The 108,448-nt window shown below is 50.2% G+C and overlaps 2 protein-coding genes and 1 long non-coding RNA gene across 6 annotated transcripts; 1 reads left to right on the top strand and 2 right to left on the bottom strand.

Moving 5' to 3' along the window:
• The first annotated feature begins 3,608 nt into the window (after positions 1-3,608).
• LOC119976550 lies at positions 3,609-6,995 on the top strand. The gene is made up of 2 exons (XR_005462938.1): positions 3,609-3,783; positions 6,538-6,995. It is a non-coding gene; the product is annotated as an uncharacterized LOC119976550 (long non-coding RNA).
• Positions 6,996-14,366: 7,371 nt separating this feature from the next.
• Positions 14,367-81,007, bottom strand: mgat1b (alpha-1,3-mannosyl-glycoprotein 2-beta-N-acetylglucosaminyltransferase b). Of its 4 annotated transcripts, XM_038815622.1 has the most exons (3): positions 80,873-81,007; positions 76,003-76,952; positions 14,367-16,464 (listed from the first exon to the last, which is right to left on the bottom strand). In XM_038815622.1, exon 3 carries the CDS (start codon positions 16,403-16,405, stop codon positions 15,086-15,088), a length of 1,320 nt encoding a protein of 439 aa, XP_038671550.1. In that variant the 5' UTR covers positions 16,406-16,464; positions 76,003-76,952; positions 80,873-81,007; the 3' UTR covers positions 14,367-15,085. The 4 variants fall into 4 exon arrangements, with proteins under 4 accessions (XP_038671550.1, XP_038671551.1, XP_038671553.1 ...); XM_038815623.1 differs by lacking the exon at positions 76,003-76,952 and having other exon boundaries at positions 80,873-80,988; XM_038815625.1 differs by lacking the exons at positions 76,003-76,952; positions 80,873-81,007 and adding an exon at positions 63,428-63,637.
• An 8,958-nt stretch (positions 81,008-89,965) lies between these two features.
• Positions 89,966-98,623, bottom strand: polr1h (RNA polymerase I subunit H). Its single transcript, XM_038817134.1, has 5 exons — positions 98,559-98,623; positions 97,471-97,601; positions 92,832-92,938; positions 90,805-90,914; positions 89,966-90,190 (listed from the first exon to the last, which is right to left on the bottom strand). Exons 1-5 carry the CDS (start codon positions 98,606-98,608, stop codon positions 90,166-90,168), a joined length of 423 nt encoding a protein of 140 aa, XP_038673062.1. The 5' UTR covers positions 98,609-98,623; the 3' UTR covers positions 89,966-90,165.
• Positions 98,624-108,448: the final 9,825 nt, after the last annotated feature.

Below are 108,448 nucleotides of genomic sequence, written 5' to 3'. Positions count from 1 at the left end.
TCTGCCCGCTTTCCCTCTCTCTCTCTCTTCCTCCTTTTCCTTTCTCTGCCCGCTTTCCCCCTCTCTCTCTCTTCCCACTTTCCCCCTCTTCCCGCTTTCCCTCTCTCTCTGCCCCCTTTCCCTCTCTCTCTGCCCGCTTTCCCTCTCTCTCTGCCAGCTTTCCCTCCCTCTCTCTCTGCCAGCTTTCTTTCTCTGCCCGCTTTCTCTCTCTCTGCCCGCTTTCCCTCTCTCTGCTTCCCGCTTTCCCTCTCTCTCTTCCCGCTTTCCCTCTCTCTCTTCCCGCTTTCTCTCTCTCTCTGCCCGCTTTCCCTCTCTCTCTGCCCGCTTTCCCCCTCTCTCTGCCCGCTTTCCCTCTCTCTCTGCCCGCTTTCCCCCTCTCTCTGCCCGCTTTCCCTCTCTCTCTGCCCGCTTTCCCCCTCTCTCTGCCCGCTTTCCCCCTCTCTCTGCCCGCTTTCCCCCTCTCTCTGCCCGCTTTCCCTCTCTCTGCCCGCTTTCCCTCTCTCTCTGCCCGCTTTCCCTCTCTCTTCCCGCTTTCCCTCTCTCTTCCCGCTTTCCCTCTCTCTGCCCGCTTTCCCTCTCTCTGCCCGCTTTCACTCTCTCTCTGACCGCTTTCCCTCTCTCTCCCTCTCTTCCCGCTTTCACACTCTCTCTGCCAGCTTTCCCCCTCTCTCTTCCCGCTTTCCCTCTCTCTCGTCCCGCTTTCCCTGTCTCTCTCTGCCCGCTTTCCCCCTCTCTCTCTTCCCGCTTTCCCCCTCTCTCTCTTCCCGCTTTCCCTCTCTCTCTTCCCGCTTTCCCTGTCTCTCTCTCTGCCCGCTTACCCCCTCTCTCTCTGCCCACTTTCCCTCTCTCTCTGCCCGCTTTCTCTCTCTCTGCCCGCTTTCCCTCTCTGCCCGCTTTCCCTCTCTCTCTTCCCGCTTTCTCTCTCTCTCTGCCCGCTTTCCCTCTCTCTCTGCCCGCTTTCCCCCTCTCTCTGCCCGCTTTCCCTCTCTCTCTGCCCGCTTTCCCCCTCTCTCTGCCCGCTTTCCCCCTCTCTCTGCCCGCTTTCCCTCTCTCTGCCCGCTTTCCCCCTCTCTTCCCGCTTTCCCTCTCTCTTCCCGCTTTCCCTCTCTCTTCCCGCATTCCCTCTCTCTTCCCGCTTTCCCTCTCTCTTCCCGCTTTCCCTCTCTCTGCCCGCTTTCCCTCTCTCTCTGCCCCGCTTTCCCTCTCTCTCTCTCTGCCCGCTTTCCCTCTCTCTCTGCTGGCTTTCCCTCTCTCTCTCTCTTCCCGCTTTCCCCCCTCTCTGCCCGCTTTCCCTTTCTCTCTGCCAGCTTTCCCTCTCTCTCTGCCCGCTTTCCCTCTCTGCCCGCTTTCCCTCTCTCTCTGCCCGCTTTCCCTCTCTCTCTGCCCGCTTTCCCTCTCTCTCTGCCCGCTTTCCCTTTCTCTCTGCCAGCTTTCCCTCTCTCTCTGCCCGCTTTCCCTCTCTGCCCGCTTTCCCTCTCTCTCTGCCCGCTTTCCCTCTCTCTCTGCCCGCTTTCCCCCTCTCTCTGCCCGCTTTCACCCTCTCTCTGCCCGCTTTCCCTCTCTCTCTGCCCGCTTTCCCTCTCTGCCCGCTTTCCCTCTCTCTTCCCGCTTTCCCTCTCTCTCTCTCTCTCTGCCCGCTTTCCCTCTCTCTCTGCTGGCTTTCCCTCTCTCTCTCTCTTCCCGCTTTCCCCCTCTCTGCCCGCTTTCCCTCTCTCTCTCTCTTCCCCCTTTCCCTCTCTCTGCCCGCTTTCCCCCTCTCTCTCTCTTCCCACTTTCCCCCTCTTCCCGCTTTCCCTCTCTCTCTGCCCACTTTCCCTCTCTCTCTGCCCGCTTTCCCTCTCTCTCTGCCAGCTTTCCCTCCCTCTCTCTCTGCCAGCTTTCTTTCTCTGCCCGCTTTCTCTCTCTCTGCCCGCTTTCCCTCTCTCTCTTCCCGCTTTCCCTCTCTCTCTTCCCGCTTTCCCTCTCTCTCTTCCCGCTTTCTCTCTCTCTCTGCCCGCTTTCCCTCTCTCTCTGCCCGCTTTCCCCCTCTCTCTGCCCGCTTTCCCCCTCTCTCTGCCCGCTTTCCCTCTCTCTCTGCCCGCTTTCCCCCTCTCTCTGCCCGCTTTCCCCCTCTCTCTGCCCGCTTTCCCTCTCTCTCTTTCCGCTTTCCCTCTCTCTTCCCGCTTTCCCTCTCTCTTCCCGCTTTCCCTCTCTCTGCCCGCTTTCCCTCTCTCTGCCCGCTTTCCCTCTCTCTCTGCCCGCTTTCCCTCTCTCTCCCTCTCTCTTCCCGCTTTCACACTCTCTCTGCCAGCTTTCCCCCTCTCTCTTCCCGCTTTCCCTGTCTCTCGTCCCGCTTTCCCTGTCTCTCTCTGCCCGCTTTCCCCCTCTCTCTCTTCCCGCTTTCCCCTCTCTCTCTTCCCGCTTTCCCTCTCTCTCTTCCCGCTTTCCCTGTCTCTCTCTCTGCCCGCTTTCCCCCTCTCTCTCTGCCCACTTTCCCTCTCTCTCTGCCCGCTTTCCCTCTCTCTCTGCCCGCTTTCCCTCTCTCTCTGCCCGCTTTCCCTCTCTCTCTGCCCGCTTTCCCTCTCTCTCTGCCCGCTTTCTCTCTCTCTCTGCCCGCTTTCCCTCTCTCTCTGCCCGCTTTCCCCCTCTCTCTGCCCGCTTTCCCTCTCTCTCTGCCCGCTTTCCCTCTCTCTCTGCCCGCTTTCCCCCTCTCTCTGCCCGCTTTCCCTCTCTCTCTGCCCGCTTTCCCTAATTACTGCACTGTCCTCCCTTCTGGTCCCGATTCTGTGGGGTTATTGGTACCATTTTTTGAACCTCTCTCCGTGTGTGATTAGAGGGGTGAGCCAGGAAGTTGGGTGGACGGAAAGGTAAGCGAGGGGGGGGGGGGGGGGGGAAGAGGGAGGAGGGAGGAGGAGGGGGGGGGGGCAGAGCTGGGGATGGAAGCGAGCGAGTGGTGGGTGAACCAATGTATCATAGAATCTACAGTAACGAGGAGGCCATTCGGCCCATCGAGTCTGCACCGGCCCCTGGAAAGAGCACCCTAACTAAGCCCACCTCTTCCCCCATCATCCCCGTAACCCAGTCACCGCACCTAACCTTTTTTTGGTCACTAAGGGCAATTTATCATGGCCAATCCACCTAACCTGCACGTCTTTGGACTGTGGGAGGAAACCGAAGCACTCATGGGGAGGATGTGCAGACTCCGCACAGACAGTGACCCAGACGGGAATCGGACCTGGGACCCTGGAGCTGAGAAGCAACAGTGCCAGCTACTGTGCCCCCTTAGGTAGGGTTAAACCTTGGAGGCTGTGTGAACCAGTGGAAAGGGCAAACCTGGGTTGGGGGTAAACCTGGAAGGGGGGGGGGGGCGGTGAGTTGTGGGGAAGGGAGGGTGAGTTGTGGGGAAGGGGTGAGGAGGAGGGATTGGGTGAGGTGGGGTAAGGGGGTGAGTTGAGTTGGGATATGGGGGTGGAATGAGATGGGGAGAGGTAATTTGGGGTAGGGGCTGGGTCGATCTGTGGTTCAGGTGGTGGGTCAGTTGGGGGAGGGGTTGGTGGGCGAGGGGTGGTTAAGGATGATGGCGGGGAAGAGGCCGACCCTGCACACACACTGAAACCTGAGTGAGCTGGGTAACCTTGCTCCCCTCCCCGGCAGGGCCTCATCGATCCGCAGAAGGAGTTGGAGAAACTATCAGTGAGGCAGCAACGGATTGGGACACAGCTCTCCACAGCCATCAGCCGGACCCAGATACCTGGCTATGAAGAGAAGGTTCCGGAAAGGATCCGAGAGGAGGACGCCCAGAAGGTGAGACCTGGATCGGACCCGGGTAGGGGAGATGGTGATTGGGATGGGTGGATGTTCCTGAACAGCTTACCCTTAACCACCCACTCCCTCTCCCCATGTGTGACTTGTTCTGCGTGAGCTGCTTCTCCCATAGGCCCTGGCTCAACCTGAAGCCTGTTGGAATACCTCACTTCTGGCTTCAGGAGAAACCTGTTTTCAGTTGGGGTGATGGTGGTGGTGGTGGTTAGCGATGGGCAGAGCTGAGGATAATGTGCCACCCGATTTCAATGTCAGTCATGTGACCTCGCCTGAGTAAGTGAGGGCCCTCGGTTGTGTCCATCGCTGCCACACAGCACAGCATGGTTGACACTCTGATTATTTCCGTTCAGCCCTTTAAAAAAAAATTTAGAGTACCCAGTTATTTTTTTTCCAATTAAGGGGCAATTTGGCGTGGCCAATCCACCTACCCTGCACATCGTTGGGTTTGGGGGGTTGAAACCCACACAGATACAGGGAGAATGTGCAAACTCCACACGGACAGTGACCCGGGGCCAGGATAGAACCCGGGTCCTCGGTGCCGTGAGGCGGCAGTGCTAACCACTGTGCCGCCACTTTCCCCATTCAGTCCTTTACCAGACCATGCCACCTCTCCAAACCTCATCCCCACACTGGCACCCACTCTCCCAATCCACCTTCCCGATGACTGGGTGGACAGGACCTCGGACCAAATGGCTTCTTTCCTGGGCCTTTGGCGCACGGGGTGTTGTACAGTGGGTGGGGCATCGGGGGTGCTTGCTGTGAGCAGAACCTGGAGTTGGGGACCAAGGGCAATGTGTCCAAGTTTGCAGATGACACTAAGATGAGTGGTAAAGCGAAAAGTGCAGAGGATACTGGATGTCTGCAGAGGGATTTGGATAGATTAAGTGAATGGGCTAGGGTCTGGCAGATGGAATACAATGTTGACAAATGTGAGGTTATCCATTTTGGTAGGAATAACAGCAAACGGGATTATTATTTAAACGATAAAATATTAAAGTATGCCGCTGTTCAGAGAGACCTGGGTGTGCTAGTGCATGAGTCACAGAAGGTTGGTTTACAGGTGCAACAGGTGACTAAGAAGGCAAATGGAATTTTGTCCTTTATTGCTAGAGGGATGGAGTTTAAGACTAGGGAGGTTACGCTGCAATTGTATAAGGTGTTAGTGAGGCCACACCTGGAGTATTGTGTTCAGTTTTGGTCTCCTTACTTGAGAAAGGACGTACTGGCACTGGAGGGTGTGCAGAGGAGATTCACTAGGTTAACCCCAGAGCTGAAGGGGTTGGATTATGAGGAGGAATGTACTCGTTGGAATTTAGAAGGATGAGGGGGGATCTTATAGAAACATTAAAAATTATAAAGGTAATAGATAGGATAGATGCGGGCAGGTTATTTCCACTGGCGGGTGAAAGCAGAACTAGGGGACATAGCCTCAAAATAAGGGGAAGTAGATTTAGGACTGAGTTTAGGAGGAACTTCTTCACCCAAAGGGTTGTGAATCTACAGAATTCCTTGCCCAGTGAAGCAGTTGAGGCTCCTTCATTAAATGTTTTTAAGGTAAAGATAGATAGTTTTTTGAAGAATAAAGGGATTAAGGGCTATGGTGTTTGGGCCGGAAAGTGGATCTGAGTCCACAAAAGATCAGCCATGATCTCATTGAATGGCGGAGCAGGCTCGAGGGGCCAGATGGCCTACTCCTGCTCCTAGTTCTTATGTTCTTATGACCAGTATGGTAGGGCGCCCAGTGTTTCTAATGTGGGTGGATTTGATGGGCAGACGCACTTGTAGTTTATTCATTAGAAGATAATGGTGGTTTGACAGCCAATGTTATCCAATCAAATCACACAGAGGCTATCTGCTCTCCAATTGGCTCGGATCAGCGATAGTGGACGTGTCAGGTGACCAATGGCAGGAGTGCTGGGGTGGGGGGTGGTGAGTGAGTGGTGGGAGAGGCATAGGACATACAGTGCAGGAGGAGGCCATTCAGCCCATCGAGTCTGCACCGACCCACTTAAGCCCTCACTTCCACCCTATCCCCGTAACACAATAACCCCTCTTAACCTTTTTGGGCACTAAGGGCAATTTATCATGGCCAATCCACCTAACCTGCACGTCTTTGGACTGTGGGAGGAAACCGGAGCACCCGGAGGAAACCCACGCAGACACGGGGAGAACATGCAGACGACAGTGATCCAGCAGGGAATCGAACCTGGGACTCTGGCGCTGTGAAGCCACTGTGCTATCCACTTGTGCTACCGTGCTGCCCCAGTGGCCGTCTGATGGCATCTCCAGGATGTGCGCAACTAGAGTTGGGAACTTGACGCAGGGAGAGGAGCCGTGTACTGATCTATGTATTTTGAGGAGGCGTGTACTGACCTGTGTATTTTGAGGAGGCGTGTACTGACCTGTGTATTTTGAGGAGGAATGTACTGACCTGTGTATTCTGAGGAGGTATGTACTGACCTGTGTATTTTGAGGAGGCTGACCTGTGTATTTTGAGGAGGAATGTACTGACCTGTGTATTCTGAGGAGGCGTGTACTGACCTGTGTATTTTGAGGAGGAGTGTACTGACCTGTGTATTTTGAGGAGGCTGACCTGTGTATTCTGAGGAGGCATGTACTGAACTCTGTATTTTGAGGAGGCTGACCTGTGTATTCTGAGGAGGCATGTACTGACCTGTGTATTTTGAGGTGTGTATTGACCTGTGTATTTTTGTTCTATCTCACTCCCGAATGCAGGTCTGTGCTCTGCAGGCAGAGCTGGAGCGAGTGACGCAGGCCATACGCAGCTTGGAGCAGCTCCCAGGCAAGCCGCGGTGACATTACCCGAGGGGGAGCCAGGCCGGTGCGAGGCAGAGGACCGGGGTCTCGAACTCCAGAGGTGCAAGCAAATCGTCCTCGTCTGCTGGAGGGCCCAGTCGTTGAGGACCGTTGCTTTGGCGGGAACCCCCACCCCCGGCAATTACACTGCAGGCCGAAGGATTGAGCAGCTCCAAAGCCAGGCTACTGCCTACATCTCTGGTCCCGGCTGTTACGTTAAAGACTGGGGCTGCAATACTTATGATGCAGGATTTGGTGTCAGCCCTCTGAGAGGGGAGATACTCCACAGTCCCAGGACTAGATTGAGCAATGATCGTCTTCCAGGAGCAATTAGGAGAAGTGGCCTGACTGCAAATAAAGCACCTCTGTGTACAGAGCCTGGAGTGACGTCTGATTCTGCTCCTAAACAGGTTATTCAGATTGGGAGTGATGTTGTCATTCCTGCGGGGGGTGGGGAGCCAATTTACATAGCTTCACTCTAGATACACCAAGGGACAGTGTCTGACCCACCCAGTCCCAGAGGGGGAAAGGACAGTGTCTGACCCACTGTCCCACCCAGTCCCAGAGGGGGAAAGGACAGTGTCTGACCCACTGTCCCACCCAGTTCCAGAGGGGGGAAAGGACAGTATCTGACCCACTGTCCCACCCAGTCCCAGAGGGGGAAAGGACAGTGTCTGACCCACTGTCCCACCCTGTTCCAGAGGGGGAAAGGACAGTGTCTGACCCACTGTCCCACCCAGTCCTGGAAGGACTCTGCCTTATCAAAACAATTTTTGTTGGCTGTCCGTGTAGGATTTAGATCCAGGGTGAAAAGTCAGTATTATCTTCCCTCCTTCTGTCTTTCATGTGATCGGTATGATGAAGGTAGTGAAACTGCTGCCCAGAATTCCTGGTCGGCTCGGGCCTTGATGCAGTTTATTTAGTGTAAGGCTGACCCTGTGTGATTTACACGGCTGAGATTAATGTGTCAGTCCCACTTCCTTTCCGGACTCTGCATGGCTCCTCCGAGTCTGAAACTTTATCTCTCTAATGCCTCGGGCTGTCAACAATGTAATGCTGACTAACTCGAGTATTTCCTTCAGTTCTGGTCACTGCACAATGGGAAAGTTGTGATTGCGTTTTGTGTAGGTGGAGCTTGTGCAGTCTGGAGAATTTATGTTTTCAGGAGAGATTGGATGGGCTTGGGAGTGATTTCTGCAAAACGGGAGATCAGGGAGATCCTGATTGTAAAACTGTCAGAGCTCCAGAGTGGATAAGAAGACCCTTTTAATCCTTGGTTGAGGGGTGGGGGAGATGTAACATACGAGTTAGCAGCAGGAGTAGGCCACTCGGCCCCTCACACCAGCCCTGCCGTTCAGTAAGATCATGACCGATCTATGTCCTCTTCGTCTTAAATGGGAGACCCCTTACTTTTAGACCGTGAGTGTCTCCCTACGTGGGGAAACATCTTTTCAGCATTTACCCTGTTAAACCCCCTCCTCAGGATCCTGTTTCAATTAAGATCACCTCTCGACCTTCTGTCTCACTTTTCCTCATACGATAACCCCACCCTGCTATTATTCCAGGTATCAGTCGAGTGAAGATTTCCTGAACTAATGCATTTGTATCCTTTCTTGAGTAAGGAGACCAAACCGTACACAGTACCCTGGATTTGGTCTCACCAACAACCCTGTAGCAAAGCATCCATTCCCTTGGAAATACATTCCACTGCTTGGCTATTGGTCTGCAGCCTTGTATGTTCAGATTTGGATTCACCAGACATGGTATCAAGAAACGGGCTGAAGGCACTGGATACTGCAGAGGCCGGTAATGCAGAACAAGGCAGCAACACTGGTTCAATTCCAGTACCGGCCTCCCCGAACAGGTGCCGGAACTTGGCGACTAGGGGCTTTTCACAGGAACTTCATTGAAGCCTACTCGTGACAATAAGCGATTATTATTTATTACTGCGAAGGCTAAGGGGCCCTGACGACATCCCGGCAATAGTACTGAAGAGAAAGAGAAAGTGCTGGAAAATCTCAGCAGGTCTGGCAACATCTGTCGGGAGAGAAAAGAGCTAACGTGTCGAGTCCAATGACTGAGAGCTTTGACAAAGGGTCACCTGGACTCGAAACGTGAGCTCTTTTCTCTCCCTACAGATGCTGCCAGACCTGCTGAGATTTTCCAGCATTTTCTCTTTCGCTTCAGATTCCAGCATCTGCGGTAATTTGCTTTTATTTTAATAGTACTGAAGACTTGTGTTGCAGAACTTGCTGCGCCTTTAGCCAAGCTGTTCCAGTAGAGCTTCAACACTGGCATCCACCCGGCAATGTGGAAAGTCACCTAGGTGTGTCCTGTCCACAAAAGGCAGGAGAAATCCAACCCAGCTAATTGCCAGTCTTGTTACCAGCGAAGTGATGAAAGGTATCACCAAGAATGGCTCGCAAGGAGCAGTCGCACGCCATTAAGCTGTACACTGACGTTCAGGTTCGATTCTGTCGGGGCCACCTGGCTCCTGACCTCATTATAGCCTTGGTCCAAATGTTGACAAAGGAGCTGAAGTACAGGGACTGAGATGAGAGTGACTGCCCATGACATCAAGGCAGCATTTCACTGAGTGCTGCATCAAAGGGGTCCAAGAAAAACAAGTCATTGGGGAAACTTTCCACTCGGTGTCATACCTGGCACAATGGAAGATGGTTGTTGGAGGTAAATCGTGTCAGTTTTGTTTCATTTAGGGGGTGGCTCGTGGCACAGTGGTTAGCACTGGGCCTGCGGCGCTGAGGACCCGGGTTTGAATCCTGGCCCTGGTTCACTGCCCGTGTGGAGTTTGCCCATTCTCCCCGTGTCTGCATGGGTTTCACAACCCAAAGATATGCAGGTTAGGTGGATTGGCCATGCTAAATTGCCCCTTAATTGGGGGGAAACAATTTTTTTTTTTTTAAATGTTTAATTTGTTCATGCGATGTGGGCGTCGCTGGCCGTGCCAGCATTTGTTGTCCATCCCTGAGGGCATGTAAGAGTCGACCACGTTGCTGTGGCTTTGGAGTCACATGTAGGCCAGACCAGGTAAGGACGGCAGATTTCCTTCCACTAAAGGACAATAGTGAACGAGATGAGTTGTTACATCAGTTGACAATGGTCATTATTAGACTTTTTTTAATTCCAGATTTTTATTAATTTTAATTAAAAATTTCCCCATCTGCCGTGGTAGAATCGAACCCATGTCGCCAGAGCATCACCCTGGGTCTCTGGATTACTGGTCCAGTGACAATACCACTACGCTACTGCCTCCCCGGGACATTACTGCAGGAGTTCCTCAGGGTTGTGTCCTCGGCCCAACCATCTTCAGCTGTTTCATCGATGGCTTTCTCTCCATCATGAGATCAGAAGTGGGATGCTCACTAATGACTGCACAATGTTCAATACCACTCACAACTCCTCAGATACAGTCCATGTTCAGAAACAGCATTACTAGGACAGCAATCATTTTTGAGCCAATAGTGACAAGGGAAGGGCAAACATTGGGCTGTGAAAGTGCCTGGGAAGGGCAATTTCCATCAAGAGAGAATCTAACCATCGCCCCCTGACGTTCAATGGCATTACCATTGCTGAATCCCCCACTATAAACATCCTGGGGCTTACCATTGATCAGAATCTGAACTAACCACATAAATACCCTGGCTGCAACAGCAGGTCAGAGGCTGGGAACTCTGCGGTGAGTAACTCACCTACTGACTCCCCAAAGCCTGTCCACCATCTGCAAGGCACAAGTCAGCAGTGTGACAGAATATGTGCCTGGATGAGTACAACTCCCAACAACACGTGAGAAACCTGACACCCTCCAGGACTAAGCAGCCCACTTGTTCAGGACCCCACATAGCCATTCCGAGCACCACTGACAGAGACGGCAGCATTTACAAGATGAACTGCAACTTGCCAACAACTTGAACAGCACCTTCCAAACCCACAACCTCTACCACTGAGAAGGACAAGGGAAGCAGATGCATAGAAGCATCACCATCTGCACGTTCACCTCCGAGGGGCAGGCCATTTCTTCACTGTTGCTGGAGCACAATCCCGGAACTTCCTTCCTGATAGCTCTGTGGATGTACCTCCACCAGCAGTGATTCATGAAGGTGTTCAGCACCACCTTCTCGGGGGGAATCTGGGATGGGTAATAAATTCTGGCAGTGATGACAACACCCCATGAAAGAACATTGAAAAAAACCGAAGAGCTGAATACACAGAACCAGCATCCCTGGGGAATAAGTACCTGGAGGAGGAGGTGGGTGAATCAGAGGTCAAATGTTGCAGTATCCTTAGCTGCTGCTTTCAATCTCCCTGTCGGGCCACTTCACCCGCGGATGAGAATGCACTGCTGGCCACTGTGTTTGGTTAAATACTTGCACACACCAGAGTGGGATTCACAGCCCCCTCCACTAGCTAAAGTTCTGTCCCCTCACCCTTGACATTTGCATCCCTGATTTCCTGCGCATTCCTGATCTCCTGCGCCACACCGTTCTTAGTTGTGGCTCCAGAGAAGTGGGGTTAGGGTTATCAAATCCCATACCATCTCAATGGATCTGAATGGTGGAATAGATGTACGATGGGCTGAACGGCCTACTTCTGCTCCTAGGTCTTGGTTAGTTCTTGGCGGAGATGGCTCAGTGCCAAGTGTTGATCAATAAAAGGCAAGCTTGAATTATTGGCTGTACGTGTCTGTTCCTATGGTGTTTATGTGTGTATGCACAGGCTGCACAGTGATTGCTTACGACTTGTTCCAAAAACTGCAAGCAGAACAAAGCAAAGAACATTTTTTTTATTTCATTTTCAAAAAAAATCACACAGGTAATAAAATAGAGGGAGAGAGAAAAAAAAAATCAACAGCCAACCAGCCTCTGCTGCAGAATTAACTCCTCATATAAAGATTTGGGACAGTGTCAGGGACACGTACAGTTTCTGTCTCCCCAAGACCGGAGACCTCGCTTCAAGTCATTTTCCTTTTCACAGATTTGAAGGAACGAGAAAGGGCTACAACCTGATTCTCCGAGCGAAGATGTGTTGACCATCAGCCCAGCAACTCCCCCTCCCCAACCCAAGAGAAAGTGTGATACTGCATCCCCCCACCCAGACCAGACATCATTCACAACAGGCCTGTATCCTGCCTGACCTCCTTCCACCCTTTTAAGGATCTTGTCTTGAAAGAAAATTCTCCTGCAAAGGCAGTGTGTTTTTTAAAATAAATTTAAAGTACCCAATTCATTTTTTCCAATTAAGGGGCAATTGAGCGTGGACAATCCACCTACCCTGCACATCTTTTGAGTTGTGGGGGAGCGACCCACGCAAACACGGGGAGAATGTGCAAACTCCACACAGACAGTGACGCAGAGCCGGGATCGAACCTGGGACCTCGGCGCCGTGAGGCAGCAGTGCTAACCACTGCACCATCGTGCTGCCCGGCAGCGTGTTATTTTAATCGTGAAATAAAAAAATCCATGAGGGAACTTTGGAAGCAGGCAGCAACAGTGATGAGGAAGATCGAGGCAGCCTTGGCAAGTTGGTCTCCCACCCTCGCCACTAGAACTGGCAGACTTTCCGACGGAAGAATCATCAAGGTCACTTCATTCCCCCTCCCCACCGTGGATCTGCTGCAGCAGTGACCTCCACCCGTGCTCACTCCCACCTCCCCCCTGGCACCATCAAACCTAGATGGCACCGGGCCACAGGCCATTCAAACTTGGGGTGGCCTGCACCGATGCACATCTTCCAGCAGTCAACAGCACTGCAGACGTGCTGGAGGATTGGGGAGTAGGGTGGGTGGTGATGTTGACGCTGACTTTTTTAAAACCCCCCTCCCCCACACAAACATTGAACCAGCTCCACTTGGGGCTTACCAACACTGGAGTCCCCATGAATTAAAGGTTAATCTCTGGAGCCAGTTTGATTTTCCAGAGAATGCTGCGAGTGCTCAAGGATGCAAATTATCTCCAGTGGCCCTCAACGTCCACTCGCTTTGCACTGCTGCTGCTGCTGGACCTGATGGCAGAAGTGGACATTGGAGGGAAGAATCTTTAATTCCTGGAGACAGGCCAAGGGAAATCTTGGAGGATGTCTGGCAACCCTCCACTTTGGTCGGGGGGGTAAACTGTTGCCAGTGTATAAAAAAATAAGTTAGCTCAATACCTGCTATCTGCAAATTCCTGCAAGAATTTTCTTACCACTGGTTAACCCCATCCCTACCCAGGCACCCCCCCCCCCCCCCCGCCCCCGCCAACACACACACAAAGCCCCTCTCTTCACCTGAGCTCAATCGCCTGATGGTATGTTCTCAGGAATACCTCATGGGAAAATATATATTGTGATTCTCCCCACCCCTTCCCTTATCTGTTGCATGCTGTCTCTCAGCAGAACCGTCAGAAAAAATAGTTCTATTTCAATCCAGAGGGATGGATGTAAAATCTACAAACGTGTGTGTGAAATGAGATCAGAACAAGTCATAATCACAGCTTCGTCCAGAGAGAGAGACAGACAACATAAAAACAGAGTCACATGTTACAAACACCCCCGCTTTAGAAATAGATGCTGTATAAGATATAGATGTATATTTAAATTTATTTACAGCCTGTTGGCATTCCCCTCTTTCCCCCTCCCCTCTACCCCCACCCTCCAAACCCACACTCTCTCGGGTGGACTAAAGGAAAGTCCTTTATTTTAAAAAAGTTATAGAAATCGCTTGGAATACGCACAGAAGGTGGAGATGCTCTGCTCATTTACAAAGTTAAAAAAAGTAGCAAGCAGTTAATCGTTGATCCCCCCCCTCCCCCTGTCAGCCAGAGGTGGGGAGGGGGTGTAATTGGGGTCCCACTGGTGGTGGGGTGAATTCCTCCTGGGACCCTGTTGATCCTTCACACATTGGGGGGGGGGGGGGGGGGGGGGGGTTGGCTGAAGTCACGGTGGGGGAAAAACCCATCCTGAATTCTGCCTTTCATTCACATTTTAACGGGTGTCACATTATGTGCAGGTGTCCCCCCCCTACCCCCACGGTTTTCCAGTCACCTGCCCACCCATCTGAGGCATCTCGATGGGGCAGACATTGCCTCTTGCAATTTCCAGCGTGTGCTTCTTTCATTGCACCTTGCTGGAAGACCATTGCACATTTGGAGGGGGGGGGGGGGGGGGTGAAGTGTAACATGATAGATACTTCCCAAATTCATGGCCACTGGGGGTGAGGTTACTGCTGTCAGTCACAAGGACAATCGTGCTATGATTGAACTGGGATTTGGGGGTTAAATTAGATAACATCTGATATTGCCTGCCTCAGCCTAAAGAGTAGGAAGACGTTTGCATTTAATAATAATAATTTTTATTATTCTCACAAGTACACTTACATTAACAGGGCAATTAAAAGCCCCGAGTCGCCACATTCCGGCGCCTGGTCTGGTACACAGAGGGAGAATTCAGAATGTCCAATTCACCTAACAACACGTCTTTCGGGACTTGTGGGAGGAAACCGGAGCCCCCGGAGGAAACCCACGCAGACATGGGGAGAACGTGCAGACTCTGCACAGGCAGTGACCCAAGCCGGGAATTGAACCTGGGACCCTGGTGCTGTGAAGCAACAGTGCTAACCACTGTGCTGTCATGTCTCTGGGCGTTAAATATTATCCCAGTTAAGTGTCAGAGGTGAAAGCGCAGAACGGGAAACAAACCAAAGAAAGATTGGGTGGGAGACCCCCCCCGGGTGGGAGACCCCCCCCCCCCCCCCCCCCCCCCCCCCCGTGGGCCGCCCCAAGGCCTGGCTGTAGTCAAACAGTCGGTCTGATTGTGGGCTTGCCGGTATAGAGGAATTCTGGCTCCCTCCAGTCCAGGGCTCTCGTGGTTGTTGAGGAATGTCACAGTCAAGGTGGTCAGTGACTGCACTATCATCCCCCTCCCCACCCCACCCCAAACCCACCACTGTCCTCTGCCATGTTCAATCACACTTAGATACGGTTCTGCCCACCCCCCCTCTTCCGGCTAACAGAGGGTGGGGAGGGGGCCATGAGGAGTCAGTCAATCAGAATAAGGCTGATCCTCACCACCCCAACCCATCACCATCCCGCACCCACCCCTCCCATCCAAAAACCATCAGGTCAACACTGGACCTGCAAACCCCCCCCCCCCCCCCATTTTGGACAAATAAGGCTCTCGCTTTCAGTTATTGGTCACTGGGACACCCTGCCCTCTCCCTCCTCTGCCAGCTTGGTCAGTCCCAAATCGACTTAAGTCAGATTCCTTTTCCTGGGGAGCAAGCCTCTGAAGTCAAAAGTGGCGTGGTGGGGGCAGAGCACACTGGTTCGAACTGCCAGCCAGCAATCTCTCTGCCAAGGATTCCCCCTTCTGTGCCAGCTCGCTGGTTTAGAGAGATGGAGGGCTTGGGGGAGGGGTCTTATTGAAAAAATATGTCTTAAAGGGCACGAAAGGCAGAAGGGAGGTTGGCGCGGGGCTAACTCCAGGAGGGGTCGTAGCCAGTCCAGTCTTTGGGGGGTGCCAAGTAGACCCTGCGGCCACGGTACATGAAGGTGACGATGCCACGGTAGCCAGCACGGGGCACACCGGACTTGAGGTCGTCCATGACGCCCAGGGATTTGGAGAAGGCTTTGAAAGTGTCCCGGGTGGAGTATTGGACCCGTACCTGGCGCAGCCCGGCCTGCTCGTTGCGCTGCAGCTCCTCCACTCGCACAGCCGGCACGCTGTACACCTGCTGGGGGAAGGCCAGGTCGTAGCGCTCCTTTTTGAGGTAGGACAGGTCCAGTTGGGTGAAAGGCACAAAGCGGTCATTCAGCTTGATGAACTTGAGGTGCTGGTCGAAGAACTGCCCGTTGCTGACTCCCTTGCGGCCGAAGGTCATGGTGCGCGAGACCTCGGGCCGGATGCAGGAGCGGTCACGGCGTTGGGCCGGGTTGCGCATCCAGTCGTCCCAAAAGGCGCCGGGCCACTTGGGCTCCAGCTCCTCCCAGGTGGCTTTCAGCAGCATCCAGCCCAGGCCAGGGAAGAAGTCGGTGCGGTACAGGGCCTCGGGCTGCTGGGTGTCTACCATCTGCTCCTTGCCGTTGTCATTCCAGGCCGAGGCGCACCAGAGGCTGGGGTCCTCCAGCAGCAGGGGGAAAAGAGCCCGGAAGTACTCAAAGAAGTCGGGCGCCACCTCCAGGTCGTCCTCCACGATGACGGCCGCCTGGTACTTGAAGGTGTGGAAGACCTGGTTGAGCGCCCAGCGGTAGTGCCGGGCGATCTTGTAGTAGCCCTGGAACTTGCGGTGCTCAGGCGGCACCCGCAGGTCAGACAGGTCCGGCTGCCGGATGTGCATCACCTGGTCGCCGTACGAGGCAATCACCCTGGCCGTCTCCTCGTGGCCGCAGTCCTGGCTCACTAGGATGGGGAAGTGTTCCTTGGAGGGCCGGTAGTGGAGCAACTTGTCCAGGCACCGCCGGATGGTGGGACGGTCACAGCCGATCACCAGCACCGGTAGCACCACGTCGCTGGCTTGGAGGTCGCCGGCTGGGGCTCTGCTCCCCCCAGCCACAGCCGCAGGCGTCTTTCCCCGCCGCCATAGGCCCCGGTGTTGCTGGATTTGCTGGAGCAGCTTCTTCTGGTTCTCCAGCTCCGACTCCACCTCCTCGGCCACCTTGACCACGTCGCGGGTCAGCTGCTCGTGGTCGGGATTACCACCGGCTGGTGGGCGGCCCAGCAGGAAGAAGAGCAGGAGCAGGTTCCAGCCGATGAAGAGCAGCACCCCCCAAACTATCACATTGATCCGCCGCAGCATTCTCTCTCCACGTCCACGTGCTGCTCACCTCCCCCCACCGTTACTCCAACTCCATCAACCTGCAGGAAGGGAAAGGGGGGGAAACAAGGGGAATACAAAAGAATGGGATCAGTCAAGGATACACCAATTGAAGCAGGCTTCAAGCACACTAGGGATTGAGTGAGGGAATGCAAATTAGAGAGAGAGAGATAGTCAGATACCAACAGACTGGAGCTCGAGAGACACACTGACAGACTGGAGCTCGAGAGAGACACTGACAGACTGGAGATCGAGAGAGAGACACCAACAGATCTGAAGATAAGAGAGAGACACCGACAGACTGGAGACCGAGAGAGAGACACCGACAGACTGGAGATCGAGAGAGAGACACAGACAGACTGGCGATCGAGAGAGAGACACTGACAGACTGGAGATCGAGAGAGAGACACCGACAGACTGGAGATCGAGAGAGAGACACCGACAGACTGGAGATCGAGAGAGAGACACGACAGACTGGAGATCGAGAGAGAGGACACCGACAGACTGGAGATCGAGAGAGAGACACCGACAGACTGGAGATCGAGAGAGAGACACCTGACGAGCTGGAGATCGAGAGAGAGACACCGACAGACTGGAGATCGAGAGAGAGACACGACAGACTGGAGATCGAGGAGAGAGACACCGACAGACTGGAGATCGAGAGAGAGAGACACCGACAGACTGGAGATCGAGAGAGAGAGACAGCCGACAGACTGGAGATCGAGGAGAGACACCGACAGCTGGATCATCGAGAGAGAGACACCGACAGACTGGAGATCGCAGAGACACCGACAGACTGGAGATCGAGAGAGAGACACCGACAGACTGGAGATCGAAGAGAGACACCGACAGACTGGAGATCGAGAGAGAGACAACCGCAGACTGGAGATCGAGAGAGAGAGACAACCGACAGGACTGGAGATCGAGAGAGACACCGACAGGCTGGAGATCGAGCGAGACACCGACAGACTGGAGATCGAGAGAGAGACACTGACAGACTGGAGATCGAGAGAGAGACACCGACAGGCTGGAGATCGAGAGAGAGAGACACCGACAGGCTGGAGATCGAGAGAGAGAGACACTGACAGATTGGAGATCGAGAGAGAGACACCGACAGACTGGAGATCGAGAGAGAGACACTGACAGACTGGAGATCGAGAGGGAGACACCGACAGACTGGAGATCGACGGAGAGACACCGACAGACTGGTCGAGAGAGAGACACCGACAGACTGGAGATCGAGAGAGAGAGACACCGACAGGCTGGAGATCGACAGAGAGACACCGACAGACTGGAGATTGACAGAGAGACACCGACAGACAGGAGATCGAGAGAGAGACACCGACAGACTGGAGATCGAGAGAGAGAGACACCGACAGACTGGAGATCGAGAGAGAGGCACTGACAGGCTGGGGATCGAGAGAGTGAGAGACACCGACAGACTGGAGATAGAGAGAGACACCGACAGACTGGAGATCGAGAGAGAGACACCGACAGACTGGAGATCGAGAGAGACACCGACAGACTGGAGATCGAGAGAGAGAGACACCGACAGACTGGAGATCGAGAGAGAGACACCGACAGACTGGAGATCGAGAGAGAGACACCGACAGACTGGAGATCGAGAGAGAGACACCGACAGACTGGAGATCGAGAGAGAGACACCGACAGACTGGAGATCGAGAGAGAGAGAGACACCGACAGATTGGAGATCGAGAGAGAGACACCGACAGACTGGAGATCGAGAGAGAGAGACACCGACAGACTGGAGATCGACGAGAGAAACACCGACAGACTGGAGATCGAGAGAGAGACACCGACAGACTGGAGATCGACAGAGAGAGACACCGACAGACTGGAGATCGAGAGAGAGACACCGACAGACTGGAGATCGAGAGAGAGACACCGACAGACTGGAGATCGAGAGAGAGACACCGACAGACTGGAGATCGAGAGAGAGACACTGACAGACTGGAGATCAAGAGAGAGACACTGACAGACTGGAGATCGAGAGAGAGACACCGACAGACTGGAGATCGACGGAGAGACACCGACAGACTGGAGATCGAGAGAGAGAGACACCGACAGACTGGAGATCGACAGAGAGAGACACTGACAGATTGGAGATCGAGAGAGAGACACCGACAGACTGGAGATCGAGAGGGAGACACAGACAGACTGGAGATCGACGGAGAGACACCGACAGACTGGTCGAGAGAGAGACACCGACAGGCTGGAGATCGAGAGAGAGACACCGACAGACTGGAGATCGAGAGAGAGACACCGACATACTGGTCATCGAGAGAGAGACACGGACAGACTGGTCATCGAGAGAGAGACACTGACAGGCTGGAGATCGACAGAGAGACACCGACAGACTGGAGATCGAGAGAGAGACACCGACAGACTGGAGATCGAGAGAGAGAGACACCGACAGACTGGAGATCGACAGAGAGACACCGACAGACTGGAGATCGAGAGAGAGACACCGACAGACTGGAGATCGAGAGAGAGAGACACCGACAGACTGGAGATCGAGAGAGAGGCACTGACAGACTGGGGATCGAGAGAGTGAGAGACACCGACAGACTGGGGATCGAGAGAGTGAGAGACACCGACAGACTGGAGATCGAGAGAGACACCGACAGGCTGGAGATCGAGCGAGACACCGACAGACTGGAGATCGAGAGAGAGACACCGACAGACTGGAGATCGAGAGAGAGAGACACCGACAGACTGGAGATCGACAGAGAGACACCGACAGACTGGAGATCGAGAGAGAGACACCGACAGACTGCAAATCGAGAGAGAGACACTGACAGACTGGAGATCGAAAGAGAGAGACACCGACAGACTGGAGATCGAGAGAGAGACACCGACAGACTGGAGATCGAGAGAGAGACACCGACAGACTGGAGATCGAGAGAGAGACACCGACAGACTGGAGATCGAGAGAGAGACACCGACAGACTGGAGATCGAGAGAGAGACACCGACAGACTGGAGATCGAGAGAGAGACACTGACAGACTGGAGATCGAGAGAGAGACACTGACAGACTGGAGATCGAGAGAGTGACACCGACAGACTGGAGATCGAGAGAGAGACACCGACAGACTGGAGATCGACGGAGAGACGCCGACAGACTGGAGATCGCGAGAGAGAGACACCGACAGACTGGAGATCGACAGAGAGAGACACTGACAGATTGGAGATCGAGAGAGAGAGACACTGACAGATTGGAGATCGAGAGGGAGACACCGACAGACTGGAGATCGAGAGAGAGAGACACCGACAGACTGGAGATCGAGAGAGAGGCACTGACAGACTGGGGATCGAGAGAGTGAGAGACACCGACAGACTGGGGATCGAGAGAGTGAGAGACACCGACAGACTGGAGATCGAGAGAGACACCGACAGGCTGGAGATCGAGCGAGACACCGACAGACTGGAGATCGAGAGAGAGACACCGACAGACTGGAGATCGAGAGAGAGAGACACCGACAGACTGGAGATCGACAGAGAGACACCGACAGACTGGAGATCGAGAGAGAGACACCGACAGACTGGAGATCGAGAGAGAGACACTGACAGACTGGAGATCGAAAGAGAGAGACACCGACAGACTGGAGATCGAGAGACACCGACAGACTGGAGATCGAGAGAGAGAGAGACACCGACAGACTGGAGATCGAGAGAGAGAGAGACACCGACAGACTGGTGATCGAGCGAGACACCGACAGATTGGAGATCGAGAGAGAGACACAGACAGACTGGAGATCGAGAGAGAGAGACACCGACAGACTGGAGATCGACGGAGAGACACCGACAGACTGGAGATCGACGGAGAGACACCGACAGACTGGAGATCGAGAGAGAGACACCGACAGACTGGAGATCGAAAGAGAGAGACACTGACAGACTGGAGATCGAGAGAGTGCGACACCGACAGACTGGAGATCGAGAGAGTGCGACACCGACAGACTGGAGATCGAGAGAGAGACACCAACAGACTGGAGATCGAGAGAGAGACACCAACAGACTGGAGATCGAGAGAGACACTGACAGACTGGAGACCGAGAGAGAGAGACACCGACAGACTGGAGATCGAGAGAGAGAGACACCGACAGACTGGAGATCGAGAGAGAGACACCGACAGGCTGGAGATCGAGAGAGAGAGACACCGACAGACTGGAAGTCGGGAGAGACACTGACAGACTGGAGATCGAGAGAGAGACACCGACAGACTGGAGATCGAGAGAGAGACACCGACAGACTGGAGATCGAGAGAGAGACACCGACAGACTGGAGATCGAGAGAGAGACACTGACAGACTGGAGATCGAGAGAGACACCGACAGACTGGAGATCGAGAGAGTGCGACACCGACAGATTGGAGATCGAGAGAGAGACACAGACAGACTGGAGATCGAGAGAGAGAGACACCGGACCGAGCTGGAAGATCGAGAGAGAGAGACACCGACCGCATGGAGATTCGAGGAGAGAGAGACACCGACAGAGCTGGAGGATCGAGAGAGAGACCACCGACACAGACTGAGGACATCGATGAGAGATTCACGACAGACTGGAGATCGAGTGAGAAACACCGACAGACTGGAGATCGAGAGAGACACTGACAGACCGGAGATCGAGAGAGAGAGACACCGACAGACTGGAGATCGAGAGAGAGACACCGACAGACTGGAGATCGAGAGAGAGACCACCGACAGACCGGAGATCGAGATTAGAGAGGACACCGACAGACTGGAGATCGAGAGAGACACCGACAGACTGGAGATCGAGGAGAGAGACACCGACAGACTGGAGATCGAGGAGAGACACCGACAGACTGGAGATCGAGAGAGAGGACACTGACAGACTGGAGATCGAGGAGAGACACCGACAGACTGGCAGACGAGAGAGAGACACCGACAGACTGGAGATCGAGAGAGAGACACCGACAGACTGGAGATCGAGAGAGAGACACCGACAGACTGGAGATCGAGACAGACACCGACAGGCTGGAGATCGAGAGAGTGCGACACCGACAGACTGGAGATCGAGAGAGCGACACCGACAGACTGGAGATCGAGAGACACACTCACAGACCGGAGATCGAGAGAGAGACACCGACAGACTGGAGATCGAGAGAGCGACACCGACAGACTTGAGATCGAGTGAGAGACACCGACAGACTGGAGATCGAGAGAGAGAGGACACCGACAGACTGGAGATCGAGAGAGAGGACACCGACAGACTGGAGATCGAGAGAGAGACACCGACAGACTGTGAGATCGAGAGAGACACCGACAGGCTGGAGATCGAGAGAGAGAGACACCGACAGACTGGAGATCGAGAGAGAGACACCGACAGACTGGAGATCGAGAGAGACACTGACAGACCGGAGATCGAGAGAGAGAGACACCGACAGACTGGAGATCGAGAGAGACACTGACAGACTGGAGATCGAGAGAGAGAGACACCGACAGACTGGAGATCGAGAGAGACACCGACAGACTGGAGATCGAGAGAGACACCGACAGACTGGAGATCGAGAGAGACACCGACAGACTGGAGATCGAGAGCGAGACACCGACAGACTGGAGATCGAGAGAGAGATGAACAGACAGACTGGAGATCGAGAGAGACACCGACAGACTGGAGATCGAGGAGAGAGACACTGACAGGGACTGGAGATCGAGAGAGAGACACCGACAGACTGGAGATCGAGAGAGAGACACCGACAGACTGGAGATCGAGAGAGAGACACCGACAGACTGGACGATCGAGAGAGACACCGACAGACTGGAGATCGAGAGGAGAGAGACCACCGACAGACTGGAGATCGAGAGAGAGAGACACCGACAGACTGGAGATCGAGAGAGAGACACCGACAGGCTGGAGATCGAGAGAGAGAGAGACACCGACAGACTGGAGATCGAGAGAGAGACACCAGACAGACTGGAGATCGAGAGAGAGACACCGACAGACTGGAGATCGAGAGAGACACCGACAGACTGGAGATCGAGAGAGAGACACCGACAGACTGGAGATCGAGAGAGAGACACCGACAGACTGGAGATCGAGAGAGAGACACCGACAGACTGGAGATCGAGAGAGAGACACCGACAGACTGGAGATCGAGAGAGAGACACCGACAGACTGGAGATCGAGAGAGACACCGACAGACTGGAGATCGAGAGAGACACCGACAGACTAGTGATCGAGGGAGACACCGACAGACTGGAGATCGAGAGAGACACCGACAGACTGGAGATCGAGAGAGAGAGACACCGACAGACTGGAGATCGAGAGGCCGACAGACTGGAGATCGAGAGAGACACCGTCAGACTGGTGATCGAGAGCGAAACCGACAGACTGGAGATCGAGAGAGAGACACTGGCAGACTGGAGATCAAGAGAGAGACACCGACAGACTGGAGATCGAGAGAGACACCGACAGACTGGAGATCGAGAGAGAGACACCGACAGACTGGAGATCGAGAGAGAGACACCGACAGACTGGAGATCGAGAGAAAGACACTGACAGACTGGAAACCGAGAGAGAGAGACACCGACAGACTGGAGATCGAGAGAGACACCGACAGACTGGAGATCGAGAGAGAGACACCGACAGACTGGAGATCGAGAGACACCGACAGACTGGAGATCGAGAGACACCGACAGACTGGAGATCGAGAGACACCGACAGACTGGAGATCGAGAGAGAGAGAGACACCGACAGACTGTAGATCGAGAGAGACACCGACAGACTGGAGATCGAGCGAGACACCGACAGACTGGAGATCGAGAGAGAGACACCGACAGACTGGAGATCGAGAGAGAGACACCGACAGACTGGAGATCGAGAGAGAGAGACACCGACAGACTGGAGATCGAGAGAGAGACACCGACAGACTGGAGATCGAGAGAGAGAGAGAGACACCGACAGACTGGAGATCGAGAGAGAGAGAGAGACACCGACAGACTGGAGATCGAGTGAGAGACACCGACAGACTGGAGATCGAGAGAGAGACACCGACAGACTGGAGATCGAGAGAGAGACACCGACAGAGTGGAGATCGAGTGAGAGACACCGACAGACTAGAGATCGAGTGAGAGACACCGACAGACTGGACATCGAGAGAGAGACACCGACAGACTGGACATCGAGAGACACCGACAGACTGGAGATCGAGAGAGAGACACCGACAGACTGGAGATCGAGAGAGAGAGACACCGACAGACTGGAGATCGAGTGAGAGACACCGACAGAGTGGGGATCGAGTGAGAGACACTGATCGCCTAGTGTTCGAGAGAGAGACAGTCAGAGTTGAGTTCAAGAGGGAGAGACACCGACAGACTGGAGTTCGAGAGAGAATAGACACACCGATATTTCCTAATTCAAGGCACACTAACAGTTTTGAGTGTTGTGCGCAACGGGGCCACATTTCCTACATTACAACACTAAAAATCTACTTTACGGGTTGCAACATGATTAAGGAATTTCTGAAGTTGTGAAGGGCGCTATACCAACCCACGTTCTTTCTTTTGACAACGCAAGAAAATAAAATGTCATTAACTGTGCTACTTTTCTGTACAACAATCAGGGCAGAAGAATCTTGAGCACTGGACAAGACCATGGGTAACTGGCTATCCTTCAGCAGATCACATTGATGGGAGAATATGTCTTTGTTCATAGAAAAGACACTGGGCAGGAGGAGGTCATTCAGCCCATCATGCCTGCCTGTGATAGCTCTTGGAATGAGCTATCCAATGAGTTCCACTTCTCTGCTCTTTATCCTGCAATTTTTCTTCCCCTTCAAGTACTCATTTGATTCCAAAGGGCGGCACGGTGGCACAGTGGTAAGCACTGCTGCTTTACGGCACCAAGGACTCGGGTTCAATCCCAGCCCTGGGTCACTGTCCGTGTGGAGTTTCCACATTCTCCCTGAGTCTGCGTGGGTCTCACTCCCACAAACCCAAAGATGTGCAGGGTAGGTAGATTGGCCACGCTAAACTGCCCCTTAATTGGAAAAAAATAACTGGCTACTCTTAATTTAATTTAAAAAGTATTGATCTGATTGACAAAGTTAATTGATGAGGGAAGGGCTGTAGACGTCATATACATGGACTTCAGTAAGGCGTTTGATAATGTTTCCCATGGCAGGTTGATGGAAAAAGTGAAGTTGTATGGGGTTCAGGGTGTCCTAGCTAGATGGATAAAGAACAGGCTGGGCAACAGGAGACAGAGAGTAGTGGTGGAAGGGAGTGTCTCAAAATGGAGAAAGGTGACTAGTGGTGTTCCATAGGGATCCGTGCTCGGACCACTGTTGTTTGTGATATACATAAATGATCTGGACGAAGGTATAAGTGGTCTGATGAGCACGTTTGCAGATGATACTAAGATTGGTGGAGTTGCAGATAGCGAGGAGGACTGTCAGAGAATACAGCAAATATAGATAGATTGGAGAGTTGGGCAGAGAAATGGCAGATGGAGTTCAATCCAGGCAAATGCAAGGTGATGCATTTTGGAAGATCTAACTCAAGAGCAGACTATATGGTCAATGGAAGAGTCCTGGGGAAAATTGATGTACAGAGAGATCTGGGAGTTCAGGTCCATTGTACCCTGAAGGTGGCAATGCAGGTCAATAGAGTGGTCAAGAAGGCATACAGCATGCTTGCCTTCATTGGATGGGGTATTGAGTACAAGAGTCGGCAGGTCATGTTACAGTTGTATAGGACTTTGGTTCGGCCACATTTGGAATAATGCGTTCAGTTCTGGTCGCCACATTACCAGAAGGATGTGGATGCTTTAGAGAGGGTGCAGAGGAGGTTCACCAGGATGTTGCCTGGTATGGAGGGTGCGAGCTATGAAGAAAGGTTGAGTAGATTAGGATTGTTTTCGTTGGAAAGACGGAGGTTGAGGGGGGACCTGATTGAGGTCTACAAAATTATGAGAGGTATGGACAGGGTGGATAGCAACAAGCTTTTTCCAAGAGTGGGGGTGTCAATTACAAGGGGTCACGATTTCAAGGTGAGAGGGGGAAATTTTAAGGGAGATGTGCGTGGAAAGTTTTTTACGCAGAGGGTGGTGGGTGCCTGGAACGCTTTGCCAGTGGAGATGGTAGAGGCGGGCATGATAGCATCATTTAAGATGCATCTGGACAGATATATGAACGGGTGGGGAACAGAGGGAAGTAGATCTTGGAAAATAGGCGACAGGTTTAGATAAAGGATCTGGATCGGCGCAGGCTGGGAGGGCCGAAGGGCCTGTTCCTGTGCTGTAATTTTCTTTGTTCTTCTTTGATTCCATATCGCATGTTATCTATTAATCAATGAAGCTGCTTCATTTACCCTTTCATGCAGTGCATTCCGGATCAAAGGCCATTCAACCCTCCAGGCCTGTGCCTATCATGATGCCTGCCTAAACTAAAACCTTCTGCACTTCCGGGGTCCATATTCCTCCATTCCCACCTCCGTCATGTATTTGTCAAGATGCCTCTTAAACGTTGCTATCGTATCTGCTTCCACCAGCTCCCCCGGCAGTGATGTCCAGGCATTCACCACCCTTTGTGTAAAAAACGTGCCTCGCACATTTCCTCTAAACTTTCCCCCCCCGGACCATTAGAACCTATGTCCCCATGTAATTGACTTTTCCACCCCGGAAAAAAGTGTCTGACTATCCGTTCTGTCCATACCACTCTTAATTTTGTAAACCTCAGTCATTCCAGTGAAAACAATCCTAATTTAACCAACCTCTCCTCAAGTTCATACCCGACAGATCAGGCAACATCCTCGTAAATCGTAGGCGGTACGGTAGCACAGTGGTTAGACTGCTGTCATGGGGCAGCACAGTGGTGCAGTGGGTTAGCACTGCTGCTTCACGGCACCGAGGTCGCAGCTTCGATCCCGTCTCTGGGTCACTGTCTGCGTGGAGTTTGCACATTCTCCCCGTGTTTGCGTGGGTTTCACCCCCACAACACAAAGATGTGCAGGGTAGATGGATTGGCCACGCTAAATTGCCCCTTAATTGGAAAAAATGAATTGGGTTCTCTTAATTTATATTTTAAAAAAGCACTGCTGCCTCACAGCTCCAGGGACCCGGGTTCAATTCTGGCCTTTTAGTGACTGTGTGGAGTTTGTACTTTCTCCCCGTGTCCTCCAGGTGCTCCGGTTTTCTCCACCAATCCAAAGATTTGCAGGTTAGGTGGATTGGCCACGATAAATTGCCCCTTAGTGTCCAAAAGGTTAGGTAGGGTTACTGGGATAGGGTGGAAGTTGCTCTTTCCAAGGGCCAGTCATGCTCGATGGGCCATATGGCCTCCTTCTGCACTGTAGGGAATCTATGATAAACCCTTTCTGTATCCTCTCCTTCTGGTAGTGTGGCGACCAGAATTGTGCGCAATATTTCAAATGTGGCCTAACTAAGGCTCTGTGCAGCTGCAGCGTGACTTACCAATTTTTATCCTCAATGCTCCGACTGATGAAGGCAAGCATGCCGTGTGCCTCTTGACTACCTTATCCGCCTGCGTTGCCACTTTGTGATCTCTGGACCTGTACGCCCAGATCTCTCTGCCTGTCAACCTCAAAGGGTTCTCCATTTACTGTATATTTCCCAGTTGTATGAGATCTTCCAAAATGTATTACCTCACATTTGTCTGGATTAACCTCCATTTGCCATTTCTTTGCCCAAAACTCCAACTAATCTAAGTCCTGCTGTATTCTTTGACAATCCTCTTCACTATCTGCAACTCCACCAACCTTTGTGTCGTCTGCAAACTTACTAATCAGACCAGCTACATTTTCCTCCAAATCATTTATATAAACTACAAATAACAACAGTCCCAGCACTGATACCTGCGGAATACCACTAGTCACATCCCTCCAATCAGAAAAGCACCCTTCCACTACTACCCTCTGTCTTCTATGACCTAGCCAGTTCTGTATCCATCTTGCCAGAAGTGTGACTTTACCTTTTATACCAGTCTTCCATCTTACTGAAGTCCATGTAGACAACATCCACCGCCCTCCCCTCATCAAACATCTTCATCACTTCCTCAAAAAAACTCGATCACGTTAGTGAGACACGCCCGCCCCTTCACAAATCCATGCTACCTCTCGCTAATCCATTTGTTTCCAAATATGAGTAAATCCTGCCCTCAGAATATTCTCGTAACAAACCTGTGCAAAAAACTATTCCTCACCTCCTCACTCATACTTTAAAAAAATTTTTTTTAGAGTACCCAATTCATTTTTTTCCCAATTAAAGGGCAATTTAGCGTGGCCAATCTACCTATGCTGCACATCTTTGGGATGTGGGGGCTAAACCTACGCAAACACGGGGAGAATGTGCAAACTCCACACGGACAGTGACCCGGGCCCGGGACCGAACCTGGGACCTCGGCGCCGTGAGGCAGCAGGGCTAACCACTGCACCATCGTGCTGCCCCTTTACTCGTACTTTTTTTTTTTTTAATTTAGATTACCCAATTAGTTTTTCCAATTAAGGGGCAATTTAGCGTGGCCAATCCACCTACTCTGCACATTTTTGGGTTGTGGGGGTGAAACCCACGCAGACACGGGGAGAATGTGCAAACTCCACACAGACAGTGACCCAGAGCCGGGATCGAACCTGGGACCTCAGCGCCGTGAGGCGGTTGTGCTAACCACTAGGCCACCGTGCTGCCCTTACTCGTACTTTTGACAATTATCTTAACTCTATGTCCTCTGGTGATGTTCCTTTTGGTCACAATAACCCACTTGTAGTTCCACAAAGCCTTTAACATAATGAAAGGGCGGCACGTGGCGCAGTGGTTAGCACTTGGGACTGTGGCGCTGAGGACCCGGGTTCGAATCCTGGCCCTGGGTGACTGTGCATGTGGAGTTTGCACATTCTCCCCATGTCTGCGTGGGTTTCATCCCCACAACCCAAAGATGTGCGGGGTAGGTGGATTGGCCACGCTAAATTGCCCCTTAATTGGTAAAAATAATAATTGGGCACGCAAAAAAATGTTTTAAAGGAAAAAAAACCCAAAAAACATAATGACAGCGCCCCACAGGAGCGTGATAAAATGAAGTATGACGCTGAGATCAATAAGTTGATATCAGGCCAAAAGCTTGGTCGAAAAGGTAGCTTGTTAAGGGAGGAAAATGAGGCAGAGAGGTGCAGGACGGCTATTCCACTGCTAGAGACAGAGGCTTTCACCAGTGATTCAGCAATTCTAACTGGGTACTCAGTTAAGGGAGGGCAGGTACGTCAGAGATATGGATTTGAAACACCCCTTTCGGAACTCCTCTCTGAGCCTCTTTAAAAGAGAGCCCTACAAATCCCAAACCTGTGATTTGCTCTGTCTCAAACTCACGTGGCAGCTGACCTGGGACCACCCATGTCAGTTCAAAGTGGGAGGTGTGCGTGGCCACCCAGATTTTGGATTCGGAAGAATTCTTCCAACATCCGAGATGGTGTGGAGGAGCAAAAGGAATCTGGGCATCTACGCATAAAAGCGAGTACACGGGCAAAGCAGGTGGTCTGGCGCAGTTGGTAGTGCTCCAATCGCTGGACCGCAAGCTCCAGGTTCGGATCCTGCTTCAGGACCGAATGGCCATGAAAATTTATTGCTAAAGGGCAGCCAGTTAAGTTCCAAAACTCAAACCCAGGAGATTTTGCCTTCGCTGAAATGAAAGATGGCCAAGTAACCCGTGAGTGGTAATTGTCTGCTGGATTTAGCTTAGAGTTATACAATATTGGATGTTGTTTGGGAACAAAGGGGCATCTCAGAATTCAGGAAACATAGGTAGTTGGGAATCAAACGGGTAATTTCATGTAATACCGTGTGCACGTCGCCATCATTAACTCTTATAGTGTACTGTAGTCCTTCTTGTGTGTTTCTTTTAAGTTAATAAATATTCTTTATTAATTGATCACACAATGACTGGACTATCTTTTCTCACAGTGTACCAAGTTGACAATATACACCACTAAGAACCGTTCATAGGAATATAGGAATTAGGAGCAGAAGTAGGCAATTCAGCCCTTCGAGCCTGCTCCGTCATTCAATCACACCATGGCTGATCTCTTCCTGGTCTCAAATCCACCTCCCCACCTGTTTCACATTTGCCTTTAACCCGTTATTTAAATCAGAAATATATCTATCTCCCTCTTGAAACCATTTAATGATTCGGATTCCACCGCACTATGGGGCAGCGAGGTCCACAAATTCACCACCCTCTGCTAGAAGTAGTGCCTCATCGTCTCAGTTTTAAATCTACCACCTCTCAGCCTATATCTGTGACCCCTTATTCTAGATTCCCCACAAGGGGGTACATTTGGTCGACATTTACTTTTAGTATTTTATATACCTCGATTAGATCCCCCGTCATCCTTCTAAACTCCAGTGAGTATAAGCCCAAACTGTTTAATCTCTCTTCCTACGTCAACCCCTTCATCCCTGGAATCAATCCGGTGAACTTCCTCTGAACTGCCTCCAATGTCACCACATCCTTCCTCAAGTAAGGAGACCAAAACTGGACACAATACTCCAGATGTGGTCTCACCAACACCCTACACAATTGCAATAACACTTCTCTACTTTTATACTCCAGTCCTTTTGCACATTCCATTTGCCTTTCTTATTTCATTTTGTATCTGCATACAGACTTTCTGTGATTCATGAACAAAGACACCCAGAACCCTCTCCCCAGACACATTTTGAATCTGCTTTCCATTCAGATAATAATTTGCCTGACTTTGTTCGGCCAAAATGGGTAACCTCACACTAATCCACATTGAACTCCATCTGCCAAATTTTATCCCAATCTAGCCTTTCTATCCAAGTTACCCTTCTGGGATACCCTCACATTTAACATCAGTGGCATTCATAACACATGGTACCTGGGGGGGGAGGGGGGGAGAGAGATAAAGTAATACAAAAATGAGTCTCCCTTTCAAGAGGGACTGCAATACAAGGGAAGGAAGCTGTATACTTTGGTTGTATGCAGTCTTGGCCAGAGCCCATCTGGAGCACTGAGATGATTTTTGGGCACTGCAACTCCCAAAGAATGTGCTGGCCTTGAGGGAGGGACAGAATTTAAAAAAAAATTAGAACAGAGCTGTTTTGCAAGGAAATGAGGAAGATCTTTTTCCCGACATAGTCGTGCAAATCTGTAACACTCTCGACCCCGTAACACCCTCCCTCCACCGAACCCCCAAAAGCTGTGGATTCTGGTTCACTGAAACTTTCACGGCTGCGATTGTTTCCTAACCCCCGAGACCCTTCCCGAATAACAATCCATCAAAGGCGGGTAAACAGAGGTGGGGCACAGTCGAACTGTGACCTAACTGAAGGGCCGGACAGGCCAGAGGAGCTGAATGGCCTCCTCCTGTTCCCATGGCCCCACATGAATGCCTAGGAAGCTTTGCTCTGTGTTTAACCCCACGCTATGCCTAACCTGGGAGAGTTTGATGGGTCTGTTCAGAGGGAACTTTTACTCTGTATCTAACCTGGGGTGCCGACAGAGGAGGCATTAACATTAAGAAGGAACTTGCACACGCACATGCAAGTGACAGGAATTAATAGGTACAAGTATAGAGACAGGGGCAAGTGGGGGGGGGGGGGGGGGGGAAACACCAGACTCAGCATACATGTGGTGATGGGATTAACAGATCCGAGAGCAGAGGGCAATGCAGTATGCCAATATCCGACCCAGTCATTTCACAGCAATCCTTCTCCTACCCTTAATTCATACAACGAGTTCCTTTCTTGAACCACAATAATCAGTCCTCAACTGATGGTTCTCCTGATAACTGGTTTCACAAGGCAGGCAGATTTCAATCAACGACATTGCACAATCCAGGAACAGCTTGTACAGAAAGACTGGGGGAAGTACAGGAAGGAGGGGGAGAAAACTGTAGCCTTCAGAGCTAGCAAACTTACGGGAATGTCTTCAGCAAACCCCACTTCCTTAGCCTCACGTTTGGTGGTCACGCCTTTGGCCCGCGAGACCCTAAAGTCCATAATTGTTCCGCTAAGCTCCGCCCCTCACTTTCCCTCCCCTTACCTCTGGTAGCTCACAATAGACTGCCCATATATACGGGGAGATGGTTCGATCAGATACAGAAGCAGCTGCGGCAAGAAGAACGTGAGTCAGGAAGCTGGCGGAGGATGACCCCAGGATCTTGAGCAGCAGCAAACACCGGCCTTTACTACGCGCCTCCCTGTTCACCTAGACCCCTCCCTCCGGCATCTCTACCTGTTCATCCGCATCTCCCAAATGACAGCCCCAGGGCTTACCCATTAGGACTCACAAGCCCGTCTGACCCTCCCCAATAATACTCACATCAGCCTAATGTTTCCACCCATCTGGGATTGGCCCTGGAGTCGCCAGGAATTATAGATTGATCCTCCAAGCCACTCCTGGGAGTACAAATACCGGGAGAAAAATCAAAGGGCATTGAAGTAAAATAAATTTTTATTCTCCATTAACTTTGAACACTTTTGTTTATTGGTTGCTGGAAATAGCGGAAAATTGCGACCTAACTGAGCTGGGTCATGGAAGGTTAGATGATCAAACGCACACCAAATATGTCCAACTAGTTTTGGAACCCCCATGTCCATTCAATCTTGACTATCAATACTCATGTCCATCTGACCCTGCTCTTCAATATTCAAGCCTGTCTAACGTTGTTCACCATTACACACATCTGCCTGATCCTCCTCACCAATACTCACATCTGTCTGACCCTGCTCACCAATACTCACGTCTGTCTTATCCTGCTCACCATTACACATATCTGTCTGACCCTCCTCACCAATAGTCACTGGTCACAGCTGTCTGATCCTGCTCAATACTCATGTCTGTCTGACCATGCTCACCAATACTCACGTCTGTCTAACCCTGCTCACCATTAGGCACATCTGTCTAACCCTGCGCTACAATACTAATGTCTGTCTGACCCTGCCCACCCAGTCTCACATCTGTCTGACCCTGCCCCAATACTCATGGCTGTCAGGCTCAGTGTCGCAGCACTCACCTGCCCATCCAGAGCTGACCCAAACTTTACACAGACCGTAACTGCCCAAAACATCCCCTATTCAGCCGACAGGGCGTTGGCAATCACACATCCTCTGCTGGAAGTTGGGGGGGGGGGGGGACTGATCCGCTGAATCTTCTCATGGAAATGCAGTTGAAGAGCGAGTGCTGCCCTCGAATGGGGCCTCGAAGGGTGACTGGCCTCTCTGGCTGATCACAGCTGTTCTGCATCATTTCCCACTTCACCCAGGGACTAGCCAGCTGCTTCCCTTGCGTTCATTCCAAAAACTCTGACTCATACAACTCCCAGTGTGGGCTCAGTACACCTCCCGCAAGTCACTTGCAAATGTAGAGGTTCACAACGCATGGAAACGTCTTGCAGGATATGTCACATTCGCCTCTCTGACAGGTGATGCACCCTGCAACAACAACGCGTATTGACAGTCACTCCGAACACACCCACCTGTTTCCTGCTGCAGCTTTGCATGCAAGCGCAAATGATGCAACTCCCACCTTTTCAATTTGGTACTCGTTGCTCATGATGTGGTCTCCTCTACATTGGGGAGGCCAAACTGAAGACTGTGTGGCTGCTTTGCAGGACGTTCAGTCCACAAATGGGACCGCCGACATGCAGTCACCTGTGAGTTTAGTTCTCCACCTGGCTCCTAACTATGCCCGAGAGGCCGAGGTTCTGCTGCAGTGTTCCAATGAAGCTCGTTGCAAGCAGCATCTCATCTTTCAACAGGGCACTTTAAAAATAATTCATTCATTTTTACAGGATGTGAGGGCAGCATGGTGGCAGAGTGGTTAGCATTGCTGCCTACGGCGCTGAGGACCCAGGTTCGAATCCCGGCTCTGGGTCACTGTCCGTGAGGAGTTTGCACATTCTCCCCGTGTCTGCGTGGGTTTCGCCCCCACAACCCAAAAGATGTGCAGGATAGGTGGATTGGCCACGCTAAATTGCCCCTTAATTGGAAAAAATAATTGGGTACCCTAAATTTATAAAAAAAAAGAAAAACTTTTTTTTTACAGGATGTGGCCTTCACTGGTTAGGCCAGCATTTATTGCCCATCCCTAATTGCCCTTAAGAAGGTGGTGGTGAGTTGCCTTCTTGAGCCGCTGCAGTCCATGAGGTGTAGGTACGCCCACAGCGCTGTTAGGGAGGGAATTCCAGGATATTGACCCAGTGACAGTAAAGGAACGACGATATTTCCAAGTCAGGATGGTGAGTGACTTGGGGGGGGGGGGGGGGAGCTTCCTGGTGGTGGTGCCCCAGATAGCTGCCGCCCTCGTCGTTCCCGATGCTAGTGGGTTTGAAAGGTGCTGCCTAAGGAGCCTTCCTGCAGTCCATCTTGTAGGTGGTACACACTGTTGCCACTGCATGCCAGTAGTGAAGGGAGTGAATGTTTGTGGAAGGGATGCCAATCAAGCGGGCTGCTTTATCCTGGATGGTGTCGAGCTTCTTGAGTGTTGTTGGAGCTGCACTCATCCAGGCAATGGAGAGTATTCCATCACACTCCTGACTTGTGCCTTCTACATGGTGGACAGGCTTTAAGGGCCAGTAGGTTAGTTACTCACAACAGGATTTCTACCCTGACCTGTTCTTGCAGCCACAGTATTTTTATGGCTAGTCCAGTTCAGTTTCTGCTCAATGGTAAACCCAGGATGTTGATAGTGGAGTGTCTGGAACCAACACTGAATTCACCAATTTTAGATTGTAACCCATTGCCCCCATTTGTGTTTCTTCACTGGGTCATACTTTTTTTTTAATTCTCTAATTTCTCGCTTATTTCCCTGACTTTTGGATGCCAGCGGCTCAGGGTTCTGTTATTCACACCTCTTCCAGACACATCTTTTGTTTCTGTTGGCCTTGATTCCTACCCGCTCCGCTCCAACTTTTCACAGTTCGGGTGATGGAAGATCACAGAGCTGAAATGTTAATGCTTGTTCTCCCTCCATAGATATTGCCGGATCTGCTGAGCACTTCCAACACTTTCCTTTGTGATTTCAGCTTGCCAGCATCCACAATATACTGCTTCAGGATCTACTAAACACCTTAGACACAATAAGACATCCCAAGCTGCTTCAGAGACACGCTAATAACAAAATATCAGGGCAATCCCATAACATAGAAACACCCGAGAGCAAGAGTAGGCCATTCGACCCTGCTCCGCCATTCTATATGATCACGGCTGAGTCTCCATTTCAATGCCGTATCCCTGCTGTCTCCCCATACTCCTTGATGCCATTAAAATATAACAAAAAATCTATCTCTTTCCTGAACGCATTCAGTGACTTCTGTGGCAGGCAGAGAATTCTACAGGTTCACCACCCTCTGAGTGAAGACATTTTTCCTCATCTCAGCCCTGTAGGGAGAGTCCAGGACCAGGGGGGGTCACAGTCTAAGGATACTGGGTAAACCATTTAGGACTGAGATGAGGAGAAATTTCTTTACCCAGAGAATGGTGACTTTCAGGACTCAATCCTCGTTTAGCCTACAGCCATGTCTCCGCAATGGTGTCCGATCATATTTATTCAATGTGTGCTAACAATTAATTTACGTTGTTATGAATGCTACCTGCACTTACATACGGACCTTTTAGTTTGTCTTTGTAACACCTAGTCTTGCCTATTGGTGCACTCTCAGATTATCTCTGTCCCTCCCTGCTATTCTATGACCCTAATTTCCCATATTGTTATTATGGTCTCCTGCCATGAATCCTGCCCTTGCTACATTGGCCTAGGTTAGAATAACGCCCCCCCAAGGCTCTCCTCTTCCCTCGTTATGCAACTCACAAAGGCACTCGCCCCAGTATGGTTCAGGTGTAGGCCATCTCAACGGTATAGCCTCTGCTTTCTCCATTACGGGTGCCAGGGCCCCACAAACCAGAACTCCCTTTTCCCGCACCACTCTTTGAGCCATGCATTCATTTCTCTAATCTTATTTGCACTGTGAATCATTCAGCTCTTTTGACCACGCTTGGACCAAGGCTGTGATGAGGTCAGGAGTAGAGTGGGCCTGGCGGAACCCAAGCTGAGCACAGTGAGAAGGTTATTGTTGTGTCAGCGCTGCTTCACAGCACTGTCGATAACATCTTCCATCACCTTACTGGTGGGGATGTAATTGACTGGGTCATATTTGTCCTGCTTTTCAACCACAGGATATATCTAGGTACGTTTCCACACTGTTGGGTAAATGCAGTGTTGTAGCTCCACTGGAACAGTCTGGATAGGGGCACGGCTAGTTCGGGAAGTTTTCAGCATTATTGCCTGAATATTGTCAGGACTCAGCCTTTTCAGTATCCAGTGCCTTCAGCTGTTTCTTGATATCACGTGGAGTCAATCAAATTGCCCCAAGACTGGCATCTGTGATGTCGGTGACGTCAAGAGGAAGCTGAGATGGATTCTCCACTTGTCACACATGCCTGAAGATGGTTGCAAATACCTTATGTTTTGCACTGAAACACTGGCATCATTGAGGATGGAATATTGTTGGAGCTACCTCCAACTGTCACTTGCTTGACTGTTCACCACCTTTCACAGGAGGATATGGCAGGACTGTAGAACTTTAATGTGATATGTTGATTGTGGGGTCATTTAGCTCCATCTATTAGACATGCAAATGATCTTGTAGCTTCACCAGATTTTAAAAAATAGATTTAGAGTACCCAATTCATTTGTTCCAATTGAGGGGCAATTTCATGTTGCCAATCCACCTAGCTTGCACATCTTTGGGTTGTGAGGACGAAACCCATGCAGACACGGGGAGGGCTTAATTTCTTTTTGACCTTTTTGTAGCGATTCGGCTCAATTGCGTGGCTTGCCAGGCCACTTCAGCAGGCAGTTGCTAGTCAACCACATTGACGGAGATAGGGGGGGGGAAGAGGGGGGACAAGGCCATGGAAGGCTATGGAAATAGGATGGAAATTTTAAAAATGAGGCATTGCTGAACCGGGAGCCAGTGAATGTCAGCGAGCACAGGGTTGAAGGACTAACAGGATGTTGTGTGCATTAGAACATCTGCAGCGTGTGTCAATGGTGCGTAAATGGGTGATGGAGGGGGGAGGGGCGGCGTGGAAAAGAATGGAGATGGCGTCATGTAGAGGTATGAGCCTGGGTGCTATGGTAACGGCGCCGTTGCCGCTCTCCCTCAAGAGGTTTACCACGAGCCTGGTGGTGGCAGCGACTCTAAGAATCTGGGGACAGTGGAGACGGCATAGGGGGGAAACAGGGGGCTCGATGGAGGCTCCATTGGGTGGCAATCATCGGTTCATCCCAGGGAACAGGGATGGGGGATTTAGCGGGTGGCAAAGGGTGGGCATCAGTAAATTGAGGGACCTGTTTATTGGCGCGAGGTTTGCGGGCCTGGGGGAACTGGAAGATAAATTTGGCCTTCCCCAAGGGAACATGTTCAGATACTTGCAGGTAAAGGCGTTTGCTAGGCGACAGGTAGAGGGATTCCCTTGCTGCCCTCGCGGGGGACGATGGACAGAGTGCTTTCGGGGGTGTGGGTCGGAGAGGGGAAGGTGTCTGACATCTATAAGGTAATGCAGGAGGTGGAGGAGTCGTCAGTGGAGGAGCTGAAGGCTAAATGGGAGGAGGAACTCGGGGAGCAGATAGAGGACGGAACTTGGGCGGATGCCTTGGAGAGAGTCAACTCTTCCTCCTCATGTGCGAGGCTTAGTTTCATCCAATTTAAGGTGCTGCACCGGGCTCACATGTCCGGGACTCGGATGAGTAGGTTCTTTGGGGGTGAGGACAGGTGCACCAGATGTTCGGGGAGTCCAGCGAACCACGCCCATATGTTCTGGGCATGCCCGGCACTGGAAGAATTCTGGAAGGGGGTGGCGGGGACGGTGTCGAGGGTGGTTGGATCCAGGGTCAAACCAGGGTGGGGACTCGCGATTTTTGGAGTTGCGGTTGAGCCGGGAGTGCAGGAGGCGAAAGAGGACGGTGTCCTGGCCTTTGAGTCCCTAGTAGCCCGACGAAGGATCTTGCTGCAGTGGAAGGATGCGAGGCCCCCAAGTGTAGAGACCTGGATCAGTGACATGGCGGGATTTATAAAATTGGAAAGGGTCAAATTTGCCCTGAGAGGATCAATACAAGGGTTCTATAAACGATGGCAGCCTTTTCTGGACTTCCTGGCTCAAAGATAGGTATCTTGGTCATGGGTTCCTTATTGTAGTTTTCTATTATGTAACTTAATATTGTGTTAATTTGCGTTGTTGTTAAAATGCTGTGTTGTTCATGGAGGTGGGGCGAATGTTTACGATTGCTAATATCATTGTTATTTTTGGTATTTTATTATGGTTCGTTGTATAAATTCAAAATTTTTCAATAAAAATTATTTTTTAAAAAAAGAACATCTGCAGCGAGATTCAGCGAGGACTGAACTTCCCAATATCTCGTTGGAGGACATTTTTGCTCATCTAATACTGAATGTTGGATAAAGAAGTCTGATAATTGAGTGACATGAACTGAGCATTGAGTTTCACCATTAGCGCTCCATGTGTTCCGCGCCTAGTACGGGACTTGCATTTTGTTAGTGCCTTTCACAACTTCAGCACTTGCAATACAAGAAACGAGGCAACCCATTTGTGCACAGCAAGCTCCCACCAAAACAAAAACTGTGATAATGACCAGAGCGTTTTTTTTTTTTGGTGATCTCGACGGAGGGAAAATTATTTGCGGAGACACAAGTGATAGTTTCGCCGCTCTTCTTACAATAATGCTTTGGCGCAGTGGTATTGTGGACGAGTGATCCAGGGACCCAGGTTTGTATCCCACCTCGGCAGATCGTGAAATTTTAAAAACGTCTAACGACGACCCTGGAACCGCTGTCGATTGTCGAAAAATCACATCTGCTCCACTAATGCACTTTAGGGAAATCTGCCATCCTTAATTAGCTTGGCCTACATGTGACTACGGACTCACAGCAATGCGATTGACTCTTAAACGCCCTCTAAACAGGGGCAATTAGGGATGGGCAACAAATATTGTCGCAGCCAGCACCACCCACATCCCATCAATAATTTTTTTTAAAAAAATACACTCACCCACGAGGGTGGACTGGGCGTCGATATTAACGCCTCAGCTAAAAAAAGGCACCTTCAACAGTGCAGCACTTCCCTGGCAGGGTCCCTCTGACAGTGTAGCACCACATCGGTACTGCCGCTCGAATGTTAGTCTCGGTTTTGTGTTCGGGACCCTGGAGTAGGCTTTTCCCTTCACCCCCCCCCCCCCCCCCCCCCCCCCCCCTCGTCCCCACCTTCTGACTCGGAGGCAGGAGTGGCTACCCACCCACTGAGGCACAGCTGACACCGAGCACAAGCAGCGAGATGATGTCTCACGCTGCCTGGGGGTTACTCGTGCATTTGTCAGATTCAATCGGACCACACTCTCACACAATCTCAGCCTCAGTCGAGGAGGTAAAATCCTCCCGCAGCAATCCCTCTGCACGAATCCCGGTCCCAAGAGGGGGACTGCACAAGAGGAACGCTGACTTCTGGTCACAAACCCTCACCCGTGACAAAATTTGATCCTGAAATTGATTTATAGCTCAGTTTGATTACTGAAAGTTGCTTCCCACTGTCATCAATGGTGGGGCAAAGGAATTTGGGGAAGGGGGAGGGAGGGAGGTGTGCAGGAAATGGTTTGAATTGTTGGAGAATGGAGGAGCTCTCGAGGGTTGACTCATAGGATGTCGCCTGCACAGTGTTCAAAACAACCCCTGAATAATTGGATTCAATCCTGTTGTATCAAGGTACGTTTCACCAGTCAGCCCTTTTTGAGTGCAGAACTATTTTGAATTCTAGCGTGTCTGAGCTGATTGGACACAGCGCAGCAAAATCATGCGGTCACAAATAATTCAGGGTTTAAAAAAAAAATTTAGAGTACCCAATTCATTTTTCCAATTACGGGCAATTTAGCCTGACCAATCCACCTACCATGCACATCTTTGGATTGTGGGAGTGAAACCCACGCCGACACAGGGAGAATGTGCAAATTCATACAGACATTCAGGGTTTTTTTTGGGAACGCTCTATTTAATTGACATCCTGTGAATGAACCCTCCTTCATCCAGCAGCTGTGCCTTCACAGTCATCTAGGCCCTAAGCTCTGGAATTCCCTCCCTAAAGCACACCCCCTCCTCCACCTCTTCCTCCTCCATAACGTGGAGATGCCAGCGTTGAACTGGGGTGGGCACAGTAAGAAGTTTTATAACACCAGGTTAAAGTCGAACAAGTTTGTTTCAAATCACTAGCTTTCGGAGCACTGCTCCTTCCTCAGGTGAATGAAGAGGTAGGTTCCAGAAACATATATACGGACAAAGTCAAAGATGCAAGACAATGCTTGCATTCAAAGCATTGTCCTGCATCTTTGACTTTGTCTATGTATATGTTCCTGGAACCTACCTCTTCATTCACCTGAGGAAGGAGCAGTGCTCCGAAAGCTAGTGATCATAGATCATAGAATTTATAGTGCAGAAGGAGGCCATTCGGCCCATTGAGTCTGCACCGCCTCTTGGAAAGAGCACCCCACCCAAGGTCAACACCTCCACCCTATCCCCATAACTCAGTAACCCCACCCAACCCTAAGGGCAATTTTGGACACTAAGGGCAATTTAGCATGGCCAATCCACCTAACCTGCACATCTTTGGACTGTGGGAGGAAACCGGAGCACCCGGAGGAAACCCACGCACACACGGGGAGAATGTGCAGACTCTAAGCTAGTGTTTGAAACAAACCTGTTGGACTTTAACCTGGTGTTGTAAGACTTCTTACTGTGCTCCTCCATAATGACATTGCTTTACCTGCTCTACCATCTCCTCAAGTGTCCATACGATGCAGGTTGGGATGATTTACCATGACAACGGTGCTATATAAATGCAAGTTGTTGTTCTGAGTGATTTCAAAATCAGATCTGATTGACAGCTATGTCTTGTGCTTGAGAGGGAGGTGGGCAGCAGAATTGTATTCAACCACAATCTGCAATCTCATAGCCTGGCATATCCCCCACTCTACCATTACCCCCAAGTCAGGGGATCAATCCTGGTTGAATGAAGAGTGCAGGAGAGCATGCCAGGAGCAACACCAGACATACTGAAATAGAGGTGTCAACCTGGTGAAGCTAAAACACAGGACTACTTGTGTGATAAACAGCATAAACAGCAAGTAATAGACAGAGCTAAGCGATTCCACAATGAACGCTTCAGATCTAAGCTCTACAGTCATGCCACATCCAGCCGTGAATGGTGGTGGACAATTAAACAACTCACTGGAGAAGGCTCTGCCAATATCCCCAACCTCAATGATGGAGGAGCACAGCACATATATGCAAAAGACAAGGCTGAGGCATTCGCAACAATCTTCACCCTGAAGTGCTGAGTGGATGATCCTTCTCGGTCTCCTCCGGAGGTCCCCAGCATCACAGATGTCAGTCTTCAGCCAATACGATTTACTTCACGTGACATCAAGAATTGGCTGAAGGCGCCGAGGACCCAGGTTCGAATCCCGGCTTTGGGTCACTGTGTGGAGTTTGCACATTCTCCCCGTGTTTGCGTGGGTTTCGCCCCCACAACCCAAAGATTTGCAGAGTAGGTGGATTGGCCACGCTAAATTGCCCCTCAATTGGAAAAAAGGAATTGGGTACTCTAAATTTATTTTAAAAAGAATTGGCTGAAGGCACTGGCCACTGTAAAGGCTATGGGCCCTGACAATATTCTGGCAATATTACTGAAGACTTGTGCTCCATAACTTGCCGCACCCCTAGTCCCAGTACAGCTACAACATTGGCATCTACCCGGCAATGTGGAAAGTTGCCCAGGTGTGTCCTTGCCATGGGAGTGTATTTTTAAGAAATGGGTATTTATCAAATAGCTGCAGTGATGTAATTGTGTGGGTGGAGCTGTAATGTGATTCTGTATTTTACTATCGTTTTGAGCTGGGAGCTGCAGTGTGTCTTATTTTGGTTTCAGTTGAAAGCTGTATTCAGACTACAATTATGTTGGAGTCTCTCTCTCTGCAGGTTAAAAAAGGTGTCCAGATCACTTGATAATTTAAAAGTGATACCTGCCTTCTGGAGAGATTTTAAACCTGCTGTCTTTGTTAAAAAGGTGTTTTGACTTATGGATGTTGTTAGGAAAGTTATTAAGGGTTACCTATAGAGCATTGTATCTGTGGGAATTATCAGTGTTGGTAGTTGATAAACTGTTTACTGTGTGTTTATAAAGTGTGAACTGAATTCAAAGAATAAACATTGTTTTGTTTTTAAAATACTTTTAACTCTGTTGCATCACATCTGTAAAGTGGGCCCTTGTGCTTCTCATAACCAAAATCTATTAAAAATTGTGGGTCAGGTGAACTCCATGATATACTTTGGTGTTCTCTAAACCCTGGCCCATAATAGTCCTGTACACAAGAAAAAGGACAAATCCAGCTCAGCTAATTACCGCCCAATCAGTCTACTCTCCATCATCAGCAAAGTGATGGAAGGAGTTATTAACGGTGCTTATCAAGTGGCAATTACTCTGCAATAACCTGTTCATGGATGCTCAGTCTGGTTCCGCCAGGGTCACTCAGCTCCTGGCCTCATTACAGCCTTGGTTCAAACATGGACAAAAGATCTGAATGTCAGAGGTGACGTGAGAGTGACTGCCCTTGACATCAAGGCAGCATTTGACAGAGTACGGCTTCAAGGAGCCCTAACTAAACTGGACTCAATGGGAATCAGGGGGAAACTCTCTGCTGGCTGGAGTCACAACTCATAAAAAGGAAGATGATTGCGTGCTTGGAGGTCAATCATCTCAGCTCCAGGACATCACTGCAGGGCAGCACGGTAGCACCGTGGTTAGCACTATGGATTCAGAGGGCCAGCGTCCCAGGTTTGATTCCCGGCTTGGGTCACTGTCTGTACGGAGTCGGCACGTTATCCCCGTGACTGCGTGGGTTTCCTCCAGGTGTTCCGATTTCCTCTCAGAAGTCCTGAAAGACGTGCTGTTAGGTAATTTGGACATTCTGAATTCTCCCTCTGTGTACCTGAACACGAAATGTGGCGACTAGGGGCTTTTCACAGTAACTTCACTGCAGCGGTAATGTAAGCCTACTTGTGACAATAAAGATTATTATTATTATAGTGTCCTAGGCACAACCATCTTCAGCTGCTTCATAAATGACCTCCCTTCCATCATATGTTCAGAAGAGGGGATGTTAGGGGCAGCACGGTGATGGAATGGTTAGCACTGGGACTACAGCATTGAGGATCCGGGTTCAAAACCCGGCCCTGGGTCACTGTCCGTATGGTTTCACCCCCACAACCCAAAAAGATGTGCAGGTTAGGTGGATTGGCCATGCTAAATTGCCCTTTAATTGGAAAAAAAAATAATTGGGTACTCTAAATTTATTAAACAAAACAAAAAAATTGCACCATTCGCGACTCCTCAGATAATGAAGCAGTCCATGTCCAAATGCAGCAAGACCTGGACAATATCCAGGCTTGGGCTGACAAATGGCAAGTACCATTCATGCCGAACAGTGCCAGGCAATGACCATTGCCCACAAGAGTGGATCTAACCACAACCCCTTGACATTCAATGGCATTACCATTGCTGAATCCCCAACAATCAACATCCTGGTTGATCAGAAACTGAACTGGACCAGCCTTATTAATACTGCAGCTACCACAGCAGGTCAAAGGCTAGGAATTCTACAACAGGTCACCTCCTAGAGCAGTATGTGATGCAGTGGATAGCATTGCTGCCTCCCGGCGCCAAGGTCCCAGGTTTGATCCCGGGTCACTGTCCGTGTGGAGTTTGCATATTCTCCCCGGGTCACTGTCCGTGTGGAGTTTGCACATTCTCCCCATGTTTGCGTGGGTTTCGCCCCCACAACCCAAAGATATGCAGGGTAGGTAGATTGGCCACGCTAAATTGTCCCTTAATTGGAAAAAATGAATTGGGTACTCTAAATGTATTTTTAAAAGGTAACTCACCTCCTGACCTCTCCAAAGCCTGTCCACTATCGACGAACAGTGGCAGCCTTGTGTACCATCTACAAGATGCACTGCAGTAACTTGCCAGGTGTCGTTAGACAGCACCTTCCAAACCCATGACCATCTAGAAGGACAAGAGCAGCAGGTACCTGGGAACCCCACCACCTGGAGGTTCCCCTCCAAGACACTCACCAGCCTGACTTGGAAATATATCGCCCGCCATTCCTTCACTGTCGCTGGGACAAATCCTGGAACTCCCTCCCTAACAGCACAGTGGGTGTAGCCACATCACATGGACTGCAGTGGTGCAAGAAGACAGCTTCCACCGCCTTCTGAAGGGCATTTAGAATGGGCAATAAATGCTGGCCTAACCAGCGTTGCCAACATCTGTAAAACATTATTATTTTTTTAATTCATCAAATTTAACATGGTGAGTAGTTGCATATAACACAAGGGGTAGTTTCCTCAATGTGAAGACCGGAGTTTGTCTCCTCAAGGACTGTTCAGTGGTCACTCTTACAAATACACTCATGGATAAATGCAGTTGCAACATGTAGATTGGTAAGGACGAGTTAAAATAGGTGTTTCTCTCATGTTTCCTCACCACCTGCCAGTCTCTTTCATTTAAAAAAAATAAATTTAGAGTACCCAATTCTTTTTCTCCCAAGGGGCAATTTACAATGGCCAATCCACTTACCGTGCACATCTTTGGGTTGTGGGGGTGAGACCCACGCAGGCACAGGGATCAAACCCGGGTCCTCAGCGGCGTGAGGCAGCAGTGCTAACCACTGAGCCAGCATGCCGTCCAGCCAGTCTCTTTCCATACTGTTTGTTTGCTTCTCTTAGCTGCTTTCTCACCCCTCCCTCTGAACCTGGTTCTGAAATGTATTCTCTGCCTGACCATCGGTCACTGGCACACTTTTTCTTCTTTATCTTAATTTCTGTTTAGTCACCCAGGAATCACAAAACAGTGCAGAAGAGGCCCTTCGGCCCATCGAGTCTACACCGAGCTCTGGCTTGGTTTGTCTTACCTTTCCCTGTCCAGAGAATTTACCTCGACTGTCCCCGAACTTCTTTCAAAGCAGCCCATTGTTCAGCTCGCATTTGGGCTGCCAGCCATTAACACCACTCTATTTGGCCCAGATCTGTTCTTACCCTTACGGGAGTTGGCCTTTCCCCCAGTTAACTATTCTTGCTCATGATTGCTCTTTGTCCTTTTTCATATCCAGCCTAACCATTACGGTATCATTATCATTGTCCCCAAAAATGTTCTCCTACTGACACTGATCCCACACAGCACTATTTTGAAGAGCGCTCCCCAGTTGCGTGCCCGATAGCTATCCCATAACCAACATCAGTGAAAGAGATTAAAGTCCGTTACTGCTGTCCGAGATAGTGATCTTCTTCCTCACACATTTCCCACATCGCAAGACTGACTATGGATAAAAAGATCATTGGCCATAAAAGGCTTTGGTTGATCAGGAGGTCGAACAATGTGATATGAAATGTGAATTTCCAGTTTATTCATCACGTTCAACAATGCAAAACCTAAGGCATATACCCGACACAAGAGCCTAAAACTTAATCAAAGCTCTGAGCAGAGTGTTTCACTGCAGAGAAACACTGGTTCCATCAGCCATATTCCCAAGTTACAGTGTCCATGACAGTCTATGCCAAACAGTGGAAGGACACAAGAGGTTTTGAAACAAGTGTGCAGACACAGGGTCAATACCATACCTAGTCACACACACTAGCACAGAACAAATACATAGCCAGTGTCATACACACCAACACAGGACCAAAAACAAACTTGTGCCACACACACCAACACAGAACCAAAAACACACACAGTGTCACACACACCAACACAGAACCAAAAACACACCCAGTGTGTATTAATGTTTAATGTGTGTTTAATATGCACGGTAGCATGGTGGTTAGCATAAATGCTTCACAGCTCCAGGGTCCCAGGTTCAATTCCCGGCTGGGTCACTGTCTGTGCGGAGTCTGCACGTCCTCCCCGTGTGTGCGTGGGTTTCCTCCGGGTGCTCCGGTTTCCTCCCACAGTCCAAAGATGTGCGGGTTAGGTGGATTGGCCATGCTAAATTGCCCGTAGGGTCCTAAAAAAAAGTAAGGTTAAGGCGGGGGGGGGGGTTTATTGGGTTACGGGTATAGGGTGGATACGTGGGTTTGAGTAGGGTGATCATGGCTCGGCACAACATCGAGGGCCGAAGGGCCTGTTCTGTGCTGTACTGTTCTATGTCACACACACCAACACAGGACCAAAAACATACCCAGTGTCACATACACCAACACAGAACCAAAAACATACCCAGTGTCAGAAACACCAACACAGAACCAAAATCATACCCAGTGTCAGAAACACCAACACAGGACCAAAAACATACCCAGTGCCACATACACCAACACAGGACCAAAAACATACCCAGTGTCACAAACACCAACACAGGACCAAAAACATACCCAGTGCCACATACACCAACACAGGACCAAAAACATACCCAGTGTCACATACACCAACACAGGACCAAAAACATACCCAGTGCCACATACACCAACACAGAACCAAAAACATACCCAGTGTAACATACACCAACACAGGACCAAAAACATACCCAGTGTCACACAGACCAACACAGAACCAAAAATACACCCAGTGTCACAAACACCAACACAGAACCAAAAACACACCCAGTGTCAGAAACACCAACACAGAACCAAAAACATACCCAGTGTCACAAACATCAACACAGAACCAAAAACACACAACCAACACAGAACCAAAAACATACCCAGTGTCATACACCAACACAGGACCAAAAACATACCCAGTGTCACACACACCAACACAGAACCAAAAACACACCCAGTGTCATACACACCAACACAGAACCAAAAACACACCCAGTGTCACACACACCAACACAGAACCAAAAACATACCCAGTGTCACACACACCAACACAGAACCAAAAACATACTCTGTGTGGAGCCTGCACGTCCTCCCTGTGTGTGTGTGGGTTTCCTCCGGGTGCTCCGGTTTCCTCCCACAGTCCAAAGATGTGCGGGTTAGGTGGATTGGCCATTCTAAATTGCCCGTAGGGTCCTAAAAAGTAAGGTTAATGGGGTGGGGTTGTTGGGTTACGGGTATAGGGTGGATACGTGGGTTTGAGTAGGGTGATTATTGCTCGGCACAACATCGAGGGCCAAAGGGCCTGTTCTGTGTTGTACTGTTCTATGTTCTAGGACCAAAAACATACCCAGTGTCACACACACCAACACAGAACCAAAAACACACCCAGTGTCACATACACCAACACAGGACCAAAAACATACTCAGTGTCACATACACCAACACAGGACCAAAAACATACCCAGTGCCACATACACCAACACAGGACCAAAAACATACCCAGTGTCACAAACAGCAACACAGGACCAAAAACATACCCAGTGTCACAAACACCAACACAGGACCAAAAACATACCCAGTGCCACATACACCAACACAGGACCAAAAACATACCCAGTGTCACAAACACCAACACAGGACCAAAAACATACCCAGTGTCACAAACACCAACACAGGACCAAAAACATACCCAGTGCCACATACACCAACACAGGACCAAAAACATACCCAGTGTCACAAACACCAACACAGGACCAAAAACATACCCAGTGTCACATACACCAACACAGGACCAAAAACATACCCAGTGTCACAAACACCAACACAGGACCAAAAACATACCCAGTGTCACAAACACCAACACAGGACCAAAAACATACCCAGTGCCACATACACCAACACAGGACCAAAAACATACCCAGTGTCACAAACACCAACACAGGACCAAAAACATACCCAGTGTCACAAACACCAACACAGGACCAAAAACATACCCAGTGTCACAAACACCAACACAGGACCAAAAACATACCCAGTGCCACATACACCAACACAGGACCAAAAACATACCCAGTGCCACATACACCAACACAGGACCAAAAACATACCCAGTGTCACACACACCAACACAGGACCAAAAACATACCCAGTGTCACATACACCAACACTGGACCAAAAACATACCCAGTGTCACAAACACCAACACAGGACCAAAAACATACCCAGTGTCACAAACACCAACACAGGACCAAAAACATACCCAGTGCCACATACACCAACACAGGACCAAAAACATACCCAGTGTCACAAACACCAACACAGGACCAAAAACATACCCAGTGTCACATACACCAACACAGGACCAAAAACATACCCAGTGCCACATACACCAACACAGGACCAAAAACATACCCAGTGTCACATACACCAACACAGGACCAAAAACATACCCAGTGCCACATACACCAACACAGGACCAAAAACATACCCAGTGTCAAACACACCAACACAGGACCAAAAACATACCCAGTGTCACACACACCAACACAGAACCAAAAACATACCCAGTGTCACACACACCAACACAGAACCAAAAACATACCCAGTGCCACATACACCAACACAGAACCAAAAACACACAACCAACACAGAACCAAAAACATACCCAGTGTCACACACACCAACACAGAACCAAAAACACACCCAGTGTCACAAACACCAACAGAGAACCAAAAACACACAGTGTCACACACACCAACACAGAACCAAAAACACACCCAGTGTCATACACACCAACACAGAACCAAAAACATACCCAGTGACACAAACACCAACACAGGACCAAAAACATACCCAGTGCCACATACACCAACACAGAACCAAAAACATACCCAGTGTCACACACACCAACACAGAACCAAAAACATACCCAGTGTCACACACACCAACACAGGACCAAAAACATACCCAGTGTCACAAACACCAACACAGGACCAAAAACATACCCAGTGACACAAACACCAACACAGGACCAAAAATATACCCAGTGTCACAAACACCAACACAGAACTAAAAACACACAGTGTCACACACACCAACACAGAACTAAAAACATACCCAGTGTCACACACACCAACACTGAATCAAAAACGTACCCACTGTGGCACACTCCAACACTGAATAATAGAAGTACACAGATATGTACGTACACACACCCTCAGACATGTACGCTCACCCTGACGTATAGAAGCAATGCACAGAAAGTATGACATCCTCCAACAAACTGAAGCAAAAACGTAATCACGTACAGGTGTACACAAACACACAGGAACACACACACCAATACACGGAACTAAAATATACTTGGGCATGTACAGTTACTCAGAGCTGAAAACAACACACCTGCACACCCACAACCAAAAATAGACTCAGCGAGATTCACACACACTGCCACAAACAGAATAACAGCAAGTGATCACACGAGAAAATAGAGAATGGGATGTAGAAAACCATGTACAGATGCAGACTCAAAACTATTTACGTTTGATTTGGACTGGTTTCGAGGGAAATGCAATAAGTTTAAGATCTAATTACATCGAGGGCAGAGGTGACATATGTGAGAAAGGAGGAAATGAAACTGATACTGGAGTTTGAGAGATTATTTTACCATCTGGGAAACTACTAACCCACAGACCCTGCTTCTGCTCACAGGTATTAGATTACATCCAATGGCCTGATAAAAGAAAATAGACAGGCGCCTCCTTTAGTAGGGCAACCGTCTAAGTCAGGCTGCAGAAGGAAGGCTGATGTTGTCTGAATCCAGGATCAGGATATATCCAAGCAGTCAGCACAGAACGGGCACAAATGTCTTAGTTCCCGGGCACTTGTATAAGAGCATGAGAAAAGTGTTGCTGAACAAACAATCGCTGAATGAGATTCACGTGGAGACCTGCAATTTTGATCGGCTCTCACTGTGTGCATTTCAACATTGATCCAACCACGTGGCCCGTTCAGTGAATAAAGAGCCAGGGCTGGATTGGCAAAACACTTCAGGAGAATCCAAATGATGGAAGAGAGAGTCTCGAGCTCTCACTCCGTGCCCGGTGAGCTGGCCAGGTTAAAGAGTGCATTTCCGAGACTCAGTGAGGGGAGCATTCCCGTCCCCGAGCCAGCAGAAGGTCCTGGGTTCAAACCCCACCTCCAGAGACGAGAGCACAAAGACCCAGGCTGACACTGCCCGGTGCCAGTAGTGCCGGATTTCAGACGACACATTAGACTGAGGCACCCCTTGTCTGCTTTCACAATCGAATGCAAAAGGAGGGGAGGTGGCCCAGTGTCCAGCCCAATATTTATTTCCAGACTAAGATCGGTGTAAAAAAAATCCCCCACAGATTGCTGCCCTGTTCCTGAATTACAACTATCACTACACGTACTCTATTGGCTGTAAAACGCTTTGCGTGTCTGTCTCTCCCTCCCCTCACGCCCCCCCCCCCCCCTCCCCCACTGCTCACCACCCCGTGTCATGTAATGTGGTTCATGAAAGGGTGCTATCCATTTAGGCATTGGCCAGGATCTCTGCCAGACTGCTACGAGAGTCCAGCCTACCGCGGAAACACACATGCAGCGTCATCTGTGCAGGATCGCTCATGCACATTATCCGTTTGGCAGAATGCTCCCTTACACTGAAGTGGGTGCCGTGACCATTACTAACTGCAGACGGATGGACGGTCTGTGCCATATCGTCGCCACTCTCGCCCAACCCCCACCACCCTGCAACCCTAGGCGTAGCCCAACCGTTGCTTCAAAAGTGTCGGAAAGGGCAACAGCGACAGGCTCGCCATCCCAGACACCCCGGCGCGATCCACAGTATCACTGACAGGAGAGCGGGTCAGCGGCAGGGGCAGGGCTTGAGGGGAGACCAGATCATGCCTGGAGATTATTCAACTGTGGGTGGCATCACAGAAGAGAACAATACCTGTTCGCACAGTGTGCTGGGCAGTTTCTAGCTGATCTCGGCGCACGGCAAGCAGAGGGCCGATCCCTGCCCTTCCCCAGCCCAGCAGCACCAACACCAATTGCACTGCGTGGCTACCAACGGCTACGGTGGTTGGGATGTCTCTGGTTTCTTTTCCCGGCAACTCCCCACTCCAGCCCCACCTTGCTTTATAAGTGATATATTTAAGGGCAGTAGCCATTACATTGGTTTCAAAAGGATCTGTTCCATTTGCAATGCAAATGAAATAAATTTGGAACACCTCTCATAGAATATGGGGGAGGCGGGGTGATTAAGCTGTTAAAAGCTGACACACATTCATGTTTCTGCACCACTCTCTTCTTTGAGAGGAAGCGCAATTTTAGATGCTGGCTGCCAACTTGGTCACAAATCCAACGTTCATGGCTCCCTCCTCATTCCCTGCTCCCGGCTGATCTCAAAGCTTGTCCAGCTGGCAGAGGACTGAAACATATGAAAACCAAGCAGGAGGATTCAGGGAGGATGTTGTGGAGGAAGTAGATCCAGACTCGGTGCTTTAACTTCTCTGGCGTCAGACTTTATACTGTGAACCAACTTTCTGTGTGACCACTCCCTGTCTTGTTGGGGGGGGGAGGGGGATTGCCGGTCACGAACACAGCTCCCCGGTCACTTCCACAGAGGTGTACAGAACACCACAACTTCCAGATCCCAGACGCTACCCCACACCCCTATTCCTTCCTGCATACACTGCCTGATTTCCAAACACCCCCCCCCCCACCCCCCCCCCCCCACCCATTGCACCAAACCATCCCCAACACAATAACAATTTGCATTTACACAGCACCTTTAACCTAGCGAATTGGCCCAAAGTGTTTAACTGTGTAAATTTATGTAAAGTTTAGACAGGTTGAGCTCATAGAAAGAAACATATTTGTCCCACCAGAGGCGGCCACCCCCTCTCATTTGTTTAATTTACTCAAAAGAGTAAAGAGACACATTTTAAAGCAGTTCAGAGAAGGTAGACTCAACTAATCATAGAGTTATTACAGTGCTGAAGGAGCCCATCGGGTCTGCACTGACCCCCTGGAATGGACCCTCCTGGTTGAACAGGCCAGGCTTGTACCACTGAATCTCAGAAGAGTGAGGGGATTTGACTGAAACAAGTGAGTTCCTGAGGTGTCTTGGCAGGGTGAATGTTTCTTCTTGGGGGAAAATCTAGAACTATGGTGTCACTGTTTTATAATTAGGGGTCACCCGTTAAAGACAGAGATGAGGAGAAATTGTTTCAGAGGGTTGCAAGTCTCTGGTGCTCTTTCTCAAAAGCCAGCGGAAGCAGAGTCAATATTTTTAAGGCAGAGATCAACAGATCACTGATAAACTGGGGGAGTGAAGGGTTATCAGGGTAGGCGGGAATGTGGAGTTGAAGATACAAGCTGGCCAGCTATGATTTCACCGAATGGCCAAGCAGGCCCGAGGAGCTGAATGATCTACTCCTGATTTGGATTTTCGCATGAATCTGACACTTACAGACGCTGCGTTCTTTTTTAAAGGATTGGAGTTAGGGCCTGTACACAAGTAATGTTTCACTTGGCGAATAAATCTAAATCTGAGGTAAAGACTGATGTCTGCTCCCCTTATTCACCGACTGCTCCCCCCCCCCCCCCCCCCCCCCCCCCCCCCCCCCCGCCCTCCATGAGGACAGGCCACTGAAAGTTTGGTCAGAGGGGCAGGCTGTAAGGTGAGATGAGGGATGCGGGGGTTTTCACAGATGTACTTCCAGGGCCCGAGCGCTAGACTGCTGAAGGCAGCGAAGAAAGTAGGGGCTGTATTAAGAACAAAGAAAAGTACAGCACAGGAGCAGGCCCTTCGGCCCTCCAAGCCTGCGCCGACAAGCATGCTGCCCGTCTAAACTAAAATCTTCTGCACTTCCGGGGTCCGTATTCCTCTATTCCCATCCTATTCATGTATTTGTCAAGATACCCCTTAAATGTCACTATCGTCCCTGCTTCCACCATCTCCTCCGGCAGTGAGTTCCAGGCACCCACTACCCTCTGTGTAAAAAAACCTGCCTCGCACATCTCCTCTAAACCGTGCCCTCTGCCCCCTAGTAATTGACCCCTCTACCCTGGGAAAAGGTCTCTGACTATCCACTCTGTCTATGCCCCTCATAATTTTGTAGACCTCTGTCAGGTCGCCCCTCAGCCGTCTTCGTTCCAGTGAGAACAAGCCAAGTTTATTCAACCTCTCCTCATGGCTAATCCCCTCCATACCTGGCAACATCCTTGTAAATCTCTTCTGCACCCTCTCTAAAGCCTCCCAATCCTTCTGGTAGTGTGGCGACCAGAATTGAACACTATACTCCAAGTGTGGCCTAACTAAGGTTCTATACAGCTGCAACATGACTTGCCAATTCTCATACTCAATGCCCCGGCCAATGAAGGCAAGCATGCCGTATACCTTCCTGACTACCTTCTCCACCTGTGCTGCCCCTTTCAGTGACCTGTGGACCTGTACACCTAGATCTCTCTGACTGTCAATACTCTTGAGGGTTCTACCATTCACTGTATATTCCCTAACTGCATTAGACTTTCCAAAATGCAATACCTCACATTTGTCAGAGTTAAACTCCATCTGCCATCTCTCCGTCCAAATCTCCAAACGATCTAAATCCTGCTGTATCCTCTGACAGTCCTCATCGCTATCCGCAATTCCACCAACCTTTGTGTCGTCTGCAAACTTACTAACCAGACCAGTTACATTTTCCTCCAAATCATTTACATATACTACAAACAGCAACGGTCCCAGCACTATACCTGCGGAACACCACTAGTCACATCCCTCCAATCAGACAAGCATCCTTCCATTGCTACTCTCTGCCTTCTATGACCTAGCCAGTTCTGTATCCATCTTGCCAGCTCACCCCTGATCCCATATGACTTCACATTTTGTACCAGTCTGCCATGAGGGACCTTGTCCAGGGAGAGGAGGGAGAGGGTCGAGAGGGAGAGACTGGTGGCAGAGATGGTCAGGGTGGATAGGAGTTATGCAGACAACCCGGAGGAGGGGCTTTTGAGGAAGTCTCCAGGCGGAATTTGATGTTTTGACCACCCGGAAGGCGGAGGCGCAGTGGAGGAGGGCACAGGGGGCGGTGTACGAACACGGGGAGAAGGCGAGTCGGATGTTGGCCCACCAGCTCCGGAAGCGGGAGGCGGCTAGGGAAATTGGGGGAGCCACGGATGTAGATGGGAACCTAGTGTGGGGTGGAAAAGACATCAACGGGGTGTTCAGCTCCTACGAGGGGCTGTACCGGGCAGTTCCCCCCGGGGAAGCAGGTGGGATGGATCGCTTTTTGGATAAGCTGGAGTTCCCAAGAGTAGGGGACGAGCGGGTGGAGGGTTTGGGGGCCCTAATTGAGCTGGAGGAGCTGGTGGCGGCATTGGGCAGCATGCAGACAGGGAAAGCGCCGGGGCCGGATGGGTTCCCGGTGGAATTTTACAAGACATTTATAGATCTGCTGGGCCCGCTGCTGGTGAGAATCCTGAATGAGGCTAAGGAAAGGGGGGGGCTCTGCCCCCGACGATGTCCAGGGCAATTATTTCTTTGCTCCTGAAGCTGGACAAGGACCCCCTTCAGTGCGGTTCCTATCGGCCGATCTCGCTCCTCAACGTAGATGTCAAGTTGTTGGCAAAGGTACTGTCCAGGAGGGTGGAGGATGTAGCCCCGACGGTGATTCATGAGGATCAAACGGGATTTGTAAAGGGGATACAATGGAACGCCAACGTGCGGAGGCTCCTGAATGTCATGATGATGGCACCGGTGGCTGGGGAGTCAGAAATAGTGGCGTCTATGGATGCGGAGAAAGCTTTTGATAGGGTGGAGTGGAGCTACCAGTGGGAGGTGTTGCGGAGGTTTGGATTTGGCAAAGGGTTCATCAGCTGGGTGAGGCTACTGTACAGCTCCCCGGTGGCGAGTGTGGTGACGAACGGGAGGCGGTCGGAAGACTTTTGGCTCTCCAGAGGGACAAGGCAGGGGTGCCCCCTGTCTCCCCTGCTTTTCGCGTTAGCAATTGAGCCCCTGGCTATGGCACTGAGGGACTCGAAGAGTTGGAGGGTGATTGTGCGGGGATTGGGAGGGAGGAGCACCGGCTGTCACTATATGCGGATGATCTGCTGTTGAATGTCGCGGACCCGGTTGAGGGGCTGCCAGAGGTGCTGAAGATACTCGAGGAGTTTGGGGACTTTTCAGGATATAAGCTCAATGTGGGGAAGAGTGAATTGTTTAACTGCACCCGGGGGGTTGGGAGAGAGAGATAGGGGAACTCCCATTGAAGAGGGCTGAGAAGAGTTTCAGGTATCTGGGGGTCCACGTGACTAGGACCTGGGGGGCTATTAATAGGCTCAATTTTTCGAGGCTGGTGGAGGAGTTCAGAAGGTGGGATGCGCTGCCGCTCTCGCTGGCGGGCAGGGTCCAGTCGGTTAAAATGACGGTGCTCCCGAGGTTTTTGTTCCTTTTCCAGTGCCTCCCCATGCTGATCACGAAGGCTTTCTTCAGAAGGGTCAACAAGTCGATTTTGGGGTTTGTGTGGGCAGGGACGGCCCCGAGAGTAAGGAGGGCATTTTTGGAGCGAAGAAGGGAGGTCGGGGGCCTGGCGCTGCCCAACCTATGTGGATATTATTGGGCAGCGAACGTGGCGATGATTCGTAGGTGGGTGACGGAAGGGGAGGGTGACGCATGGAAAAGAGTGGAGGCGGCGTCCTGTGCAGGCACGAGTCTGGAGGCTTTGGTGACGGACCCACTCGCGCTCCCACCGACAAAGTACTCTTCGAGTCCGGTGATGGTTGTGTCCCTTAAAATATGGGGACAGTGGAGGCGGCATAGGGGGGAAGTGAAGGCCTCAGTTTGGGCCCCGATACGAGGCAATCATCGTTTTGCGCCAGGAGAATGGATGGGCGATGTGTGAGCTGGCACAGGGCGGGCATCAGACAGTTTGGGGACCTCTTCCTGGATGGAAAGTTCGCGACTCTGGAGTAGCTGGTGGGGAAGTGGAACCTCCCCCCTGGAAACGCCTTTAGGTACTTGCAGGTCAGGGACTTTGTTAAGAAGCAGGAGGCGGAGTTCCCGCGGCTGCCGCCGAGGGGGGTGCAGGATAGGGTGCTTTCGGGGACGTGGGATGGGGAAGGGAAGATCTCAGCTATCTACCAGCTGATGCAGGAGGAAGAGGAGGCCTCAGTAGATGAGCTCAAAGTGAAATGGGAGTAAGAGCTCGGGGAAGAGATTGAGGATGGGATGTGGTCGGACGCCCTGGAAAGGGTGAATTCTTCCTCCTCTTGCGCACGGCTCAGCCTAATCCAGCTGAAGGTGCTGCACAGGGCTCATATGACAGGGGCTAGGATGAGCCGGTTTTTCGGAGGGGAGGACACGTGTGGAAGGTGCTTGGGCGGCCCAGCAAACCACACCCATGTTTTGGGCATGTCCGGCCCTGGAGGGGTTTTGGGTCGGTACGGGGGTTCTTTCGGCGGTGGCAGCCCTTTCTCGATTTCCTGGCGAAGGGGTAGAGAGAGATCAGTCTCTGCAGCAACCTGGAGAGGGGGGGGGGGGGGGGGGGGGGGGGGAAGAGAGAGAGAGAGAGAGAGAGAGAGAGAGAGAGAGAGAGAGAGAGAGAGAGATTGGGGATGGTCGGGAGGTTCGATTTTGCAGCGGTGGGTTCGTTCTGTTCTTTTTTTTTCTGTTCTTTTTTGTATAACCATTTGCTATTTGTTACTATTTATTTGGGGGGGGGGGGGTGAGTTCTGCTCTAGCTTCGGTGTGGGAGCACGATATGTATGTTTTAATTTGCGGGAAAAATTTGTTATTGTTATTAGAAAACTTGAATAAAAATTATTTTTAATAAAAATAATGAGGGACCTTGTCAAAGGCCTTACTGAAGTCCATTGCCCTACCTGCATCAGTCATCTTTGTGACCTCTTCGAAAAACTCTATCAAGTTAGTGAGACACGACCTCCCCTTCACAAAAACCGTGCTGCCTCTCGCTAATATGGCCCCTTGTTTCCAAATGGGAGTAGATCCTGTCTTGAAGAATCTCTCCAGTAATTTCCCTACCATTGACGTAAGGCTCATCGGCCTGTAGTTCCCTGAATTATCCTTGCTAGAAGCCAGGACTGGAGTAGCACAATGTTTTTGGAGGGTTATAGGGGCCGCAGAGATGGGGATGGGTGAGGCAACTTTCGATTTAAACACGAGTGGTTGTAATGTCCAATAGCTAAATCAGTAAATCCATAGTGGGTGCAAGTCAACAGATCCCAGATTTGTATTTTTTTTTAAACAATTCATTCACGGGTAGGCCCGCATTTATTACCCATCCCGAGCTGCCCTTGAGAAGGTGGTGGTGAGCTGCCTTCCTGAACCACTGCTGCCCCTGTGCAGGCATAACCACAGAGCTGTTAGGGAGGGAGTTCCAGGATTTTGACACAACCACAGTGAAGGGATGCTGATATATTTCAAAATCAGAACAGTGAGTGACTTGGAGGGGAATTTCGCAGGTGGTGGTGTTCCCAGGTACCTGCTGCTCTTGTCCTTCTAGATGGTAGTGGTCGCGGGTTTGGAAGCTGCTGCCTAAAGAGGCTTGGCCTGACCAGCAATCCAGTGGCCCACATTGGGAGGTGGGTGGCATTGGGCCAGGGCAGGATCGGGCTTGTACAACTGTCCCTACCCACAATTTTCTTTTTTTATGCAAATTTTAGAGTGCACAATTCATTTTTCCAATTAAGGGGTAATTTAGCATGGCCAATCCACCTCGGCTGCACATCTTTGGGTTGTGGGGGCGAAACCCACGCAAACACGGGGAGGGCTTTATTTATTTTTGACCTTTCTGTAGCGATTTGGTTCAATGGCTTGCCAGATCACTTCAGTAGGCAGTTGCTAGTCAACCACATTGACGGAGATAGCGGGGAGAGGGGAACAAGGCCATGGAAGGCTATGGAAATAGGTTGTGGGAGCGAAACCCACGCAAACACGGGGAGAATGTGCAAACTCCACATGGGCAGTGACCCAGAGGCAGGATCGAACCTGGGACCTCGGCGCCGTGAGGCAGCAATGCGAACCTTTGCGCCACCATGTTACCCCTCCTACCCACGATTTAAAGCCCACATATGAAGGTGGGGACAGCGGGTGAGGCAGTAGAGGCTGACTGGTATCTATTCCTGCTTTGGGAAATCAGCAACAAGGTATAAGACAGAAAGAGGGGAAAGAAGGTCGGAGGAACTGGAAAAGGTTAAATAGGTGTGGAATACATTACAGGTGACTGTCGAGCTCAAAAGTCGGTCATTGCATTTGAAATAAAGTTTATTGAATTCCTCTTTAAATGGCACAATTGTCTCGGAGATAATCATTCTGAGAGCGGTAAAAAAAAGCTATTAATTGCTCCAGTGCATGAGCTGCCGAGAACATAAGGGACCAAATGGCAACCATATGTGCTTAATTGCTCTGATACATTGTGGTCATTGTACAAATCCTTTGTAATATAACAGAGCAGGGCCAGTATGTGACCAGATGTTTCTGAGGAAATCCTTGGAGTAGCAGAAGGCCATTCAGCCTCTCGAGCCTGTTCTGTCATTTGTGTCTAATCCACATCTTAACTCAATTCACCCAACTTGGATCTGGAATGCTTTCTAATGACAGAACCACAGAACTGTTACAGCGCAGGAGGACGACGTTCAGTCCACCCTGTCTGCACTGGCTCTCCCAATGTGCAATTCACTTACGGCCATTTCCCCGCCTTCTTCCCATACAGCCTTCCTTTTCACATTCCCCTTTGAATGCTTCGATTGAACCGGCCTCCTCCACATTCTCAGGCAATGCATTCCAGACCCAAACCACTTACTGTGTTTTTTTTTTAATGTTTCTTCCGATCACCTCTGCTCCTTTTACCAAATACTTTCAACCTGTGCCCTCACGTTCTAGGTCCCTTTGTGCACGGGAACAGCTTCTCCCCATCTACGCTGTCCAGGCCTGATGTAGGCTGCCCAGGCCCATCATGATCTTGAATACTTCGGTCAAGTCTCCTGCCTCCTCTTAACTTCTCTTCTCCATCCTCGTCCTGGACTATCTCAGGAAAGAATAGTTTCTCTCTATCCGCCCTATCAAACGCTTTAATTATCTTAAACAGCTTAATTACATCATATATAATTTACCACATCAAAGAGAATATAATCACAGAGTATGCAACCCGTCCTTGCGATGTAACCCTGGTGGCATTCCAGTGAAACATGCTAGGGCGAGGTGGGAGGGTGTGGTCAGCCCAAGCCTGAGGATTCGGAAGTCTTGCCTCCCTCCAGCCATGCTCTCCCCTGCGCCTGTCCCATGCACAGCGAGGGAGTGAAGAAAGCAGCCACCTTCTCCAGATTGCCCCCACGCCACAGCTGGCAGAAAGGCCTGGGGAACACATATCTTGCTTATCAAAACACAGTACCAGGGTGCGGCTCGGACAGGGGGATGGGGAGGGGGGGGAAGACCCCCAAGGGGCTGAATGATTCATTTCCTACGTGCAAACAACACAAGGAGATAGTTACCTTGGTTCCCTGCCGCGGATTCCAGCGACTGATGGGCATTGTGTAAGGGTGGTCAAAAGCCACAAGTACATGGCCTTGGAGAGTTGCACCCTTTTACACAATCACCAGATCGTCAGCAACAAATACAAAAAACAGGATTAGCCCTGGGAATAGTACACAGACTCTATCTGCTGCCGACTCAGTGCAGTACATTGCCCAGGTCAGATAGTCATAGCGTTTTACAGCTCGGAAAGAGGCCCTTCGGCCCATTCTGTCCACACCGACCATCAGGCACCTACCTATTCTAATCCCATTTTCCAGCACTTGTCTGTAGCCTTGTCCTTGTATGCTGTGATATTTCAAGTGCTCATCTAAATACTTCTTAAATGATGCGAGAGTTCCCACCTCTACCACCCTTTCAGGCAGTGATTTCTAGATTCCCACCACCCTCTGGGTGAAAAAGGTTTTCCTCACAGCTCCTTTAAACCTTCCTCCCATTAGCTTAAATCTGTGGCCCCTGGTAATTGACCCACCCACCAAGGGGACAAGTACTTTTCTATCCACTCTATCCATGTCCTTCATAATTTCATCCATCTCAATCAGGTCCCCCCTCAGCCTTCTCTGCTCGAAGGAGAACAAACCCAGCCAAACCAGCCTCTCTTCATAGCTGAAACGTTCCAGCCCAGGCAACATCCTGGTCAATCTCCTCTCCAGTGCAATCACTTCCTTTCTATAATCTGGTGACTAGAACTGCACACAGTATTCCAGCTGGGGCCTAACCAGTGTTTTATACGTCTCCAGCATAACCTCCCTGCACTTATTATCAATGCCTCGGTCAATAAAGGCAAGAACCCCATAGGCTTTCTTAACCTCCTTATCTACCTGTCCTGCTGTCTTCAGAGATCTGTGAACCTGTACACCAAGGTTCCCTTGATCCTCTGTACTTCCTAGGGTCTGACCGTTCATTGTATATTAGCTTGTCTTGATAGTCCTCCCAAAATGCATTACCTCACACTTTACATTGTTAAATTCCATTTGCCACTCTTCTGCCCATCTAACCAGCCCGCTTATATTGTCCTGTAATCTAAAGCCTTGCTCCTCACTATTTACCACACCACCAATGTTCATGCTATCTGCGAACTTACTTATCGTACCTCCTACATTCACATCCAGATCATTCATGTGTACTACAAACAACAAGGCACCCAGCACCGATCCCTGCGGAATACCACTAGACACAGGCTTTCAGTTAGAAAAACAACCTTCAGGCAACACGGTGGCACAGTGGTTAGCACTGCTGCCTCACGGCGCCGAGGTCCCAGGTTCGATCCCGGCTCTGGGTCACTGTCCGTGTGGAGTTTGCACATTCTCCCCGTGTCTGCGTGGGTTTCGCCCCCACAATCCAAAGGTTTGCAGGCTAGGTGGATTGGCCACGCTAAAATTTTTATTTATATTTATTTATTGTTTTTGTTTTTATAAATTTAGAATACCCAATTCATTTTTTCCAATTAAGGGGCAATTTAGCGTGGCCAATCCACCTATCCTGCACATCTTTCGGTTGTGGGGGCGAAACCCATGCAAACACGGGGAGAATGTGCAAACTCCACACAGTGACCCAGAGCTGGGATCGAACCTGGGACCTCGGCACGGTGAGGCGGCAGTGCTAACCACTGCGCCACCACCGTGCTGCCCTCACGCTAAAATTGCCCCTTAATTGGAAAAAATGAATTGGGTACTCTAAATTTATTTTTTAAAAAAGAAAAACAACCTTCAACCATCACCCTCTACCTCCTACCACAAAGCCAGTTTTGGATCCAGTTTGCTAAATTGCCCTGGATCCAATGGGCTCTCAGCAGCCTCCCATGTGGAACCTTGTCAAAAACCTTACTAAAGTCCATGTACACTACATCAACCGTACTGCTCTCATCTAAACACCTAGTCACCTCCTCAAAACATTCAATCAAGTTTGTAAGACAAGCGTCCTCTAAGCATTTCACACTTTGACTATCCCAGTTAATATTTGAGGAAGTTGAAATTCCCTACTATTATTATCTAAATTTTCTTATAATTCTCAAGAGGTTTGCCAATATATCTGCCCTTCTATTGGGGACCTATAGTACACACCCATCAATATGATCGCCCCTTTATGTTACTAAGTTCTACCCATATGGCTCAATTTAAGGAACCTACTGAGATATCATCCGTGAGTACTGCCGTGATGTTCCCTCTAATCAATACTTCAATTCCTCCTCCTCTTTTGCCTCCCCCTCTAACATGCGTGAAACTTCTATACCCTGGGACGTTCAGCTTCCAGTCCTTCCCTTCTTTCAACCAAGTTTCTACGATTGCAATAATAGAACAAAGAACAAAGAAAATTACAGCACAGGAACAGGCCCTACGGCCCTCCCAGCCTGCGCCGATGTCCTAATTCCATTTGCTGGTCAACACTGAGTCCATCAGTCTTACCCGTCAGGCTCCTTGCATTGAAATAAATGCAGTTTAGCTACCAGTCCTCCCATTTGCCTTCTCATACCCCTGTCTGGTCTGCCCACTGGACGTTCCTAATTTATCCTCTATATTTGACTCAATTTTCTCACCCACTGCACCGTACATTAGGTCCCACCCCCCTTCCAGGTTAGTTTAAACCATGCCCAGTAGCATGAACAAACCTCCCTGCGAGGATATTTATCCCCCTCCAATTCTGGTGCAATCTATCCTGTTTGTACAGGTCCCATCTACCCCAGAAGCGATCCCAATGATCCAAGTATCTAGAGCCCTCCCTCCTGCACCATCTCTCGAGCAACACATTTATCTGACCTTTTTTTAAAAATAAATTTAGAGTACCCAATTATTTTTTCCAATTAAGGGGCAATTTAGCATAGCCAATCCACCTGCCCTGCACATCTTTGGGTTGTGGGGGTGAAACCCACGCAGGCATGGGGAGAATGTGCAAACTCCAAACGGACAGTGACCCAGGGCCGGGATTCGAACCCAGGTCCTCAGCGCCGTAGGCAGCAATGCTAACCACTGTGCCACCGTGCTGCCCAACATTTATCTGACCTAACCTTCTATTTCTATACTCACTCGCCCGTGGCACAGGACGTAATCCTGATATCACAACATTAGAAGTCCTTTTTTTTAACCTTCTGCCTAACTCGCTAAATATACTATGCAGGGCCTCATTCCTCTTTCTATCTGCGTCATGTGTACCAACATGTACTATGACCTCTGGCTGCTCACCCTCCCCTTTCAGAATGCCATGTAGCCTCCCCATGACATCCTTGACCCTGGCACCATGGAGGCAGCATACCATTCTGAAGTCGTTCTCGCGGCCACAGAAACGCCTGTCAGTTCTCCTCACTGTTGGATCCCCCACCACTGCAGATCACTTTGTCCTTTTCCTCCCCTGCCGTCCAGCAAAGCCAACTGTAGTGGCACAGACTTGATTGCTGCTGCTATCCCCTGAGTGACCAGTATCCAAAAGGTATATTTGTTTTAGAGGGGAATAGCGCAGGAGATTCCTGCACTGCCTGCCTAACCCTCTTGCGCTGTCTGGTGGTCCTTCCTTTCCTGCCTGTCGAGTCTGAGCCTGCGGTGTGACCGCCTCGCTTTACGTGCTACCCACGATATTCTCCGCCTGGAGGATGCACCAGAGTGTCCCCAGGCGCCGCTGCAGCTCCGAAACTTGGACTTCCAGGAGCTGCAGCTGGAGACACTTCCCACACAGATGCTGGTCCTGGGAACTGAAAAAGTTCCTGGTCTCCCACATGGAACAAAAAGAGCAAACCAGAGCTTCAAAGAATTTACAGTGCAGAAGGAGGTCATTCGGCCCATCGAGTCTGCACCAGCCCTTGGAAAGAGCACCCTACCTAAGCGCATACCTCTACCCTATCCCCATACTTCCACCCTATCCCCGTAACCCCACCTAACCATTTTTGGACACTAAGGCCAATTTAGCATTGCCAATCCACCTAACCTGCACATCTTTGGACAGCGGGAGGAAACCGGAGTACCCAGAGGAAACCCATGCAGACACAGGGAGAACGTGCAGATTCCTCACAGACAGTGACCCAAGCTGGGAATCGAACCTGGGACCCTGGAGCTGTGAAGCAACTGTGATAACCACTGTGCTACCGTGCTGCCCCTCATGTCATACCACTTTAACTTAAATTAATCCCTTCATATAAAATAATATTAACCGTCATCAACTAGTATTAACTAATATTAACTAGGGGCAGCACGGAGGCACAGTGGGTTAGCCCTGCTGCCTCACGGCGCCGAGGTCCCAGGTTCGATCCCGGCTCTGGGTCACTGTCCGTGTGGAGTTTGCACATTCTTCCCTTGTCTGCGTGGGTTTCGTCCCCACAACCCAAAGATGTGCAGGCTAGGTGGATTGGCCACGCTAAATTGCCTCTTAATTGAAAAAAAATGAATTGGGTACTCTAAATTTATTTTTAAAAAACTAATATTAACTAAGGTCCTTCTTTTCTGATCCTTGTTATTATAGAACACATAATAGAAAAATAACTGCACTCACCCAGCTGTTCTACTATTTTTTGGAGATATAAACTTGCAGTAGGCTTTCTTACAATCTTTTTTAGGTGCAGTCTGACTCATCCAGGCAAAAGATGACTGATCAGTTTGCAATTGGTAGATCTTCGTGTCCTGGTCAGCAGGTGCAGGATTGAAAGTCCAACTCCTTTACACATTAACTCAGAGGAGGAGTTGAGCACAATGGCCTCTGTACCGTGACTGCTGTAGGAACTACGACTGAACCTAGCTGCTATTACACACAGCCCAGAGGTGATCGTCCCAACACTACAAACAACATGAACAGCTGCTGCATCTACAGGCAATGAAGTACCTTTTTCTAAAAGTCACTGTTGTAATTTAGCAATGGGGAGATGGTGGCGTGGTGGTAATGTTGCTAGACTGGCAATCCGTAAAAGGGTTTAGCTCACTTGGCGAGACAGCTGGCTCGTGATGCAGAGCGAGGCCAGCAGCGCAGGTTCAATTCCCGTACCGGCTGAGGTTATTCATGAAAGTCCCGTCTTCTCAACCTTGCCCCCTTGCTTGAGGTGTGGCGATCCTCAGGTTAAATCCCCACCAGGCAGCATGGTGGCGGAGAGAATAGCATTGCTGCCGCACAGCGCCGAGGTCCCAGGTTCGATCCCGGCTCTGGGTCACTGCCCGTGTGGAGTTTGCACATTCTCCCCGTGTTTGCGTGGGTTTCGCCCCCACATCCCGAAGATGTGCAGGGTAGGTGGATTGGCCACATAATTGCCCCTTAATTGGAAAAAACGAATTGGGTACTCTAAATTTTTTTTTTAAAAGGTTAAATTCCCACCAATCAGCTCGCCCCTCAAAGGGGAAAGCAACCTATGGTCACCTGGGACAATAGTGACGTTACCTTTACCCAGACTAGTAAACCAGAGGCCCAGGCTCTTGGTTCACAGGAGGAATTTAAATCCTGTGAATAAATTTGGAACTGAAAGCTAGTTTCAGTAGTTTCAACAATCATTGATTGTCATTAAAAAAACATCTGGTTCACTGATGTTCTTTTGGGAGGGAAATCTGCCACCTCTTACTCGGTCTGGCCTACGTGTGATTTCAGGCCTGCAGCCACGCTGCTCAACAAGCCCCTCACAGTTCAAGGGCAATTAGGGGTGGGCAACAAATGCTGGCCATGCCAGTGACGCCTACATTCCTTGAATAAAGTTTTAAAAACACATCAGCCAATTTGCGCACAGAAAGAGCCACAAAACAGCCGTTTAAAAAAAGTAAAGGATGTTGGTGGAGGGATAAATATTGTTCAAGGAGAACCCCCACCCCTTCTGTTCGTCTGCGAAATATGGCCATAGAAGCTTTTCCATTCACCCTCGGTGGCAGAAGCAGCCTCGGTTTAATATCTTATCTGAAAGTGCCGCACTCCCTCATTACTACACTGAAGTGCCAGTCTAGGTAGGGAGTCTCCTTTTGGCTCTGCTGGTTGGAGTCATATCTAGCACAAAGGAAGATGGTTGGGCTAGTTGGAGGTCAGTCATCTCAATGTAGCCACCTGGGGTGACCACTGCCCAACACAAAATGGAAGATTGCAAGGGATGCAGGGAAATTGGACATGTTGTAAAAGCAAGCAGCTTGCAAAGCGCTTGTATATTCAGACTACTGCAGAAACCAGTTCTGACTGTTGCAGAAACCAGACAGCACTATGAAAAGAAAACAGTTAGCATACTAATGAGGCGATACCGGGCGATCCCCAGATACAATGGAAACAAGTTAAACACAAATCGATACATTAAATGGAAGGCCAGACTTTTCGGCGCCAAAGAAGTCCAAAACAATAAGTCCCAAGAACCGCCCCAGTGATCGAGGAATTGCCCCGCTATTGGGGAATTCAAATCAATCGATTGGGAAGAGACCCAATCGATTGCGAGTGAATAGAGGGTCCGCCCAGACCCTGAGAGGTATAAGACAGAGATCGCGACCCCAGCTCTCTCTCTCTGCCAGCCTCTCCTTGACCAGCCAGCCCTCCCAGCAGAACACCGTTGCAGCAGAAGAACCTTGAGGAGGAGGGGTCTGGACAGCAGCCGCCAACAAGTAAGTCACAACGCACGCTACGAGTATAGGCACTCCTGACCCCCTTTAGTCCATAACTAATGAAAGCCTGCGGACCCAGGATGAAGCTAGAGGCCGTTGTTCCCTGATCCGGCAGTCCCCTTATCCAGATACGTATTTGGCCTATTAGTGGTAGGATTAGTCTAGTCTTATAGTTTTATATGCATGATTAGTAGATTACTGTAATATAATAAACATGTCTTGTTTGAACTTACTAATTGGTGTATGGGTTTATTGCTTTGAACTTGACCTTGAAACTTGTGGCGGTATCTTAACTATACCTGGCGACTCCAAAGCTAAGTAACGGATTTTAATCTACATGTCGATTGGTTTAACCAGGAGGGTCAAGGCACCGTGAGGAGGAGTTTATAGAATGTATCCGCGATAGTTTTCCTAGAACAGTATGTAATGGAACCTACGAGGGAACAAGCGGTCCTAGATCTTGTCCTGTGTAATGAGACAGGATTGATTCATGATCTCATAGTTAGGGATCCTCTCGGAAGGAGCGATCACAATATGGTGGAATTTAAAATACAGATGGAGGGTGAGAAAGTAAAATCAAATACTAGTGTTTTGTGTTTAAACAAAGGAGATTACAAGGGGATGAGAGAAGAACTAGCTAAGGTAGACTGGGAGCTAAGACTTTATGGTGGAACAGTTGAGGAACAGTGGAGAACCTTCCAAGCGATTTTCACAGTGCTCAGCAAAGGTTTATACCAACAAAAAGGAAGGACGGAAGAAAGAGGGAAAATCGACCGTGGATATCTAAGGAAATAAGGGAGAGTATCAAATTGAAGGAAAAAGCATATAAAGTGGCAAAGATTGCTGGGAGATTAGAGGACTGGGAAATCTTTAGGGGGCAACAGAAAGCTACTAAAAAAGCTATAAAGAAGAGTAAGATAGAGTATGAGAGTAAACTTGCTCAGAATATAAAAACAGACAGTAAAAGTTTTTACAAATATATAAGACAAAAAAGAGTGGCTAAGGTAAATATTGGTCCTTTAGAGGATGAGAAGGGAGTTTTAATAATGGGAAATGAGGAAATGGCTGAGGAACTGAACAGGTTTTTTGGGTCGGTCTTCACAGTGGAAGACACAAATAACATGCCAGCGACTGATAGAAATGAGGCTATGACAGGTGAGGACCTTGAGAGGATTGTTATCACTAAGGAGGGAGTGATGGGCAAGCTAATGGGGCTAAAGGTAGACAAGTCTCCTGGCCCTGATGGAATGCATCCCAGAGTGCTAAAAGAGATGGCTAGGGAAATTGCAGATGCACTAGTGATAATTTACCGAAATTCACTAGACTCTGGGGTGGTCCCGGTGGATTGGAAATTAGCAAACGTGACGCCACTGTTTAAAAAAGGAGATAGGCAGAAAGCAGGAAATTATAGGCCAGTGAGTTTAACTTCGGTAATAGGGAAGATGCTGGAATCTATCATCAAGGAAGAAATTGCGAGGCATCTGGATAGAAATTGTCCCATTGGGCAGACGCAGCACGGGTTCGTAAAAGGCAGGTCGTGCCTAACTAATTTAGTGGAATTTTTTGAGGACATTACCAGTGCAGTAGATAACGGGGAGCCGATGGATGTGGTATATCTGGATTTCCAGAAAGCCTTTGACAAGGTGCCACACAAAAGGTTGCTGCATAAGATAAAGATGCATGGCATTAAGGGTAAAGTAGTAGCATGGATAGAGGATTGGTTAATTAATAGAAAGCAAAGAGTTGGGATAAATGGGTGTTTCTCTGGTTGGCAATCAGTAGCTAGTGGTGTCCCTCAGGGATCCGTGTTGGGCCCACAATTGTTCACAATTTACATTGATGATTTGGAGTTGGGGACCAAGGGCAATGTGTCCAAGTTTGCAGATGGACACTAAGATGAGTGGTAAAGTGAAAAGTGCAGAGGATACTGGACGTCTGCAGAGGGATTTGGATAGGTTAAGTGAATGGGCTAGGGTCTGGCAGATGGAATACAATGTTGACAAATGTGAGGTTATCCATTTTGGTAGGAATAACAGCAAACGGGATTATTATTTAAACGATAAAATATTAAAGCATGCCGCTGTTCAGAGAGACTTGGGTTGTACTAGTGCATGAGTCACAGAAGGTTGGTTTACAAGTGCAACAGGTGATTAAGAAGGCAAATGGAATTTTGTCCTTCATTGCTAGAGGGATGGAGTTTAAGACTAGGGAGGTTATGTTGCAATTGTATAAGGTGTTAGTGCGGCCACACCTGGACTATTGTGTTCAGTTTGTGTCTCCTTACTTGAGAAAGGACGTACTGTCGCTGGAGGGTGTGCGGAGGAGATTCACTAGGTTAATCCCAGAGTTGAAGTGGTTGGATTATGAGGAGAGTTTGACTAGACTGGGACTGTACTCGTTGGAATTTAGAAGGATGAGGGGGGATCTTATAGAAACATTTAAAATTATGAAGGATATGGATAGGATAGATGCGGGCAGGTTGTTTCCACTGGCGGGTGACAGAAGAACTAGGGGCATAGCCTCAAAATAGGGGAAGTAGATTTAGGACTGAGTTAGGAGGAACTTCTTCACCCAAAGGGTTGTGAATCTATGGAATTCCTTGCCCAGTGAAGCAGTTGAGGCTCCTTCATTACATGTTTTAAGGTAAAGATAGATAGTTTTTGAAGAATAAAGGGATTAAGGGTTATGGTGTTCGGGCCGGAAAGTGGAGCTGAGTCCACAAAAGATCAGCCATGATCTAATTGAATGGCGGAGCAGGCTCGAGGGGCCAGATGGCCTACTCCTGCTCCTAGTTCTTATGTTCTTATGAAACTGAGCCAAATTGAGTGTTCATTCATAGAATTTACAGTGCAGAAGGAGGCCATTCGGCCCATCGAGTCTGCACTGGCTCTTGGAAAGAGCACCCCACCCAAGGTCCACACCTCCACCTTATCCCCATAACCTAGTAACCCCACCCAACACTAAGGGCAATTTTGGACACTAAGGGCAATTTATCATGGCCAATCCACCTAACCTGCACATCTTTGGACTGTGGGAGGAAACCGGAGCACCCGGAGGAAACCCACGCACACACAGGGAGGATGTGCAGACTCCACACAGACAGTGACCCAAGCCGGTATCGAACCTGGGACCCTGGAGCTGTGAAGCAATTGTGCTATCCACAAGGCTACCGTGCTGCCCTAAGCACACTCACCCAGAACGAGCAACATCAATCACAGGACATCACTTCACGAGTTCCACAGGGTAGTGTCCCAGGCTCAACCATCTTCAGCTGCTTCATCAATGACCTTCCTTCCAACATAAAGTCAGATGTGGGGATGTTCGCACAATGTTCTCAGAATTACAGAAAACTATAGTGCAGAAAAGACCCTTCGGCCCATCCAGTCTGCACTGACGCATGAAAGGCACTTGAACTGCCAATCCTAATCCCATTTGCCAACACTTGGCCCATTGCCTTAAATGCTGATGTGCCAAGTGCTCATCCAGGTAATTTTTTTAAAGGATGTGAGGCAACCCGCCTCTACCACCCTCCCAGGCAGTGCGTTCCAGACCGTCACCACCCTCTGGGTAAAAACATTTTTCCTCAAATCCCCCCCTGAACCTCCCACCTCTCACTTTGAGTCCCCTAATAATCGACCCCTTCAAGTAAGGGAACAGTTGTTCCCTATCCACTCTGTCCAGTCCCTCATAATTCTGTACACCTTGATCAGGTCGAGCACCATTCGTGACTCCTCAGACACTGAAGCAGTCCATGTGCAAATGCAGCAAACCTGGGCAATATCTAGAATTGGACTGACAAGGGCAGCATGGTGACAGTGCACTACTGCCTCACAGCGCAAGGGACTCGTGCTCTACTCGGGTCTTGGGTGAATGTCTGTGTGAAGTTTGTATGCTCTCCCTGTGTCTGCACAGGTTTCCTCCCACAGTTACAAAGAACAAAAGAACAAAGAAAAATTACAGCACAGGAACAGGCCCTTCGGCCCTCCAAGCCTGCGCTGATCCAGATCCTCTATCTAAACTGTCACCTATTTTCTAAGGATCTGTATCCCTCTGCTCCCTGCCCATTCATGTATCTGTCTAGATACATCTTAAATGATGCTATCGTGCCCGCCTCTACCACCTCCGCTGACAATGCATTCCAGGCACCCACCACCCTCTGCGTAAAGAACTTTCCACGTATATCTCCCTGAAGCTTTTCCCCTCTCACCTTGAACTCGTGACCCCTAGTAATTGATTCCCCCACTCTGGGGAAAAAGCTTCTTGCTATCCACCGTCTATACCTCTCATGATTTTGTAGACCTCAATGAGGTGCCCCCTCAACCTCCGTCTTTCTAATGAAAATAATCCTAAACTACTCAACCTCACTACATAGCCAGCGCCCTCCATACCAGGCAACATCCTGGTGAACCTCCTCTGCACCCTCTCCAAAGCATCCACATCCTTCTGGTAATGTGGTGATCAGAACTGTACGCAGTATTCCAAATGTGGCCTAACCAAAGTCTGATACAACTGTAACATGACCTGCCAACTCTTGTACTCAATACCCCTTCCGATGAAGGAAAGCATGCCGCATGCCTTCTTGACCACACTATCAACCTGCACAGCCACCTTCAGGGTACAATGGGCCTGAACACCCAGATCTCTCTGTACATCAATTTTCCCCAGGGCTTTTTCATTTACCATATAGTTCGCTTTTGAATTGGATCTTCCAAAATGCATCACCTTGCATTTGCCCGGATTGAACTCCATCTGCCATTTCTCCGCCCAACTCCCCAATCTATCTATATTCTGCTGTATTCCCTGACAGTCCCCTTCACTATCTGCTATTCCACCAATCTTAGTGTCATCTGCAAACTTGCTAATCAGACCATCTATACCTTCCTCCAGATCATTTATGTATATCACAAACAACTCGCTGTTTTGTGCAGGTTAGATAGATTGATCATGTTAAATTGCCCCTTCGTGTCCAAGAATGTATATGTTACGATTATGGGGACAGGGCGGGGAAGTGGACCTTCTAGAGTGCTCTTTCGGAGGGTTAGTGCACACCCAATGAGCCGAATGGCCTCCTTCTGCACTGTCAGGATTCTTTGATTCTATTGAGTGGCAAGAAACATTCAAGCCATACAAGTGCCAGCCAATGACCACCCCCAATAAGTGAGAATGAAACAATCGCCCCTTGACATTCAATGGTATTGCATCACTGAATCCCTCACTATCAACATCCTGAGGGTTACCATCGACCAGAAACTGAAGCTTCAGCCATCTAAATACTCTGGCTACAAAAGTAGGTGAGGGGTTAGGAATCCTGCGGCGAGTAACTCACCTTCTGTCCACCACCTACAAGGCCCAAGTCAGGAGTGTAATGGGATACCCCCAGTTGCCTGGATGAGTGCAGCTCCAATACCACTCAAGAAACTCAACACCATCCAGGACAAAGCAGCCCACTTGATTGGCACCCCTTCCACAAACATCCACTACCGATGGATGGTAGCAGTAGTGTGTACCATCTACAAGATGCACTGCAGGAACTCACTGAGGCTCGTTAGGCAGCACCTTCCAAACCCACGATCACAACCATATAGAAAGACAAGGACAGCAGATACCTGGGAACACCACCATGTGGAGGTTCCCCATCAAGTCACTCACCGGCGGGGCGGGGGGTCCCGGCGTAGCGGAGTGGCGTCCCCAAAGGTGCGGAATTCTCCGCACCTTTGGGGGCTAGGCCCGCGCCGGAGCGGTTGGCACCACGCCGACTGGCGCCAAAACCGACACCAACGGCCTTTGACGCCCGCCGCTGGGGGCTGGCCAAAAGGCCTTCGCTGGTTCGTGCATGCGCCGGTGGTGACGTCAGCGGACCGGCGCATGTGCGCTGGGGGATTCTCCTCCGCCTCCGCCATGGTGTAGGCCGTGGCGGCGGCGGAAGAGAAAGAGTGCCCCCACGGCACTGGCCCGCCCGCTGATCGGTGGGCCCCGATCGCGGGCCTGGCCACCGTAGGGGCTCCCCCGGGGTCCGATCGCCCCGCGCCCCCCAGGACCTCGGGGGCCCGCTCGCACCGACGATCCCGCCGCCACCAGAAGTGGTTCAAACCTCAGCGGCGGGTGAGGCCTCCCAGCGGCGGGACTTCGGCCCATGCGAGCCGGAGAATCGCCGCAGGGGGCTCGCCGCTCGACGTGGCGCGATTCACGGGGTGCCAAAATCCCGCCCCCACCGTGGCAGAAATTCTCCGCCACCCGGGAAGTGGCGGGGGGCGGGATTTTCGGCGGCCCATCGGGCCGTGGGGTCGGAGAATTTCGCCCCAGATGCGCGAGAGGGATTGAGTGGAAAAATTGCGAGACGACACCGCTTGAACCGAAGTTAGACCACACTTGGAATGCCATGTACAGTTCTAGAAAACTCCATTATAGGAGATAATAGAGAGAGTGCCAACATATAGAACCATGGAAGAGTTACGGTGCAGAAAGAGGCCATGTGGACCATCGTGTCTGCACTGACCAAAGAAGAGAAAAATAATTAGCCGCTCATTTTAATCCCACTTTCCAGCCCCTGGTCCGTAGCCTTGCAGGTTCTAGCACTTCAGATGCAGATCCAGGTACCTTTTAAATATATTGAACATTTCGGCCTCTGCCACCAACTTAGGTAGTGAATACCAGACGCCCACCATCCTCTGGGTGAATACGTTTTCCTCATGAACCCTCTAACCCTTCTACCAACCACCTTCCACCTGTGCCTTCTGGCAACTGACCCCTCAGCGAGGGGAAACAAGTCTTTCCTGTCTCGGCCCCTCACATTTTGTCCATCGCAAATAGGTCACCCTGAGGCTCCTCTGATCAAAGGAAAACAACCCCAGTCTACCAAATCTCTCCTGAGCTGCAATATTCAGACCCTTGCAACGTTCTTGTAGATCTCTGGTGCACAAAGGACGGTAACAGAAACACAAGCGTTATGCCCATCAGGAAAGGATGAGTCCGCTGGGTCTCACCTCCTGAAAAGGGAAAGGTAATATAGAAGCCCTTAAAAGCATGAACGGTTTCGACAGAGCACACTCCCCCTTGTGAGGAAGAGCAAAACTAGAGGCATTAATGTAAGCTGGTCACGGTGAAGTCAAATCTGTACTTCTAGGAGAAACCTCTTTGCTCAGACAGTGGTGAGAATGTGGATCTCGCTACAACAGGGAGCAGTTGAAGTGAATACTATAGAAGTTTCAAGGGAGAGCTTAAGGAGAAAGGATGTTATGCTGATAGAAGTAGGTGAAGGAAGACAGTAGGAGGCCAGGGTAGAGCCTAAAGGCCAGTATGGACTGGTCGGGTTGAACAACTTGTTTCTGTGCTGTTTAAATAATTCTATGTAACTTGTACTGCTCTACAGCCCCCGTCATCTCCCTTTTACCACAGACATACACCCAATCTACGTGCTCTTGTATTTCTTTGAATGTATAAACTGTCTTTCTCTTGCCTCATTGTTATCAGCTAAACTTCCTGTTATGCTATGAAGCAGTCCGCAGATCGTTCAACCCTGGTGATAAGACAGGCAGCTGCGTTTGTTCCCTCTCCGACTCTTCCCCACCATCTCTGATGAAATGCTTCCTTGCTCATCAGTTCCCTGGATTGGTTCCTCTCCTGAAATCCTGTCTTTGCAGGTCATAGGTGACAACGGAGCGGTTATGCATTTCCCGTTTACGGTTCAGGTCCCAAGCATTGGCCATGTGTTTCCTGCTTATCGGCGACAAACAATGAGCCAAAGGCTACAATGGCACAGTTGCCAATTGTTGCAACAAATGGCAGCAATCAACAACAACACGGAGGGCGGCACACAAGCAGACAGCAACCAGAAAGGAGGACAAGGCTGCAGAATGCGGTCCATCAAAATCATCGAGCGACAGTTCAAATCTACATCGGGTTCATCAAATTGCGAACCCCTCGATTAGATTCCAGTCTGTAACTCACTCCCAGGTATCCATTATTCTATATATAAACCATCTGAACCCCTCGATTAGATTCCAGTCTGTAACTCACTCCCAGGTACCCATTATTCTATATATAAACCATCTGAACCCCTCGATTAGATTCCAGTCTGTAACTCACTCCCAGGTATTCATTATTCTATATATAAACCATCTGAACCCCTCGATTAGATTCCAGTCTGTAATTCACTCCACGGTATCCATTATTCTATACATAAACCATCTGAACCTCTCGATTAGATTCCAGTCTGTAACTACTTCCATGTATCCATTATTCTATACATAAACCCTCTATAATACCCCAATTCGGTATTTTTTTTGTGTGGACCCCCAGTAATGTTACATGGACCCCCAGGGTCCATGTGGACCCCGGTTGAGAACCACTGCTCTATATCCTCGAATAAATTCCAGTCTGTAACTCACTCCAGGGTATCCATTATTCTATAAATAAATCCTCTAAATCCTCAGTTAGATTCCAGTCTGTAACTACTCCCATGTATCCATTATTTTATATGTAAACCATCTGAACTCCTCGATTAGATTCCAGTCTGTAACTCACTCCCGGGTACCCATTGTTCAGAATTAGTACAGCTGCTGGCCGTAAAGGTTCCGACAACCCTATTTCAAAAAACAGCTATCCCCGGGGTCCTGGCATATTATTAATGAAAGGGCAGCACGGTGGCGCAGTGGGTTAGCCTTGCTGCCTCACGGCGCCGAGGTCCCAGGTTCGATCCCGGCCCTGGGTCACTGTCCGTGTGGAGTTTGCAAATTCTCCCCGTATCTGCGTGGGTTTCGCCCCCACAACCCAAAAATGTGCAGGGTATGTGGATTGGCCACACTAAATTGCCCCTTAATTGGAAAAAATGAATTGGGTACTCTAAATTTATATTAAAATATATATATATTATTAATGAAACAGATTACCTAGAATCATAGAAGTTACAGTGCAGATGGAGGCCATTTGGCCCATCGAGTCTGCACCTGCCCTTGGAAAGAGAACCTTACTTAAGCCCACACTTCTACCCTATCCCCATAACTCAGTAACCCCACCTTTGGACACTAAGGGGCAATTCAGCGTGGCCAATCCACCTAACCTGCACACTTTGGTCTGTGGGCGGAAACTGGAGCATCCGGAGGGAACCCACGCAGACACGGGGAGAAAGTGCAAACTCCACACAGTCACCCGAGACTGGAAATGAACCCTGGAGCTGTGCTGTAGTAGTGCTAACCACTGTGCTACCGTGCCGCCCTGATCATTACCTGGTCATTAATACATTGCCGTTTCTGGGAGCTTTCTGTGCCCAAATTAGCTGCTGCATTTTCTACATAACATCAGTGACTACACTTCAAAGGGATGCTAATAGCTGTAAAGCCGCTTCCGGGATGCCTTGAGGATATCAAAGGCTCAAGAGACATGCTAGGGTGTTACTTTTAAACATACAAATTATTTTAACTTCGATTTCAGCCTGTGTGTACTTCTTACTTGCCATGACCCTCCCAAACATTTTCTATTCTTGAACGCCCAGGTACTGAATGGAATATTCCTCAGACATAACACCCAAGCTCCAAACCCCTCGGCTGGAATCTAACAAATGCCTCACTGTGGGAGGCACAAGATGCTGAATCACCCGTTATCAAGGCTGTGCTGTGGCCACGTGTCTGCTGTGCTGCAAGACTGCCCAGCTCTTCCACACGGTCTGCACCATTTGAGAAGGCAGCTGAACTGATATGTAGTTCCCGTGGGTGAAAGAATGGCAAAAGCCAGCACACATACACAAACACTGATGTGCATATATGCAACAATATGCACACGCGTGCACACACATACATTTGCACTCGCACAGCGTGGACAAAGGAGTATGGGGTGGGGAGGCAGGTCAGGACGGGGGCAGAGGGAAGATGGGACAGGAAGCACAGCGGCAAATTGGAGCAGCTTGGCCGAGCAGATAGGGCACCCTACAAGTTACCTGCTGTAGATAGGAAGACTTAGAAACCTCACCAAATCCTGCCAGGCCAGCCGCAGCTGGAAACGCCAGAACGACCAACGTGTTACCTTTTTAGGAAACAGACTGCAAACTTGAGAGGGAACTTGGAAAAGGCCAGAAACTTGGAATAGTAATACTTTGGCTAGCCCTCCCAGGGCTGCAGACTGTAATAAAGAGCAAATGGTACAAAATGGCACCTTTCCAAGAGCAGAGGGGAATGAAAACCCAGGGGGTTACGAGGTCTCCCACTGCAGCAGCCTTGAATCTGCCACGGACACACAAATATTTTTTTAAAAAGGACAATTGAGGACATTCTGGACTCAGTAAAAAAACCTGTTCAAACTAGAAGCTAAAAAAGGCGAATTTTTGACAAAAAAGAAAATAAGTATTGACAGATTGGTTTCGTTATGAATACTCTTCCTGAACACAGACACTCTCTCACCCAAACTCCACGCGACCATGTCTAAGAGCAGAGGGGTACTCCTTCACACTGTAACAAGTACAGTTTTGTACACCGGAAACTTTCTAACAAGCATTATGTTGATGAAATAAAAGCACAGCCCTACCAGGAGCAGCGGGGGTTTCGATCCTATCTGCCCATTTCGTCTCGGGAGGGGGTCGCCAGGATGGGGGGGAATGGCACCAAGTGTGAAGTGGAGGAGGGCCGCTCAAACCCTCAGGTCCTGCACTGCGTTATTCCAGCAGAATGATCAGAGATCTTGCCCGGATTCCTAGTTATTCCAATTCTTCCTCCTCCTCTGTCTCCTTTGTGTTCGCGTTCAGAGAGCTGACTTTGCTTTCTGTACTTTGGCAGCCTTTTGAGTGTTAGCCACTCACCCTCGGCTAAAAGGAAATGTGTCACTTTCGGGTAGACTCCCCGGTCAGGAAATCTCTTGCACTGATTGTTCGGAGCATGAGCCAGCCTCCGTCACACTGCTTTATTTATTTTCCTTAATTGCAATCCGTCTGCAGAGTCAGGCCCTCCTGCTCTAATGGCTCGCTGCTTTGCTCGCGGGGTCAATTCAGTTTGGACGGAGAGTCCCAGATTTGCCGTGCTCCGATTCTACAGTGGTGGACTTGCACCAAAGAGGGGTGGGGTGAGGGGGGTGGGGGAGGAAAGCAGGGTGATTGGGCAGGTTGGGGGGTGCAGGGAGGGGGTGGGTAGCCGAATTGTTCGGCTGGCAACTCGCCCGGCATCAACGTCGATCCTCTCCGGGGATGTTGCAAGGGTATCTCTCGCTGTGGTGGGTGGGGGCCGGTCACCTCGGAGATCCTCCGTTCGTCCTCAGCCACCAGTCTGTTGTTGCCGCTTTGCTTTGCCGTTTGCTGTATCTTGCAGACAAGGAAGAACGGAGTCGGTCTGGTGTTCAGAAGCTGATAGGTTTCATCATGCCTGCCTCAGGGTTGGGTGCTACTCGGTTTATAACATCATGCTTACAGCGAAACAGGAGATCCAGCACTACCTATACAATAGGGTGGTGTCTTCACCACACCAGTTCACACGCCCGGGGACTCACTGTGGGATTTAAAAAAAAACAAACCAGGAATAAATCTGCTGCTCCCATCCAATCAACGTCAAAGATAAAGGCGTGATATTTCCAGCCCCCTCCCCCCACTCCGCCTCAGCATGTTATCCAGGGGTAGAGGTGTCTTGCCATTGATCCCAATGTCTACGACATCTTGCGTGACCTGCCCGCCCTGCTGCCAGAGAATCCGCACTTAGGTGGAAAATCTCACCGGTGGAATGGACCAGATAACCCCGCCTGGAGTTTATCATTCCCATCCTCATAGGCTTCGTTCCCTTCTTATTTCTTTCAATACCTGCAGCCCACCCCCGACAGACCTCCCATATCTGTGCTCCCTCCCCCACAATTCCGGCCTCTTGACAATCCAGATTTTGTTCGCCCCACCATTGTCGACCGTGTCCTTCAGCTGCCTCAACCCGAAGCTTTGGAATTTCCTCCACAATCCTCTCCGCCACTCTCTCTCTCTCTCTCTCTTCTTTAGGAAGCTCCCTCAAACCCTGAAATTTTTCAAAGAGAAGAGAGGGTCCAGAGGAGGCAAAGGCCTGCGAAACATGCAACACTCAGCCCACTGACCCAGAGATATTCTGGGCTGGTGGGCTGAGGTTGGGAGGTCCAGGAAGGGACGGGATACTCGAGGATCTCTCAAATGGGCAGTCAGCTACAACTGTGGGTGATAATTGGAAAGGATGAATGGATTCTGGTCTGTGGGTGTCCTTGAGGAAAAGGGATGGCGACAACGGCTTTTAAAGGGGGATGGCAACTCAGCAACTGCACCTCTCCCATCCCTGGACTTTTAAAAATAAATTAAGAGTATCCAATTATTTTTTTTCCAATTAAGGGGCACTTTTAGCGTGGCCAATCCACCTACTTTGCACATCTTTGGGTTGTGGGGGTGAGACCCACGCAGACACAGGGAGAAAGTGCAAAACTCCACACAAACAGTGACCCGGGGCTGGGATCGAACACGGGGTCCTTAGCGCCGTAGGCAGCAATGCTAACCACTGGGCCATTGTGCTGCCCTCCATCCCCGGACTTACCCAATTGTGTACAACACAAGTTCTGACGCATTGCATCCGTGGGGTCGGTCGAATTTCTGTCTGGGACCAGACGGACTCTGGAAACACTGACTTTATAATTCAATAATCCATAACTTGTGTGCGTGTGTTTGATCATGGAAATGTCAATTCTGTTGCTATAAACAAAAGAAAATGTGTCTCCAGCAATCCAAGCGCAGCAAGGAATTAGGAAGGCAAATGGAATGTTGGCCTTTATTGCAAAGGCGGGGGATGGAGTATAAAAAGTCGGGAGTTCTTGCTGCAACAGCACAGAGTATTGGCAAACCGCACATGCAGTGGTGTCCTTACTGAAGGACGGATACACCTGCATTGGCGGGAGCTCAGAGAAGGTTAACAAGGCTGATTCCTGGGATGTAGGGGGCTGCCTAACGAGGAAAGGTTGAGCAGGTTGGGCTTTACTCATTGGAGTTTAGAAGAACGAGAGGCTGAGCGTTTCAGATCATATTTGATTCTGAGGGGGCTCGACCATGGCGGATGCTGAGAGCGTGTCGGCTCATGGGAGAATCTAGAACTCGGACGCGCACTTTCAAAATAAGAGATCTCCCATTTCAGACAGGCTAGGAATAATTTCTCTCCTCAGAGGGTGTGTCTCGATACATTCAAAGTTGAATTAGGCAAACTTATGGGCAATGTGGGAGTTATGGAGGACAGGCAGGAAAGTTGAGTTGAGGTTAAGATCACCTTACAAAAGGCATGGGAAAAGCAGATTTAAGGGGCCTATTCCCGCTACGACTTATAATGTTCTTAAGATCTTATGTTGTTCTTTAGATAGCTGATACATTTCGAAGTTAAGATAGGGTGACTGACAGAGAGCAAACTGTAAATCAAGAGCAGATACAATCACCAACTTTTTCCCTCCTTATCTATCAAACTAAGATCAATCACCAATATTTTCCCTTCATGTATATGCAATCCGGAGAGCCATGCTATTGCTGCATGTATACTTCCAGTTCTTTTTTGTTTAAATTAGAGTGCCCAATTTATTTTTTCCAATTAAGGGGCAATTTAGCGTGGCCAATCCACCTACTCTGCACATCTTTGGGTTGTGGGGGCGAAACCCACGCAAACACGGGGAGAATGTGCAAACTCCACATGGACAGTGGCCCATAGTCGGGATCGAACCTGGGACATCAGTACCCAAGGCAACAGGGCTAACCCACTGCTCCACCGTGCTGCCCAGTATACTTCTAGTTCTATATCCTCTTCTCCACCCTCGAATACAACAAACACATCACCTCAATCATTGTAGCTTCCTCGGCCGATACAACAGCTGTCACTAAACTCCCCGTTCCAACTTTTGACTCCCCACAACTCTGCCACAGTTTTCCCAGACATTCAGAAATGTCCATCAATTTATCCTCACAGCCTTCTTTAAACAGCATCTTCGTCCCGTCACAGAATTTTCAATTAATTATATCGTCTTTCTTCCACACTTCCGGTAGGATATTTATTTTTTATCAAGTAAGCGTAGCCAATTAATTTTTTCAAATTAAGGGGCAATTTAGTGTGGCCAATCCACCTACCCTGCACATCTTTGGGCAGTTGCGGCGAAACCCACGCAGACACGGGGAGAATGTGCAAACTCCACACAGACAGTGACCCAGAGCCGGGATCGAGCATGGGACCTCAGCGCCGTGAGGCTGCAGGGCTAACCCACTGCGCCTCTCTGATGTCCTTGGGATATTTATTAATCAATTATAGATACCCCCTCTCTGAGATATTTAGATATCGATTATAAAGTCTCATCCTGTGGGTACTGATTCCAAAGTTTATCACCTGTCAGTTGTATATTTATATATTGATCTGGTTTATCACCTGTCGGTTGCATATTTATATATTGATCTGCAGTTCATCACGTGTCAGTTGTATATTTATATATTGATTATGGAGTTTATCACCTGTCAGTTGTACATTTATATATTGATTGTGGAGTTTATCACGTGTCAGTTGTATATTATATATTGATCTGCAGTTTATCACATGTCAGTTGTATATTTATATATTGATTATGGAGTTTATTACCTGTCAGTTGTATATTTATATATTGATTGTGGAGTTTATCACGTGTCAGTTGTATATTTATATATTGATCTGGAGTTTATTACCTGTCAGTTGTATATTTATATATTGATTATGGAGTTGATTACCTGTCAGTTGTATATTTATATATTGATTGTGTAGTTTATCACGTGTCAGTTGTATATTTATATATTGATTGTGGAGTTTATCACGTGTCAGTTGTATATTTATATATTGATCTGGAGTTTATCACATGTCAGTTGTATATTTATATATTGATTATGGAGTTTATTACCTGTCAGTTGTATATTTATATTTTGATTGTGGAGTTTATCACGTGTCAGTTGTATATTTATATATTGATCTGGAGTTTATTACCTGTCAGTTGTATATTTATATATTGATTGTGGAGTTTATCACGTGTCAGTTGTATATTTATATATTGATCTGGAGTTTATCACGTGTCAGTTGTATATTTATATATTGATCTGGAGTTTATTACCTGTCAGTTGTATATTTATTATTGGTCTGCAGTTTCTCACCTGTCAGTTGTATATTTATTTATTGGTCTGCAGTTTCTCACCTCTCGCTTGTAATATATTCCCTGATGCCCTTTCTCTGCCTGTTGAAGCTGCTGCGGGGGAGACTTGCTCTGTCCTGTCACAAGGCTGACTGAGAGCCCGGCACCTGGCCTGGTCTCCAAGGTGACGAGTCCCTTGGGGTCTCCATGGTAACGGTCCCGGCCTGCCCGCTCCCTCCCTCGCCCACCCTGCTCTTCACCCCTCTCCCTCACCCCCGTCTCCATGGTTACTCACCCTCTTCCCCATGGTTCCACAGCTCTCGCGCGCTTCCTCTCTTCCTGCTCCCAGCCCAGCCCGGCGGGGCGGCTGCGCGCACAAAATACACGTCAGCGCGCCTCTACCCTCCTGGTGCGCGCGCGTTCAAACCGCCGCGTGGTCAGGGGCTCGGGCGGGGCGGGGCGGCCGCGGTGACCCACCCTGATTGGTCGGGGCTAGTCATGTGACAGACAGCAGACGTGTGCGAACAGCGCTCAACTGTGACTGGCTGGCCCAAAGCACGTGACGCTACATTATTTTGTCAATGAATAGCCGAGACGTGAAATTGGTCCTGCCGCTGGCGCGCATGTTGCCAACTCTCCCGGATCACACTGGAGTCTCCCGGAATTATACGTTCCACTCTGAATTAAATCAGAGCGGCGTTGGAAAAGTTATTTCCCACAACATCCTCCCCAATACGTTTTTGTGAACTGGTAAAATAACGTGATGGGGAGAAAAAAGTCTCACTGTTTTGAGAAATTATTTTTATGTTGACTCGCCATAGCCCAACAGGACCACATCCCCTGTCCACTAGGAGACAATAGTCATCTGTGACTTGAAGACATCTGCCACCTTGGGCAGAGCGTGGAGGCAGCCCTCCGTGAACTACCACAGCGTCCACGTTTTAAATGTGGGATACTGTACAAAAGTGGGGGGGGGGATGTAGGGGGTGCATGGCAAGCGAATCTGCTTTTGGACAGCTGGGAGTCACCCCGCAAAATCTGTATGCAGTGAAAGACTTTGAACGCAGCGTCCAGGCATGATGCAAACCGGGGCAGGGAGCGACCACCTCTGCTACGGAACGGACCCGTGTAAGGGTCGGGAGCTCTGGCACTCGGTGACATCCTGCACCGCACGCTAGGCAGCACACGTGGCTAGCACTGTGTCTTCACAGCTCCAGGGTCCCAGGTTTGATTCCCTGCTGGGTCACTGTCTGTGCGGAGTCTGCACGTTCTCACCGTGTCTGCGTGGTTTTCCTCTGGGTGCTCCGGTTTCCTCCCACAGTCCAAAGACGTGCAGGTTAGATGGATTGGCCATGCTAAACTGCCCTTAGTGTCCAACAAATTGGACGGCAGCACGGTGGCCTAGTGGTTAGCACAGCTGCTTCACGGAGCTGAGGTCCCAGGTTCGATCCCGGCTTTGGGTCACTGTCCGTGTGGAGTTTGCACATTCTCCCCGTGTCTGCGTGGGTTTCGCCCCCACAACCCAAAAATATGCAGGGTAGGTGGATTGGCCACGCTAAATCGCCCCTGAATTGGAAAAAATAATTGGGTAATCTAAATTTTTTTTAAATTGAGGGGTTATTGGGTAGGGTGGAAGTGAGGGCTTAAATGGGTCGGCGCACTCGATGGGCCGAATGGCCTCCTTCTGCAGTGTATGTTCTAGCCACCTGAACCACAATTCACCACTGCTCATCGTTTCCCACCACTCAGCCAACCTGGTATTCACGCTGCCACCACTCATGGGCTTCAACTTGTGCCACTTTATCAAACACCTTTTGAAAGTTCATTGATATACCTTCAATTCACCGAGAGGCAGAGAGAGCGAGTGAACATTAGGCTTTATTAATCATGAACTTGCCTAGCCAGAGTCGGTTGTACAGATGAATGCCGCCCACATACGGCCGGTCTATATATGGCCCCGGTGAGGGCAGAGCCCACCGGGGTTACAGTACAGTACCTGGAAGCGGCTCTTATCACCACTTCCAGGTCATAGGTTACAATATCATACATGCATTAGGTGAATACATTCACCACATTCATACATGCTTGTCACTTTTCTTCTTTTCAGGCTGCGCTGCTGCCTCGCTTCAGGAACCTCGAGTGGCCACTGCTCCCCGCCATAACTGGTTCACCTTGGTTTGCACGCTTTGCAATTCTTAAATGTTTTTCTCAGTGCTTTCGGCTGCTTGAGGCAACTCAGCCGCCGTGTCCAAGGACATCTTGGTTTCTTCCAGCAACTATTTCTGAATATTTAAGTTGTCGATCACACAGACTAACCAGTCACGCAGCGTATCGTTGAGAACTACAGAATTCACAATGTTCAGATAGTTGTCTAAATCTGGCTATGAAAACAGATGCCGTTTCATCCAGAACTCTTGATGGCTGTAATAAAATTTGTAGTGTGGCATCATAATGATCGCTTACTCAAATCACCAATTGCAGAATCAATGGGTCGAGTGGCCTAATTCTACTCCTATGTCTTATGGTCTACTGATAAAGGATTTGAAGTCCAGAACCTCCGGAAATGTCTTTTTAAAAAATAATTTTTATTCAAATTTTCACAAAAAATTCTAACCCCCCCCCCCCCACTCTCCGTAAATACAAAAGAGAAACAACAAATTAACGCCCGTCATTGGCAAAAAACAGATATGCAACCCAAAACAAAAACAAAGGGACAACCCCCCCCCCCCCCCCCCCACATCGGGTTGCTGCTGCTGACCTTTTGTTTTTATCGTTCTGCCAGATCTAGGAATGGTTACCATCTCCTGAAAAACCCCTGCACTGACCCCCTTAGGGCAAATTTCACCCTCTCCAATTTAATAAACCCCACCATATCGTTGACCCAGGCCTCCACGCTTGGGGGCCTCGCATCCTTCCACTGAAGAAGAATCCTCCGCCAGGCTACAAGGGACGCAAAGGCCAGAACACCGGCCTCTTTCGCCTCCTGCACTCCCGGCTCCACTGCAACCCCAAATATTGCGGGTCCCCAGCCTGGATTGACCCTGGATCCTACCATCCTCGATACCGTCCTTGCTACACCCTTCCAAAATTCCCCCAGCGCTGGGCATGCCCAGAACATGTGGACATGGTTTGCTGGGCTCCCTGAGCACCTAATACACCTGTCCTCGGTCCCAAAAAACCGGCTCATCCTTGTCCCGGTCATATGGCCCTATGCAGTACCTTAAACTGTATGAGGCTAAGCCTCGCACATGAAGAAGAGGAGTTCACCCTTTCTAGGGCATCCGCCCACATCCCCTCCTCAATCTCCTCACCCAGCTCCTCCTCCCATTTATCTTTCAGCTCCTCCACCGAGGCCTCGTCTACCTCCTGCATCACCTGGTACACTTCAGAGATCCTCCCCTCTCCAACCCATACCCCCGAGAGCACCCTGTCCTGGATCCCACGCGGCGGCAGCAGGGGGAACCCCACCACCTGCCGCCTGACAAACGCCCTTACTTGCATGTACCTAAAGGTGTTCCCCGGGGGGAGCCTGAACTTCCCTTCCAGCTCACCCAGGCTCGCAAACTTCCCGTCTATGAACAGGTCCTCCAGCCTCCTGACACCTGCCCTGTGCGAACTCAGGAACCCGCCATTAATTCTCCCTGGAACAAACCGGTGGTTCCCCCGTATCGGGGACCCCATCGAGGCCCCCACCTCCCCCCGTGCCGCCTCCATTGCCTCCAAATCTTGAGGGTAGCTGCCACCACCGGGCTCGTGGTATACCTCGTCGGAGGGAGCGGCAGCGGCGCTGTTGCAAGCGCTTCCAGGCTCGTACCCACACAGGATGCCATCTCCAGCCTCTTCCATGCCGCCCCCTCCCTGTCCATTACCCACTTACGCACCATCGCTGCGTTGGCAGCCCAATACTACCCACAGAGGTTGGGCAACGCCAGCCCCCCCCCCCATCCCTGCCCCGCTCCAAGAACACCCGTCTCACCCTTGGAGTCCCGTGTGCCCACACAAACCCCGTAATCCGTAATGCTCCTGTTAACCCACCTGAAAAAGGCCTTCGGGATAAGGATGGGGAGGCACTGGAACAGGAACAGAAACCTCGGGAGCACCGTCACCTTGACTGACTGCACCCTACCCGCCAAAGACAGCGGCAGCATGTCCCACCTCTTAAACCCCTCCTCCATTTGCTCCACCAGCTTTGTGAGGTTTAGCTTATGCAAGGCCCCCCAGCTCCTGGCCACCTGAACCCCCAAGTACCTGAAGCTCCTCTCCGCCCTTTTCAGTGGGAGCCACCCAATCCCCCCCTCCTGGTCCCCCGAGTGTACCAAACCTCCGGAAATGTTAAACTTCGCACGAGGCTGTATGTTTGTGGGTCGCAAACAGTATTATTACTTTTTGTTTCTCTTCTGCCATTATTTAATTGGCAGTGAATATCTAAGCCTTTCGACTTATTGGCCCCAACTTTCAACCTTGGGCTGAAATGGATAAAAGATTTTCCAAACAGTGGCATCGCTATTTGACTGCAGGTGATCTTTTTAGTATTCGGAGAGACTCCCCCCCCACCGTCAAAGGTGTCAACCAGTCTCTTGGGTGCTACAGTGGTTAGCACTACTACCTGACTGCACCAGGGAACCGGGTTCAATTACAGCCTTTGATGATTCTCTGTGTGATGTTTGCACTTTCTCCCCGTGTCTGTGTGGGTTTTCTCTGGGTGCTCTGGTTTCCTCCCACAGTCCAAAGATGTGCAGGGTAGGTGGATTGGTCATCATAAATTGCCTCTTCGTGTCCAAAAAGCTTAGGTGGGTTTACTGGGTGAACAAGGATCTGCGAGGAAAATTGGGAGACCTGGAAAACAGGTCCAGACGACAGAATTTGAGGATTGCGGGGCTGCCCTAAGGAGTTGAAGGGCCGAGGCCGACTGAGTATTTTGCTGCAATGCTGGCAAAACTATTGGGGGAGGGGGAGGATCCCTCCCGATATGAACTGGATCGGGCTCATTGTTCGGGGAGGCCTGTACCAAAGGCGAGTGAGCCGCCAAGGGTAGTGACTCTGTGCTTCCGTAGGTACAGTGTGAAGGAGAAGGTCCTGTGCTGGGCCAAGCAGAAGTGGGTGGTGCAGTGGGCTGGAGCTGGTATACGTGTATACCAGGACTTTACGGTGGAGCTGGCGAGGGGGCGGGCTGCTTTCAACCGGGTGAAGAGGGCACTGTAAATTAGCAAGGTGCAGTGCGGCATTGTATATCCAGCAAAGCTGAGGGTGACTTATAAGCTCAAGGACTTTTATTTTGGAACAGCGGAAGCAGCGGAGGAGTTTGCGAAGGCAGAAGGACTGTGGCAGAACAGAGAAATGGCCATGTGCCGATGTAACCCCAGGACTGTATTTTCTTCTTTTTTGTCTCTTCTTTGTTTGTTTCACTGTGTCCGGGTGTACGGGCTAAAGGAGCCAATGGTGTATATATTTGGACAAGGGAAGTGATGGGATTTGCACTTGAAGTGAGGGCTCTTTGGGGTGTAGGTGAATATGTGGGGTTTGTGTGCTAAAAGGGGATTTCTGGGCTTTCCTTGGACCAGGCAAGGGGGAAAGGGACCCGGGCGGGGCCTTCACACTGGCCGGTTTAAACTGGCCAGTGAACGGGTGTGAGGGGGGGGGGGAGGGGCTGCGGCCATCTGAGCCTGGCAGAACAGGGTCCGAGTGGTCTAGCCGGGGTGGGAAGTTGGGGGGAAGGAACCGAGGTTGGGGGAAGAAGTTTTACAAGAGGCAGTGGGCAGGAGTTGGAGGGGGGTGGGGTTTACAACTCTTGGATATCACATACGGTACTCTTGTCGGAGGTTGGACGGCGTTGAGTGTGTGGGGGGTGGGGGTGGAGTGGATTCTAGGGTAACCAGGGGCTGGGGGGGAGGATTCTATGGTGACCATGGGCGGTCCCGGACTCCTTGCTTTTTTCTCCTGTTTTTTTTGTTTCCACCGTGGGGGGGTTTGTTTTATTGGATGCATATATTGACAGGTGGGGTGTTGTTTGCGGTGGTGGGAGGATGGGATCGTTGTTATTGTTAAGGGGATTGATTTTGTATTTGTTACCGTTTACTGTTGGGGGGGGGGGGAATTTTGGAGGAAAATGTGAAAATGGAGAATAAAAACTTTTTTTTTAAACTGTTAAAGGCTGGGTTGGGACACCGGCACACAGGGCAGGACGGTAGCACAGTGGTTAGCACAATTGCTTCACAGCTCCAGGGTCCCAGGTTCCATTCCCTACTGGATCACTGTCAGTGCGGAGTCTGCACGTTCTCCCCGTGTGTGCGTGGGTTTCCTCCGGGTGCTCCGGTTTCCTCCCACAGTCCAAAGATGTGCAGGTTAGGTGGATTGGCCATGCTAAATTGCCCAAAGTGTCCAAAATTGCCCTTAGTGTTGGGTTGGGTTACTGGGTTATGGGGATAGGGTGGAGGTGTGGGCTTGGGTAGGGTGCTCTTTCCTAGAGCCAGTGTAGACTCGGTGGGCCCAATGGCCTCCTTCTGCACTGTAAATTCCATAGTTTCCGACACCAGAAGGCTTCACCTTCATCCAACAGGTTCCATTGGAGGAGCGTGTACGAGGGCCAAAGGCACCTCAAACCATTTCCTCCATTTTTGTCAGCAGCACACAAGGTAAGAGAAAATGGTGGGTCGCGCAGGTCGGCTGGCGTGGGTCGCTAAGGTCGGCCAGGTTGGGTCCCAAAGGTTGGCCGGTGTGGGTCGCTAAGGTCGGCCAGGTTGGGTCCCAAAGGTTGGCCGGTGTGGGTCACGAAGGTCGGCCGGCGTGGGTCACGAAGGTCGGCCGGCGTGGGTCACGAAGGTCGGCCGGTGTGGGTCACGAAGGTCGGACGGCGTGGGTCACAAAGGTAGGCCGGCGTGGGTCACGAAGGTCGGCCGGGTTGGGTCCCAAAGGTTGGCCAGGTTGGTAAAAATGGGTCCCCGGAAACAAAGTTTGAAGAACGCTGCTTTAGAGTCCGAGCAGGAAATCCACGCAGGAATGGTCCCAGCAAGTGTTGTGGCCCGGCAGGTGCTCCATTCCAGCTGGTGTGACCGGTCGGGTGTCATGGCTGGGTGTTAGCCGTCTGGTTCAGTTTGCTCCGCAGCTCTGACAAGTCTACACTGACGTGTCTCTGTTCTTGGGTCCATCAGCCCTGCCTCCGCAGCCCCCTCCCGCTCTCCCAGCCCCTCTCCTCCGCGTCCCAGCCCCCTTTGCACTCTGCAATGCCTCCAACTTGGATGGGGCCCTCTTGTTTTGCAACAGCTGGACTTGTACCACCCCCCCCACCAACACACACCGCCCCATTCCCCACCTACCCCAGATTGAAGCAAGGGTATTACTCAGTTTCTCAACTCTGAATGTTCCTGTGAGGCACCTCAGGTGTTTTGACTGTGTTGTTATTAAAATAAATTTAGAGTACCCAATTATTTTTTTCCAATTAAGGGGCAATTTAACGTGGCCAATCCACCTGCCCTGCACATCTTTTGGGTTGTTGGGGCGAAACCCACGCAGACACGGGGAGAATGTGCAAACTCCTCACAGACAATGACCCAGGGCCGGGATTCGAACCCAGGTCCTCAGCGCCGTGAGGCGGCAATGCTAACCATTGTGCCACCGTGCTGCCCCATGTTTTTCTTTTATAAATTTAGAGTACCCAATTATTTATTTTCCAATTAAGGGGCAGTTTAGCGTGGCCAATTCACCTAACCTGCACATCTTTGGGTTGTGGGGATGAAACCCACGCAGACACGGGGAGAATGTGCAAACTCCACACGGACAGTGACCCAGAGCCAGGATTTGAATCCGGGTCCTCAGCGCCACAGTCCCAGTACTAACCCACTGCGCCACCGTGCTGCCCGCGTTTTGACTATATTGAAGGCAGCACAAATGAATGCAGGTTTTTGATGCTCTAACGCATTACACTTTATTACCCATGAATCGCTGTTGGAATCAAGAATTTCACAGCACAGAAAGTGGCCCTTCAGCCTATCATGTCTGCACCAGCCATCAAGCACCTAACTATTTTAAAAATAAATTTAGATTACCCAATTATTTTTTTCCAATTAAGGGGCAATTTAGCGTGGCCAATCCACCTAACCTGCACATCTTTTGGATTGTGGCAGTGAGACCCACGTAGACACGGGGAGAACTCCACACAGACAGTGACCCAGGTTTTTGGCGCCATGAGGCAGCAGTGCTAACCACTACACCACCGAGCACCTAACTATTCCAATCCCATTTTCCAACACTTGGTCTGTAGCCTTTTGTGCTGTGGCATTTCAAGTCTTCATCTAAATGCTTCTTAAATGTTGTGAGGGTTGCTGCCTCTACCACCCTCTCAGGCAGTGAGTTCCAAACTCCCACCCCCTCTGGATAAAATATCTTCCTCAAATACCCTCTGAACCCCCTGCCGTTTACTTTAAATCTATGCCCCACTGGTTATTGACCTCTCTAACGAGGGGAAAAGATTCTCTCTATCTCCCCTATATCTGTCCCTCATAATTCTGTACACTTTTAAGCCATCATTACGCGAATGTTCCAAAAACTCTTACGATCTGAATTTGGTTTCTTTAATTGCACAATCTGTAACGGAATATCATACAGGGATGGTGGTAGAGAGAGAGAGAGAGAGAGAGAGAGAGAGATACACAAAGAGGCATAGAGAGAGAGAGACAGAGGGAGAAAGAGAGAGAGAGAGAGAGACAGAGACACAGAGGGAGAAAGAGAGAGAGACAGAGAGACAGAGAGAGAGAGAGAGAGAGAGACAGAGAGAGAGACAGAGAGAGAGAGAGAGACAGAGAGAGAGACAGAGAGAGAGACAGAGAGAGAGACACAAAGAGACATAGAGAGAGACAGAGGGAGACAGAGAGAGAGAGAGACAGAGAGAGACAGAGACACAGAGAGAGAGACAGAGGGAGAAAGAGAGAGAGAGACAGAGATAGAGACAGAGGGAGAAAGAGAGAGAGAGAGAGACAGAGAGAGAGAGAGACACAGAGAGAGACAGAGACACAGAGAGACAGAGGGAGAAAGAGAGAGAGAGACAGAGAGAGAGACAGAGAGAGAGACAGAGAGAGAGACAGAGAGAGAGACAGAGAGAGAGACAGAGAGAGAGAGAGACAGAGAGAGAGACACAAAGAGACATAGAGAGAGAGACAGAGGGAGAAAGAGAGAGACAGAGAGAGAGAGAGACAGAGAGAGAGACACAGAGACATAGAGAGAGAGACAGAGGGAGAAAGAGAGAGAGAGACAGAGATAGAGAGAGACAGAGAGAGAGAGAGAGAGAGACAGAGAGAGAGACAGAGACATACAGAGAGAGAGAGACCGAAACAGAGAGAGTGTTCCCTCACTCTGCAATCAGTCCATCACAGTAACTTCATTTGAAGCCTACTTGTGACAACAAGCGATTTTCATTTAATTTAATTTAATTTAATTAGCTGCATGAGGTTACGCAGTTTCCGACAGCCCTCACAGACAGCTGCTGCCATCATGCCCCATCCAACAGTCAATTCAAGAGGCTTTGTGTTGGAGCGAGGCACATTCAAACCAGCACCTTTTAACCAGTCCAAGCTCTCACTCTGAATCCTCCCACGATTAAGAATCCTCCTTCTCTTGGAACCTGAAAAATGAGACAAAACACATTAAATGCCTCCCAAAGCCCAAGATTCTGGTTACAGGAGAGACAGTGGCGTGGTGATAATGTCACAGGAGTAGCAGGTCAGCCAATGTCCTGGGGACAGGGGTTCAAATCCCACCACAGTGGAATTTAAAATCAATTAACGCGAAGTTAGTCTCAGTAATGGTGATCATGATAACTAGCATCGATTGCGGTAAAAACCCATCCCGTTCATTAATACCCCTTTCGGGAAGATAATCTGCTGCCCTTACCCAGTCTGGCCTAACCATGTCTCCAGAAGTTGACTGTGAACTGCCCTCAGAAATGGCCGAGCGAATCACTCAGTTCAGGGGCCATTAGGGATGGGTAACTAAGGCTGGGCCTGCCGGCAAGGCCCCGTATCCCACGTACTGTTGGTTGAGCCACTGTACCTCGCTCCCACCCTCCCTGGAACTGGTCATCTGGTCTCTGCCCCCTCTACCCTGCAGGCCATGTCTCTCACATCCTTAACGTCACCCCCTCCCCTCACACCGCCACACTAAACGGTCTGCACCACTGTCCGCCGATCTCTCCGCCCCCCCCACCTCCCCTACCCCGGCCCAGCCCTGTATACCCACCTGCAGTTAATGCACGTGTAGAACACGGTCTGCCCTTCGTCTGCTGAGCGGGTTTGCCGCGTATGATACACCATCCCGTCGTGTCCGCAGCGCGAGCATTTCCGGTCCACCTGGAGGCACAGTGTACCCTGGTTAACAACAGGAAATGCCTCCCCGTCGGGATAGCTTACACCCTCAATGGCCTCGCGCCTCTGCCCACCCGGGGACTCGCGTGATTGCACAGCGCATCTTCTTTTCAAATTGAGGAGACATGTCGCGTGGCCGATCCGGAACATCTTTGGATTGCGGGAGTGAGACCCACGCAGACACGGGGAGAATGTGCAAACTCCAGAGCCGGGATCAAACCCGGGTCCTCAGCACTGTGAGGCCGCAGTGCTAACCACTGTGCCGCCCCTTCCCCAGTTTACCAGACTGATTCCGGGGATGACAGGACTGACGTATGAGGAGAGACTGAGTTGATTCGATTACATTTGAAGAACGAGGGTGGATCTCATAGAAACCTAAAAAATTCTAACAGGACTGGACAGGGCAGCTGCAGAAAGGATGTTCCCGATGGTGGAGATGCCCAGAAACAAAATGGTTCCTCATTTCGCTCCCGAAGGGTCTGGTGCTCACTTCGAGATAACCCCATTAGTCTCAAGGCTCCCCAGCCAGCGGAAACAGCTTTCAATCAACCCGATTTGTTCCCCTTAATATCTTGAAATCTTCAGTCAAAACACCTCTTAAACGTTGAAATTCCGTGGATGCAATCCTTGCCTGTGCATTCCCGATCCCGTAACCTAAACCTTGGGAGTCCAGATAATATCCTGATAAATCTACACTATTCTATATTTTCAAAGTCCAGTGAATGGTCTCACATTGGACTCTATATTGATACCCATTTGCCAGTCTTCTGTCCAGTCATTTAATCTATTACTACATCCATAATTTTATATATTTTTTTACACTGCTTTCAATACCACCCACCTTTGCATCAAACCTCCCCCGCCACCCTCACAGCAGCACATTAGCACTGTGGCTTCACAGTGCCAGGGTCCCAGGTTCGGTTCCCGGCTGGGTCACTGTGCGGAGTCTGCACGTTCTCCCCGTGTCTGCGTGGGTTTCCTCCGGGTGCTCCGGTTTCCTCCCACAGTCCAAAGATGTGCAGGTTAGGTGGATTGGCCATGATAAATTGCCCTTAGTGACCAAAAAGGTTAGGAGGGGTTATTGGGTGACGGGGATAGGGTGGAAGTGAGGGCCTCAGTGGGTCGGTGCAGACTCGATGGGCCAAATGGCCCCCTTCTGCACTGTTATGTTTTATGTTCACCCCAAACATATTCAAAAAGTTTAACACACATCTCTGTCAGAGTCTCTCCTGTTATCGAGCTCAAAACTCTATTCTGTATTGCCTCATGATTTTTTTTAAACTAATAAATTTAGGGTATCCAATTCACTTTTTCAAATTAAGGGCAATGTAACGTGGCCAATCCACCTACCCTGCACATCTTTGGGTTGTGGGGATGCAACCCACGCAAACACGAGGAGAATGTGCAAACTCCACACGGACAGTGACCCAGAGCCGGGATCGAACCTGGGACCTCGGCGCCGTGAGGCAGCAGGGCTAACCCACGGTGCCACCGTGCTGCCCTTATGCCTCATGATTAAAGGTCTCTCTGACAGGGTGGCACGTGGCGCAGTGGTTAGCACTGGGACTGCAGCGCTGAGGACCCGGGTTCGCATTCTGGCCCTGGGCCACTGTCCGTGTGGAGTTTGCACATTGTCCCCATGTCTGCGTGGGTTTCGCCCCCACAAAGCCAAAAGATGTACAGGGAAGGTGGATTGGCCACGCTAAATTGCCTCTTAATTGGGAAAAAAATAATTGGGTACTCTAACTTTTTTTTACCAAGTCCTCGCATTCAAAAATGGTCTCCCACACCAGAAGCATCCCCTCACCGACTCTCACCAGCCACACTAGTGTCTCCCTTCTGACTGTCTCTGACTCAGCAACGCATGTGGCATCTGCAGTAACTCCCCTCATGGCCACCCACCTCAGGCCCTTTCAGTTCCCCTTCCTCAGCCTCAACTGCCACGTTGAGCTGCATCAGCTCGGGATCGTTGAACACCTTCTCCGAGCGGATCACGGTCCCTTCAAACTCTGGAAAAGAACAAAAGTCAGCCACAGAGAGCCCACATTTCACATCAGGCCAGCCTGTGCCTGGGGCCCCCGAGCCCCCTGCAGCCCAGTCGAAGGATTTGGGAACTGGCCTGGCTTTCCGTATCCGTAATACCCGGCAGATTGTATCCTGTGACCACAGGTTAAAATTAAATGGTTCAGCTTCGACTTGCTGTTGGGCAATTTAGTCAAGATATCTGGGGATACAGGAAATACAGGTGTCGGTGAAGAAAGCTAATTATTTTATTATTTTATGATGGAGCTCATTTCAGTCTAGAGCTGTCTTCATGGCCAAAATACCAGGACGTGTTTGTTTTTGAAATGTTTAAAGGAATGGCAAAAAAAGGAAAGGGCAGCACGGTAGCATTGTGGATAGCACAATTGCTTCTCAACTCCAGGGTCCCACGTTCGATTGCCGGCTTGGGTCACTGTCTGTGCGGAGTCTGCACGTTCTCCCCGTGTGTGCGTGGGTTTCCTCCGGGTGCTCCGGTTTCCTCCCACAGTCCAAAGGCGGATTGGCCATGCTAAATTGCCCTTACTGTTGGGTGGGGTTACTGGGTTATGGGGATAGGGTGGGAGGTGTGGGCTTGGGTAGGGTGCTCTTTCCAAGAGCCGGTGCAGACTCAATGGGCCGAATGGCCTCCTCCTGCGCTGTAAATTCTATGAAATCTATGAACATTGTGCCCAAAGATGTGCAGGTTAGGTGGATTGATATCATCACGGAGGGATGGCAATAGGGCAGGGGAGTGGGCCAAGATAGAGTGCTCTTTCAGAGGGTTGGTGCAGACTCAATGGGCCGAATGGCCTTCTTCTGCACTGTAGAGTGCCCAATTCATTTTTTCCAAATAAGGGGCAATTTAGCGTGGCCAATCCACCTAATCTGCACATCTTAGGGTTGTGGGGGCGAAACCCACGGAAACACGAGGAGAATGTGCAAACTCCACACGGGCAGTGACCCAGAGCTGGGATCGAACCTCGGAGCCGCGAGGCAACAGTGCTAACAACTGCGCCACCGTACTGGGGTCCTCAAACTTAACCTGGGACCTCAAACTGAACATGGACCCGACCCGGGCCCACAACCTGAACATGGACCCGACCCGGGCCCTCAACCTGAACATGGACCCGACACGGGCCCTCAAACTGAACACGGACCTGACCCGGGCCCTCAAACTGAACACGGACCTGACCCGGGCCCTCAAACTGAACATGGACCCAACACGGGCCCTCAACCTGAACATGGACCTGACCCGGGCCCTCAAACTGAACATGGACCCGACACGGGCCCACAACCTGAACACGGACCCGACCCGGGCCATCAACCTGAACATGGACCCGACACGGGCCCTCAAACTGAACACGGAACCGACACGGGCCCACAACCTGAACACGGAACCGACACGGGCCCACAACCTCAACACGGACCCGACCCGGGCCCTCAACCTGAACACGGACCCGACACGGGCCCTCAAACTGAACACGGACCTGACCCTGGCCCTCAAACTGAACACGGACCTGACCCTGGCCCTCAAACTGAACACGGACCCGACCCGGGCCCTCAACCTGAACACGGACCCGACACGGGCCCTCAAACTGAACACGGACCTGACCCGGGCCCACAACCTGAACACGGACCCGACCCGGGCCCTCAACCTGAACATGGACCCGACACGGGCCCTCAAACTGAACACGGAACCGACACGGGCCCACAACCTGAACACGGAACCGACACGGGCCCACAACCTCAACACGGACCCGACCCGGTCCCACAACCTGAACACGGACCCGACACGGGCCCTCAAACTGAACACGGACCCGACCCAGGCCCTCAAACTGAACACGGACCCGACACGGGCCCTCAAACTGAACACGGACCCGACACGGGCCCTCAAACTGAACATGGACCCGACACGGGCCCTCAAACTGAATATGGACCCGACCCGGGCCCACAACCTGAACACGGACCCGACCCGGGCCCTCAACCTGAACACGGACCCGACACGGGCCCTCAAACTGAACACGGACCTGACCCGGGCCCACAACCTGAACACGGACCCGACCCGGGCCCTCAACCTGAACATGGACCCGACACGGGCCCTCAAACTGAACACGGAACCGACACGGGCCCACAACCTGAACACGGAACCGACACGGGCCCACAACCTCAACACGGACCCGACCCTGTCCCACAACCTGAACACGGACCCGACACGGGCCCTCAAACTGAACACGGACCCGACCCGGGCCCTCAAACTGAACACGGACCCAACACGGGCCCTCAAACTGAACACGGACCCGACACGGGCCCTCAAACTGAACATGGACCCGACCCGGACCCCCAAACTGAACACGGACCCGACACGGGCCCTCAAACTGAACACGGACCCGACCCGGGCCCTCAAACTGAACATTGACCCGACCCGGACCCTCAAACTGAACACGGACCTGACACGGGCCCTCAAACTGAACACGGACCCGACACGGGCCCTCAAACTGAACATGGACCTGACCCTGGCCCTCAACCAGAACACGGACCCGACACGGGCCCTCGACCTGAACACGGACCCGACACGGGCCCTCAAACTGAACACAGACCCGACCCGGGCCCTCAACCTGAACACGGGCCCTCAAACTGAACACGGATCCGACCCGGGCCCTCAACCTGAACACGGACCCGATACGGTCCCTCAAACAGAACACGGACCCGACCCTGGCCCTCAACCTGAACACGGATCCGACCTGGGCCCTCAAACTGAACACGGACCCGACCCGGGCCCTCAACCTGAACACGGACCCGACGTGGGCCCTCAAACTGAACATGGACCTGACCCGGGTCCTGAACCTGAACACGGACCCGACCCGGACCCTCAAACTGAACACGGACCGACCCGGACCCTCAACCTGAACACGGACCCGACCCGGGTACTCAAACTGAACACGGACCCGACCCGGGCCCTCAAACTGAACACGGACCCGACACGGGCCCTTAACCTGAACACGGACCCGACCTCGGCCCTCAAACTGAACACGGACCCGACCCGGGTCCTCAAACTGAACACGGACCATACCCAGGCGCTCAACCTGAACACGGACCCGACACGGGCCCTCAACCTGAACACGGACCCTACCCGGGCCCTCAAACTGAACACGGACCCGACCCGGGTCCTCAAACTGAACACGGACCCGACCCGGGCCCTCAACCGGAACACGGACCTGACACGGGCCCTCAAACTGAACACGGACCATACCCGGGCCCTCAACCGGAACACGGACCTGACACGGGCCCTCAAACTGAACACGGACCATACCCGGGCCCTCAACCTGAACACGGTACCGACACGGGCCCTCAACCTGAACACGGACCCGACCCTGGCCCTCAACCTGAACACGGACCCGACCCGGACCCTCAACCTGAACACGGACCCGACCCGGACCCTCAACCTGAACACGGACCCGACCCGGACCCTCAACCTGAACACGGACCCGACCCGGACCCGCAAACTGAACACGGACCCTCAAACTGAACACGGACCCGACACGGGCCCTCAACCTGAAGACGGACCGGACCCGCACCCTGAAACGGAACACGGACCCGACCCGGGCCCGGACCCTCAAACTGAAGACGGACCGGACCCGCACCCTGAAACGGAACACGGACCCGACCCGGGCCCTCAAACTGAACACGGACCCAACCCGGGCCCTCAAACTGAACATGGACCTGACCCGGGCCCTCAAACTGAACACGGACGCGACCCGGACCCTCAAACTGAACACGGACTCGACCTGGATCCTCAACTGAACACGGAGCCGACCCGGCCCCTCAAACTGAACACGGACCTGACCCGGACCCTCAAACTGAACACAGACCGGACCCAGGCAGGGGAGGGAGTGGGTTAGAGTGGGCAGGGCGGAACAGGGCTGTCAGGCATCCACATGGTCACATGAGGCTAGCAGCGGTGGTCTCAGGTTGGAGCAGCGCAGTATGCGACCTGTGGCTTTGTGGTCATGCTGTTCGACGTCTGCCTGCGCTCCCACGAAGTCAAGTAATGATCAGGAAGTGGTCAGCAGTCTGTAACTGGGGTGGATGCAGCTACTGGACAGTGAGAGGGAAGCCAGGCCAGGTTTGTCGGCGAGGAATACCGATCAACCGAGGCCAGTCAATACGGCTGACACATGTCAATACTGGAATAACACTCTCTGGAAACCAGGAAGTAATGTTAACATTGCATTTGCTTTCTTAACTGCTGACTGAACCTGCACTTGAACCTGAAGAGAATCTTGAACTAGGACTCCTAAGTCCCTTTGTGCTTCTGATTTCCTAAGCATTTCCCCATTTTAAAAATAGCCTATGCCTCCATTCTTCCATCAAAGTTCATAACCTCACATAACCAGTGCTGGATCTATCCTGGGAATGTTTGATAGGGACAGTGCAGAAAGTGTTTCACTGCATTTAGCTCCTGAACACCCCCACCCCCCCCCCCCCCCCCCCCCCCCCCTCATTAACACTGGGAACTCACTGCGAATGCTGATTTGGAAATCACACTTGCGACACACCACAAACTCCTCTTGGCCAGGCAATGGCAGAATCGTCCCACACTCAGGGCAGAAATCCGGGTCTGACTGGAAGCAAGAATCAGCCATTGCAGTTCTGTAGGGACCAAAATAATGAGGTTTTAGTGTCCAGTGGCCTGTTCCCTTTACTCCAGCTGTCTATTCCCTCACCTCCAGCAGTGCAGCCTCTGCCCTCAGATTCTAAATACTCTCGTTATTCAAAAGCATCACAAACTGTCTTGTCCTTTCCTTCAACATCGCCAATGGCTAATTTGGATTTCATGGATTGCTTCGGGCTGCAGAGTTGAGGCTGCCGTCCTCCAATGTCTCAGCCTCTGTGACCCTGAGTGCACGGATTCATAGCTGGTAAAAGATCCCTCCGATGGCATTTTAATATAGAGCACGGGAATTCTTCCTCGTGTCCTGGGCCAAGATTTATCGCTGAACCACAATCTCAGAAAACAAACTGTCCGCTCATTGTTCTTCGCAGCACAGTGATTAGCACCGCTGCCTCACAGCGGCAGGGACCCAGGTTTGACTCTGGCCTTGGGTGACTGTGCAGAGTCTGCCCGTTCTCCCCGTGTCTGCGTGGGTTTCCTCCGGGTGCTCCGGTTTCCTCGCACAGTCCAAAGTCCAAAGTGTGCAGGTTAGGTGGATTGGCCATAATCAATGCAAGGGGGTTATGGGGATGGGCCTGGCTGGGTAGGGTGCTCTTTCGGAGGGTCGGTACAGACCCTAATGGCCTCTTGCTGCACTGTAGGGATTCGATGGGAGCTTGCGTTTCACAAATTGGCTCCCAATAAAAAACAGTTTGGACATGCCTTATTTCTCTTTTTTGTACTGTTTTTCTTTCTCCTGGACTGTGCCATTTCCTCCACGACTGTAAATGGGAGATGCTTCAGTGGCTGCAGAGCACCTTGAGGCTCTGGGCGAGTTTGTGAAAGGCGCTATGCAAATGCAACATCTTCCCTTGTGCTCATTCCCACCATCTGGGCTCAGGTCCATTCTAACCCTCCCTCCAATTGCTCGTATTCAACACACCGGGACCACCCACCTGTCCTGTCCTGTCCTGTCCCCTTGCCCTGAATTGAAACGCATTGACATCTGCAGCCCGGGCTAACTCACCTTCGGCCTGTCACTCAGGCGCTGGACCCAGGAATAGGAAACATCGATTCTGCCTCCCGCCCGGCTCCACCGACAGCGCCACCCGGCGGAGAGGAGACTGAGCCCCGGCTACAGCGCCACCAAGTGGAAAGGAGGTCCCGCCAGCCACAGCGCCACTCGGTGGAAAGGAGGATCCGCCAGCCACAGCGCCACCCAATGGAAAGGAGGATTTGCCAGCAACAGCGCCACCCAGTGGAAAGGAGGACCCGCCAGCAACAGCGCCACCAAGTGGAAAGGAGGACCCGCCAGCAACAGCGGCACCCAGTGGAAAAGAGGACCTGCCAGCCACAGCGCCACACAGTGGAGGGAAGGAATTGCCAGCCACAGCGTCCCCCAGCTGCCGGGAGAAACCGCCAGCCACAGCGCCACCCGGCGAAGAGGAGGAATCCCCAGACATAGCGCCACACAGTGGAAGGGAGGACCCGTCAGCCACAGCACCACACTGACGAGGGGAAGAAACCGCCAGCCACAGCGCCACCTAGCGGCGGGGAGAAACCGCCAGCTACAGCGCCACCTAGCCGTGGCGAGAAACCGCCAGCCACAGCGCCACCCAGCGGCGAGGAGAAACCGCCAGCCACAGCGCCACCCAGCGGCGGAAAGAAACCGCCAGCCACAGCGCCATCCAGCGGCGGGGAGGAACCGCCAGCCACAGCGCCTCACAGCGGCGGGGAGGAACCGCCAGCCACAGCGCCACCCAGCGGCGGAGAATAACAGAGCCAGAAAATGAACAGGATTGTTGACTCCAGGTATTGAGGGAATCCATTAGCAACAAGTTAAGTCAGTTATGATCCTGCTGCTTCCAAAAGTGAGGTTCCAGATCCTAAGTTTTTTTATTATTGTAGTGGAAAAATGAACTATATTACATCAGGATGGAAAGTTCTCCATACAAATACAAGAAAATGATTCAAATATTCACGATTCCGGACCGCGGGCATGTCCAATCTGGCCCGCGGGATGATGGAAATAGAAAATATTAACGTTGTTATTTTCTTGCAAACGGTTCACTAGCATGGCAGCGATTGGAGGACTGCATACAGAAAAAAACACACAATACCCTTGAAGGCTCTTGTAGTTCATTGTTCATCCTACAGGTGTCGCTATCGCCTCTGTCGCTGAGGCGCAACCAAATACGCCGAATTTCACCGGCGAGAATTGCGTGGGATTTATTTTTTTTGAAGGTACTTTATTCCAAACACATGTAACAACAGCAGAATACAAAATACACAGTCCATACAATCACAGTCAACAGTTTGTACAATTTTTCTCCTTTTTTTCTCCTCCTTCCCCCCCCCCCCCAAAATGGGGCTGGTTTAGCTCACTGGGCTAAATCACTGGCTTTTAAAGCAGACCAGCAGCACGGTTCGATTCCCGTACCAGCCTCCCCGAACAGGCGCCGGAATGTGCTGACTAGGGGCTTTTCACAGTAACTTCATTGAAGCCTACTCGTGACAATAACCGATTTTCATTTAATTTAATGAAGACCTCCTCGAATAGCGTCAAGAACAAGCCCCACCACAGCTCGAAGCCCCCATCTGATCCTTTCAACTCGAACTTAATCTTTTCCCAATGGAGAAAGTCGTACAAATCCCACAGTCAAGCCGCTACCCCCGGCAACGTGTCTGATCTCCAAATAAACAGGATCCTTCGCCAGCCAATTATCGGTGGCGATTTTGGGGGTCTTGGAAGCTCCAGAGCTTCTGGAGGGGTCGGGGGCCGAAATGTGTTCTGTGGCGCTCGTTCCTTCCATGCCCTCTGGCAGACCCACAATCCACAAGTTCTGCTGTCTGGATCCATTCTCCAGCTCCTCCACCTTCACTCGCAGCGACTTGCATAGATCCCCAGCATTCCCACCTCCTCCTCCAAAGACACAATCGATCGCTCTGGTCTGACGCTACCTTCTGCAACTCACATATTATCGCCCCTTGCACCTCCAGGCACTTGCCAACTCGGTCCAATGACCCTCACAGAGGTGCCACTGCTTCCTCAATGGCCTTCGACCAGTGGTCGGTCACCTCCTTCTTTTGCTGGCGAAATTCCTCCTTGATGAAGCTCATCAACTGCTCCATCTGAGGCTTTTCCACCAACGGTGAGCCTCCCCTCTCTGCCATTCTCAAAACTGGTGCTGTGCCACAGGTCTCAAACTCATTAGCCAGGTCCTAAACGGCCAGGGGATGGTTTGGCACTGGGCTAAAGAGCTGGCTTGCAATGCATATTATTATAAACCGTCTTCTGCCGGGTCAGATAGCCAGTAGACATCCAATCTTGGGGTGAACGTCTTCGCCTACACCTTCTGCTCCACCTTCGTGCCCAAACTACCCCAGTAACAGGTCAAATGTGCCAAAACCAATGCCTTTGTGTTGGAGCAGCTCTGTGTGCGACCACATGGCTGCCACCGGAAGTCCCATTGGACGGGATTTCAATGACATGAATTGGACAGGACAAACCGAACCAGCTAGCTTTCCAGCACTAGACGATTTTCCGTTCTCGCAGCTAAATTGATGAGGATGAAAACGGTGAGATGATGGGTGTTATCGAAGAGAAGAAACGTTTATGGAGAGTATCGCCTTTTTCAAGAAAAGTGGGAAAAATGTACTTTTGGAACTTGAATGATAAGCCTACACGCCTGATATGCAACAGGTAGCTGTGCCAACACAGTACAACACTGAGAGACAGTACGTGTCTAACTGTGGCACTCAGTATGACAGATACACAGGTCAACTACACAAAGGCAAATTAGCTGAATTATTAGGGACCCTGAAAACATCACAGTCAACATTCACTCGTTCTTATGAAGTAAATGAAGCAGCTCTCAAGTCTAGCTTCATTATCACTAAAGAAATTGCCTTAGCATCAAAAATATTTTGCGAGGGCGGGTTTCTATAGAAACGCATGCTAACGGCAGCCAAAATTAATGTGTCCTGATAAGCATCAAGCCTCCGCAAATATTAGTTGCTGAGAAACACCATTGCTGAGAGAATTTGCGAATTATCTGATCATTTGCACAGCCAACTTATGACCAAGGTGAAGTCTTTTATTGCTTTATCTATTTTTTTTCAATTTATAGTCCCAATTCTTTCCCCCCCCCAAATAAGGGGCAATTTTAGCGTGGCCAATCCACCTACTCTGCACATTTTTGGTTTGTGGGGGTGAGACCCACACAGACACGGGGAGAATGTACGAACTCCACACGGACAGTGACCCAGAGCCGGGATCGAACCTGGGACAAAGAACAATACAGCACTTCGGCCCTCCAAGCCTGCACTGATTGCTTATCCTATCTCGACCTGTATCCTTCTACACCCCGTCTGTTCACGTGCCTATCCAGATACGTCTTAAACGTCGCCAATGTGTCTGCCTCAACCACAACCATCTCACTTGGCAGCACATTCCAGGCCACCACCACCCTCTGTGCAAAAAACTTACCCCGCCATTCTCCACTGAACCTATCCCCCCTCACCTTGAACTTGTGCCCCCTTGTAATTGTCATTCCCACCTGGGAAAAAGCCTCCAACTGTTCACCCTATCTATATCCCTAATAATTTTACAAACTTCTATCAGGTCGCCCCTCAGCCTCCATCTCTCTGGGGAGAACAATCCCAGTTTATTCAATCTCTCCTCATAGCTAATACCCTCCATACCAGGCAACATCCTGGTAAACCTTTTCTGTACTCTCCAAAGCCTCCACTTCCTCCTGGTAGTGTGGTGACCAGAATTGAACGCAGTATTCCAAATGTGGCCTAACCAACGTTCTATATAACTGTAACATAATTTTCGAGCTTTTATACTCGATACCCCGTCCTATGAAGGCAAGCATGATGCTTTCTTTACCACCATTTCCACCTGTGCTGCCACTTTTAAGGCTCTGTGGAGCTGCAAGCCCAGACCTCTCTGTGCCACTGTGCTCCTGATGGTTCTGCCATTTATTTTATACTTCCCAGAGAGTCATGAACACAGCCTAGTCCGTCACATAAACCATTGACTCCATCTACACCTCCCACTGCCTGGGGAAAGCGGGCAGCATAATCAAAGACCCCTCCCACCCGGCTTACTCACTCTTCCAACTTCTTCCATCGGGCAGGAGATACAGAAGTCTGAGAACACGCATGAACTGACTCAAAAACAGCTTCTTCTCCGCTGTTACCAGACTCCGAGACGACCCTCTTATTGACTGACCTCATTAACACTACACCCTGTATGCTTCATCCGATGCCGGTGCTTATGTAGTTATATTGTGTACCTTGTGTTGCCCTATTATGTATTTTCTTTTATTTCCCTTTCTTTTTATGTACTTAATGATTTGTTGAGCTGCTCGCAGAAAAATACTTTTCAGTGTACCTCGGTACACGTGACAAACAAAATTAAAATGAATTGGATCTATCAAAATGCATCACCTCACATTTGTCCAGGTTAAATTCCATCTGCCATTTGTCTGCCCAAATTTGCAGCCTATCTATATCCTGTTGTATTCTCTGACAATTTTCATCACTACCCGCAATTCCTGCAATCTTACTATCATCCGCAAACTTGCTAATCGGATCCGCTACTTTTTCTTCCAAGTCATTTATATATTACAAAGAGCAGAGGTCCCAGTACTGATCCCTGTGGAACACTAGTTACAGACCTCCATTTGGAAAAACACCCTTCCACTGCTACCCTCTGCCTTCAATGGCCAAGCCAATTCAGAATCCACCCAGCTAGTTCACCCCTGACCCCATGTTATTTAATCTTTTGTACTAGCCTGCCATGAGGGACCTTATCAAATGCTTTACTAAAGTCCATGTAGACAACATACACAGCCCTTCCCCTCGTCAATCATTTTTGTCACCTCCTCAAAAAACTCAATTAAATTAGTGACGCAATGACCTCCCTCGTACAAAACCATGCTGTCTGTCACTAATGAGACCATTCACTTCCAAATGTGCATAGATCCTATCTCTGAGAATCTTTTCCAACAATTTCACTATCACTGACATCAAGCTCACTGGCCTATAATTACCCGGATTATCGTTGCAACCCTTCTTAAATAATCCTGGAGCTGTGGAGCAACAGTGCTAACTCTGTGCTACCGTGCCGCTTCTAGTAACACTGGAGGAGGAGGTTTGCATTTTCATTGTATTTTGCACCAAGAGGCATTGTGTGCCAAGTGGCTGAAAATGGACAATGTCATGGACGTAGTTATCCAGATTGTGCATTTTAAACATGCAAGAGGGCTCAATCACTGGCAATTTGATAGTCTCCTAAATGACAGTTACATGAGTCACAGGTTGCCAGAAATTGGCTTAGTTAAGGAGCCATGCTTAAATGTTTCTTTAAATTGCATCAAGCATCAGGAGAGTTCATGTATCAAAAGCAAAACAGGAGCTCGAATTACAAGATGAAGCAACCGTGTCTTTACGCCGCACACGACGGAGCATCTGAAGTGGCTGAACATACAAATGCAAGGGTGCAGCAAGGTTGCGACAGACCTTTATTTATTTATTTTTTAAGCTAGTGTACCCAATTCATTTTTTTTTCAAATTGAGGGGCAATTTAGCGTGGCCAATCCTGCACAACTTTGGGTTGTGGGGGCAAAACCCACGCAAACACACGGGGAGAATGTGAAAACTCCATACAGACAGTGATCCAGAGCTGGGATTGAACCTGGGACCTCAGTGCCATGACGCACCTGTGCTAACCACTGTGCCACCGTGCTGCCCTTTGACAGACCTTTAAGACAGTTGTTATAGGCCAGGGTTTAGAGAACCCCAAAGTGTGTCATGGAGTTCCCATGACCCACAACCTTTAATAGATTGTGGTATGGGGAGCATACGGCCCACTCTACAGGTGTGGTACAGCAGAAATGGAAAAGTATATTTGAAAGCAAAACAATGTTTATTCTATGAATTCAAGTTAACCTTTTTGAAACATACAGTGAACATCTTAGCAACCATTAATTCAAATACAACCCCCCCCCCCTCAAAGAATACAACACTAAGTAATCCTTTAAGCTTTCCTTTTAACATCCATAAGACTTAAAACACCTTTTACCAGAAGCACATCAGGTTAATTTTAAATCACCAGGATCGATTTACAGTCTTTAGATTACAGAGAGAGATTCATACACCTTCTGGCTGTGACTGCAGCTATCCAGCTCTGAAAACAAAACTAAAACACACCCTGCAGCAAACCGCCTAAAATGAAAGTAAAAAGCTGACAGACAGCCCAGCTCCACCCACTCTCTGACATCACTGCAGTAGTAAACACCCATTTCTTAAAGATACTCTCACTACAGATATTTATATACACATCCATTTCTTAAAGGTACTCTCACATGACACGGTGTTTGTGTGCTTGAACTGAAACAACTTTCTGATGGTAATTATGCACAATCTCCCTACATTGAAATTGATGACTGCAAATGTCAGGGTCTCCAGTACAGAATGTGAGGGGGGATAAAATAGCTGGATTAAAAAGAATTATTGCTGTGACTTCAGAAAACTTGTCAACGATTTCACAATTTTCCATGCCACTTTTTTGTCAGTCAGTGCATCTGACGTGATAGATGAACTACAAATGATTGAGCTGCCGTGCGCCACACTGTTGAAAGAAAACTCTCCTACAGTGAGTGTCGACAACTTTTATCATTACCTGGCCCAAACTACAGCAAATTGAAAGCATTTGCTTCAAGAATTCGGTCTGCGTTTGGATCAACTTATGTCTGCAAACAAGTGTTCTCAGTCGTGAACCTTAACAAGATTAAAATTACACTGGTCACACTTCAGGCCCACGTTAAGCCCGCCACATTGAATGGTTTGACAACCCTGGTGTGGACGGACATAGGGGAGGCCATGGTGCAGTGGTATTGTCACTGACTAGTAATCCAGAGACCCAGTCATGCTCTGGGACTCAGGTTCGAATCCCACTCTGGCAGATGGTAAGATATGAATTCAATAAAAATCTGGAATTGAAAGTCTAATGTCGCTCGTCATGAAAACTCATTGTGTTCACTAATATCCTTTAGGGAAGGAAATCTGCCATCCTTCCATAACCAGGTTTAGCACACTGGGCTAAATCACTGGCTTTTTAAGGCAGGCCAGCAGCACGGTTCAATTCCCGTACCAGCCTCCCTGAACAGGCGGCAGAATATGGCGACTAGGGGCTTTTCACAGTAACTTCATTTGAAGCCTACTTGTGACAATAAGCGATTTTCATTTTCATTTCTTAACTGCCCCCTCAAGGGAAATTAAGGAATGGCGATAAATGCTGGTAACAGCCTGTGATGACCACAATCATATGAACGAATAAAAAACACCAAATTACAAAAGCGAAAAAAGCAGATTCCAGGGATTTCTCAACAATCCATCCAGAGGCTTATCACATCCCGATCCAACGAATCTCGCTGAAACTCTGCCTTTCTCATGAAGGTTTCCAAACTCCACGTTTGAAGAACTCTCAATGGGAATGCTCTCCCATTGTCGCTCCCATTCGGATGGCTTCAACAAGGACTCCCCTCCAATGCTTCAATCTCGGCTTCCAAGATTCCAGGGGCTGGTTTAGCTCACTGAGCTAAATCGCTGGCTTTTAAAGCAGACCAAGCAGGCCAGCAGCACGGTTCGATTCCCGTACCAGCCTCCCCGGACAGGCGCCAGAATATGGCGACTAGGGGCTTTTCACTAACTTCATTGAAGCCTACTCATGACAATAAGCGATTTTCATTTTCAAGATTCCTTCACACTAGATATCAGAGTACACCCACGCTTCACCTTCCCAGCACACTTTCAGATCTACGGCTGCGCCAAGCAGATACCACTGCTCCAAAAAGGCACCGTTGCCCTTACAAAGAATAAAGAAACGAGCAGCACAGGAACAGGCCCTTTGGCCCTCCAAGCCTGTGCCGACCATGGTGCCCTATCTTTAAAAAAAAACCTTCTTCCCTTATACAGTCCGTATCCCTCCATTAAAGAACAAAGAATGTTCTTTCGGTCCGCAGCATGGAGTCACCGGCCTTTGGCTGCACCCTCGAAGATTCAGGGCTTCTTACAAGCCTGCTCCTCACAGCACTTTCTCTAACTTGGAGCATTCCTGTTTGCCTCTGTCATTTATCTTGACGCTACGCGATATGATTCCGGTCTTTGAGGCAGCTTTCTTCTGGGATCTCTTTCTCTCCGAGGCCCTACTTCAAAACCTTCTTGATTTAGGACTCCCTCTGTTTCCCTCTCTGCATATCCTGCACCCGGGGACACCTTCACTCTTTTGGCACTCTGGTTCCAGGTCACCTGACCTGCAGTTTCCCATTCTTTCACTCCTTTTCTTCTTTTCCTTCTGCGCCAGTAAGTGGGGTCAGTTCCTGGTCTAAAGACACCGTACACCATGGCCCGTGCCTGTGTAGCTATCTCCCAGTTGGCACATTCAGGAGGCCCGAGGCCCATTGGGAACAGCTTTTTTTTTTTTATAAATGTTTTTATTCAGTTTTCGTATTTTATATTGAACAAATTACAAATTGTTAGGAGAGAGAAAAAAAAAACAAACAAAAACAAACACGCAAAAATTAACACACATATTTACAGGTAAGCATCTTCGTAGTAGTAACTGCGCCCCCCCCCCCCCTTCCCCCCCTCAACATGTTTATTTAGCTTGGTTTTGGGCCTTAGCTAGCCATCGAACCCCCGTAACGAACCTGTAGCCCCCCCCCCCCCCCTCCCGCTACCTTCCCCCGACTATTCTTCCTCTTGTACATTGGCCACAAATAGGTCCCGGAACAGTCGCATGAATGGCTCCCACGTTCTGTGGAAGCCGTCGTCCGACCCTCGGATGGCAAATTTGATTTTCTCCATTTGGAGAGATTCCGAGAGGTCGGACAGCCAGTCCGCAGCTCTGGGCGGTGCTGCTGACCGCCAGCCAAACAGGATTCTACGGCGGGCGATCAGGGAGGCAAAGGCAAGGGCATCCGCCCTCCTCCCCAGGAATAGATCTGGCTGTTCTGAAACCCCGAAGACCGCCACTATCGGGCATGGCTCCACCCTCACTCCCACCACTTTGGACATTACCTCGAAGAAGGCTGTCCAGTACTCCACGAGTCTGGGGCAGGACCAGAACATGTGGGCGTGGTTGGCCGGGCCTCTTTGGCACCGTTCACATCTGTCTTCCACCTCCGGGAAGAACCTACTCATACGGGTTCTTGTTAAGTGGGCTCTATGTACCACTTTTAGTTGCGTCAGGCTGAGCCTTGCGCACGTGGAGGTGGAGTTGACCCTATGCAGTGCTTCGCTCCAGAGTCCCCACCCGATCTCCATCCCCAGGTCGTCCTCCCATTTCCTCCTTGTTGCGTCCAGTGCGGTGTCGTCCCTATCTACCAGTCGGTCATACATGTCACTACAGTTCCCTTTCTCTAGGATACCCCATTGGGAACAGCTGTCCCTGGTCTCCAAATTCCCAATCTCAGACTTTGATTTAAAATTAAGTATCAGAGTTTCCTAACATATGGAACCAGGGTCACTGAACCACAATATCTTCTGAATATTGGCTGCTCAGTAATAAAACAATAAATTGGGTAGAGCCAAGCCCCCTGTTTGCCCATCTCTTTGGAGCAAAGCCCCAAGGATCCTTGGAGCCTTACCAACCAAATAAATGAGCTCATTAATTTATTCACTTTGACGAAAAAGGACTTGGAGAGAAAAATGGGAGGCACTGAAAAAGAAATAAAAATCTCGGGTGTATGTTCATTTTAATAGAACACACAGTGCAGAAGGAGGCCATTCAGCCCATCAAGTCTGCACTTAGGCCCTCACCCACCCTATCCCT

This window comes from Scyliorhinus canicula, chromosome 13 (assembly GCF_902713615.1).
Source record: "Scyliorhinus canicula chromosome 13, sScyCan1.1, whole genome shotgun sequence".
Taxonomy (NCBI): domain Eukaryota; kingdom Metazoa; phylum Chordata; class Chondrichthyes; order Carcharhiniformes; family Scyliorhinidae; genus Scyliorhinus; species Scyliorhinus canicula.
Note: the sequence above shows the minus strand (reverse complement) of the source record. Positions and strands in the feature narration are given on the sequence as shown.

Bases quoted from the DNA above. Each gene is read 5' to 3' on its own strand.
- mgat1b (XM_038815622.1), bottom strand. From the start codon at position 16,405: ATGCTGCGGCGGATCAATGTGATAGTTTGGGGGGTGCTGCTCTTCATC.
- polr1h (XM_038817134.1), bottom strand. From the start codon at position 98,608: ATGTCAATGCGTTTCAATTCAGGGCAAGGGGACAGGACAGGACAGGAC. The intron at 92,939-97,470 runs GTGAGTTCCCAG...GTTCTTTTCCAG, and splicing joins TTTCCAAATCAGCATTCGCA to AGTTTGAAGGGACCGTGATC. The intron at 90,915-92,831 runs GTGGGTGGCCAT...CTGTGCCTCCAG, and splicing joins GGGAACTGAAAGGGCCTGAG to GTGGACCGGAAATGCTCGCG.